This window comes from Lepus europaeus, chromosome X (genome assembly GCF_033115175.1).
Source record: "Lepus europaeus isolate LE1 chromosome X, mLepTim1.pri, whole genome shotgun sequence".
Lineage (NCBI taxonomy): Eukaryota > Metazoa > Chordata > Mammalia > Lagomorpha > Leporidae > Lepus > Lepus europaeus.
Window position 1 is genome coordinate 81,790,861 of NC_084850.1, and position 144,179 is coordinate 81,935,039.

General features: G+C 46.5%; 1 protein-coding gene across 1 annotated transcript; it reads right to left on the minus strand.

Moving 5' to 3' along the window:
* Nucleotides 1-4,036: 4,036 nt before the first annotated feature.
* On the minus strand, nucleotides 4,037-118,671 carry SLC16A2 (solute carrier family 16 member 2). The gene is made up of 6 exons (XM_062183559.1): nucleotides 118,114-118,671; nucleotides 20,594-20,738; nucleotides 16,060-16,510; nucleotides 14,424-14,567; nucleotides 8,506-8,734; nucleotides 4,037-6,662 (listed from the first exon to the last, which is right to left on the minus strand). The coding sequence occupies exons 1-6, from the start codon at nucleotides 118,541-118,543 to the stop codon at nucleotides 6,442-6,444; spliced, it is 1,620 nt and encodes a 539-aa protein (XP_062039543.1). The 5' UTR covers nucleotides 118,544-118,671; the 3' UTR covers nucleotides 4,037-6,441.
* Nucleotides 118,672-144,179: the final 25,508 nt, after the last annotated feature.

Here is a 144,179-nt window from a genome sequence, read left to right on the forward strand (position 1 = left end):
CTGAGGTCAAGAAGCCAAATCCCACTGCATGTTTCTCCCCAAGCTGTCTTCAGCAAGACAAAAGTGCCCATCCCACCCTTCTGAGTTCCTAGTTTTATCATGAGAATAGAAAGAAGTTACCTATTCCACCCATTTGATGGTTCTTTTGTTTTATCTGGAGCAAGCAGGACAGGGAAAACAGGATTGCAAATCAGATCTTTTGATGGGTTTTGTCCTGGCCTTGTAAGTGATTGTCAGTTTTTTCCCAAAATTGTGCTTAAAATCCCCACTACCAGCCGCTTTGGGTTTTGCCTCTCTTGGAGCCCCCTTCCCAGCCACTGGGGCAGGAGGTCTCTGACTTAAATACATCCTGCTCTTCTCTCTGCCTTGTCCACGTGGAAGTTCTTCCATGTGAGACAAAGAACCAAGGTGGTCTTCAGGGCTGCTGGCAGCGTCACCAGTGACTAGCATACAAGCCGAACCTGGCAGCGAGAATCTGCAGTTCCCCAGAAGGCGAGCTGTAACACTGAGAGCTGTCTGTTCCTGAAGAACCTGGCCAAAAAAAAAAAAAAAAAAAAAATCTGCCACATCTCTCCAGGACAAGGTGCAGACTGCCCCTGCCACTACTGCAATACTGATACCAGAACTTCTGCAACAGTGGGGTGGGTGCATGAGAGTTGGATGAAGAGCCAATTGCAGAGGGCTCAAGTTTGGGGATGAGGGCAGCTGCACAGGGGTGGGCTGTTTTCTGAGGCTGCTCCCGTCCGTGGCTCTGTGGTCCCCATGGGCCTCCCACTTGGACACCGGTGGGTCCTTTGCGGGCAGCGGCCAGGTCTGCCCGGGGGACCTGATAGGGTGGCGGGTTGCTGCGTGTTCTCGGCGGGCTTTGCCTGGATCACTTCAAGGGCTCCAAAGCAAACGTGGCCGTCGCAGCTGTGGTACCGGAGTGTTGATGAGGGGCAGCTGAGCCTAGAGCCCAGCCAGCTGCTGTCTGTCCTGCTTGGGCAACAGTTGGCAGGGCCCAAGCCTGGACCACCTGCCCTTCTTCCAACCCTGTGCCCTGCACGGAAAGCACAAGTGTGTGTGGGTGGGTGGGGGGGCGTTCCTGCTGCGTAGCGTGGCAGAAACGTTTCTGAGGCACAGCTCTCGGATCTCAACCCCTCACGTACAGGGAAGTGCCTGGAGCTCCCTCCGACCTCCGCGCCCTCTGGCCACATGTTTCAGCGACCGCGTCAGGAGCACCAGCCTGGGTCCTCAAATCCCATGTCCCACCAGCCTGGGTCCTCAAATCCCATGTCCCACTCCAGACGTTCCCAGGCCTAGTGGGAAGTGGTCGCGATTGGTGCCCCAGCCCCGGATCCCTGCGCCCCGTAGGATTCAGAACAGGCTGGGTGTGGCGGGAAAGGGGTGCAGTCCCTGCCTGCCTCCAGCTTGGATCCTCGCGGTGGGGCCATGGCGGCTACCAGGAGCCGGGGAGCGAGGAGTCGCCTCCAGGCCTGGCGCGCGGTGCACGACAGGTGTCGCCAGTCCGGGGTCCTACTGGGCAGAGCGGCTGACACAGCTGGGCTCTCCTTTTCCCCCTTTGTACGCGGGCTTTGTAGCAATGGGCTAATTTTTTTTTTTAATGTTTTTTTTTGACAGGCAGAGTGGACAGTGAGAGAGAGACAGAGAGAAAGGTCTTCCCTTTTGCCGTTGGTTCACCCTCCAATGGCCGCCGCGGCCGGCGCACCGCGCTAATCCGATGGCAGGAGCCAGGTGCTTCTCCTGGTCTCCCATGGGGTACAGGGCCCAAGCACTTGGGCCATCCTCCACTGCACTCCCGGGCCACAGCAGAGAGCTGGCCTGGAAGAGGGGCAACCGGGACAGGATCGGTGCCCCAACCGGGACTAGAACCCGGTGTGCCGGCGCTGCAAGGCGGAGGATTAGCCTACTGAGCAGCGGTGCCGGCAGCAATGGGCTAATTTTAACCAGCTCGGGCGGCAGGAAACCAACGCAGGGGTGCGCAGTTCTTCCGGGCGACTCTGGTCTCCCGGAGGCCAGTGGTGGGGAGCAGGGGCGGAGCAGGGTCTTTGTCGCCTGAGCCCCTGGTGGGGAAGTGTGGTCACTCCTGCCTCAAGAGGACGGCGTTTGAGCGCCAAGGTCGGAAGGAGGAAACGGTATTTCGGAAAGAAGATAGTGAATACTTCCTGTGTTTTCTGAGTCTCTTCCGTTCGTTCCTGAAGTCATTGGGTTCTATCAGAGTGCCTGACAGCAGACCCCTGGAGAATATTGCTGAAGTGATTTGAAAATCAGGCCTGGCGCTCTGGGGCTATCGGCCACTAGAGAGCGCTGCAAGGCAGCCTTTGAAGCACAGCCTGCAAGAGTTGGGTATCCAATCCCTGTCCTTGTTCCTCCTCCTCTCCCTCTCTCTGCTTGTGAGAATTTCAGAAGATTCTTCCAGGGCTGTTGTGACCAGTACCCACCCTATCTCGGCCCCAGCTGTCAGATGCTGGGGATTTACAGTCCCTGTGAGCTGGCGGGCTCTGCTACAGTGTAGAAGTGGTAGGGAGCTGCTGGCTGCCTTTTCAAACATGAAAAGGCCCTGGAGGAGTGTGTATGCTCATAAAAATTATGGGATTTCACAGCTTTGAAATCTAATGATCCTGAGTGATCAAACACATCCAAGGCCCTTGGGGCTGCTGGGGGGTGGGACTGAGGGGGCAGTAGACCCTGGGTGGGAGAGCCTGGGGCCTGGCAGTGGGACAGAGTAATTAGCCTCTGTGGGAGGAGATGAGGAGCCTGGCAGCCCGAAGGGGTGTGCACGGAGTCAGGAGAGAAATGATAATAGCGAAGAACTGGGTGGTAAACCACCCTCTCCCAGAACAGAGACACTGGCTCCCATCTCTGCCTCTGCCTTGCCCAGTGTGGCCACCAAGACATGGAGTGTTTTTCTACCTCTTGGGTTGGTGGGGATGCAAGGGGCAGTAGGTGGAACCAGGTGTCGAAGGACAAGGGTGCATGAAAGTCTACAGTAAGGGGTGAGGGTAATTGTGAAGAGATGGGGTATACTAAAAGACTTTGCTCACAACCGGTACTGCTGGAATCCTTTTGAAAATGGGCTACCTATAGAATTGTTCAGTGAAGGCCGGCGCCGTGGCTTAACAGGCTAATCCTCCGCCTTGTGGCACTGGCACACCGGGTTCTAGGCCCGGTTGGGGCGCCGGATTCTGTCCCGGTTGCCCCTCTTCCAGGCCAGCTCTCTGCTATGGCCCGGGAAGGCAGTGGAGGATGGCCCAAGTCCTTGGGCCCTGTACCCCATGGGAGACCAGGAGAAGCACCTGGCTCCTGGCTTCGGATCAGCGAGATGCGCTGGCCGCAGCGGCCATTGGAGGGTGAACCAGTGGCAAAAAGGAAGACCTTTCTCTCTGTCTCTCTCTCTCTCACTATCCACTCTGCCTGTCAAAAAAAAAAAAATTGTTCAGTGAAGTGTGTAAGTCATTTTTCCCTCTTAGGAGCAGTTTCCTCATCTGCAGTAGTCCCTTATGTCTATGTCTCAGCTTCTCCTCCACTTCAACTCAATGCAGAATATGGACAAGGGGAACTCCAAGGTCATTCCTAGCTTTGTCAGTTTTGTAGGCCTGTTGCTTTTGTCAGTCTCAGTTCTAAGCTTTGTTGCTGTCAGGCTGTGTAACCCAGCTACACTAGTCTCTTGAGGTTCCCCAACAGTAGTACAAGGGAGAGGGAAAGGGGTTGAAGCATTCCTGCTAAGGTCTTTGCCAATTTCCAACATGGCATATTTGTAGCAAGGGGGTGACCTGGGCGGAGCCTGCACTCTCAACTCAGCCAGTAATTGTGTTCTTATTTTGTCAAGTCACTACCTTTCTACTTCAGAGTTCCCTTAAAAATTCAGTCAACTCAAAGCCCTTGTATGGCTCCTCTTCCAGCGTCTGCTCTCACAGAGAACACAGATCTGGCAGAAGCCTGATTTGAAATGTGACTTCAGCTCTGATGCCAAACCTCCTGCTGTTCACCAGATTAAGACTATTTCACCCTTGCAGGCAACATACATACCACGACCAGATTTTTAGATTTGTTTATTTTGTTCCAAACCCCTTGAGGATTTAAATGTCTCAGGTCTTAAGCTCTGAAATTTTGTTCGTTCTTCTAGATTTAACTGTGGTGCCTAAGAGGCGGCATCCTACTCTAAATATTAATAATACTGTGCTGCTTTTGCCAGCCAACATTCTCTCCAAAAGCACACAAGCCCACACACGCACGTGCACATGTGTGGAAGAAGTAAATTGACACCCTGCCATGTTATGTGACACTTGAATGGGCAGATTCGGGACCTGTGAATATCTTTCCTTCATCTGGAGAGAAGTGGGTAGCAGCCTGATTCTTAAGTGCTATACACGCCTTGAACAACAAAGGAGGCCCTGCAGAAGCAACTTCCACTTGATTCGGTAGGGGGAAGGGCAAGCAGGAATGGAGGCAAGGGCACTGTTGCTCCAGTATTTCCTGTGGTCTCTCTTGGGAGTTCCAGGGCTCCTGGGGCCCAGCCTCTCCTACTCCACTGCTGTTTGTGCTGACAGGGTAGTAATTAGGCCCCTTCCTACCCACAGAGCCAAGAACCAGTGGGTTTTCCTTTGGGAACTTGACAAGAGCTGGATTGGGACCAGCGGAGGGGGCTCAGGACTTTGGCCTTGAATGAAACCATCAGAGGCCAACTATGCCCCAGCTGCCTGTTTGTAACGGAAAAACTCATGGGTGGGGGCCATTGTCTCCTTTGGAGCCCCTCAGGGCAACCTCATCCTCCTGGCCCTGGGATGACCCTGGCTTGGGATGGCAAGTTGGCTCCAAGTGTCAGCCAGGAATGCTTGGTGAAAAGATGATGCAAGGTTGGCTGACAGGAACACAATAGACAAAGGCCTGGGTGGGGAGGTGTGAGGGGGGAGAGACAAAAAGAGGCAGAATGAGGAGAGAGGCTGAGCTCCTAATGAGGTGAGCTGTGCTAGCTGAAAACAGCCTGGCAATGCCCACTGCCCCTAGCCAGGGGCACTTGGAATGCTCTTCAGTAAGACCTGCCCAGAGCCTGGACCTAGGGAAACAGCTGGCACCTACCTCAGAGGGCTGAAGGTGGCCCAGAGTCTACCTTTCCTGGCACCTTTAATGCCCACTAAGTTGAGTGGCCCAGGATGCCCAGGATGGGGGACACAATTGGGTGGTAAAGGTTAGGATGGCTTCCTCTTCCTAAAAGAAATTGTCCAACCCTATGTGCAGTTGCTGCCTGTACCTTTTTGGGATCCAGATTGGGAATGGGGTTTTTCCTAAAGCACTCCCTTTCCTGGCCTGGCCCAGGTAGAAATATTGACTTGTCATGCAAACAGAGATGGAGTTGGTCCTTCGCCAGGTCAATACTCAGTGCCCACTGCTCCTCTTCGCACCATGCCAGCCGGCTGTCATCAGTCCTCTGCCTGCTGAGATGAAAGGAGCTTCTTCACATTTTGACAGGTTGATACAAGGATGGGGAGCTGGGGGTGGGGGCTAGGTTCAGGTGTTGGCCTGGGAACCCTGTAAAAAGCAGTCAGTGGAACGAGGAACTCCGGTGTTTAAGATCCCTCCCTATATGATATTTTACTTTTCCAGTCTGCGATTTAGATCAGCTTGAGCCAAAAAGTGAGATGTGGCTCAGCCTGAGATGAGTGGAATTAATGTTAGTGTTAGAGGTGGACTGGGCCAAGGCGAGAGTGATTGGCCCAAGCTCTGGGTCCCTCCCTCCTTTCTCAAAGCACCTATGTGTCTATGATAGTGACAGAGAGAAATAAAGGGGGAAGAGAGTGGAGAGGAGGCAGGAGAGAAAACAAGGAAGGGAAGGGGAAGCAGACTGTTAAGCGACCATATCATGTGGACACTGCTTGTATACAGCTATTGAGAAGCCGTGGTCCTGAGAAACAGGCAAAACAAGACGCTTTGTCTTATTTTGCCTCTCTGCCTTCCCTCCATGCCCCGCCTCTCCCCCACCTCCCGACTCCCCAGCACAATGGCTCTCAAGGATGGATGGCAATGAAGTCTTCAGCAAACAGAGGCTTGGGGCTTCCCCCACTAGGCTCCTGGGGACACAGTAGCACCTTTGGCAATTGGTTTTGGTGGGTGACAAATAAACGGGCTGGGAGGTCCCATCCCCCTTCCTACCCCAGAGGATAGAAAGTATTTGGAGAGGTTCCAAAGGCCAAGGGGGCGATCCTAAGCTTTCCCAGATCTTGGGAAGAGAAGGACCCCGGCAAGTTTGAAGGCATTCATGGGGAGAATTTGGTTACTGAGTTTGGAACACCTGGAGTTTTGGCTCCAAGGGAATGGTCAGGTGGCTGAAATGCTGTGTGCACAGGTATGGAAACAAGTGTGCTGGTGGCAAAAATGTAAAGGCTGAGCAGGTGGCATGGAGGGGAAGGGCTGGGGGGGGCACACAATGGCAAGAAAGAGGCATTAGATTGGTTCCTCAGGGGTGGGGGAGCCTGGCAGCAGCTCGCCATTGGGATCTGGGTCAGGAGCCAACATCTTATCCTTGCTGGAATCCCTCTGCTCTTTCTTGAACATCCTTTGATGCATCAGAGGGACGAAGAAAAGGATGACAGCTCCAATGATGGGGGGCACGCCGGCAAAGTAGAAGGCCACATGGTAGTCCCCAAAACAGTTGTGGAGAAGGCCTGAAACACAATCAAGAAGAGACATGTCAAGCTTGGCTCTGTCCTGCCACCCAAAAGTGCTCTCAGCCTCTTATTTAAGGGCTGCGGTGGTACCTATGCAGAGAATCTTAGCCTGCACTGCTTTGACTCAGGAGCTCTCTCAACTTCAAGGGCAGGTGGCCCCTCCCTGATGAAATGATCATTTGGGCCCTTGGGGTGAATGCTCATTAGGAAAAGCTAATGAAGCTTCTCTTGAAGTTTCTCTATTTGTGACTTTCACTGAGTTACAGCTAACTCCCAGACGCTCCTTGGCATGGAATTAGGAGGGAACCTGATGCAAAAGAACTGCACAGAGATGGCCAAGGCTTGTCTTGCTTCACAGTTATGGTGTCTGCCCCTACCCCCACCTCCCAGACTGTTCTTATGGAACAATTCAGCTGAGATCCTATTTGCCCTTTCTCTGAAGTGGCATTTGCCCTTGGATGTGGCTATATGCATACATCTTCCTTCCGGTTACAGACATGGTTGGCCCCTCTGGGTTCCTTCTTGCTATCAATGCCATGGATATGTTGGGCATAGGATACAAGGCTCCCCTACTCTTCTCCAGAAACCAATGTGAGGGACTTCATAGGGAGAATGAGCCCAGAAACAATACCCAGGAGGTAAGCAAAATGGAAAGAGAGATGGGTTCTGGAGCACGGTTGGGATCAGGTGCTGAGTAGAGGCTCCCCTCCTCCAGTGGGCAGTTTGTCTATTGCACAACAGCTTGAGTGAAAGCGTTAGCCAGAGCCAGCGTTGTAGTGCAGCAGGTTAAGCTGCTATGCGTGATGCTGGCATCCCATATTGGAGCACAGGTTTGGGTCCTAGCTGCTCTGTTTCTAATCCAGCTCCCTGTTTCTAATCCAGCTAATGCACCTGGGAAAGCAGTGGAGAATGGCCCAAGTACTTGGGCCTCTGCCACACACATGGGAGCCCTGGATGGGTTCCTGGCTCCTTGCTTTGGCTTGGCCCAGCCCCAGCCATTGTGGCCATTATGGGAGTGAACCAATGCATGAAGATTCCACCCCCGCCCCATCACTCTGTCACTCTGCCTTTCAAAAATAAAGTAGATTTTATATATATAAAAAATCTTTTGCTCCTGTTACAGAGTACCCTCCCAACACCTTGCACATAAATGATGTTCAAGGAGTAGTTGTTGAATTAGCCCATTTGACTAGCCTAGGAGAGGCTAACTCATGAATCAGGGTCTGTCATAAATCCCATAAGAGGGGAATGAAGTTCTCTCTTCATTAGTTTTCTTGTTTCTTATGTTCCCTGGGGTGCCAGTAATGCTCTCCTGGAAGAATGGAGGGAGAAGCCGGGAGTACTGAAGATGGCTGTGCCTACTGCCTGTGGAGGTAAGCTTCACTGGCTCAGTCCTGGGGTTTTGTCACAGTCAAATCTCTTCTACAGGCTTAATTTAGAAGCCAATAGAGGAGGAGGAGGGCATCTCTAAGGTTGAATAAAACCAGGACCCACTTGCAAATAATCACTTGCCTGTGGGACGAGTGAGTGGTTGCTGGATAATAGAATAGTCAAGAAGGCCAAACCCATTTTTCTCTCTACTATCCTGGAAGGAACCATGCTATCTACAATAAAAACTCCATTGACACAGATAAACAGCCATGGAAAACCCATCTCCCCAATGAATCCATGCTTGTGTATTGTGTTTAATCTTACCAGTAGTGCAAAGGGGTTTCATGCGCTCTGACAAGGCTTCTTAAATAGTAAACAGGAAAAGAGACTTCAAGAAGAAATGCTCAGGAGAGCTTGTCAGGGAAGACAGGACTCCCTGACCCATGCCCTCCCTGGAGATCAGCCTTACCTGCAATGGGAGGCCCAGCAATCATTGGCAGAGCCATCATACCCAGGAGGTAGCCAATGGCCTGTGAGGCCTGCATTGGGCCCACTAGCTCAAATGCAATGGGGGCCATGATGGTGATGAAGAAGCCATCACACAGGCCCAGGAAGAGGCAGACAACGATGAGGCCCCCGAAGTCGCGGCACAGGGGAATCATCATGGACATCAGGCCCAGGAGCAGGAAGGAGAGGACCTAGAGGAGCAATGGGAGCAGGGGTGTCAACAGGGAAAGTAGTTGGACTAAATAGTTACCCTAAGCTACATCTAAGTCCTGCATTGAAGGATTCAAAGTTTTTTTTAAGAGAACCTTTGTTTAACTGTGATTGTATCAGGATTAGAAAGAGAGAGGACATAGCCATTGGCCTCAAGAACTTTGTGTTTGGGGTCAATGCTGTGATGCTAGTATTCTGTATCAGAGTGCTGATTTGAGTTCTGGCTGCTCTATTTTTTTTTAAAATTAGGATATATTTATTTATTTGCAAAGCAGAGTTAGAGAGAGAGAGAGAGAGATCTTCCATCCACTGGTTCATTCCCCAAATGGCTGCAATAGCCAGGGCTGGGCCAGGCTGAAGCCAGGAACCTGGAGCTACATCTGGGTCTCCTGCATGGGTGCAGGGGCCTAAGGCATGGACCACCTTCTGCTGCTTTCCCAGGTTCATAAGGAGGGAGCTGGATTGGAAGCAGAGCGCTGAGACTTGAACTGGTACCCATATGGGATACCGGCATCACAGGTGAAGGCTTTACTCACTATGCCACAAACACAGGTCCCAGGCTGCTCCACTTCTGATCCAGCTTCTTGCTAATGTGTCTGAGAGGGCAGTGGAGGATGGCCAAGTCCTTTGGCCCCTGTCACATGTGACACCCAGATGGAGTTCCAGGCTCCTGCTTTGACTTGGCCCAGCCCTAGCTGTTGCAGGCATTTGGAGAGTGAACCAGCAATGGAAAAAATCTCTGTCTCTCTGTTCTCTCTATACCTTTCAAATAATTTTTTTAAAAAAAGTTTGTATTTGCTCTGGGGCTTGAGATAAACAGAATTGGCATTTGTGCTTTCTGATCCTGTGCTTGGCTGCCCCACGGATCAGGGTCTGGAATCAAGCCTTTGTTGGTGTTCTCAGATTCAAGTAAGGTATTGGAAGAGAAAGGGGGGAAAGTGATTGTGACTTGCATGAAAATTAGATGGGAGACGGAATAGAAGGCGCAAAATGGGGAAGCAGCCAATGGCCATTATTGTGGAGGCCTCATTTCAGAAAGCCCTTTGGCGTGAAGGAGACCATTGCAGGGTTCACCAGGTTCCTTATGCTTTAGAACATGGGACACACCATCCTTGTCAGACATCTCAGCATGGCTCTGGGAGATTCTAGGCTTGGCTGTACGCTCAGAGGAGACAACAAAGGATCTTTCAGGGGAGCCAAGCCACTAGGAGGGTGTTTTTGCTTTTTAAATATTTTATTTATTTATTTATTTGAGAGGTAGAGTTACAGTGAGAGGGAGAGATAGAGAAAGGTCTTCCTTCCATTGGTTCACCCTCCAGATGGCCGCAACGGCCGGAGCTGCGCCGATCCAAAGCCAAGAGCCAGGAGCTTCTTCCAGGTCTCCCATGTAGGTGCAGGGGCCCAACCACTTGGGCCATCTTTTACTGCTTTCCCAAGCCATAGCAGAGAGCTGGCTTGGAAGAGGGGCAGCCGGGACTCGAACTGACGCCCATATGGCATGCCTGCACCACAGGTGGAGGATTAACCTACTACGCCATGGCACTGGCCTCTAGGAGGGTGTCTTAAGGAAGCCTATAGACCCCCGAGGAGCACTGACTAGCCAGTGGGCTTTCTTAGGGCTGAACAAAATAGCTCCAAAAGAAAAAAATGCCTTTCCAGGAGTTAGATTTTCTGCTCTCCTGAGAGAGAAAGGCTGCTGAAAACACAGCTGGCCTTTTGATTAAGGTCATTTGCAACCTGTTTCAGTGAGGCAGACTGGAGACCTGGGCTGCAGGCAAAGCAAAGCCCCAGCCAAACGCCTTTCAGCCACCAGAACCAGGTGGCCCCAGGGTCAATGGTAAAACCTGATTTGTTTAGAGAGGCCCTTACAAGTCCAAGGATTTTCCAGTAGTTCACAGTTGGCCAATAGGCATGCCAATTTATGCAGGAACACATGGAAGGAGTTGCAGGGAGGAGATCAAAGCTGCTTCGTGCTGTAGAGATTTTCTGGGTTGCTGCAGGCAGTGGGTTTGTTGGGTTTTGATTGGTTAGCTTTTGGAGAAGATAATGCCATCTGAGGACGTCCCTTTGTTAGGGGACTTCTGCACTTTGCCTAAGCTGTTCTGAGGTAGCTCAGCAGATGTTAGGAATAAGAAACTATACACAACTATGAGATAAAACTAGGCCCACCTATCAACCAAGTCCATTATGACAATTAAGAATTAATGCCAATGATATGGGCTTCCTGGCACAACAGGTTAAGCTGTGCTTGGGATGTCTGCATCCCATGTCAGAGTGCCCGATTCAAGTCTTGGCTACTCTATGATTCCAATCCAACTTCCTGCTCATGTGCCTGAGAAGGCAGCAGAAGATGACACAAGTACTTAGATCCCTGCCACCCATGTGGGAGACCTGGATGGAGTTCCTGGCTCCTAGCTTCAGCCTGGCCTATCGCTGGCTGCTGCAAGCACTTAGAGTGAATGGAAGAGTGGTCTCTTTCTCTCTCTCTTTGTCACTCTGCCTTTCAGATAAATAAATAAATAAATGTTTTTAGAAAATGGTAATACCATTATATAACACAAAGGACCCCATTAGGTAACTCTAATCAGCTCTAATTACTACCTATTGTGTCTAGCTCCCTGTTACCATCCTCTTTGAGGCCATGGCAAGGTTAAGAAACTAAAAATCCCTCTTGGAAATGAGAATCTGGTCTCAAGAATTGACCCAAAGTGAGGCTGTCCTGCAGATTGTCACCATTTCCTTCCTAACAGACTTCCTGATACATGTGCTTGCCGTTGTCAATAGTAGGAACCACAGGGTCTAATGGGACATGCTTTAGAACCTGAAACCAGGTACCCTCCTCTCTGCAAGCCTGTCTTACTGCATGTGACCCAGAAAGAAAAGGAGGCAAGTTATGTGATGGCAAGAAACTCAGGACAAAGGAGAAGTTCATCCACTGTCTTGTGTTCTCGGCCTGAGATACTCAATTCGTAAAATAAAGAAGCTGGACTACAAGTTGGAGAAGCGATGTTTCAGTTATATACTAGGGTACTTCAAAAAGTTCATGGAGGGGGCTGGCATTGTGGTGTAGCAGGTAAAACTACCACCTGCAGTGTCAGCATCCCATATGGTGCTGGTTTGAGGCCCAGCTGCTCTACTTCAGATCCAGCTCCCTGCTAATGCACCTCGGAAAGCGGTGGAAGATGCCAAAGTCCTTGGGCCCCTGCACCAATATGAGAGACCGGGAGGAAGCTCCTGGCTCCTGGCTTTGGTCTGGCCCAGCCCTGACCATTGTGGCCATTTGGGGAGTGAACCAGTGAATGGACGATCTCTCTCTGTCTCTCTTGCTACCTCTGACTCTTTTTCTCTGTAACTCTGACTTTCAAATAAATAAATAAATCTTAAAAAAAAGAGTTCATGGAAAAATGGAATGAAAAAGTTGTTTATTTTAGTGCAAAATAATGAAATTCATGTGTAGTTGCTTCACAGTATACATTTTCCATGAGGTTTTTGAAGACTGTTGCATTATGCAGGGATTTTGTTTTTAGCACCAAAGTGTTCATAAAATGTATCTTTTGATTCTGCTTTCAAAGAACTTTTTGATGTCTTCTCATATTCTAATATTATTTTATATTATTCTAAGTGGTGAAACTGGGCCAAGTATGAGTAAGGAGAAGGGGCAGGCGCAGTCGGTGAAGTCAGCAGAAGCACTGGGGCCTACACCTAACTTGGCCTCTGACTAACTAATGTCTCTCCAGCCCCTGCAACTCGCACTGCACGACAGAAAAACTGCTCGGGCCTTGCCTGTCTCCTGGGGACTATGGTGAGAAACACGTGAGATACAGGGCTGGGCAGGGTTGCTGCCTCTGCTCAAGATAAAGTCCTGGTCCAATGCCAGATTAGCCTGACTCCCAGAATACTTTGGCATCTTGCAGCCGCTAATAAGGGCAGGGAAGACCCAAGGGGTGGCATGTGGGAGAGGCTGGGAGAACCCCATAAGCTTCCAATGTAGAAAGCCACAGAGATAAAGCACTTACTGATATTTGCAGAGGAGTTAAAGTATTTCCTAATTGGTTTATCTCAATCAGAGGCTCTGGGTTTGACCTTGGTCAAGTCACTTATCATCTCTGAGACTTGGCTCCTGTATCACTTAGGGTAAGGGGATACAAGAAGAGTGCTGTATAGCAGTTCAGCCCTGCTACTGCTGTCTATGTGAGCTTTCCCTGTTTTTCCATATGTGTAATAAGAAGTCAGATTGTGTGGACCATAAAGGCCAATCCTAGTTCTGATAAAGAAGATTCACCAACTCTTGCAAAGCGGCCCACAGAATCAAACGCAGCAGGAAAGTTAACCATGTCATCTGAAGGTGTTTAGGAAAAGCATGTGGGGCTGTCAGAGACAGAGACATCCCTGCTGTGAGTGTAGTCAGGGTCTCCTGGAAATGCTTTTAGGACTTCCCCTAAGTAGCCAATGCTTTTAGGACAATGTGCTGATGGGAGATTTGTGACTACTTATTTTCTGAGGCAGCCTTTGCCCCTCCACAGGTGCCTGCACTTGGGCACCTCCAGGTGAGCTCAGCCGCAGGAGAGGAAAATGCATGAGCCAGGTGAGAAGGACAAGAGCGCTGCCAAGGTAGACAGAGACTGACAACCCGAGCAGTGGTCTGCATTTGCAGCAGGCCAGAGCCCCATTCGTACAGAACGTGGCCTCTGGAGCACCCATGTAGCTACTGACGATGTGAAGAAGCCTGTGTCAGTGTTAGGATGAAAGGATTCATCCTATTGCATGAGTAAGGGAAATGAGGCCTACAGAGGGGAAGTGAGGGCTGGCCTCTGCCGGCACCTTTTTTGTGTCCATTGATAGGATAGCACTTGAGAGCCAGTGCTGGATGACAAAAGGCTCTAGAAATATGAGGTGGTAGCCCTGGGCCTAGGCCTAGAAGAGAGAGGCACTGTGCCATAGAGAGCTACAGAGGCCCAAGACCCTCCAAGAGAGTGGAGAGTGGCAATCAGATCAGTCCTTACTGGAAGCAGCATCACACCTCTGGCCTCATTCCCTTCTTTCAGAACCATTATTAAATAATAGAAAAAATTTTATTTTAAAACTACTCTAAGGGGTTCTATATACACTGCTATCACTGGTGAAAGAAGTAGGCCTAAGCCTACTTTCATCAGTGATGAAAGAAGTAGAACAAGGTAGATTCTCTTGGTTTGGAAGTAGGGGAGGGGCAGGCATTTGACCTGGTGGTTATGATGCCGTGTCCCATACTGGAGTGCCTGCATCCAATACTTGGCTCTGCTACTGATGGGAACTTCCAGCTAATACAGACCCTAGCAGGCAGCAATGATGGCTCAAGTAATTGGGTTTCTGCTACGTGAGAGCTCTGGTCATTATGGACATTTGAAGTGTGAACCAGCAGCTGGGAGTGCTGTCTCTCTCTCTCTCTCTCTCTCTCTCTCTCTCTCTCTCTCACACACACACACACACACACACACACTGCCTCTCAAGTAAATAAATATTTTCAAAAGAAAGGAAAGGAAACCAATGCTTAGAGAATTTGATTGACTTTCCCATGTTGCACACAGCAGCAATACACCCTACCATTCTGTCCCAAAGGCTTGGAATAACCTAGCGTATGTAGTATGTGTGGCAGGCTGTTCCTCCCCATGGTGGACAGGTGTTCACACTCACCTGCAGGTAGATCTTCTTAAGTCCAGGAATGGAGTCACTGACATGGCCTGATACAAGACGCCCAAGGCCTGAGGTAGCCCCGATACACACCAAGAGCACCCAGGTCTCCTTGATTTCCAAGAACTCTTCTTCCACATACTTCATCTGAAAAGCATAGCACCAGGACCCCCAGAAGAGGAGGAGGAAAAGGAACTGACTGGTTAACTGTTGGCATATCCAGAACCCTCTATCGCTTATTTCCCTGGACCAAGAATTCCCTCTCCTGGAGCCCCCTCCCCTGGAGCTCTAGCTCCAGTTCAAGTTCTCTGGCTGTTTCTAACAGCCTAATGCACTATGTATCCCTTGTTTCCCTGGATTCTGGGCTTTTCAGGAACAGCCAAGGGGAATGAGTACCTCCAAGGCACTTCTAATCTCTGGCAGGACACAATTACAGCTTTAACAACTGAGGGGAAAAAAATCCCAGGGTCCTCTACAATCTCCCCCACTCCCTGATGCAACACAGAGAGCCTGGGGCAGCATCTGGTCACAAGAACAGAAGGCTCCACTAACTTCCAAAGCATATTTTAAGAAACAACGTCTGGGCTGGCACTGTGGCATAGCAGGTCATGCCGCGACCTGCAGTGCCGGCATCCCACATGGACACCGGTTCAAGTCCTGGCTGCTCCACTTCTGATCCAGCTCCCTGCTAAGCCACCTGGGAAAGCAGTAGAAGATGGCCCAAGTGCTTAGGCCCCTGCACCCACATGGGAGACCCAGAAGAAGCTTCTGGCTCCTGGCTTTGGCCTGGCCCAACCCCAGCTGCTGTGGTCATCTGGTAAGGCAAAGTTACAGAAAGAGGGAAGGACAGAGAGTAAGGGGTCTTCCATCCACTGGTTCACTCCCCAAATGGCTGCAACGGCCTGAGTAGGGCCGATCCAAAGCCAGGAGCCAGGAGCTTCTTCTGGGTCTCCCACGTGGGTGCAGGGGCCCAAGGACTTGGGCCATCTTCCACTGCTTTCCCAGGCCATTAGCAGAGAACTGAATCAGAAGAAGGGCAGCTGGGACAGGAGCCTGCACCCATATGGGATGCCAGCGATGCAGGTGGAAGCTTAACCTATTACGCCACAGCGCCTGCCCCAATCTATTTTTTTTTTAAAGAAATGAAAACTGTGGAGGATAACAACTGACTGTAACCCACAATTCTGTGACCATTTAAGTTTGGTAGCTGCTGGGTGAAACAAGCTGAATGGTTTTCTGTGATGCAGATTTTTCATACCTTACAAGAAATTACTAAATTAAATGAAGCCACAAAGACCACCATTCTGCAAAAAGAAAAAAGCTTTGTTTTGGGTCATTTAGGCCAGTCTCCTGCATCGGACAACAATGCTTCTCCCCCAAAGCCACCTGCATTTTGAGCACGGGGGAAGCCATGGTCCATGGGCCTTCAATTAAGGAGCTCCCTCTCCTTTTCATTGCGATCCTCTCTCAACCTGTGCTCTTTACCTCTCTGGGCCTCTCTAACCACTGCTCTGTTTCTTTTTCCAAAGGTCCTAGCTCTATTCTTTCAATGTCTTCCACCCCCCACCCTCTGGACTGCAGGCAAGTTGAGAGGTGCTTCTTGGGGCCCAGTGTGGTGGGCCAGCCCTGTATTCCTCACCAAGTGGACGTAGGGAACGAAGTAGCCGAGGGCAGCAGCAGCAATCCCGAAGGCCCAGATGCGGTAGGTGCGTTGGCGGAACACTCGCATGTTGAAGTACTTCCTGAGCTGAGCCAGACAGCGCTGGTGCAGGGTACGGACACCTCTCTTGCTTGGGGTGTCCTGGGAGCTGGGCAGGAGGGGCCGATAGGTGAGTGACAGCAGCATGAGAACAAACATGAAGGTACTCAGCACCTGGAAGGTTTGGGCCAGCTTGATCTTATCCCCCAGCATTTTGATGAGGAAGGGGAAGGACATGGAGAAGATGCTACTGCCAGCAGACACCACACCATTGGCCAGACCCAAGCGACGCTGGAAGTAGTGGCCCAGGATGACGAGGGATGGCTGAAAGGCGAAGGAGCAGCCACAACCAAAGAGAATCCCGTAGGTGAAGTAGCGCAGGCTCAGGGAGCTGTGGGAGAGACACCGAGAGCTATCTTCAGCGGCTTGACCAACAATCCACCTGCCCTGCCCGCTTAAGCCTCCAGAGACTCCCATTGTTCCACCTTAACCCACAGCCCCACCTGCCATGAAGCCCTAAAGCAGACAATCAGAGAAATAAGGTGGCCTAAGGTAACGTAACTGGGAATTGGCAAAGCTGGGATTTGAATCAAGGTCTGTACACTCTAGCATGAATTCCAGCACCCTATCAAAATGAAACACTCAAAAGAAAGCCACAGTGCTGGTGTTGTGCTTTAGTGACTTAGGCTGCTGCTTGGGACTCCCACATCCCATGTCAGAATGCCAATTTGAGTCCCAGCTACTCCGCTTCTGATCCTGCTTTCTGCTAATGTACCTGGGAGGCAGCAGATGACGGCCCAGGTGCTTGGGCTCTTGCCATCCATGTAGGAAACCCAGATGAAGTTCCTGGCTTCTGGCTTCAAGCTGGGCCCATCCCTGGCTGTTGTTGGCATTTGGGGAGTGATTCAGCAGATGGAAAATGTCTATTTTTTTCTGTTTCTCCCTCTCTCTTTGTCACCCTTACCTTTCACATAAATCTTTTTAAAAAATGAAAAGAAAAAAAGAAAAAGAAGAAGAAGAAGAAAGCCAGAACCAGCCTAGGCAAAGGCTGGGTGAGAGGCTACAGGGAGTCAGTCCGTGCCTTAGGAAAAACTGTTCTACCTTACTGCTCGCCCAGAAACCCTGGGTATGCTGGTGGCCAAAGCTTTATCCCAGGTCACAAAGCCCTGCAAAAAGCCAAAATCATCTTCAGTGTCTTTCTCTTGTCTTTCTCCATGCTCAGGCCCCTAATATTTCAGAGAGTGGCTGGTGATCTCCTGAGAGACTTCCCCTCCCCAACCCTGCCCAAGGTCTGGATATCTCACGGCTATTTACCCCAGGCCCTGGATAGTCTCTCAGGGGTCTTGAGATAAGGAACCCCTATAACTTCCAGAGCCCTGCCTCTGTTGCCGGATGTGGTATGGGTGTTGTTTCCTAGAGCAGCCTGACTGCGAGACAGGAAGTGGAGTCTCAAAATGTTGTGGGCCTGGCCAAGTAAGACAGATCTCGGCTTAAAACTCGTAGGCCCTTCTGTAACACAAAGCAAAGTGTCAGAAGGGGAAAGGCCATTGGAAAGTCAGTTTGGCCAGTCACCTGCTTCCAGACAATGTTGGCATAGCCTAGTGAAAAGTCTTGTTTTCTTTTCGATGCCACCCTATATTTTGCAATAGTTCTTATCTGACCACTTCGTTATCTAATGTTCCTCTTAGGAAGTTCTTCCTCAGAGACAGACCCAGTGCTCATACTATAGGACTAGGCCTATGTGGCACACACAATGTGGTGCTATGCCTCATGATCCCAACATAGCTCTCGTTGCTGTTGCTTTCTAGCTACTTGAATTCACTGCTTGGGTTTCAAAAGGGTGGTCTTCATTTGGAACACATGGCTAACCATGGTTCCTCTTCTGTCAGGCTCCTTGGGGCCTGCTCCCATTGGATTGCAGGTATCCTGTGGGCTTGGCCCGAGCTGGGGGTCTGGTTAAGGGAGAAGAGCTGGACTTTCCGAGAGGAGTCCTGTAGGGGGCCAAATGTGGGATTCAGTTCATGGTGCTGTGCAGTGGATCTCTTTCTAGCTGGGCCCCAGGACAGGAGGCCCCTGGGTTAGGCTTTGCCAAAGCCTCGCCAGCCCTGCCCGTACTCTGTCCTGTTCCACGTCATCCCAAGGCACTCAGAACCCTGGTTGAGACAACAGGAAGGATGACTTGGCTCTCTAGCCACAAGAAGGACCATGTTTCCACTGGACATGAAGCCATCCAGAAAGTTTCTTGGCTCTGAAGATGTCCTCACAGAAAGAGCAAATGGGGGAGGGTGGGGGCTAGGAGCTGGAGAACAGAACGCCTCCTCCAGTGCGCCTCAACAGCGCTGCCAGAGGAAAACACCACATCTGAGCTTCCCCTCCTGTGACTGAGCCCATGTGGATTGGAAGGGAAATGGGATCCGTATGTTGCTAATTTGTTTACGCTTTGCTCTGCTTGGTCTTACAAAACAGGCCTCTGCTGTGTAGTGCGGAGACTGGAGCCACTTGTGAGGCCTTACCTCCTCCCTACAAAGAACCAGATACCTACTTGCTGGGGGCAAATGAGGCTGACCACCAGAGGGACCTTGAAAAAGTTTGGAGTTGCTGCCCTGGGAGGGGTAAACAAGCCCCAGACAGGACATGGTTCTCCCCTGTGTCTCTGTTGGGTAGGATGGAACCAAGAAACCATTGCAGGGCAAATCCAAGTTCTACCGTGAGTGGAACTTTAGACTGAAGAGTTACGGCCTTCTCTGGGAAGTCAAGCTCACACAACAAATCTCTGACAAGTTAACCCTGCCCCCATTCCAGTTATGCCACTGGTAATTTCTGTGTCTCCAGGCTGGCTTTGCCTCACATCAGCCCAGGAAGATCAGGAGTAGGAGGTACCATAACTTCCAAAGTGGGTTTGGCAGAAAGCCAATGGTAATGGTGTTCTTTAGGAATCCTATATTCCTGTTTTCGGCCATATCACCCTAAACGCGCCTGATCTCGTCTGATATCAGAAGCTAAGCAGGGTTGGGCCTGGTTAGTACTTGGATGGGAATCCTGTATTCCTCAAGCTATGATGTAGTGTCTTTTTTCTCCCTTACCCTATACACATGCTTCTGCAGGGCTCGTAGAAAATAGAAATGAACTTGTACTCTGTTCCTTGCCTGACACTACCAAGTTCTGCCAGTGAGACCAGTGCGACTAGAGTTTCAGTTTAGCCTAGACCTAGCTGGGTTCTGGCTCTATGCCTCAGTGTACGATGCTGCAGAACATCCTTCTCATGCCCAAGGACTGGATCCTTTTCTGAAAGGCAGAGTAAGAGAGAGAGAAAGAGAGAAAGATCTTCCATCCGTGGGTTTACCCCCCAAACATCTGGAACTCCAACTGGGTCTTCTAGTGAATGGCAGATTCCCAAGGACTTGGGCCTCTTCTGCTGCTTTCCCAGGCCACACCAGAGAGCTGGATCAGAAGTGGAACAGCCAGGACTCGAACCAGCATGCCATATGGGATGCCAGCATCACAAGCAGCTGCTTAACCTGCTGTGCCACAATGCTGGCCCCCAGTGAATCCTTGTCTGTTCCAAATCATCCATGCATTGATATCCGGAAAAGGGTCAGAAATGCTCAACAGGGTTGGGTGTTTGGAACAGCTGCTGCCTGGGACACCCACATCCCTTATTGGAATACCTAAGTTTCAGTCCTGGTTCCACTTCCAATGCCTGCTTCCTGCTAATGTGCACATTGGAAAGCAACCAGTGATGGCTCAAGTGGTTGGCCCCTGCCACCCACATGGGAGGCTTGGATGGAGTTCCTGGCTCCTGGCTTCTACCTGGCCCAGCTTTGGGAAGTGAACCAACAGATGGGATCTGTCCATGTGTGTGTGTGTGTGTGTGTGTTCCTGTGCCTTTCTCTGTCTTCCTTATAAATAAATAAATAAAAATAAAAACCTTTTAAAAAGAGAAAGAAGTACTCAACAGTCTTGAGCTCTGCCGACCTCAGCCCAAGACTCTGAGGAATCCTGGAACGCTAGGCGTTCACCTGGGCTCACTCTTGAAGCTCATTCCTGGGAGGGCAGGCATGTGTGGTGATGAGATGTGTGGTGTATTGAAGGAGAATAGAATGGTTGAGCTGGAAGGGATCCCTCGTGTTATACAAACTGAGACCCAGAGAGAGGAATGGGACTCGTTACTTGTTATATAGCCGTTCAGTGGCCCAAACTGGACTTGGGCCCACCTCTACGTAATTACCAAACTTAGGACCCTCCGACCACCTTGGAACTCTTGGGTCCTTTTTGGGCTATTCCCTACCAATGTGTCCTGGGGCCCCTGCCTAGATGAGTCTTACTGGGCCATGAATGCTGGGAGTAGAGTCTCTGAGGGCCCTATGTGACTGTGGCTACCGAGGACTTTGCAGTGAGAAGAGTATCCCTAGCTAAAGACCACAAAGAAGCCATCCCTCAGCCATGGGAAATGACTGGCCACCCCCAGCCTTACCTGGTGAAGGAGCTGGTGTGGAGGCCTATGAAAGCAACGGCAGCCCCCGCGGTCGCTGTGATCCGGCAGCCCAGACGGTCAGTGAATATACTCACAATGGGAGAACAGAAGAAGATCATGCCCATGGCCAGAGCTCCTACCCATGCTGCAGAGAAAAACAGCACAAAGAGACGTTAGCTTAACGTGGTACCTGGTGGTGGTGCTGCTCTCTCAGTTCTCCAGCCTTTCAGAAGGGGTACTAGATTGGTCTAGGCTGTCGGCCTGCTGGTCCCAGTGGTCAAAAAGATACGCAAGCAGAGGCTAGATATAAAACAGGGGACTCCAGCAAAGCGGACAGATTTGAACTAGGCAGTATTTCAGGCCGTTCCACGGACACGAAGCCAGATCCATAGCCTTAAAGCACTGGGCTACTTGGCTTAAATGCAAGGAACATGACGATTAAGCTTTCAGGAGTTAAGGTCAGGTTTGCCATGGCTATTGGAACAACCTTCTGAAGATGCTAAGACTAAGCAGCAGGGAAGCCACAGACAAAAGCCTCCTGGAATTGTGCCAGAATGCAGGGCAGGTTCAGGGGCCACCCCACAATTTCTAAGGACACTGCGTAACCCTCAGGCTGCATTAGAGCCCTCATCAGAGCCCAGGTTTGGCAAACTGTGACTTGAAACTCAAGTAATAAGGGTTTATCTTGTTTTAAAGGCTATGAAATATCTTTAACATTTCACACTGGGGAAGAAAAAATCTGCCCTGTTTCTCAGATTCTTCCAGCCCATTTCCCCTTGCTCAGCCCTCCCAAGGAAAGCTCACGCTTCTTATTGTTTGAAGGCTGTTAAGTGTCAGCCTGGGCCTGACTTCCAGGCTAAATAATCTTGTTCCTTTAACAACTCCTAACTCTATAATTACTTTCCAAGCTCTCCTCCTCACCACATTCAAAATCATCCCTCTCACCCCACTCCCTATCCCTCCTCATCTCTAAACAATGGATGATCCACTTTCTGTCACTTGAGCAGGGCATTGGGCCAGCTTCTGGCTGGCTTCAACTGTGGAGTCCCAAGTGGGCCAGAGGCATGGAGTCTGAGTGAAGTCAGGGCTAGTGCACTGCCTATGTCTCTTACCCCCGTACCAAATAAGCTTTTCGGATCCCCAGAGGGGAATCCTTGCTTCCTGGGGTCCCCTCCTAACGGCTTGGCTCTAAAAGTAGTAGGATAGTGGGAAATCTGGACTTTTCTCACAAGTTCATCCTTTACCTTGCAACTTCACCTCTTATCAGCTCTGGGACCTTGAGAATCCACACAGTACTTCTCTAACTCTCAGTGTTCTCATGTGTGAAATGGGAGTTAAAATTCCTGCTATGCCTTCCTCAAAGACCTTTTTAAATGTTGATCAGATGTAATCATACATATAAGAGAGCCCCGTAAGTATCAATAGTCATGCCACATGAAAAATTAGTGCAAAATGATCACAAATTTGAATGTAGGCGTTAAAATTATAAAATTTCTAGCAGAAAGTAGAGAAGAAAAATATTTCCAATTTTAGGTTATGCAAAGGTTTCACAGAGTCACAAAATATATGACCCATAAGAAATGTATGCATCAGTTTTCACCAAAATTTAAAACTTTCAACTGTTCACAAAACAGTTACAAAAAGTGAAAAGGCAATCCTTTAGACTGGGAAAAAGATTTGCAATGCACGTATCTGACAAAAGACCAGTATTCCACATACCACTGTGAGGTAATTCTCACAACTCAATAGGAGGAAGCAACTACCCATTTTAAAAGATGGATGAGAGATTTTGAATCACACACACACACACACACACACATAGACTGAATGGTAATTAAACACATGAAATGATGTTCAATACCATTAATCATTTGAGAAAGGCAAACTGAAACCATGATGAGATACCCCCTAACAGTCACTAAAAAGGCTTTAAGAAATATCAATACCTGGTATTGGAGAGGATGTGGAGGAACTAGAAATTCGATACTCTGCTGGTAGGAATGCAAGATGGTGCACCACTTTGGGAAACAGTTTGGTTGCGTCTTGTGAAGTTAATCATACACTTACCTAAAATACCTGAAATCCCACTCAGGATAAATTCAATCTAAAAACCTGTATCTGTACAGTTATACCAGCTTTTCCCTCATAATTTCCAAAACCTGGCAATAAACCAAATGTATCTCAGCTAGCAAATGGATAAACAAATGGGTATACATTGATGGAATGGAATGCAACTCAACAATAAACAAGAGTGAATTTTTAAATATAATTTTTAAGATTTTATTTACTTATTTGAAAGATAGAGTTACAGAGAGAGGGAGAGACACAGAGAGAGGTCCTCCTTCTGCTGGTTCATTCCCCAGATGGCCACAATGGCTGGAGCTGGGCTGATGTTTGAAGCCAGGAGCCAGGAGCTTCCTCTGGGTCTCCCATGTGGGTGCAGGGGCCCAAGGACTTGGGCCATCTTCTACTGCTTTCCCAGGACATAGCAGAGAGCTGGATTGCAAGTGGAGCAGCCGGGACTAGAACTGGTGCCCATATGAGATGCTGGTACCGCAGGCGGCTTTACCTGCTATGCCACAGTGCTGGCCCCTAGGAGTAAACTTTTTTTTTAAAAAAAAAACTAACAACAAAGATGGAATTTATTGGTTACTGGGATTTAAAAATCCACACATACTTCTAGTTTCAAATACAGCTTAACAAAGTTGTTCCAAAGGTGTCTTCAAGATTTGATTGCTTTCCAGCTCTCAGCATCTTTGCTGTGTTTTTATTCTCAGCTTCCACAGGAATCCAGGAGTTCTTTTCAGCTTTAAAGTCAATGACAGTCCTGGCTGTTCCACTTCCAATCCAGCTCCTTGCTAATGCACCTGGGAAGGCAGCAGATGATGGCCCAAGTACTTGGGCCCCTGCATGCACATGGGAGACCCAGAGGAAGCTCCCGAATCCTGGCTTCAGCCTGGCCCATACCTGGCCATTGCAGTCATCTGAGGAGTGAAACAGCGATGGAAGACCTCTCTTTCTTTGTCTCTCCCCCTCCCTCTCTATAAGTCTGCCTTTCAAATAAATAAAATATATCTTAAGAAATAATAAAGCCAATGACAAAATAGGAGTATTTCTTCCTATAAATTCTGGCCAAGTCCTGAGGCTCTACAATAAGCCATCACAGGTCATCTTCTAACATCCAAACCGTGGGAAGGAACTTGCAGCCAGGCCAGTGTCACACATTTCACTCCTAAGCAGGAGATGGAATCCAAAAGGAAACTGAAGTACTATTACCAACGGGGCTAGGGAGGGAAGGTAAAAATGTTGAAAGGCCAGAATAACAAATGTTTTTTCCAGAGTGCGCATGCTCATGATGATCTAGCTGAGAAGAATTTCTAAAGTTTGTGTTTTTTCATACATATGGCTACAGCATTGGGTTTCTTCCCAGTTTGGACTTCTTGATGCTGAACAAGGTTTCTTTTGCTACTGAAGGCTTTTCCCACACTTGTCACATCTGCAGGAGGTCTCCTGTATGTGAATCCTTAGACGTCTTTTTAATTGTTCCTGAGCACCAATGGCTTTCCCACAATCTACAGAGCCAAAGGGCTTCTCCCCACTGTGAAGCCCCTGGTGCTGAGCGAGTTTTGTAGGGAAACTGAAGGCTCGCCCATATGCTTTACAAGAACAAGCCTTTTCCCCTGTGTGAATACGCTGGCGCGAGTGAAGGTAGGAAGTCAGTCCTTCCAAAGCTTTTGCCACATTCTCATTACACTCCTAAGAGTTCTCTCAGATGTGGATTCTCTGTTGTATAACAAACCCAGAACTGCTAGTGAAATTACTTCCACATTCTGTACAGTGATAGGGCCTGTCCCCACTGTAGGTCCTCTGAAGCCCGCACCCTCCTCACACTGATAGGCTTCCTCTCTGGTGTGAATCCTCTGGTGCAGAATTCATGAGCAATTGCCATTAAAGGCTTTTCCACACTCCTTACACCCCAATGATTCCTCACCAGTGTGAATTCTCTGGTGTCTAACACCGTATGAAAAACCGCTGAAGGATTTCCCACACTCTTCGCATCTGAAGGCTTTCCTCCCAGAGTGGATTCTTGGAACCTTTCCTTGAATATTTTTCACAGTGGAGACTTCTGGTGCTTTTCCAGTTCACATGTTTCTGGGAAGTCAGTTCTCTGAGGGACTCTCTTCAGCTGCCCACATGCCACCACCGTGTCTCTTTCTGCAGGTATTCCTTGTGTTGGTGTGGACTTGCTGTCAATGTTGGGCTTAGGATCTTCACAGCTGTCCCCAGGCCTCTCTGCAGGGGGCCTTCTCCTATGCCTTGAGGTTGCAAGGTCAATCCCCTCTCTCCGGAAGTGAGATCAAGGCAGGTTTAGGAACTGGGTATAGTCAAGTTCCCATAATTCTCCAGCATCACACTTCTGTGCACCAGAAGACCTAGCGCCTTCTGCCTGAGTGAAGTACACAGCTACATCCTTGATGGTTACCATCTCCTCAGGAAATGCAGAAAGTGGGAATAAGCTATTGGCACAGGCAACAACCTGGACAATTTTCAAAAGTATTATGCTAAGAGAAAGAAGCCAAGCGCAAATGATTCCATTTATAGGAAATTTCAGAAAAATGTGAAACTATGGGGACAGAAAAACAAACAAGTGGGTGCCAGGAGAGGGAGGGGTGAGGAGAAATGACTAGAAGGGCATGAAAGAACTTTCTGGGGTGATGGAAATGTTAAAGTATCTTGACTGTGATAGTGCTATTGTTTTCTCAAAATTCACAGAAGATATTTAAATTGTATCTCCATAAATCTGCTACTTTTATTCATTTTTAAAACTATTGGTGTCCTCCTTTATGAATCATTGTTAGAGGGCCACTATTTTTAAAGCTTACTTTATTTATTTGAAAGTCAGAGAGAGAGAGAGAGAGAGATCTTTTACTCCATCCACTGGTTCACTCTCCCGATGCCTGCAAGAGCCAGGGCTAAACCAGGTAGCAGCTAAGAGTCAGAAACTCCAACCCAGTCTCTCACATAGGTGGCAAGAACTCAAGTACTTGGGCCATCAGCTGTTATCTCCAGGGTTACACGTTAGTAGGAACCTGGACTGGTAGCAGAGGCACTCTGATACGGCATGTGGCTGTCCCAAGCTGTGGCTTAGTTTGCTGTGCCACAACATGCTCACCGAGATGTTACTTTTTAAAAAGAAGAGAGGACTGGGGCCAGTGTCGTGGCTCACTTGGTTAATCCTCCGCCTGCGGCGGCGGCATCCCATATGGGCACTGGCTTCTAGTTCTGGTTGCTCCTCTTCCAGTCCAGTTCTCTGCTGTAGCCCAGGAAGGCAGTGGAGGATGGCCCAAGTGCTTGGGCCCCTGCACCCGCATGGGAGACCAGGAGGAAGCACCTGGCTCCTGGCTTCGGATCCACGTAGCTCCTGTTGTAGTGGCCATTTGGAGGGTGAACCAACGGAAGGAAGATCTTTCTCTCTGTCTCTCTCACTGACTAACTCTATCTGTCAAATAAAAAAAAAAAAGGAGAGAGGACAAGAAAGTAGGGAATGCCAGTCTGAAATTTCATTTATGATACATGCATTTTTGTTTTGGCCAGTTAAAAAATAGCTCAGTTGTATTGTCAAAGAGGAAAATATTACACTTGTTAAGTTGTTGTACTGACATTTTACAACTAGAAGTTAACATTACTTGACCCTTTGAATTATCTACAATACAATGAAAACTGATGACTAGGCTTGGACAGTATTTTAAGAAAGCTTAAATTAAATTTAAGAAAGCTTAAATTATATTCAATATAGCTTTTAAGAATTAATCTGCTTTTCTAAATTTTTTAAAGATTTATTTATTTACTTGAAAGGCAGAGTTTCAGAGACACAGAGATGAGAGAGAGAGAGAGAGAGAGAGAGAGAGAGGTCTTCCATCTGCTGCTTCTCTCCCCAAACAGCTGCAACAGCATGAGGTTGGCTGATCTGAAGCCAGGAGCCAAGAGCTTCTTCTGGGTCTCCCACACCGGTGCAGGGGCCTAAGGACTTGGGCCATCTTCCACTACTTTCCCAGGCCATAGCAAAGAGCTGGATTGAAGTGCAGCAGCCAGGACTCAAACCGGCGCCCATATTGAATGCCAGCACTGCAAGTTATGGCTTTGCCTGCTACACCACAGCGCCAGCCCCCTCTAAAAATTTTTAATTAACATATAATAACAGCATGAGCCTCTGGGGTACAATGCGACAAGCTGTTTGAGTTTCAAAAAAAAATTTTTTTTCAAAACTTACTTTGAAGTAACTATAAATTCATAAGAGATAGCCAAGATAGTTCAGAGGGGTCTTGTGAACCCTCCACCCAGTTTCAACCCCTTGTCTAACTGTAGCACAATATGAAAAGCAGGAAAATCAGAATGGTATGATATGTGTACCACAACATTGGCCCTGAATTTCTGTCTCTCACTCTCTCTCTATCGCCTGCCTTTAAAATATAAAAATAAAATCTTTAAAAGGCAAAAGATTTAAACAATCTGAAGAGGAACCAGAGTATTAAAAAAAATCTTTAAAAAAATTAATTGTACCACAGCGTGATATATATATTGACAGGCAGAGTGGACAGTGAGAGAGAGAGACAAGAGATAAAGGTCTTCCTTTGCTGTTGGTTCACCCCACAGTGGCCGCTGCGGCCAGAGCGCTGTGGCCGGTGCACCGCACTGATCCAAAGCTAGGAGCCAGGTGCTTCTCCTGGTCTCCCATGCGGGTGCAGGGCCCAAGCACTTGGGCCATCCTCCACTGCTCTCCCGGGCCACAGCAGAGAGCTGGACAGGAAGAGGAGCAACTGGGACAGAATCCGGCGCCCCGACTGGGACTAGAACCCGGTGTGCTGGCGCCGCAGGCAGAGGATTAGTCTATTGAGCCGCAGCGTCGGCCACAGCATGATATTTTAATACCTGTATACAATGTATACTGATCAAATCGGATTGATTGACATTTTTTCTTAAAGATTTTATTTATTTATTTGAGAGGTAGAGTTACAGACAGTGAGAGGGAGAGACAGAGAGAAAGGTTTCCATCCACTGGTTCACTCCCCAAATGGTCACAATGGCTGGAGCTGGGCTGATTTGAAGCCAAGAGCCAGGAGTTTCTTCCGGGTATCCGACACCGGTGCAGAGGCCCAAGCACTTGGGCCATCTTCTACTGCTTTTCCAGGCCGTAGCAGAGAGCTGGATCGGAAGTGGAGTAGCTGGGACTCGAACTGCCGCCCATATGGGAAGCCAGCACTGCAGGAGAAGAATTAGCCTACTGCACTACAGCACTGGCCCCATTTTCCCCTTTCTTGACATTACTTCATGACTGGAGCCATGAAGCACTTCCCTTTTCCACATGCTCAGAAAACACATAAAAAAAAAAAATCTGAACACAGCATAGTGATTACTAGAGGCTGGAAAGGGTAGAAGGCAGACAGAGTTCAAATGATAGGTACCAAATCAGAGTTAGATTGAACTGATGTAACACATACTTGGGTGACTATAGTCACAATACCTATTATGGATTTTATGTGCTAACCTCTGACTTTTTACAAAAGTTTTATTTATTTGAAAGGCAGAACAACAAAGAGGGATGAAGAGACAGACTCTGAGAGAGAGAGAGAGAGAGAGAGAGGGAGAGAGAGAGAGAGAGATCTTCAAGTTCTACCTGCTGGTTCACTCTCCAAATGACCACAATGGCAGGGGCTGGGTCAGGCTGAAGCCAGGAGCCTGGACCTCCATCAAGGTATCCCATGTTGGTGGCAGGGACCCAAATAATTGGGCCGTCCTCTGCTGCTTTCCCAGGCACATTAGCAGGGAGCTGGATCAGAAGCCAAGCAGCCAGGACTCAAACAAACACTTCAATAAGGGATCCAGCATTGCAGCTGGCAGCTTAACCCACTGCTCCACAACTCTAGCCCCCAATCTCTGATTTTTAATTGATGCATTTACACCATTTACATTTGATGTAATCACCGATATATTAGGGCCATTTTATTTTTGTCTCTTGTTTATGCTTTGTTTTCTCTATTTTCTTTCTTTCTTTCTTTCTTTCTTTCTTTTTTTTTTTTTTTTTTGACAGGCAGAGTGGATAGTGAGAGAGAGAGAGAGAGAGACAGAGAGAAAGGTCTTCCTTTTTGCCGTTGGTTCACCCTCCAATGGCCACTGCGGCCGGCGCATCTCGCTGTTCCGAAGCCAGGAGCTAGGTGCTTCTCCTGGTCTCCCATGCGGGTGCAGGGCCCAAGGACATGGGCCATCCTCCACTGCCTTCCCGGGCCATAGCAGAGAGCTGGCCTGGAAGAGGGGCAACCGGGACAGAATCCGGCACCCTGACCGGAGCTAGAACCCCGTGTGCCAGCGCCGCATGGTGGAGGATTAGTCTGTTAAGCCACGGCGCCGGCCAGTTTTCTCTATTTTCTTTTCTTTCCTGTGGGTTATTTCAACAGTCTGCAGAATTCTATTTTAATTTATTTACAGTGATTTTGAGTGTATTCCTTTGTAGAACTTTTTAAGTGGAATTAGCTAAAGAAATCATATTACAGGCCGGCGCCATGGCTCAACAGGCTAATCCTCTGCCTAGCAGCGCTGGCACACAGGGTTCTAGCTCCGGTCAGGGCGCTGGATTCTGTCCCGGTTGCCCCTCTTCCAGGCCAGCTCTCTGCTATGGCCCGGGAGTGCAGTGGAGGATGGCCCGAGTCCTTGGGCCCTGCACCCCATGGGAGACCAGGAGAAGCACCTGGCTCCTGCCATCGGATCAGTGCGGTGCGCCGGCCGCGGCGGCCATTGGAGGGTGAACCAACAGTAAAAGGAAGACCTTTCTCTCTGTCTCTCTCTCTCACTGTCCACTCTGCCTGTAAAAAAAAAAAAAAAAGAATCACATTACAGATTTATAATGGCATCACGTTATATGTATACCACGTCACAGTTGACACTTTACTGGTTAGAATGGAGTGTACAAACCTAATCTCCCACACTGGTAATATAATTGTTACGTTTGTATATAAAGATACTTCCTTTATATACACTGAAAGCCACATTAGGCTTTGTCTTAATTTTTTCCTCAACTGTTATGCATAACTTAGAAAACACAAAAGGATTGGCCGGCGCCGCGGCTCACTAGGCTAATCCTCCGCCTTGCGGCGCCGGCACACCGGGTTCTAGTCCCAGTCGGGGCACCGATCCTGTCCCGGTTGCCCCTCTTCCAGGCCAGCTCTCTGCTGTGGCCCGGGAGTGCAGTGGAGGATGGCCCAGGTCCTTGGGCCCTGCACCTCATGGGAGACCAGGATAAGCACCTGGCTCCTGCCATCGGATCAGCGCGGTGCGCCGGCCGCAGCGCGCCTAATGCGGCGGCCATTGGAGGGTGAACCAACGGCAAAGGAAGACCTTTCTCTCTGTCTCTCTCTCACTGTCCACTCTGCCTGTAAAAAAAAAAAAAAAAGAAAACACAAAAGGAGAAGCAAAGTATATTATGTTTGCCTATAATTTTACCCTCGTCACTGTTATTTCTTTCCCTGATAAGCTGAAATTGTTTCTTTTATTGTTTCTTTTCCTGGCTAAAGAACTTCCTTCAGCCATTCTTTCAGGGTAAGTCTGTTGTTGAAAAATCCTATTGGTTTTCTGAATATTCTGATTTCCTCCTTTATTCTTGAAGAATATTTTCACTGGATATACTATTCTGGGTTGACAAGTTTTTTCTTTCAGCATTTGAAAAATGTGGTGCCACTTCTTCCTTTTGTCCTCCATGGTTTCTGATGAGAAATCCACTGTCACTCAAATTATTTGTCCCCTGCAATTAGGGTATCACTTCTCTCCTACTGCTTTCAAGGAGTGTGTGTGTGTGTGTGTTTAGCTTTCAGAAGTTTGACTATGTGTCTTGGCATAGATTTATTTGAGTTCATCCTCTTTGAGGTTTAACTCAGTTTCTTAAAACCATAGATTTATGTGTTTTGCCATATTTGGGAAATTTTCAGCAATTAATTATTTCTTTTTCTTTTTTTGTAAGATTTTTATTTATTTATTTGAAAGACAGAGTTACAGAGAGAGAGAGAAAGAGGGAGGGAGGGAGAGAGAGAGAGAGAGAGATCTCCCATCCACTGGTTCACTCCCCAAATGGCTGCTATGGCTAGCGCTGTGCAGATCCGAAGCCAGGAGCCAGGAGCCCCCTCGGGGTCTCCCATGTGGGTGCAGGGGCCCAAGGATTTAGGCCATCCTCCACCGCTTTCCCAGGCCATAGCAGAGAGCCAGATCAGAAGTGGAGCAGCTGGGACTCGAACCAGAGCCCTCATGGGATGCTGGCACTGGCAGGCGGTGGCTCCACCTGCCATGCAACGGCGCCAGCCCCAGCAATTATTTCTTCGAGTACTTTTTCAGATTCACCTTTTTCTTCCTCTCCTTCTGGCACTACTCTGATGAGAAAAATGTTAGATCTTTTATTGTAGCTCTGCAAGCCCCTGAGGCTCTGTGCATTTTTTGCTTTTCAATCTATTTTCTCTTTGTTGTTCAGATTGGATGATTTGTATTGTTCTGTCTTTAAGTTCACTGACTCTTTCATCTGTCATCTCTATTCTGTTATAGAGTCCATTCAATAAGGCTTATTTTATTTTTGTTATTTTATTTCTCAGTTCTAACAATTTCCATTTGTTTTATCTACATAGCTTCTAATTTCTGTGTCATCTTGGTGTTGGTGTTAGTTGATGGTCTTTTCTCATTGGAGTAAAAATTTCTTGGTCCTTGGTGTGATGAGTGATTTTCTATTGTGTCCTGGACGTTTTGGATATTATGTTACGAGACTCTGGATCTTATTTTAATCTTTTGGGTTTTATAATTTGTAATTTTTTTATAAGTTTCATTTTGATTGTGTTTTTTTTTCACAAACTTTTGGTTTTTTTTTTAAGATTTATTTATTTGAAAGGCAGAGTTATAAAGAGGCAGAGAGAGAGGCACAGAGAGGTCCCCCATCCGATGGTTCATTCCCCAAATGGCCACAACAGCCGGAGCTGAGCTGATCCAAAACCAAGAGCCAGGAGCCTCTTTTGGGTCTCCTACATGGGTGCAGGGGCCCAAGAAGTTGGGCCATCCTCCACCACCTTCCCAGGCCATAGCAGAGAGCTGGATCAGAAGTGGAGCAGCCGGGATCGAACCGGCACCTATAAGATGCTGGTGCCGCAGGCGGCAGCTATACCTGCTATCCCACGGTACCAGCCCCACAATTTGTAGTTTATTTATTTTGATTTATTGGAAAGGGATAGAGATAAGTAGAGAAACAAGGACAGAGAGACAGAGCGAGATCTTCCATCTGCTGGTTCACTGTTCAAATGCCCTCAACAGCTGGAGCTGAACCAGGCCAAAGCCAGTTTGGGATTGAATCTGGGTCTTCCCTGTGAGTGGTGGGAACCCAGCTACTTGAGCCATCACATGTTATCTGCCGGGGTGTGTATTAGCAGGAAGCTGGAATGAGGAGCAGAGCCAGAACTCAAACCCAGGCACTACAATATCAGATGTGGGTGTTCCAAGGAGTGTCCTAACTGCTGTGCCAAAGGCTTACCCCTTAATCTTGTATTTTAGCAGGCCATCTTTGATACCATGCCAGAGAGGCGACAGCTCATTACTGCCAGAAGCCCGTGGTTCCCTGTTGAGCTTCCATTGGCACTCTGGGGCAGAAGACTGTCTTGTTATTGCTGAGCAGGGTGGAAGTATGTTCAAGATCCCCACTAGGTGTCTTCTGATACTTTCCTGGTTGGGAGGGGTAAGGGTCCCTTGTTACTGTTTCCCATGTGGCCTCAACTGACACTATCCTGAGCAATGGTGAAAGTCCCAGTGTCCTACTTGGCCTTCACCGACACCACCTTGGCACCTCACCAGGAGCCAGAGGGGTGGTCAGAGGTTATAGTCTGGCAAGGGTGAAAGTCCAGGCTCCCCAATTGGTCTGCACTGACACCATGGGGGAGGGGGAAGCCTTTTACCATTGGGAGGGGAGGAAATTCCTGTCCCCCTACTCAGTTTTCTTAGCATGGGAGAGGGCGGGTTAGGGCACCTTGTCACGGCTGGGTGAGTATAGAAGTCTAAGCTCCCCACCAGGTCTTTGCTGATAGAGGTTGGATGGAGCACATTTTTTTTTTTCTGCAGTGTTTGGATGAAGTAGCAGAGCTAGTGTCCTAAGGGTTTTTGTCTTGCTAGGTTGCCCCTTTCCTGGTACTTCAACTGAAGAAACCAGGCTTGCTTTGGGGCTTTTGTTGTCTGTTCCCATTGGCATTTCTGGCACTTCTTCAGCTCCAGAAGTAAGAGATGTGAAGCAAAAAGGAAACCCAGGTAATTTATTATTGTGTTGTTCCTTGAGTCCCCAGGTCCCTATCCCATCTGCATTCTTCTCTCAACCTTTGAGCCTTCTTATACTTGTTTTTATAGTTAATGTCCAGCATTTTTAGCTGCACTTCATGGGAGAAATAGGAAAAAGTGTGTTGATACAGCTTTTTTAATCCTAAATGAATATTTAAAAAATGAAACCATTCATGTGTGGCATTAATTTACTCAATAGTTGGCCGGCGCCGTGGCTTAACAGGCTAATCCTCCGCCTTGCGGCGCCGGCACACCGGGTTCTAGTCCCGGTCGGGGTACCGATCCTGTCCCGGTTGCCCCTCTTCCAGGCCAACTCTCTGCTGTGGCCAGGGAGTGCAGTGGAGGATGGCCCAAGTCCTTGGGCCCTGCACCCCATGGGAGACCAGGATAAGCACCTGGCTTCTGCCATCGGAACGGCGCGGTGCGCCGGCCACAGTGCGCCTAATGCGGCGGCCATTGGAGGGTGAACCAACGGCAAAAAGGAAGACCTTTCTCTCTGTCTCCCTCTACTGTCCACTCTGCCTGTCAAAAATAAAAAAAAAATTTACTCAATAGTTAACATTCTTTTATTCTTAAAAAAGATTTATTTTATTTATTTGAAAGGCAGAGTTACAGAGAGAGAGGGAGGGATGGAGAGATCTCCTATCAGCTTGTTCAGTCCCCAAATGGCTACAATGGCCAGAGTGGGGCCAGACTGAAACTAGAAGCCAGGAGCATCATCTCACGTGGGTGGCAGGGACCCAAGCACCTGGGCTATCTTCTGCTGCTTTCCCAGGCATATTAGTATGGAGCTGGGTGGGAAGTGGAGTACTGAGACTTGAACCAGCACCCATATGGCATGCTGGTATTGTAGGCAGCAGCTTAACCCATTATGCCACAACACTGGCCTCAGTTAACGTTCTTTCCGATTGAGACACACAGCCATCCCACAGGTATTAAGGCTGCTAAACGAATGACATGTGGCCCATGACTTCAAGGATCTTGTAGTAGAGTGGAAAACATAGTTTTAAAAATTAGGGCAATACAAATTTTAAATCCCATGGTTAACCACCAGAAAAAAATGTTCTATTTAAAGATTTTCAGAGATGAAAGACACTTCAAGTGTCATAAGGGAGAGAAAGGTAATCTAACAGATATATTAATTATTAAATGATAGCATGAAAAAAGAGAAAGGACTTAAAGGATTATTAGTGGGACATATTATCAAAGGAAATTTAGAAAGAGAAAAATAATCAAGTAATGATTATATGAAAAAAGAAGGGCCCATTGTCTTAATAATGATGATAATAGTTAGGACCATATTGATGAAAATGAGTGTTACTGGTACCTTTTTACCTTTTATCCATCAGTTTCTTTTTTTGGAAAATGCAAGAAGTGGGTAAAGTTTTTCTAGAACTCTGACAGTCCTTGGAATCAAAGCTAAGGAGTCTCCATTGTTCCCCCATAATTACCCCTGCTTTCATATAGGGAAAACAAAGAGATTTTGATAAAGCAGTTGAGATGAGCGACAGTTGGGAAGTAGCTATCAGCAGGAAACATACAGAATCATCTTTCTAAACAGACTTGAAAAAAAAATCACTTTCCATCAGACAGAGAGCATTATTTTCAACCCACAGCTTCGTTGAGTGCTAAACAAGTGCCTAATTCCTGACTAATTTTTTTCATTCAACAGAGCCCTGGACTTTGAGGACAAACTAAATATAAATCCATTATCCACTCCTTTCATCAACTAGTTCCCAGAGTTCTTTTCAACCTCAACCACTACCTCCAGGTGAGTAAGAGTTTGCCCCCAAAGGCCTGTACTTAAAGTGAACACAATATCTGTATTCAGTAGACACTGCTTCCCCCCCCCGCCACCTTTCTTCTTCTAAGCACCCATAACCAGTTGGCCTTCTGTTGGGCCTGGGCAGTACAAGGTCAGGACTCGGGTCTTTTCAGTTCCATCCTGGACCTACTGGCTCTCAAGATTCCTCATCCTCAAAGTCTTTTTACTCAAGTACCCAATTAGTGCCCTGGCTCTGTACCCAAGCACTCAGGCAAATGTCTTTGAAGTACAGGGAGACCGCTCAGAAAAGAACTCAAATGTAAGACCAGATTCTTCGATCCTTGGCAGCCAAAAGCCAAGCTTTCTGAGCTCTCCCCCTGAGTTGAAAGAGGGAGAGAGGCTACTCCAAGAGCCAAACTCTCCAAATAAATTACAGGCTTTCACAAATTCCTGTTATTGTGGGGCACTAACAAAAGCTCAAATGAAGGAACGATGGAGCAAAACCAAAGAAGAGCCAAAGCGTTTGGTAAGGGGTAGATAGGAGAGAGAGAGATAACATGGGGACAGAAATGGCTCTATTCAAGGGCCCCTGCTTTTTGACAAAGTGCACAGTACAATGAAAGAATAGCAAATAGGATTAAGGGGTCATATTCTAAGGCTTAGCTATCCAACTGTTATACACAAAAGCTAAGAGGAGAGGATGGCACCATGAGTTAGAGTCTGTGTAGCCTGAAATAGTCCTCAGCTTCTGCTCCATCTCCATTCTCTTCAGAGTTTCTCAGAACCTGGTGAAAAGCCTAAATCTAGTTAGGAAGAGTGGAGGTGCTTTGAATGGTAGAGGCAAGCCATGGGGACAGTGGAAGGTTGGTGGCAGGTAGCTCAGGACTGTGATGACTGTATGCTGGCACATCTAGCCAGGTGCTCAGCACTCACCCAGTGAGATGACTGAAAGCATCAGTGGAACTTCAGGAGTTGTCTCAGGAGTTCCAGGGGGAACAGACAACACCATGGTCTTCTTTGGGGACTGAGATGTCGGGATCTCTGACATCCATTCTCTCTGTGGCTGACCGGAGAGTGACCTCCAGTTGAGTTTCACTTATTAACCATTTCCCTGGCCTTGTGTAGGGCCCAGATTTAAGTGCTACATAGCTGTCTGTCCAGTGATTAAATGAAATACTCTTGCTCAGGGAAGCTGATTCCAAACTATTTCCCATTTTCTGACAAATACTATATTAAGAAGTTCTTTCTTTCAGCTCTCAGTCTCTCTAAATTCGTTTACTTGGTAGCTACTCACCATCCATCCGTTGTGTCTAGAACTCTATTCCAGATTTGTAGGAAGCTTTTATTTTTAAAAACCCACAAATACTTTCATATTTGACCCCCCACCCCGCGCAGTGTTTCTTTAATCTTTACTAGAATGTGGTGGCATTTTTTCTAGGGTCACACAGCAGTACCGGAAAGTTATTTTCCAAGCATTCAATATCTAAACAAATCTAATATTTATCCATCCATACCCTTATTAGGTCATTTGGCCTCCTTTCTCCTGCAGCTATTGTTTATTCATTTCCATTTTAGAGCCAGAAAATCTAGGGGTCCAGTTCCTATTTTTCCAGATACACTGAGGCCTAAGAAAGACCCATACTTAGGAGTGCCCATGCCAAGTCTGCAAGTACAAGCCTCCTAATTTGTGTCCCAGTCCATCATGGGTAACTGGCTTCTATTTAATGGCCCATGGATTACTGTTTTGGCACCCACGGGTTCTGGACAATGATCAAATATCTACTCTAATAGTTAAGGTGGATCACAGGCAGTTCTATAACCAAAATCTACCAGTGTTGGGAAAAATTATGAATTGAAACAGTTTTACCTTTCTCTGAGGAGGCTGCCCTGGCACCTACAGACTCAAATTGTCAGACATCCACCTGATAAAGTAGGTGGGAAAGGGGCAAGAGGCAGAGACAGATAGATAAGAAATAAGGAGACAGAAAGAGAGACATGCACCACACATGTAAAACAGAAATACTGATGACAGGAGATTTATTATTAGAACTGCAGAATGTTGGAGATAAAAGCACCCTTAAGATTCATGGAGGGACTGCCTAAGATGGCTTCACACGTGAAGTCCAAACACTTAAGGAAGGAAAATACCAAACTACAAAACTTTTCTCCCAAATAGAAAGGAACATTTTCAAACTCATTCTATGAGGTATTACTCTGATACCAAAATCAGATAAATGCATCATAAGAAAACTATATATGGATGTCCATAATAAACACAGCTATAAAACTGCTAGCATTTCAGCAAATTGAATCAGACAACACATAAAAGCATAAAACATCATACCCAAATGTGATTTATCCTAGAAATGGAAGGTTAGTTCAACATCCCAAGATCAATCAATGCAGTATACAATTAAAATAGACTAAAAATAATTTTTAAAACCCCAAATAATCATCTCAATTGATAAAGAAAAGGCATGCAACAAAATTCAATACCCACAGAAGAGTAAAAAAATCCTCTCAGCAAACTAGATGGAAGGGGATTTTCTCATTCTGATAAAGGGCAACTATGGAAAACCTATAGGCCGGTGCTGTGGCTTAACAGGCTAATCCTCCGCCTTGCGGTGCCGGCACACCAGGTTCTAGTCCCAGTTGGGGTGCCGGATTCTATCCCGGTTGCCCCTCTTCCAGGCCAGCTCTCTGCTATGGCCCGGGAAGGCAGTGGAGGATGGCCCAAGTGCTTGGGCCCTGCACCCGCATGGGAGACCAGGAGAAGCACCTGGCTCCTGGCTTCGGATCAGCGAGATGCGCCGGCCGCAGCAGCCATTGGAGGGTGAACCAACGGCAAAAAGGAAGACCTTTCCCTCTGTCTCTCTCTCTCACTATCCACTCTGCCTGTCAAAAGAAAAAAAAGAAAGAAAGAAAAAAAAGAAAACCTATAGCTAACATCATATATATTAGTGAAAGACTGAAAATTTCCAATTAAGATTAGGGGCAAGGCAAGGATATCTGCTCTTGCTACTTCTACGTAGCATTCTATTGGCGATCCTAGCTAGTGCAACAGAACAGTCAGAAGAAATACAAAATGGAAATGAAGAAGTAAAACTGTCTCTATTTACAGACAACATGATGGCCTTGGAAAATTCAAAAGACATTACAAAAAAAGCTACTAGAACTGATAAATGAGCTAAGCAAGATCTCAGTAGACAGATCTCAGTATACAAAGTCAATATACAAAAACCAATTATATTTATGAATACTAACAGTGAATAATTAAAAATTAAAATATCATCTGCCATGCCTTCAAAAATTTGAAATATTTTTGGATCAATTTGAATTGAAAGATGTAAGACCTTGACATTGAAAATTACAAAATGTTCCTGAGAGAAATTTAAAAAAACTTAAATAAATGGAAAGCTATACTTTGTTCATGGGTAGGAAGATTCAACCTTAAGATTCTTCCCAAACTGCTCTATAGAAACAAAGCAATCCTAATTAAAATTCCAATGATGTTGGTTTTTTTCCTCCTAGAATTTGGCAAACTGACTCTCAAATTAATGCTTAATTGAAAAGCGCATATAATTAAGAATATAATTTTGGCAAAGAACAAAGTTGCAAGACCTATATTACCTGATTTCAAGACTTACTATAATGTTACAGCAATTAAAACAGTGTGGTGGGGCCGGTACTGTGGCACAGTAGGTTAATCCTCTGCCTGTGGTGCCGGCATTCCATATGGGTGCCAGTTTGAGTCCTGGTTGTTCCTCTTCCCATCCAGCTCTTTGCTATGACCTGGGAAAGCAGTAGAAGATGGCCCAAGTCCTTGAGCCCCTGCACCCGCATGGGAGACCTGGACAAAGCTCCTGGCTCCTGGCTTCCGATAGTTGCAGCTCCGGCTGTTGTGGCCATTTGGGGAGTAAACCAGCGGATGGAAGACCTTTCTCTCTGTCTCTCCCTCTCACTGTCTGTAACTCTATTTCTGAAATAGATAAATAAATAAAAATCTTTAAAAAAAAAACAACAGTGTGGTATTGGCTTAAAAATAGACATATAGATCAATGGAACAGAACAGAGTCCAGAAATAGGCCCACACACATATAGCTAGCTGATTTTTTTTAAAGATTTATTTATTTGAAAGGCAGAATTACAGAAAGGCAGAGGCAGAGAGAGAGGTCTTCCAACCACTGGTTCACTCCCCAAATGGCCGCCATGGCTGGAGCTGAGCTGATCCGAAGCCAGGAGCCAGGAACCAGGAACCTCTTCTGGGTCTCCCACGTGAGTACAGGGGCCCAAGGACTTGGGCCATTTTCTACTGCTTTCCCTGGCCATAGCAGAGAGCTGGATCGGAAGTGGAGCAGCCAGGACGTGAACTGGCACCCATATGGGAAGCTGGCACTACAGGCAGCGGCTTTACCCACTACGCCACAACGCCAGCTCCAGCTAACTGATTTTTAACAAAGTGTCAAGACAATTCAATAGGGAAAGAATAGTCCTTCTCAACAAATGGTGCTGGATCAGTTGGATATCCACATGGAGAAGGAAGTTGACTATCTCATACCATATTCTAAACTTAAATCAAATGGTTCATAGACCTAAAGAGCTAAACTATAAAATTTCTAGAAAATCTGAGAGAAAATCATGGCAAACCTAGATTATGCAAATATTCATTTGTGTATGTGTGTATTTTTTTAAAAGATTGACTTATTTATCTTGAAAGGCAGAGCAATGAAAGAAGATGGCCCAGATGGCCCCAGTGCTCTGGCTGAAGTCATCAGCCTGAATTCCATTGGGGTCTCCCACAGGGTGGAAGGGGCCCCAGTACTTGGGCCATCTTCTGCTGCTTTCCTAGGCAATTAACGAGGAGCTGGATCAAAAGCAAAGCATTCATTGAACTGGCACTCTGCTAAGGGATGTCAGCATTGCAGGCAGAGGCTTAACCTGCCGCACCACAGTGCCATTCCCAGGCAAAGATTTCTTAAAGAAAACACAAAGGGCAGAAAGTCTACACATACCAAAACAAAACAAAACAAAACAAAACAAAAAAAAACAAACCTCCATCAACAGTTTAAAATTTACTCTTCAGAGACAGAAAGGGGCAAAGACACACAGAGATCTTCCATTCGTTGGTTCATTCCACAAATGGCCACAAGGGCCAGGGGTGGGTGTGCCAGGCCAAAGCCAGGAGCCAGGAGCTTCTTCTGGGTCTCCCATATGGGTGCAGGGGTCCAAGCACTTGGGCCATATTCTGCTGCTTTCCCAGGAGCATTAACAGGGAGCTGGATTGGAAGTGGAGCAGCTGGGACTCAACCAGCTCCCCTATGGGCAGCAGCTTTACCTGCTGTGGCACAACACTACCCCAAAGACAATTTTAACAAAATTAAAACACAAGCCACAGACGGGGAGAAAATATTTGTCAGTCATATATCTGATAAAGGAAGACTCAGAGCCAGTGAATATGTGTGTACATTCTCGAAATTAAAAAATAAGAGAATAAAGAACACAATTAAAGATGAATAGGGACAAGCATTTGTCCTAGCTGTTAAACCACCAATTAAGATGCTTGTGTCCCACATTGGAAGGCCTGGGTTTCAGTCTTGGCTCTGCCTTCCAGTGCAGCTTCCTGCTAATGCACACCCTGGAAACAGAGAAATAGCATGTAGGTAATGACTCATGTACTTGCATCCCTGCCACCCACGGGGGAGACCTGGATGGAGTTTCTGGATCCTGGCTTCAGGTGGCCAGCTCTGGCTGTTGTGGACATTTGAGGAGTGAACCAGTAGACGGAAGATCTCTCTCTCTCTCTCTCTCTCTCTCCCCCCTCCCTCTTTCCCTTTTGCTGTCTCTTTGCTTTCTTTTTTTCTTTTTTCAAATGGCCACAACGGCCAGAGCTGGCCCAATCCGAAGCCAGGAGCCGGGAGCTTCTTCTGGGTCTCCCACGTGGGTGCAGGGAACCAAGCACTTGGGCCATCTTTCACTGCTTTCCCAGGCCATAGCAGAGAGCTGGATCAGAAGAGGAGCAGCCGGGACATGGGATGCCAGTGCCAAAGGCGGAGGCTTAACCTACTATGTCACAGTGCTAGACCCTGCCTTTCAAATACATTTTTAAAGTTTTAAAAATTAAGAAATAGTAAAAGAGCTATATATTTTTATCATTGAAAAGTTAAGAAAAAGAGAAGTAGCAAAGCAAAAAAAAATCCACAATTCTAACCATTTGGAGATGAGTATTTTTACCTTGATATAAATTCTTCCAGATTTTTCTATACATGTATATCTGGATAGTTTTGTCAAAGACAATATATGTGGTATATATCACTTGAAATATACCTTTAAAATTCATCATGTTTTAGAGACCTCTCCATGTTAATTAAACTTTCCCAAAAGTAAGGAAGGAAAAGAGGAAAATATTGATGCATGCAGCAACATGGATGCATAGCAAACCAATCATGCTGAATAAAAGAAGTCATGCCCTCCCAAAATAAGTACTATATGATCCCAGCTACATAAAATCCTAGAAAATCCAGAGTAATCTAGAGTGACAGAAAGTTTATCAGTGGTTTTCTAGAGGTGGGCGGGAGTGGGGAGTAAGGTAGAAGGGATGGATTTTTTTAAGATTTGTTTTATTGTAAAGGCAGAGTGGAGGGGTGGGAGGAGAGAGAAAGAGAGAGAGAGAGAGAACTTCCATCTACTGGTTTATTCCCAAATGTCTGCAAAAGCTGGAGCTGGGCCAGGCCAAAACCAGGAAAGAGCCAGGAACTCCATCTGGGTCTCTCACATGCCTAGCAGGGGCCCAAACACTTGAGCCATGGTCCTTTGCCTTCCCAGGCACATTAGCAGGGAGCTGGATTGGAAGTGGAGCAGCCAGGACTTGAATTGGCACTCTGATTTGAGATGCTGGTGTCTCAAGAGAAACCTTAACCTGGGCCTGGGAGGGATGAATTATAAAAGAGGTATGAGAAAACTTTTGGGGTTGATGCATATGTCCAATATGGTGATTGTGGTGATGATTTCCTGAGTGTGCATAGATGTCAAAAGTCATCAAATCATACAAATATGTGCGGTTTATTGTATGTTAATTGTTTTTCGATAAAGCTCTGGGGAAAAAATTACAAATGAAAAAACTGAGACTCAGAGAGGACACGAACTACGCAAGCACACATGACAAGTCTGTTGCTGAACCAGGACTAAAACCTCCATCTTTGGACTCTTAATCCAGTGCTCCTTCCATTGCACCATGTTTTGACCAGCCTCTGGTAAGACTGCTCTCCTCAGATCTATTCTTCCAATATGCCCTAACCCTTTTTAGTCTCTTTCCCTGAAGCTTCTTGAGGAAGCCCTGCAATTCCCTCGACCTCCACGCACAAGCCTGCTTTTTCTCTTGCTGCCCACTTGGCTGTTTATTTTGACCTCTCTTTCCTTAGACACTAACCAAATCCCAAGTTGCCTCTCAGTCAAGCTTGCCTGCACTCTTCCCAGTGCTCAGTTAAGCATTCCTGGACTCTAGGGCAGGGCTCCCAGCCTGGATCTAGGTCCAGGTCCACTGGTGTCCATAGTCCTACTCCCAAGTTCTCTGCCCCATATCACCAGGCGCCGAGAGGCACTGACCAATGATCCTCCTGTTGTCAACAGATAAAGAGATCAGGCTCATGGAGTTCATTCATGGCAGGGTTGGGACAAGGCCTCAGGTCTCCTCCATCACCACATCCTGCCCACTCCCCTGTCTGGCCATCGTAGCATCTCTGACTTATCCTGCCCACAGCCCAGAGAGGCTAGGAAAATGAACCCTGAGCTTGTGGGCCAGAAGGCATGAGCGGGCAGGTAGGACCAGGCAATGGTGCTGAGCTCATCAGCTGCATCCCCACCAGGTTAGCAAATCGCCACAACCTCCTTGGAAACCTCAGGTAACTTCAGTGATCTGTCCAACTACCAGAAGCCAGATGATCAATGTTCTTAGCTCTCCCTTCGGACTCACCTTTGTGGAGCCCAAACAATAGGAAATAAATGCAAAATAATGAGCCCCTTCTTACCCTGAGACTGAAACCTGACAGGTCCCGCCCTCTGCTTTATTTATTTATTTATTTATTTTGACAGGCAGAGTGGACAGTGAGAGAGAGAGAGAGAGAGAGAGAGGTCTTCCTTTACCGTTGGTTCACCCCTCAATGGCCACCGCGGCCGGTGCGCTGCGGCTGGCGCACCGCGCTGATCCGAAGGCAGGAGCCAGGTGCTTCTTCTGGTCTCCCATGCGGGTGCAGGGCCCAAGCACTTGGGCCATCCTCCACTGCACTCCCGGGCCATAGCAGAGAGCTGGACTGGAAGAGGGGCACCCGAGACAGAATCCAGCGCCCCAACTGGGACTAGAACCCCGTGTGCTAGCGCTGCAGGCAGAGGATTAGCCTATTGAGCCGCGGCGCCGGCCCCGCCCTCTGCTTTGAGAGCACTTCTGAGCTAAGATGGCAGTCTGTTTGGGCAGCTGCTTCGAGCAGGCACCCCAAACCCTCTTCAGGACAGGTGATCACTGTCCCCAGAAGCAGCTCTCCCCACACTCGTAGTTCAGCATTAGGAAGGACAGGTGGGATGGTGTGCCTGGGACAGATGACAGGGTGATCCATCCAGGCTGCCAGGATCAATATGGCTTTGATTCTCAGAGCCCAACCAAGCGCTGATAATGATGGCTTTCTTTTTAGAGGCCTGCTGCTCTGATTTCACAAAGTATGAAAGCCCAGAGGAGATCTCAAGAGATCACTTAGGCCACGTTCTTGCCTCTGAGCAGTCTGAATCTGCTGGAGATCCCTAGCATGCTGGGATTCCTTGTTGGAGCAGAGGGATGGAGGTAGGAAAAGAGGACAGGGGGACAGTGAAAGTATGGGCAGAGCTGGTTTTGCAATCTGAAAGGCCTTTTTTGGACACTGCCCCTTTCTCTTAGTAGATGGAGGAAAAGAGAGCAAGAGCAGAGGAAAGAAAGAAGTCCCTTCAGGCCAAAGGAAATGGTAGTGGTTGGCAAGCTGCTTCCCAGCCGGGGCATTTCCTTCCATCTCAACTTGGCTGTCTTCAAACCAGGATGAGACCTGTGCCACTTAAGGAAGGTTCTGGGCTGGATTAGTCTTTCTGTGATGTTTCTAGAATGTTAAGGGTGCAGGCTCTAGAGTTAGACAGACATAGGTTTAAGAACAAGGCCTATTAGGGCCAGTACTGTACCCCTGTGGGTAAAGCCCCTGCCTGCAGTGCCAGCATCCCATATGGCTGCCACTTCAAGTCCTGGCTGCTGCACTTCCGATCCAGTTCTCTGCTATGGCCTGGGAGAGCAGTGGAAGATGGCCCAAGTCCTTGGGCCCCTGCACCCACGTGGGAGACCTGGAAGAGGCTCATGGCTCCTGGCTTCGGATCAGCTCAGCTCCAAGCATTGCAGCCATCTGGGGAGTGAACCGGTGGTTGGAAGACTTTCTCTCTCTCTCTCTCTCTCTCTCTCTCTCTCTCTCTCTCTGCCTCTCTCTGTAACTCTGTCTTTCAAATAAAGAAATCTTAAAAAAATAAAAATAAAAAAGAACAAGGTCTACTTATTTGCTGTTTAACGTTGAGCACCTTACTTCACATCTCTAAGCTTCAGCTTTCTCCTCTGAAAAATGGACCAATTGAATGTTTTTTGGTGAAGACTGAGTGAGGTAAGGCAAGAGTCCTAGCATGGAGAAATTAACCATTGTCCTGGGGCAAGCAGATGAGAACTGTCACTCCTCTGAGGCGCCAACTGCAGGGAACCTGTTTCCCTAACACACACAGCCCTCCTTTAACTGGCCCAGGTGTGTTGAATGGCTGTGACACAACACTGTATCTTCGCGTGTAGAAGTTAATCATGACCCAGAGAGTGGGTCCCCACAGCCTTGATGAGCTCCAGCATACCCCAAAACCAGAAATGCAGCAATAGGCAGTCTGGCCCTTGGCAACTGGGAGCCAGGCCCTCAGTAGGGCAAAAGCAAAGTCAAGTGCGGGCCTGGGCTGGCACTGGCACCTCTGCCAGAGGTGCTTCTGCAGGAGGATGAGGATGGTCGAGTTGGCAGAGATGAGGGTCAAAGTTTCTGATCCTCTCCTCCAATTCAATTTGCCAGGGAGAAGCAAAGTCATGATGGTAAGGTGGGCAGGTGGAGCAGAAGGCAACAGCCACTCAGGCCGGCACTCAGCAAGCCCAGAGTCCATAGACACCAATGAAAGCTCTCAGATATGAAGGGACAGTTCCAACACCTTCGCCTTTTACCATCAAGCCCAGCTCATCTTTGATGATTCCTTTTATCCTACAAAGCCTTTTCCAGCACTTATCTCCTTAGGTCCTCATACAACGCGTATAAGATTGATAGGCCAGCAAATGTCCTTTTATGCACACAGGTACTTCTGAAAAAGTTCATGGGAAAATGTGCATTGTCTTTTATTGAAATTTAATTTTTAACTGACACATTAAAAATGGTATGTTTTTTACAATGCATTTTTGAATGTTTAGTTTTTCTTCTACTTGAAAGGCAGAGAGAGAGCGAGAGAGAGAGAGGGAGAGAGAGATCTTCCATCCACTGTTACACACCTCAAATATTTGCAACAGCCAGGGCTGGACCAGGCCAAAGCCAGGAGCCTAGAACTCAATCTAGGTCTCCTATGTGAGTGGCAGGGGCCCAAGCACTTGGGCCATCTTCTGTTGTTTTTTCAAGTGCATTAGCAGGGAGCTAGACTGAAAATGGAGTAGTTAGGACTCAGATCAGCAATGCGATACGAGATGTGGACATCCCGAGCAGCAGCTTAACCTGCTGTGCTACAAAGCCCACCCCAAAATTGTAAGATTTGCTAGAGTACCATGAGTTATTTCTATACATATATACACTGCATAATGTCCAATCAAGATAAACATATCTAACTCCTCAGGCATTTAACAGTTTTTAAGGTGAAAACATCCAAAATCTTTCACTCTGCTTTTCATATGTGCATTATCTTTTAATTCCATTCTCTCATAAACTTTTTGAAGTGCCCTCATATATTACCTATGTTATCTTATTTAATTCTCATAGCAACCTCATAGCGTAGATAATATTAGTGTGCCACTTAGTTGCCCTCAAGGAAACAAGCAGACCAGGAGAGATTTGATGAGTAGAGTAGGTCACACAGTTAGGAAGTGGTACAGGTGGGACTCTACCACTGACTTTCAAAACCTTGCTCTTAGCTGCTACTATGCCATGTGTATGGATCCTAGTTTGCATAAAAGAAATGAGGCCAAAGGGTGTGTGTTTTGTCGGAGGACACAAAGCAAGCTAGTACCGGAAGTATGCCTAACTCAGGGCCTCCCAAGGCCCTGTCTAGGCTTTATCCCTTATTCCCAACTGCATTATCAATGGCATGCCTTCCCACTTGTTGCTCCATGGTCACCATGAGCTCAGGACACTAGGGATCAGGTAAACACACCATCTTCCAGCAAGGTCAGAGTTTAATCTCTCATTATTTCTGATACCTGCCCTGTAGATGAGGTAGCCAAGGTGCAAGGACGGCAAACAGCTTACCCCAGGCTCCCCGCTGTACCATGAGCAGAGAAATTCCTCGAAGTTCTTAACTCTCAAGTCTGGGCTTGTTGCACTTGAATATCTATGCACGTGCCCACAGGGAAGCAAAGAAAGCAGCGTGGGTCCAAAGAAAAGCAGAAAAAAGAAACCCAGTTTACTCCCTGTCTCCTTTTAATTGGGTCTGTGGAGGCCTCCAGGCAGGAACAAAGGGAGCTGACACAGAAGTGAGGTGGCTGAAGACCAGGTCAGGGGCCTGCAGAGCTAAGACAAGAGAGGTTTGGAAAAAAAAAATCACATCATTTGGGTAGAGGTCGAGGGAAGGTGATGTTAAGGTCTTAGAATGTCTCCTTGTAGAGGCTCTGTGGGGTCCCTGATGGGAGTGAGCAGAGGGCAGGAGCACAGACAGAGTTGTAAACACATTTCCAGCCTGGTCTGCAGCCATGAAACCAACACTGACTGAGAAGCTGCCAGGATTTGGGCCTGCCGCTGATGGCTGTGGTGGCTACAGAGCAACGCAAGCCAAAGGTCTGGCCAGCCCAAGCAGGAGGCAAATGCACACGTGAAGGGAGCTTGCTTGGTAATCCCAGATGCCAGCCAGTGGGCCATGCTTTGGCTGCATTAGCACCATCTGGGTAATTTGAGGGCACTACCAGGTTTCAGAAGCACTGGACTGAATCAACTAGTATTGGCCATTATCTGGGTCCTTTGCAAGCCAGGACTGCAGAGAGCAGAAGGAGGAGGTCATAAGACTATTTGACTGGAGCTCTCATTCACAAAAGATCTCCAGTGCAGATTTCATTAATTCTGTCATTATTAGGGAGTCTTCAAAAAGTTCATGTAAAATGCATAGCATGAAAACTATATACTCCCTCGCTGTGATCTATTGAAAGTCAGCCCTTGACACAAGGGTTTGTAAAAATAAATAAATAAAATAAAATAAAAATAAAAGACTTTTTAAAAATCTATACATGGATTTTTTCAACAAAACAAACATTCTTTTTTTAAAAAAAAAGATTTTGTATTTATTTGAAAGGCAGAGTTACAGAGAGAGAGAGAGAGAGAGAGAGAGAGACATTGTCCATTCTTTGATTCAGTCCCCAAATGAGCCAAGCCAAATCCAGGAGCCTAGAACTCCACTCAGGTCTCCCACATGGATGACAGAGACCCAAGCACTTGGGCAATCTTTGGTTGCTTTTCCAGGCACATTAGCAGGGAGCTGGACTGGAAGCAGAGCAGCCAGGACTCAAACTGGTGCTCATATGGGATGCTAGTATCTCAAGTGGCAGCTTAACCTGCTGTGCTACATGCTGGAACCCAAACTTATCTTTTTAAAAAAAAAGATTTATTTATTTATTTGAAAGGCAGAGTTACAGAGAGGCAGAGGCAGAGAGAGAAAGAGAGGTCTTACATCCCCAAATGGCTGAAATGGCTGGAGCTGGACTGATCCAAAGCCAGGAGCCAGGAGCTTCTTCCAGGTCTCCCATGTGGCTGCAGGAGCCCAAGCACTTGGACCAGCTTCTACTGCTTTCCCAGATCATAGCAGAGAGCCGGGTTGGAAGTAGAGCAGCTGGGACTCGAACCAGAGCCCATATGGGATGCCAGCAGTGCAGGTGGTGGCTTTACCCACTACACCACAGTGCCAGCCCCTCCAAACTTATCTTTAAATTCTATTTTTCCATGATTTTTCTGAAGTATCCTCATATTTTGTGAATGATAAAGATTATATTGTATTTTGTATATTGTGATATGTGTTAGAATGTTTAGTTGTTAAAGTTATTTCAAAAGTCCCACAATTTTTGATATCCTATACTAGTCTTCTTCATCTTAAAATATTGGGGCTGGCATTGTGAGGCTAAGCCACCTCCTGTGACACCAGCATCCCATTTGAGCACCAGTTTGAGTGCTGACTTCTCCTTTTCTAATCCCTGCTAATGCACCTGGGAAGGCAGTGGAAGATAAACCAAGTGCTTGGGCTCCTGCACGCATATGGGAGAGCTGCACAGAGTTCTAGTCTCCTGGCTTTGGCCTGGCCCAGCCCTAGCTGTTGTGCCCATTTGAGGAGTGAACCAGTGGATGGAAGATCTCTCTCTCTCTCTCTTTCTGCCCCTCTCTCTCTGTAGTTCTGCCTTTCAAATAAATAAATAAATCTGTCCTGAGCCTTTGTCCAACCCTTAAGTGTGGAGAGCTTTGAATGAGATAGTCTAGAGAGATACACTTGGATGTTTAGGTATTGGAGAGCCCACATGAAGTCTAGGTGGAATGCAAAAAAAAAAAAAAAAAAGATGTGTGTGGCCATTGTGTCCAGAAGGGTGTGGCGGTGGGATTGGCAGTTGCCACAGGCGAGGCTGATGTCCGAGTTTTTTAGGGAGGGTAGGAGAGAGCCTGGTCTGGGAACCTGCCAGTGGATGCAGAGATGAGACTAAACCATAGCCACAAAAGTTGGGAATAACAGCACTTTGCTGCTCTTCTGGGCCCACCTCCTCCTTTGACACACAGAGAAACTGAGACGCAGGGAGATGAAAGTGTATTGCTCCAAGTCACCCACCTCTTAGTGCCAGAGCTTAAAGTAATATATTGTGTATTCCTACTATACAAGGACTTCAGGTATTCAAGAGACAGGACTCTGTCTGGAGAAGGGGGGAGCGAGCTGAGATGGACCCTAAGGTTCTGGGCCTGTACTTGCATTCTAGAGAGTCCTGAACAGAGGGCCCCCTAAATGTTCCCCAGATCATCCCCACCCTCTGGAGGGTAGACAGGATTTCAGGGAATACCTTGAGGAGAGTTGCTGAGGCCCCTACTCTCAGGCCTGAAACTTGAGTGCTTGGAAGACCCCAAGGACATTTTGCAGGGAGTAGAGCAACGATGACTAAGGCTGTCCATCTGGTAGATTTTCAGGGAGTAGAAGTAATAGTAGAAGCCAGGCTGCCCAGCTCCCTCTGCAGCCTGTTGCATTCTTCTATATGGGTGGCATTCCCCAGGGGCCAGGGTCAGGGCAGGCACCAAGGTGAAGAGGAACAGACGCTGTCTGTTGAGACATGTGCTCGTTGGAGGGGGTAGCCTCCATGCCAAGGCAAACTCCTTCAGAAATAAATATTTTACATAAAAGCCTAATTATGGGTTGGAGTTTGGGGGTGAAAAGCAGAGCATAGAATTCTATTCCTGCTGAATTTTTTGCAGCCTGTCATGTCAGGACTGCAGAGGGAACCAAGGCAGACGGAAGATGAGACGGTGGGGTGGTAGAGTGAGTATACCCAGGACCTTCCCCCAACCCAGAAGTCTCCTTTGGTTAAAGGGACAGAGTTTTACAAACCTGTGTTTCTTGGGGACTGAAACCAAAGGGAGCCAGGGCAGAAATGGGGCCTGCTAGAGACGGCAATAGCAGCATCTGGTTCTTCGCCTTGCCCTATCTGCTCAGGGCTACCACTGCATCCTCTACAGCCTCCCCACCCCCGATGACACGAGCTGTTGTCACCAACTGCCACTAGAAAGGCACTGCACTACCCAGCCTGCGGACAGAAGCACTCTGCCCCTCTCCCACCCTAGGCTGCTTGCTTCCCTCACGGTTGACCAAGCCAAGTAAACAGAATTTCCAACAGGGTACACGTAGATTCGGAACAAGCTGTTCTGGGCACAGCCCGGGCCCCTCTAGTAAGTGTCATCTGCAGACATTAATGAATACAATGGCCAGTGAGTGCCCAGCCCTGGCGTCACACATCGGAAATCAGAAGCCAAGCTTCACTGGCTACCATCTGTCTTCCTTCAGGCAAGTGAGTTAACCGCTGCAAAGTCATTTTCTTATTCACACTGTAGGATTATCATAAGGACTCTAGAAGATAATGTAAATTGAAAACAAATAGCACATAACTAGGAAGAACACATAATTCCTCATCCAAACCACACCGATTTTGAGAGGGGATTTTAATTGTAATAATTAGAATGGCACATGAACATAAACTGGGACATTCAGTCATTTCTACTTATAAAGGTAACATACTTTTTTTAAAAATTTAATTAATTTATTTGAAAGGCAGAGTTATAGAGAGAGAGAGGGAGAGACAGAGAGAGAGATCTTCCAATAGCTGGTTAGCTCCCCAAATGGCCGCAATGGCCAGGGCTAGGGCAGACTGAAGCCAGGAGCTCCTTCTGGGTCTCCCATGTGGATGCATGGTCCCAAGGACTTGGGCCATCTTCTACTGCTTTCCCAGACACATTAGTAGGGAGCTGGGTCAGCAGTGGAGCAGCTGGGTCTCGAACGGGTGTCCATATGGGATGCCGGCGCTATAGACAGTGGCTTTACCTGCTACACCACAGTCCCAGTTTGGGTAACTTGACTACTAAGCAAACCTGAATTTGAGCTCTGTAATGATTGCTGTGGAACTCTGTGTAAAATCCCTTCTTTATAGACATCATTTTGTCCATTTATGAAACAAAGAAAATAGTGTGCACAGGGGAGGCACAGAATTACACTGAGGTTTAAAATTGAGTTTGAGGGGGGCCTGCACCGTGGTGAGTAAGTTAAAGCCACTGCCTGCAGTGCTGGAATCCGATAATGGTTCCGGTTCGAGGCCTGGCTGCTCCTCTTCTGATACAACTCTCTGCTATGACCTGGGAAAGCAGTAGAAGATGGCCCAAGTCCTTGGGCCTCTGCAACCATGTGGGAGACCCGGAAAAAGCTCCTGGCTCCTGGCTTTGGATGGGCGCAGCTCTGGCCATTGTGGCCATTTAGAGAGTGAACCAGTGGATGGAAGACCTCTCTCTCTGTATAACTCTGCCTTTCTTTAAAAAAAAATTGACTTTGAGGGGTTGGCATTGTAGTACAGTAGGTTAAGCTGACATCTGGGATGCCTGCATCCCATATCGATGCCCCAGTTCGAGTCCTGGCTGCTCAGCTTCTGATCCAACTTCCTACTAATGCACATGGGAATACAGCAGAAGATGGTCCAAGTGCTTGGGTCCCTGCCACCCACATGGGAGACCCAAATGGAGTTCCTGCTGTGGCAGGCACTTGGGGGAGTAAACTTGCAGATGGAAGATTGTGTGTGTGTCTCTCCCTCTCTCTGTTGCTTGGCCTTTCAAATAAATAAATGAATCTTTAAAATGGCCTCTGAGAGATTCCCAGGAAATGCACATTCTATACCAGAATACAACCATGCAGTAAGCACTCTTTCAAATTACTAAGGACAGAACAAAATAAAGGCTTCCAGCTTTCCTGTGTTCTCTGGTCCCCAGTTTCCAGCTTTGAGAAAGAAATGGCTGGATGCCACAACACCTGTACTTCCTTTCTCATCCTATATCTGAAGGTGTGTCCTTGCCACGAGGTGAGAGAAGGGACGTGGTAGCTTGAGCCTAAAAGCCCCAGGAGATCCCCTGTTTGCCATGGACAGAGAAAGCACCTCCAGTTGGATGAGGAGGAGGATGGGTCTGGGTAGGGACCAGAAGGCTCAACTTCTTCTCTTCCAAGAAAACATTGCAACATGGGCACCGTGGGTTAAGCCACTGCTTGGGATGCCCCCATTGCACGTCAGACTGCTGCCTCCAATTCTGATCCAGCTTCCTGCTAATGCACATCCTAGGTGGCAGCAGATGATGGCTCAAGTCCTTGGGCCCCCTGCCACCCACATTGGAGACTCGAATGCGATCTTTGGCTTCTGGCTTTGGCTTGGCCTAGCGCTGGCTGTTGCAGGCATTTGGGATAGTGAACCAGTAGGTGGATGTTTTCTCTTTCTGTCCCTCTGCCTTCCAAATAAATAAAAGTAAATAAATAAACTTAAAAAAAATACAGCTCCTCAAAAGTGCAGTATTTACAAACCAGCCTGGAAAACAAGATTCCAAAACCAAACAATGGGGCTGATAGGAGCCAACCAGGCAGCTAAAATAAGGCATTTCCTCAAATTTCCCTTGAAAGTTTCACTTAAGCTTCTCTGCATGTCACCAAGCTCAATAAATATAGAATCCACAGGACATTTTCCCTTGCTTTCCCCCTTCCTTCCAGTATCACTTCCTCTCTCTCCCAAACACGCATAGGAGCAGAGCAGCAGGACATACAAAGCGTCTTGCTCAGGGAATTTTCTGTTACTTGTCAAGGTCAGTGGTGGCTAAACGGAAGACTCAGGTTTGAGGAAGGAAACTTTTTGGCTCCTCAGCATCAGAACTTTTTTTGGCCATTTTTGGAAGCCCACAGCCCACATTTACATCACCAGAGCGAGCAAGAGAAAGGGCACCCAGGGACCTCTGCAACTTCTTGGAGAAGCCACTGGAGACTCATCAGCAAGCTTTGGTCCAGTCCTCTACCCAGGGGACCCCTGGTCTGAAGAAGGGAAGCCCCCTTCAAGCCCCGGAAGCCACTCAATTCTGGCTGAGATGATAAGAAGTGCCTGAGGGGCACCCACATCCTTCAGTTCCCTGTCTGACCTAAGGAAGGGAGACGCATGGCAACTCCAGGCTGCCTTCCCCAGCCAACCTGCACTGACTCCTGCAGAATTGGGCACAGCCAGGACAGTGGCCATGGCACAGGACTGATCCCGAGATGGGCTCTGCTGGGTGCCCACAGCCCTCCACTGATTTTAGCCTGGGTGAGCTTGCTGGGCCCCTGTGCCTCCTGCCTACCCCTCAGTTCCCAGCAACTCAGCCACTATCTGTAAAGCCAGTGGCTCCTGAGCGGAGGCAGGTGGTGGTGGGGGGAGGTCAAGTCAGAATCCAACAGCTAGAGGTCATATTTGCTCGTGACCTCTTCAGTGGGCTGTGTGTGTGTGAGTGTGCACACCTTTTCTTCTCCCAGGAGGCCCCAGGAGCTCACGGAGGATCTGGTTTTAATTCACACCTCCACTGTGCTCCTCAGGGTACTGGCTCTCCTTGTCGCCATCCCTACCACTGCCCAGGAAAGAGCCCTCCTGATGGGGTTGCCAGCCCCTCCTGGACCTAGGGGCTCTGTGTCACCTTGGGCAAGTTGCCAGGCCCTTGTCTGCACAAGGCGGCATTCAGGCTAGGTGAAGGGCCAGGAGCTGGCCTGTTGCACAATTGCTTATCTCTGCGTTGCCTGACCCTTACTGCCTCCTGAACACCCCGGGGTTCAGGAGCAGGGACTTCGGGCTGAGACCCTGCTCTCCCACTGTTACAGGGACATGGCAATGAAGGTGGCCTCTGTTCTCTCACGTGGAAGAAGAATTTCCACACAGACAGGACAGTAGGCAAAGCAAGATTTACTGAAGTCAGAAATCTGTAGCAGCAGCCGGGAGGGAGGCTCCAAGAGAGGGAGACCCAAGAAACTGGTCAAAGTGGGGTCTTTAAGCACAATTCAGGGGAAGAACAGAATAGCAGTTAAGAGTCAACCAGATGGCCGGCACCGTGGCTTAACAGGCTAATCCTCCGCCTTGCGGCGCTGGCACACCAGGTTCTAGTCCCGGTTGGGGCGCCAGATTCTATCCCGGTTGCCCCTCTTCCAGGCCAGCTCTCTGCTATGGCCCGGGAGTGCAGTGGAGGATGGCCCAAGTGCTTGGGCCCTGCACCGGCATGGGAGACCAGGAGAAGCACCAGGTTCCTGCCTTCGGATCAGCGCAGTGCACTGGCCGCGGCGGCCATTGGAGGGTGAACCAACGGCAAAAAGGAAGACCTTTCTCTCTGTCTCTCTCTCTCTCACTGTCCACTCTGCCTGTCAAAAAAAAAAAAAAAAAAAAAAAGAGTCAACCAGAGGGCGGGGACAAAACCCATCAGAAGTCCAGCATTGTCATCCTGTCTAGCCTGTTCATGATGAAATCTAAAAGCCATCAGAAGGGTGGAATAACTGACTTCTTGTATTCTCATAAAACTAGAAATTCAGAAAGGTGGGGTCACCACTTCCTTGCTATTCTCAAGATAAAACTAGGAACTGAGAAGAGTGGGATGGATATTTGTCTTTCTAAAGGTGGCTTCTGGGGAGAAGACAGCGTTTTGACTCCCCCTTTTCTCATTCCAACAGGGACCTGACCTAACTGCCTATTAGCTCATCTCACTCCTCAGGCCACCACTGTAACTTGAGTCATGGGAGAGTGAAAATATCTGTCAGACACCGTGCCTCCTTGGCCACCATACAGAACCTGGGGCCCACAGAGACAGGAGTTGCCTGCCAGGGTCAAGTGCAGAGATCAAGCCCTGCCAGGGCGGCTTCTGGGCCTCTGAGTCAAGAGGCTCCTGTAGCCACAGGACAGCCCAGCTTGGTATCTGCAGCAGCTCCCAGCACAGGCAAAGACACCCGCAGAGGAATGATCCATGGGAGGAGGGATGAGGCAAAGCCTGTGTCCTCAGGACACCCACACTAGGCATTCCCTGGGCACTTGATTGCCTCCTCCGAGGCCAGGAGGCCACTCTGTGAGTCTGGAGCCATCCGATGACCAGTTCCAGCCAGGAGTCCGAGATCTCTCCCCAGAACCTGGCCCCCAGAAGGCCACTCCCTCAGACAAAGCATCAGCTGTCCCCCTCTGGGGAAGTCCTTCCAAATGGCTCTGCCTGGGGCTCAGCTAGGGTGTAGGGGACAGATATCCAGCAGCTAAGGTCCCTGCCCTCATGAGCTTCTGGGTGATGGGGAGACTGTGGCACCTGTGCCCAAGGGCAGTGGTCAAGGCAGTGGGACTGCACGGGTCTCTGACACAGGCTGAGTAGGACTTGGCCTGGCACAGGGGTCAGGGACAGTGGAAAGGCTTCCCTGCTCCCTTCCTAAGGGCTTCGAGTACCTTCCTGGGGCAGGACAGGTGGCAGGGTGGCAGGTACTGGCTTCAGGGCATGCAAGGTTAGGAGTTGGGACTCCTGACTGGAGTCCAGAGCACGGCCCAGTCCCTCTGTGACTCGGTGGTGCTGAGCTCTCCATTTCACTGCTCTGACTCGCGGTCTCATCTCAGCATTTGAGTGCTGGTATTGCCTGATGCAGCTCAAGGTGCAACAGAGGTTGCAGGAAGAGCCTGTAAGTCAGTGGTTTCTGCAACAATCCTAGGTCCTGTCACTTCAGTCTATTCAGGAGGAGAAACTATAGATGAAGACATGGCCTTTACATACATCCTGACTGAAATAAAGTAGAAAACACACACACCACCCTTCTTGACATGGATGGGGCGCTAGGCAGCAGAAATTGGGGCACTGGGCAATGACTTTGGGTGTGACAGTGGCTCTGCTGAAAAAGCCTCATCCTGCAGAGCTACACTCTGAACCCCTGGGGGCACCCTGAGCTGCTGCCTGGCTGGGCCTGGTCATCCTTGAAGCTGGGCCCAGTGCAGGGGAGGCTCATTATGAGGCTGTGCTACTGAGCCTTGACATTTTCCATCACAACAGCCTTTACATATGCAAAAGGGAAGGTGGATCAGGAAGCTGATCTGCGCACCTTTGGGAGACTCTGCACACACAGCAAGGTTCTCAGACATGGCGGAGCCTTGTCTCCCACATGTGAGCACTACGCCATTGCTCTTGCCTGCAGCCAACTCTCGCGCCCCCTCATTGCAGCCCCCTCAGCCAGTGGCATCTCTGCAGCTCCAGACAGATTCTGTTACTAGGCATTGGAAGGCCCAGGCCAAAAGCTCCGTTCTTGGAAGAGAAAGGGGTGAGGGAGTGAGAATGGCAAGAAAGACGCTGTGCCTAGGAAGGGTTGTCCCTGCCTTGAGCCTGGCCCAGAGGAGAGATGAGGTGGGGGTCTCTGGTGGATGCTGGAGTCCTGAGGCCCCCACTTCTGTGGTTTATTCCTGGGGCACAGCCCCAGTGTCAGAGCTTGAAGCCCCAGAGAGGAGGTGGGAAGAATCATGCACCTGCACCTCCTGCCAAGGTCATAGAGATCTGTGATTAAGGAAGGTATTTCTTGAACTTTTATTGTGTGTTTTAAACTTTTTTTTAGGAAAACAGCTCATCAAGTGGAAAATCTGCACTGGTGGTCACCCTGAGGAGAGCCAGGGGCTTCTTCCAGGGTGGAGAAAGCTGTCCTCACTGCCCATGGGGGAAGGGAAGCAGCAGCCTGTGGCACTGCACAGTGTGTCTGATGGTGTCACAGATGCAGACTCTGCAGGGGAGCCCTGTGCTATGATGTGGCTGGGGACTCAGCTGTCACTGAAAGGCTGTGTGGACCTGAGCCTGTCTCTGAGCTCTAGGAGGGAGTTATCCTGTATGGTCACTAAACCCCAACCCCTTCAGGCTCAGAGGGGCTGGGATTACCATGTAGCCCCTATTCTCACCCAACAGGAATTGCCTTCACCCAGGGTTAAAGGATCTTGGCTCGCCCGACTCCCACCCACCAGGCCAGACTTGAGGAACCAACACAGCCAGTGACCTCTGTCCCTCCTCAGAGAGGAACAGGGCCCAGACAGCCCCCTCTTTCTGCAGCATCTTTGTGGCGCCTGGTTGCTAGGAGCTGGCACTCCTATTGCTAGGCAACGGGAGCCTCCTGGATTAAAACCAATTTCCTGAGCTTGCTGGAAGGGGGAGGGAGAAGGCGGAATGCAGATGCCCTGGAGAAGTTCATCGCAGCCCTGCTGGAGGATGCAGGTGCTGAGTGAATATGCAGCAGGTGCTCAGTCTAAAGCCCTCGAGTGAGGCTGGCAATTAAGATGCTGATTAGAGCACTAATGAATGCTAATACTGCTCCTCTGTGAAACCCCAGGAAAGGCCTGCTGTCCCTGGGGTGCTTTGCAGCCACCTGACATCAGATAGGACTTGGCAGAGGATTAGAGCATGTTAGAGTCCTCCTGCCTACAAGGGTCCTGTGGTCCAACCTGTAGATGAATTGCAGAAGCCCCTCAATTTGCAGCCCTCTGCCCTTGGCTTAGATAGTAACTCTGGGAATGACAAGGAGCTCACTTCCTCCTGAGGCAGTCTTTTCTGTACCTTATTTGGAAAGGGTTTCAGTCTTATGGGGCTCCTTCCCTCAGGGGGCAAGGGCCAAGGACATTTCTCCAATCTGCTGCTCTGCAGGGACCTGTAGCCTCCCTCTTCTATGAGTGCCACCCCCTCATCCCAGTCACTTCTTAGGGGACAGATTCTGGGTGGGCAATGTGGGGAGGTACCATTGCTTGCTCTCTCATTGCGCTTTTGTCTTTAATTCTCTTAAAGAGTGAGGCACTGTGCTAGACACATTTGCAAAAAGTGTTCAGGCCCCAATTCCTGCCCCAGATTCCAGGCTTTTCCCACTGCCCTGCTTAGGTTAGGGACCTTCTGGCCCAGAGGAAGGTAATTAGTCTACACTGGTGTTGCTGTGTAGGAGGTAAAGCTGCTGCCAGCATCCCATACACCTAATGGTGTCCAAAATGCTCTACTTCCAATCCAGCTCCCTGCTAATGGCCTGGGAAAACAGCAGAAGATAGCCCAAGTGCTTGGATCTCTGCCTTGGCCTGGCTCAGTCCTGGCCACTGTTGCTGTTGTAGGCAGGCATACAGGATAAAATTGATTAGGCTTGTGAGCTGGAAGGCCATGCCTTCACCACACCCCCTGTGTGACCTCATGCCCCTACCTGACCACACCTATGTGCCTACCAGCCAATCAGACTAACCACTCCCCTTTGGAAGTGGATTAAAGGCCTGGGACACGGGCGGGACCAGCCCCTTTTTTTGGCCTATTGCCTCTTTCGCCACTGCGGGCCCTTGCTGCCCCGCGCCTTTGGGCACGTGGCCTTTGGGCCACCTGCCCCATGCTTCCTGGCCTACGTGCTTCTCCACGTGACTGGCTCCCGCTGCTTGGTATGAATCCAGATTTCCCTCTCTCTTTTAGATAACCCAGGTTTCTCTCTCTTTTAGATAGGGCCCCCAGATGGGACTTTTAAGGGGTCTGGTTCCGATAATAATGCCATCTGGGGAATGAACCAGTGGATGCAAGATTCTCTCTCTCTCTCTCTCTCTCTCTCTCTCTCCGCTCCCCCCCTCTCTCTGTAGCTCTGCCTTTCAAATAAATTAATAAATCTTTTTTTTTAAGACATCTATGTGAGGGGAATTTACAAACTTAGAGGAGTCTTGTGGACCCTAAAGAACTGATCAAAAGTGGTAAAATTTATTTAAAAGCATCAGCCATTCAAAGTCTCTGGCAATTGTCATAATTGCCTACAGCAAATGGAACAATATTGATTCAAGAAACAGCTCCCCCCCCCCAATCTTGACGAGAATAGCAGTTATCTATGACATTTGAACCCTGTTATGTCCTCATTCCTATCCTTCAGGTCAGGGTGGTAAAAGTTCTATTCTGGTTTGGTGTGGCCAATTACACGAAGCTCTCTTCTTCCAGGTCCTACCTAGTACAGGGCACCAGTTTGAACCTGGCAGGGGAATCTTTCATAATGCCCAGATCCATATTGCAGAAGCTCTATTCCACCCAGATGGGGCCAAGAGGACTGGGGTACCCTCCCCTCAGTTTCCATTGAGAGGATGGGTACTCCCCCTTAGGTATGGCAAGTTAATAATATTCTGGCTCTTACAACCTCTGCTCCAACTTAACCCCAGGGTGGAGTTTTCATACTAAGAAAGACAAGTTGACAAAGCAACAACTACCATGCCTGTCTAGGACCCTGCTCAAGTAGGCTGTTCTTCCTTGCCTCCAGCCCCCATGCAGTAAAGAAGAGGTTCTGTCTAGGAGGGGATACTAACTTTATGAATAGACCGTTCCTTAGCTCTCCCTAAGGGTACTGCCTTTATTTGGGAAAGAAAGTGAAGATGTTTCCACCTAAGGGAATTGTCTGGAACAACAAAACTCTTGGTGGTGAGCAATTAAGAGGAGGACTGGAAGCTCCATGCTTCCAAGTAGCAACTGCAGAATGGTAAATCAGCTAGAAGTTTAACAGAGAAGACAAGCAGAAAAACGAAGGAAGAAGAACCCTTTGAGGGTCTGCCCAAGCCTCAAAGACTAGTAATACCCTGCCCTAGAAATGGGCCCAACTTTAATTGGACCAACTTGTGGAATAATTTATATCCTCAGGCAATGTTAAAAAGCAGTCGTGGAATTAAGAAGCAATTAGTGGAGGATAATAGCTGGGTGTGATATCACTAGACATAGACCATGCAGAAGCTAAAAAGGGATTTTAGGGAAAGCTACAGAGAGCTCAACTAAAACCAAAGTAATCACTGGTGTTAGGCTGTGACCTCTGAGGAGCAACATAGAAGTTGGATACTGAAAGGGAATAGATTTTATTGAACTAGTCCAGCCAGTCAGTCACAGTATCTATAGTTGGTACAATATGAAAAACTGTACTGAAAACATCAAATTTTCAGCTAAAAATTATGAGACATGAAAAGAAACAGGAAATTGTAGCCTATAAACAGGAAAAAAAAAACAGGCAATAAAAACTGTCTTGTGGGGACCAGGTGTTGGATTTAGAAGACAAAGCAGCTATTAAAAATATGTTCAAAGAACTAATGGAAACTAAACTTAAAGAATTGAAAGAATGCATGATGATAATGTCTCATCAAATAGAGATGATCAATAAAGGGACAGAAATTGCAATAAGGAACCAAATGGAAATTTTTTATTGAAAAATACAGTAAGTAAAATGAAAGTTTTGATAGAAGGGAATGTTTTTCAGGTGACAGAAGAAAAAAATCAGCAAAATTTGAAGTTGGATTAATACATATGCAAATTGAAGAAGATTGGGAGTATAGAATGAAGAAAAATGAACAGAACCTCAGAGAAACGTGGGACACCATTAAGCACACCAATTTACACATAATGATATTCTAGAAAGAGAAGAGAGAAAGGGACAGAAGAAAATATTCAAAAATAGTGAAAACTTCCTCAATTTGAATAAAATCATTAATCTACACATCTAAGAAGCTGTACAAATAATAAATAAGGTAAATACAAGGAGAGATACCCCAGACACAACATAGTCAAATGTTGAAAGACAAAAAGCAAAGGGAAATCTTGAAAGTAGTAAGAGAAAATGACTCATCATGTACAACAGAAATTCCAATAAGATAAATGGCTGATTTCTATCAGAAAACAGTGGGATGACACATTCAAAGTGATAAAAGGAAAAAACTGCGAGCCAAAAATATTTTATATGAAGTGTCCGGAATAGGCAAATTCATAGAGATAGAAAAATTACTGGTCACCATTGACTGGGGGCTGGGTGGGAGGGGAGGCTAGCAAAGAGACTGCTACTAGGTATAGGGTTTATTTTGGGGTTACAAAAATGTTCTGGAACAAAGTAGTTATAATGGTTGCATCACACTGGCAATATATTAAAAACACTGAATTTTGCACTTTAATAAGGTGAATTTTGTCTGAATAAAATATTTAAAAGGAAGAGCTCAAATTGATAAACCAACTTTCCACCTGAAGACAGTAGAGAAAGAAGAGCACACTAAACCTGAAGCAAGCAGAAGGATTAGAACAGAAATATATAAACAGGGAATAAAAAACAATGGAGCAAAGCAATGAAACCGCAAGTTGTTTCTCTGAAGAGAGCTACAGAACTGAAAAACTTTTAACAAGACTTACCAAGGAAAAAAAGAGAAGACTCAAATTAATAAAATTAAGAACAAAGAGGGGACCTCCATGAAATTTACAGAACTAAAAGGAGCATAAGTAAGTACTATGAACTATTGCGTACCACTAAATTAGATTGCTTAGATGAAATGGAAAATTTTTCAGGAAGTCAGAAACTACTAAAATCTATGCAAGAGACAGAAAATCTGAATAGGACTATGGCAAGTAAAGAGAAATAATTAGTAATTAAAATACTCCCTCCCTCCCAATCAACTTGAATGCCTTCACTGGTAAATTTTACCAGACATTTTAAAAAGAATTGGTACCAGTTCTTCACAAACTCTTCCAAAACAGGAGGCAAGATTTCCTAACTCATTCCATGGTATTAGTATTAATCTGATTCCAAAACCAGCCAGAGATCACAAGAAAACTATAAACCAATATCTCTTAAAAATTCTCAATTTTTTAAAATCTAATCAGCTGCATATACAAAAGATTATACACCATGGCCTAATGGGACTTCCCAGGAATCCAAAGTTGACTTTACATCTGCTGATCAACTAATTGAACATAAGGGGTTTAAAAAATGTTCATGGGGCTGGCGCCTGGCTCACTTGGCTAATCCTCCGCCTGCGGTGCCGGCACCCCGGGTTCTAGTCCCAATGGGGCACCAGATTCTGTCCCAGTTGCTCCTCTTCCAGTCCAGCTCTCTGCTGTGGCCCGGGAAGGCAGTGGAGGATGGCCCAAGTGCTTGGGCCCTGCACCCCATGGGAGACCAGGAGGAAGCACCTGGCTCCTGGCTTCAGATCAGCGCAGCACTGGCCGTAGCGACCATTAGGGGAGTGAACCAACGGAAGGAAGACCTTTCTTTCTGTCTCTCTCTCTCTCACTGTCTATAACTCTCTCTCTGTCTCTCACTCTCACTGTCTAACTCTTCCTGGCAAAAATAAAAAATAAAATAAATGTTCATGGACATTTTGCATTCCCTGGGGAAGGCATTGTGGTGCAGCTTGTTAAGCCACTGCTTGTGATGCCTGGGATTAAGTGTTTCCACTTCCAATTCAGCTTCCTGCTAATGTACATAGGAGGCAGCAGATGATGGTCCAAATATTTGGGTTTCTGCCACCTCTGTGGGAGACTCGGATGGAATTTGTGGTTCCTGGCTTCAGTCTGTCCAGTCCTAGCTGTTGTGGCTGTTGTGGACATTTATTGAGTGAACTAGTGGTTGGAGGTTCTCTCTCTCTCTCTCTCTCTCTCTCTCTGTGTGTGTGAGAGAGAGAGAGAGAGAGAGAGAGAGGGAGAGAGAGAGAGAGAGAGTGACTCTGCTTTTCAAATAAAGTTTTTAAAAATTTGCATTATCTTTTTATTCCATTTTTGCCCACAAACTTTTCAAAGCCCCCCCTCATTGTCCATATCAATAGAATAAAAAGCAAAAACCACATGATCATTTCAACAGAGCAGATAAAGTAAATGACAAAACATAGCATCCTTTCATGCTAAAAAAAAAATTCAATAAACTAGGAAAAGAAGGGAATTTCTTCAATATGATAAAAGTTATCTATGAAAGATTAATAAGAAGCTAATTTGGGGCCAGTGTTGTGGCACAATAGGTTATGCCACTGCCTGCAATGTCAGCATCTCATGTGGGAGCCGGTTTGAGTCCTGGATGTTCCACTTCTGATCCAGCTCCCTGCTAATGCACCTGGGAAAGCAGCAGAAAATGGTCCAAGTGCTTGGGCTCCTGCCACCCGTGTGGGAGACCCTAAGGAAGCTGCTGGCTCCTGGCTTTACCTTGGCCCAGCCTTGTAGGTTGAAGCCATTTGAGGAGTGAAACAACAGATGGAAGATCTCTCTCTCTTCTCTCTAACCGTATCTTTCAAATAAAGGAAAAATAAATATTTTAAAGAAAGAAACTGATTGACAAAAGGCTGATTGCTTTCCCCTAAGATCAGAAACAAAACAAAGATATCACCCATCATTATATCTAATTCAACATTATACTTGAGGTTCCAGCCAGGCCAATAAGCAAGAAAAAGAAATAAAAAGCACCCACATTAGAAAGGAGGAAATAAACTGCTTCTATTTGACATGATCTTTTTTTTTTTTTTTTGACAGGCAGAGTGGACAGTGAGAGAGAGAGACAGAGAGAAAGGTCTTCCTTTGCCGTTGGTTCACCCTCCAATGGCCACCACGGCCGGTGCGCTGGGGCCGGCGTACCGCACTGATCCAAAGCCAGGAGCCAGGTGCTTCTCCTGGTCTCCCATGGGGTGTAGGGCCCAAGCACTTGGGCCATCCTCCACTGCACTCCCTGGCCACAGCAGAGAGCTGGCCTGGAAGAGGGGCAACCGGGACAGAATCCGGCGCCCCAACCAGGACTAGAACCTGGTGTGCCGGCGCCGCAAGGCGGAGGATTAGCCTAGTGAGCCGCGGTGCCGGCCTTGACATGATCTTATAAATAAAAAATTCTATGGACCCTACAAAAAAAATCTTTTAAGAACAAATAAATTAGTTCAGCAAAGGTGTAAGATACAATATCAATATACAAAGATCAATTGTATTTCTATACAGTAACAGTGAACTACTTGCAAGTAAAATTAAGAAAGCAATTCTACTTATATAACATCAAAAAGTAGAAACTACTTGGGAATAAATTTAACAAAATAAATATAAAAATTATACTTTGGGGGCCAGCATTGTGGCTCAGCAGGTTAAGCCACTTCTTGGGATGACTGCATCCATATTGAACTAAGTCCTGGCTACTCTGTGCATATTTCTGATCAGCTTCCTGCTAACGCACCTGGGAAGTAGCAGATGATGGCTCAAGTAATAGAGTTTCTGCTACCCATGTGGGAGACCTGGATGGAGTTCCTGGCTGCTGGCTTTGGCCTGGCCCAACCCTGGCCATTGCAGCCACTTGAGAAGTGAACCAGCTGATGGATGATCTCTCTCTGTCTCCTGCTCTCCCTCCCTGTCATTCTGCCTTTCAAATAAACAAATCTTTAACAACAACCTCCCCCCCCAAAAAAAACACCAAATAAACTTTTCTTTAAGATTTTATTTTTATTTGAAAGGCAGAGGTATGGGGAGGGAGGGCAGAGAAAGAGAGAGAGACAGAGAGACAGAGAGACAGAGAGAGCTCTTGTATCCACTACTTCACTCCCCAAATGGCCACAATGGCTAGGGCTGGGCCAGGCCAGGAACCAGGAACTTCTTCTGGGTCACTCACAAGGGTGGCAGAGGCCCTAGTACTTCAGCCATCATCTTCTGCCTCCCAGGAACATTAGCAGGGAGCTGGATTGGAAGTGGAGCAGTGGGCACCCATATGGGATGCTAGCACTGGAGGTGGTGTTTAACCTGTTGTGCCACAGTGCTGGCCCCCAAAATATACTTCTTTTAACTGCATATTTCTTGAACTATTTGAAATACCACTGTATATGTAATTACAAAAGCACAGGAATAAAAAAACCAGTAAAATTGAACTTAATGAAAATTTAAAACTTTTTCTGAGTATATATCTGAAAAGAATTGAAATCAGGAACTCAAAGAAATATTTGTCCATCAATGTTCAGGGAAGCATTATTCAAGATAGCCAAAAGTTATAAATCACTCAATTGTCTACTGAGACATGGATTGACAAGCAGAATAACACATATATGTATATGTGTTATTTATCCTTGCTACAACAGGGATGAACTTGGAAGAATGCTTTAAAGACTTTGGTTTTTTTAAAAAGGCACAAAAGGACAAATGTTGTATGCCTTAACATATATGAGGTGTCTAGAATAGTCAAATTAATACAAATGGAAAGTAAAATGGTGATCTCCAGGGGTGGTGGAAGGAAGAAAATGTATAGTTATTGTTGAAGGGGCTCAGAGTTTCAGTTTGGGAGATGGAAAAGTTCTGCAAACAGTGATAGTTACACAAAAAATGTGAATGTACTTAATTCCCCTGATATGCACACTTAAAATGGTTGAAATTATAAATTTCATGTTATGCATGTTTTAACACAAAAAACAATTTAAAACTTTTGTGTTTCAAAGGATACCAGCCAGAAAGGGAAAGGACACAACCCACAGAATGGAAGAAAATATTTGCAAACAATTTATCTGATAAGAGTTGAGTATCCACAATATACACAGGGACTTCAAAGAGTTCATGGAAAATGCGTATTATGAAAAGACTATGCATGCATTTCAAAAACATTTTGCACCAAAACAAATGTCTCTTTTAATTCCATTTTCCATAAACTTTTTGAAGTACCCACTTATAAAGATCTCTGACAATTCAACCATAAAAAGAAAACAGCAGTTAACAATGGGCAACGTTTTCTGGTCTGACATGTAAGGAGAGCAGAAGACACCACCGTAGCCTAACAACAAATAAAAAGCGAACAAACCAAAAGATCAACAACTCTTCTTTGATTCCTCAGAGAAGGAAAGTCACTGGGCAAATCACTGCACCAAAAAATGACAGACAATGAATACAGAAGACCACAGTTAGCCGAGCAGAAATGTCCAAGGGACCAGCATGGGCGAAGGAAAACCTAAACTGGTGCACTGGGCTCAGTGTACTTTGAGTTAAAAACTCCAAAAGGTCCTAGCCATGGGGCAGCCCCCTGACTTCTGTGAGTTTTACCTCCAGGAACTCTAACAGGTTCTCCTGTTTCCAGGAAAGGGAGGGGCTCAGTTTAAAATTATATCTGGGACCTGCGCCTCAGCTCAATAGGCTAATCCTCCACCTGCGGCGCCTGCACACCGGGTTCTAGTCCCGGGTGGGGCGCTGGATTCTGTCCCGGTCGCTCCTCTTCCAGTCCAGCTCTCTGCTGTGGCCCGGGAGTGCAGTGGAGGATAGCCCAAGACCTTGGGCCCTGCACCCGCATGGGAGACCAGGAGAAGCACCTGGCTCCTGGCTTTGGATCAGTGCGGTGTGCCAACCGGAGCAGCCATTGGGGGGTGAACCAACGGAAAAAGGAAGACTTTTCTCTCTGTCTTTCTCTATCACTGTCCACTCTGCCTGTCCAGAAAAAAAAAAGTATATATATATGTATATATATATATCTGAGCATTCTGTCTCCACCTCAAGCGACAGTAATTAACCAGAGCCGAAACTTGTGGAATTTTATCAGAGCCTATATGACCCAGAGGAAGAGAAATACTCAAATTCAGCTCCCTCTAGCCTACCTGTCCCACGTACAGGGGTGAAAAACAACTGAGAAGCACTTGGGACATGTACAGTCTAGGATCACAGACTCTCAAAAATTGAGCACTAACCACAGGTCTGAGTAGTGCTTCTTATCTGTCTACCTGCCACATCACTAAAGGCCTACTTACTGGAGTTCCTTTTACCTAGTCCCTCATATTCAGCTTTCAACAACAACCAACAACAGCAAAATTCCAAAGCATAGGAAAAGGGAAAAAGTCAACAGTTTGAAGACATAGAGCAAGCATCAGCATCAGATTCAGATATGGCAGGGATGTTGGAATTGTCAGACTGCAAATTTAAAACAACTGTGATTAATATGCTAAAGACTGTTCTAAAGGATAAAATAGACAACATGCAAGAACAGATGGGCAAAATAAGCTAAGAGATGGAAATTCTAAGAAAGACTAAAAAAGAATGCTAAAAATCAAAAACACTAATAAACGTGAAGAATACCTTTGATGGGCTCATTAGCAGACCAGACATGGTTGAGAAAAGAATGTCTGAGCTTGAGGATGTGTCAACAAAAACTTTCAAAACAAAAAAGCCTTAAGTAGGGGCCAGTGTTGCATAGCAGGTAAAGCTGCTGCCTGGAAACCCACATCCCATATGGGTGCTGGCTGCCCCTCTTCCAATCTAGCTCTCTGCTATGGCCTGGGAAAGTAGTGGAAGATGGCCCAAGTCCTTGGGCCCCTGCACCCATGTGAAAGACTTGGAAGAGGCTCTTGACTCCTGGCTTTTGACTTCTGGCTTTGGCCTAGCCTAGCCCTAGCTGTTTTGGTCATTTGGGGAGTGAAGCAGCAGATGGAAGATCTGTCTGTCTCTCCCTCTCTTTCTCAATAACTCTGCTTTCAGATAAATGAAGTAAATCTTTTTTAAAAAAGCAATAAGTAAATAAATAAAGAAAGAATAAAAAAAAACTGGAGCAGAACATCCAAGAACTGTAGGACAACAATAAATAAAATAAAGGAAATTTAAAAAGAATAACCCCTGATCTCTCTTCAGAAACCATGAGAACAAGAAGAGAGTGCGGTGAAATATTTAAAGCATTGAGAGAGAACAAATCACCAGCTTAAAAGTTTATACCAGAAAAATTATCCTTCACAAGTGAAAGAGAAATAAAGAATCTCTCAGACAAAGACTGAGGGAATGTTTTGCCAGTAGATCTGCAAGAAATGTTAAAAATAGTTTCTCACAGAGAAGGAAGATCAAAAACTTCAGTTCTACATAAAGAAAGGAGCAGCATTGGGGATGGAATAAGAGAAAGCAAAATAATTTCTTTTTCCTTTTTAAAGATTTATTTATTTGTTTGAAAGGCAGAATGGCACAGAGACAGGGAGAGGGAGAGAGAGATCTTCCATCCACTGGTTCACTTCCCAAATGGCTACAACACCCAGGGCTGAGCTAGGCTTATGCCAGGAGCCAGAAACTCCATTCAGATCTCTCACGTGGGTGGTAGGGACCCTAGCACTTGAGCCATCTTCTGTTGCTTTCCCAGGTGCATTAGCAGAGAGAAGAATCAGAAGTAGAGCATCTGGGACTCAAACTGGAGCTCTGAAATGGGATGCTGACATTACAAGCGGCTGATAAGCCACCGCACCCTAACACCAGCCCCCCAAATTTATTTTTTTTAATTTTCTAAAAGTCAACAGTTTATTAAAATAGTAATATCAATGTATCCCATACTTACTTAGGTGTAAGTGCAATGAATGACAGTAATGACTGAAAGAATGGGAGGAGGGGCTGGTACTGTGGCATAGCAGGTAAAGCCGCTGCCTGCAGTGCCGGCATCCCATTTGAGTGCAGGTTTAATCCCCAGCTGTGCCTCTTCTGATCCAGCTCTCTGCTATGGGCTGGGAAAGCAGTGGAAGATGGCCCAAGTCCTTGGCCCCTGCATCCATGTGCGAGACCCAGAAGAAGCTCCTGACTCCTGGCTTCGGATCAGTGCAGCTCCAGCCGTTGCGGCCATTTGAGGAGTGAACCAGCAGATGGAGGTGGACCTTTCTCTCTGTCTCTCCCTCTCACTGTCTGTAACTCTACCTCTCAAATAAATAAAATCTCAAAAAAAAAAAAAAAGACAAGATGGGAGGAGGAATTAGGATTATTTTGTTACTTTTAGGTACTTGTGCTACACCACAAGTGGTATGGTGAAGCCAGTGCTGTGGCGTAGTGGGTTAAGCCACCACCTGCAATACCAGCATCCTATATGGACTGCAGTTCACGTCCTGGTTGCTCCATTTCTGATCCAACTCCTTGCTAATGTACCTGGGAAAGCAGCAAAAGATGGCCCAAGTGCTTGGGCCCCTGTACCCACGTGGGAGACTTGGGAAAAGCTCTGGACTCCTGGCTCCGGCCATTTGGGGAATGAACCAGTGGATGGAAGATCTCTCTATATATCTCTACTTCCCTCTCTCTCTGTAACTATGACTTTCAAATAAATTTTTAAAAAGTGGTATGATGTTATTTGAAATTAGGCCTGGATTAATTGTAAGAGTATCAGTATATATTTGTTTCTTGCCAATTCTAGGGACATCACTAAGACTTTTTAAAAATAATTGTTATGCTACAAAAGAAGAGAAAATAGAATTTTATAAAATGCTCAATTTTAAATTACAAAAGGCAAAAAAAAGGATGAAAGATAAAAACTGAAACAAAGAACAAGGGCGATGAATAGAAAACAATAATAAAAATGGTAAACATTAATCTAACTTTATCAATAATCACTTTAAATGTCAATAGTCTAAATACACCAATTGGGGTAGATGCTTAGCCTAGTGGTCAAGATGCCCATGTCCCACATCAGACTACTTGGGTTCAATACCCCAATACCCAGTTCCAGCTGCTGACTCCAGCTTCCTGATAACACAGACCCTGGGAGTCAGTGGTGATGATTGAAGTAATTGGGTTCCTGCCACCCATGTGGGATATGTGGATTATGTTTTCAGATCCTAGCATCAGCTGCAGCTCCACTCTTATTGTACGTATTTGTGAAGTGAACCAGCAGATGGGAGCATTCTTTCTCTCTCCTCTCCTCTCTCTCTCTCTCTCAAATAGATTTTTTTAAATTAAATACATGAATGAAGCAACAGGGATTGTCAAGGTGGATTAAAAAACAAAACTCAAATACATGTTGTCAAGGTTGGCATTGTGGTACAGCAGGTTAAGCCACCTCCTGCGATGCCAGCATCCCATATCGGAATATGAGTTCAAGTCTTAGCTGTTCTGCTTCTAATACAGCTCCCTACTAATGCACCTGGGAAAGCAGTGGAAGATAGTCCAAATGTCTGAGTCCCTGCCACCCATGTGGGAGACCTAGACAGAGTTTCTGGCTCCTGGCTTTGGCCTGGCCCAGCCCTAACCTTTGCTGTCATTTGGGGAGTGAACCAGTGGATGGAAGATCTCTCTCTCTCTCTCTCTCTGTCTCCCCCTGTCATTCTGACTTTATATTTTTTTAAAAAAGATTTATTTACTTAGTTATTCTTTCTGAGTGAGTGCAGGGACTTAAGGACTTGGGCCATGTTCCACTGTTTTCCCAGGTGCTTTAGCAGGGAACTGGATTGGAAGTAGAGCAACACGGTTTTGAACTGTCACCCATATAGGATGCTGTTCCTGAAGGCAACACTTTAGACCACTGCACCAGAGCCTTGGTCCCAAAATAAATCTTTTCAAAAAGCATTCAAGCATCAACAGGCTAAAGAGGAAAAATCACATGATCATATCAATGGATGCAGAAAAAGTATTTGATGAAATTCAGTATTCACTCTTGATAAAAACTCTAAGCAAACTTGGAAAAGAGTGATTCAGCTGCTTTGGAAAACATTTTGGCAAATTCCTTAAAATGTTAAATACAGAATTACCATATAAGCCGACAATTCTACACCTAGGTATATACCTAAGACAAATGAAAACATATCTAAAAAAAAGTGTGTATAGGAATATCCATAGAAACATTATTCATAATAGCCAAAAAGTGGAATAAATCCAAATGTACATTAACCAAATAATGGAAAAAAATGTGTATCATGTGATGGATATTATACATCCATAAAAGGATTGAATTGCTAATATACACTACAACATAGAAAATCCTTGAAACCATTATGCTAAGAGAAAGAGGACAGTCAAAAAAGAACATACAAACAGATTCCAAAAAGTTCATGGAAATTGGAATTAGAAGATAGGTTTTTTTGGTGCAAAAACATTGCCATCCACAAATAGTTTTTTCATAATGTGCAAATTCCATGAACTTGTTGAAGATCCCACATACAATTTCATTTATAGTAAATGTGCAGAATATGCGAATTTATAGAGATAAAAAGCATGATTCTGTGACAAATAGGCAGTTAGGCTGGTCCCGGATGGAATGAGGAAAAAGGAATCATTTTAGGAGGGCAGAAAGTGCTTGTTTTCCCCAAAAAGTTATTTTTAGTGAGATGAAAGTGTAGAATCCCACTGCCTGCTTCTCCCCAAAAGCTGCCTTTAGCAAGACAAACGTGCCTACCCACTCCTTGGGAGCGTCCAGTTTTATCATAAAAATAGCAAGGAAGTAGTGGTTCCACCCTTCTGAGTTTTCAATTAACCCTGAAAACAGAAAGAATTTACCAATCCTGCCTTTCTGATGTGTTTTTTTTTCCTCTCTTATCATGAGCAAGTTATACAGGACAGGTCCTCTAACTGATTGGTAGCTACTGTTCTGTTTTGTTTCGTTTTGTTTTTTCCCCAAAAGCGTGCTTAAAAGACTGGACCCTCACAGATCCTTGGGTCTGTCTCTCTTGGAGCCCGGCTCATGATCACTGCAGCAGGTTTCTGACTTAAAACAAATCTTGCTTTTCTCTGTGCCTTGTCCACGTGGAAATTTGTCTTTCACGTGGGACAAAGAACTGAGGTCTGTCGGTTTCACCCATAACAATTCTGTGAATTCAATAAAAATCATTGAATTGTACATTTTAAATGCGTGAATTGTATGGCATATAAATTTTATCTTAAAGCTGTTATTTAAAGAAGAAAATCTTAACAGAACAGAAGGTGATCTTTGAATTGAGCTCTGAAGTTTAATCAAGTAAAAAGTAGAGAAAGGAGTATTTCAAGCTGACACAACATCACCAGCAATGATTTGGGGGCTTGAAATGTGAATGATATAGTGTGAGTGAAAAATGATAGTGTGAGTGGTTTAGGTGGAGGTTGGGCAGAGATGAGCTTGGGAATTTGAATGACAGTCTCTGGAGTTTGCATCTAATTTCATCAAGTCTATGAGGATTCCTGAGTGGTTTGGGGCCTGAGGACTGGACAGTGAGATTGCCATGTCATGGGGCATGCCAGAAAGCAATCAGTCTGAAGAATATAGGATAGGAGGCAAGAATACCTTTTATAAACTGGTAGGCTTTTGGAAACTGAGTAAGCCTGAGTGGGCAGAAAGGTTGAGAATGGCAGGGAAGATAGAAGAGAGTGGCAGAGTTTTTAAGGGCCTTACACCTCCGTCTGGCTGAGAGCTAGCTGGGTATATGATGACCTTGTTCAGCCTGGGAAGGGTGGGGGATTTCTCCAAGCCAAACAAGCTCACTTTAACCTGGCATCTGACCCTAAGAGTTTCCACTTCAAATGCAAAATGCACTTCAAATTTTCCAGTGTTCTCTGTGCCCCTCCAAGCTCCAGAGAGCATATTGCCCAGGGTAACATGTTTTCTTTGGGGGGAAGAGAAGACCCTGTAAGAAGCATCCCTTTCATTAACAAATGAACAAGTCCCTGAAGAATGGCAGGAAGACCAAAAGAAAGGGCACTGGAGCTTGAGCAGTGAGAATCCTTGCCTTGTTCCCTGTTGCCTGACTTTTGGGGGCTTCCTGGGTTCTTATCCATACTTCACGGAGGCCCTCGTACTGGAGAGAAATCACTCAGAGAAGGAGGCCTACAACTTCCACAAGGGAGCCACAGCTTGAAAGGCTGGCATGGCTGTGCCTCAGAAACTTGGGAGCCAGGTTTGGAAGCAGCAATTGAGGTGGAACAGACAAAAGTCTCCAGGATTCCCTGGGGTGCCCACAGGGCTAATGGGAGCTTAATGACCATCTATTTAAGCAGCTTCTAAGTAAGAGGGATAGATGGTAGTAAAGTGGGGGGTGGAAAGGAAAGAAGCCTTGAAATAAATCCAAAACCCTTAAAGAAATTCTAGGTTGACCTGGGGTAAGGTGGCATAAGCGCATTAAACTGTGAAGTTTCTTTTTGGCCACAACCATCATTATCTTTTACTAATCAGAAGCTCTGATTGGCAGTTATGGCTTTTGGCTAGTAAGGTAAGGAGATGAATTATCATGTAATCAATGTGTTTATTGGTAAACAGAATCTTACAATTCCTTTTACTCAGGGGGAAACCAAGATGAAGAAGTGATTTGCCTGAAGTCACACAGTGAGCCCAAAGCCTAGGTCTCTTAACCACCAGCCATGACCCTTTTCCTGTACTCCAATCCCCTCCAGTACTGCCTATTTGCCCACAGTGATGTAGGTGCTCAGGAAAGGTTTGCGGAACTGAATGAAACCTAGCTCAATTGGCCATAAAGTGATCTGGGTTGACAGAACTGGATCACAAAACCAAGATCTGGGTATCTTAGTCTTTTTTCTGCTGCTGTAACAGAGTACCTGAAATTGAGTCATATATAAAGGAAAGAACGTTATTTTGCTCATGGTTCAAGGGCATGGGGCAGGCATCTGGCAAGCGCCTCGAGCTGCTTTATCTCGTGACAGAAAAGCAGAAGGGCAAGTGAGCAGGTGAGGAAGACAAAGCAAGAGGGGCAGCTTCACTTTACAGTGACCGGCTCTTTCAGAGACTACCCAGTCTCACCAGAGATAGAATTCACTCCCCTGAGAGCTAACCCAGTCCTTTGAGAGTGGCATTCATTTCTCCCATCACCTTCTCAACACCATTTACATTGGGAATCCAATTTCAACATGAATTTCAAGGGGGAATGAACCATATTCAAAGCATAGATAGCACTGAGCTAAAAGTCTAAAACCTCTCTAGGGACACGTCACTAAGTCTTGAGTATTGTGACGAAGCTGTGGGCTTCAGGACCATGCTAACCCATGGCAAGTCTAACTTAGATTAGGACAACATCCAACCCAAGATCCCTCTCACTAGGTGAGTGTTTTATTGTGCCCATAGTGTTAATGAGCTAGTACTCAAAGTGGCTGTGATGGGGTAGAGCTTGGTAAAGTAATCCGGGCAAGGGCAACTTTATTTTTAAGAGGCACGGGAAAGCAACTGGTCCATGGTAAGGAGAGGTACAGACCATGAGATCCCTGGAAGAAGCATTGGTTTGTAGCAGATCCCATATGAAACAGGTGAGGGTGAAAGGAATGGCAGGTAGGGAGTGATAGGAAGATGGCGCAGTCTACACCCTGACACTATCCTAGGCTCTAGCCACCACCACCACCACCCCCGCCATTGCTGGAAGCCAGGTGGCCACATGGCCCAACCACCGGTGTCAAGCTCCACCCCCCCATCCTAATGGGATTCGCTGCTCCTGCTTCCCTGCCCACCCCCTGGCAGTTTTAAAAGGACCTGTTCCTGAACACACGGCCCTCCCCTTCCCTCCCCTCCTCCTCTCCTCTCCTCTCCACTCCTCTCCCCTCCTCTCCTCTCCCCTTCTCTTTCTCTCCCTCCTTCTCCTTCTCTCTGTCTCCTGATCTCTACCTGTCTTACGCTCTCCTTCTCTTTCTCCTTCTTCGCCCCTTCCCTCCAGTCTGTCAGGTTTCCCCCAGTAAACTCTTTCCCTTACTCCGGTGTTTGGTGTGTTTTGTGGCGGCCTTACAGGGAGTCAGGGAAGCGGGTGGAGAATGCTGTAGCCTGAGCAACAGTTTGGCTTTCCTAGCATTTTAGGAGCCAGGTCTAGAAAAATCTTGTAAAGACAATGAAAGTCAAATATTCACACTAGTAGCAAGCACCAGGGCTTTGAAGCGTTGGTGGGAGAGTATAGAGTCTGAATCCACCGCCCATCCGGACTCCTGAAACCCTAGGGGACTTGGATGGACACTGCCCCCTTTTTCTAGGCTTTCCCCAAGAATGGTGCTGCCTGCTGGGTTTGCAGTTCTCTTGCTTCCCTTCTCCTCTCTCCTCGGAGGTGGTATTGACCAGCCCTTATCCCACCAGATAAGGAAGTCTTGTTCTTCCTGACCTAGGAGAGCCAAACAGTTCCCATTCCCTGGGGGCTGGGAGGGCCGAGAGGGGAAGTTCTGATGTTTGTAAGCAGATCAGTCAGCAGCCTGGGCAGCCCCAGGGGTCCCCATATCCTCCACCACCTCCGCCTGTGTCCCCTCCCCATCTTTATCCTGCTCCCTCACATGGTCATTCTACTTTGTTCATTGCCCAGATACCAACAGCAACAAAGAACAATGCATCTCACCTCCCTGGAGTTGGCACCCCCATATAGGGGTTGGCTGGGAAAGAAAATTGCAGTGAACTTCTCATAAGGCCTCTCTCCAGCCCTTTCTTGCCTTCCAGTGGGGATGGCCCTGGTGCACAAAGGCTAGCTCCAACCCACCAAATGGGATGAGAACCATCTCCTGCTCTGGGGTGACCCAGAGTAGTGAGATATGGTGCAAGCCAGCCTCCAGGCCCACAAGAAGAATCTGAAAGGTGGGCAAGAACAGAAAGAATCTGTGGGGTTGCACCAGCCAATGAGCCACTGCTTTCCAAAGGGTTACTTTCTCTGCAGTAATTCAGTCTTAACGACATCGTGCAGGGATTCCAGGGGCTAGGGTAAAGGTTTTCTGCTTGGATTCCCCACTGCAGGCTGCCCTTTACCATGTTGTGGCAAAAGCTCCTCAAGCCACAACTCTCCTCACAGCCTGAAGAGTCTCCTTTGGTTTCCAAATAGTACCGTGGGGCCATTTTTAATATAAATATAAAATAAGAGTGAAATAAAAGTACGGCTATCTCCTTGGGGAGGCCTGGAAGAAAGACATGAAATGGAGCGCATATCCTGTTCCATTAACAGTTTCCACGCCGTGCAATCGCAATCTGAACATCGTTTTCTGACACATCAGCTGTTTGCCATCCGAAGGCCAGAGTCCTCTGTGCCACCATGTTCTCTAGCTCAATGTGATGTGAGAAAAGTCAGGGAGATTAAGTTCATGAGCTGGAGGCCACACTTCCCCCACCCCTGTAATCCTATCAACCCACCTATCAATCAGATGACCCCTCCCCAAGATGCACCTCCCCTTACCTAGGACCTGGGGGCAGTACTATGCAACCACTCCCTTTTTCGAAGCTAATAAGAAGCCTGGGGAAGGGGAGGGCGCTCTTTTTTTCTCTCCTCACCTCATGGACCCAGGACAAGCAGAGCCCACTCTCCCGAAATGAAGTCCTCATGTGCCTGAGTATTCTTCTCACTTTCTAAATAAACCTTACCATGCTGCATGCTGTGTTTGTGCCTGTGCTTAGAATTCTTCTCTAAGTAAAAGGCAAGAACCTGGAATACTAATTTTGGCCCAACCCAGCCCACAACAAATGGAGGAGCAATAAGACTGAAATTAATGATCTAAAGATTAGTGTCCCTTGTCTACCCATGGACTTCTGGCCTCTTGTAGCTGGGTGAAGACCTTAGCCTTTGTCTAGACCAGTGGGTTTAAAAAGAAATTAATATCATTTATATTTGGTATTACATTAGGGGTCTTGAAGAAATTCATGGAAATGCACATTATGAAAAAACCATGTGTGGATCTCCAAATTTTTGCACCAAAATAAATTTTTAATTCTATCTTCCAAGAACTTTTTGAAGCCCCCTCATATTTGTTTATTTGTTTTCACAAATATAAAATATTTACAAGGGATTTTTGGCTTCCCTCCTAAACAAGATGAGTTTTTATATGCATGGTCTTACATTTTTCAACTGAAATTTTTCCTACATGGCTTTTTCAGAAACCCATTCACAGTGCTGGGGGAGGTACTACTGTAAGATCAACAACGTGTAATAACATCAAAGGATATAAAACATCAACAACAACAAAAACTGCCCAGAATAGCCCTGCATACAAAAAAGATAACTCAAATGCCAAGTCGGTTTTAGCTAAAAACATTTTGAAAGCGGAAGTCGTCAAATTAAAAATACTTCCAAATGATTTGTATATAAATGTTCAGAACAGCTTCATTTGTAATAACCCCCAATTAGAAACAACACAGATGTCTACCAATAGGTCAACAGACAAAACAAACTGGTATAGCCACACCATGGAACATCAAGGAACAAAATATCGATACACACATGATTCTGAATCCCAAAATAATTACGCCGAGTAAAGGAATATCTAGATTAAAAAAGTTCATACTGTATAATTCCATTTATCTGAAGTTGTAAAAAATGTCAACTAATCTGTAGGGAGAGAAAAAAAGATGGGTGGTTGCATGGGAATGGTGGTGGGGGTTGGGGAGTTGAATTGCAAGAAGGCCTAAAGAAACTTTTGGTTGTGGTGGATATGTTCATTACATAGACTGCAACAGTGGATTTCATGGGTATACATATTTGTCAAAATTGATCAGATTATACACTTCAGACATGTGCAGTTTACTGCATATCAATTATACCTTAATAAACTGTGAAAAAAGAGTAAAATATTAATTATACCAGAAACTGTTACACTAACTCAATATCCATTTCTTTTATTTAAAGATTTATTTATTTATTTGAAAGTCAGAGTTACACAGAGATAGGAGAAGGAGAGAGAGAGTGAGAGGTCCTTCATCAGATGGTTCACTCCTCAACTGGCCGCAATGGCCGGAGCTGCACTGATCCGAAGCCAGGAGCCGGGAGCCGGGAGCTTCTTCCAGGTCTCCCACACAGGTGCAGGGGCCCAAGGACTTGGGCCATCCTCTACTGCTATCCCAGGCCATAGCAGAGAGCTGGATCAGAAGAGGAGCATTTGGGACTAGAACTGGTGCCCATATGGGATGCGAGTGCTTCAGGCCAGGGCGTTAACCCGCTGTATCACAGCGCCTGCCCCTCAATATCCATTTCTAACTCTGCTCAATTTCTACCACCAGTACAGAAGCTACAAAACCTGCTTTCCCAGACTCACTTGAAGCTAGAAGTTAGAAAGTTTAAAACTTTCTAAATCCTTGGAAACTTTCCTTTTCAATTGCAATCTTTCACTAAAGTGCATTGTGTATGCGCTAGAAAAGCAGGGATGCTCTGATATGATGGAGCACTTGTCAGTCTACTGGAAACTCCTCTGTTTTTTTTTTTTTTTTTTCTATTTGCTTTCTCCTGCGCTATCCTGTTCCTCTGTAGTCCTTGGGGGAGTTTGGAGTAATCTCCAGGCTTATGCAGATCTCTTCTTTCCTAGGCTAGCTACTATCGCCCTAACTATTTTAAAAGATGATAGAGTTTAGCCCCTTCATTTTATAGGTGGGGAAACCATACCACAAAGAGGAACCTGCAGATGTTCTTACAAGACAGAAGCAGAAGCTGATGGCCCAAATGTTTTGGGAGCCCCAGGTCAGATCCTCTTGTTGAGTCTATGGGTGGTATTTCTTTTCTGCTCTTTTTAAAAAGATTTATTTATTTGAGGGGCTGGCACTGTGACATAGTGGGTAAAGCCCCTGCTTGCAATGCCAGCATCCCATATGGGCGCCGGTTTAATTCCCAGCTGCTCCGCTTCTGATACAGCTCTCTGCTATGGCCTGGGAAAGCAGTAGAAGATGGTCCAAGTCCCTGGGCCCTTGCACCCATGTGGAAGACCCAGAGGAAGCTCCTGGCTCCTGGCTTCAGAAAGGTGCAGCTCCGGCTGTTGCGGCCATCTGGGGAGTGAACCAGTGGATAGAAGACCTCTCTCTCTCTCTCTCTCTCTCTCTCTCTCTCTCTCTGCCTCTGCCTCTCTGTAACTCTGCCTTTCAAGTAAATAAATAAATTTAAAAAAATTTTTTAACTTATTTATTTGAAAAGCAGAGTATCAGAGAAGAGAGGAAAAGACAGAAAGATCTTCCATATGCTGGTTCACTCCACCAAATGACTGCAATAGCCAAGGCCAGGCCCGAAGCCACCCTGAATTCCCCTCTGGCCTCCCACTTGGGTGGCAGAGACCCAAGCACTTGGGCTGTTTTCCACTCCCTTCCCAAGTACACTAGCAGGTAGCTAGCTGGATTAGCAGCAGGACAGCTAGGACTTGAACCCTGCCAGTCTGATATAGAATGCCAGCATGGCGAGCAGTGGCTTAACCTGCTGTGCCACAATTCTGGCCCCTGAGGATGGTATTTCTGAAGGGCTTTTATTTTGATGGGATTTTTGCTTTACTTTCTCCACAGATATCTCAAGCATTTGATGAATTCCTACTGCACTAGTCCTAAGCCCAAGTACTTCCAGTCTCCTGCTCTATTCTGTTTCTCTTTGGTCACGGTCTTCCAGGCCTATGAAGCTTTCTCCTCCCTTCCCTTCTAGAGAAGCCCATTCTCTATGGATCGGTAGCAGGCTCAGTAGAGAAGTTGTGAGCTGCTGGGACCAGGACATCACACCAGGACACTAACAGTCAGGAGGCAACTCAGGAGAGAAATATGTCAGAGCCACCTGAAATGAAGAGAGCCTCACGCTCCCAAAGGAGCCTGGAACCAGAGAGCATGGTCATCCAGGATTCCCAGTCCTTCTCTGGATGCCTGTAAGAACCCCACCCACACCAGAGAGGTATCCCAGGACCCTCTTTAAAGATCAACAGAGGTGAAGTTTCCTTCCCTAGAGGGACGAGGAGGGAAGAAGAAGTAGTTTGGGGAAGGCACAGGTATTCAAGGAGCTGCCTTGGCCTGAGCTCATGGGCTCATGAGGAGATGCTGCACTGAGGTAGGAGAGAGTGGAGGCCACCTCAGTGCACAGAGCTAGAGTGGGGGGCTTGGAACAAAACCTCCTAGCCTCTCCAGATGGGGCTGGGGACGGGATTAACCCTGAATCCCTCCCTAGGAGGCATTGTAAGTGATTAGGTTTCAAATCTCTGGGGTGGTTTTCTGGCTACACAAAGCTAAGAGCTGGAATGCCTTTCTTTCAACTTCACAGTTTCTTGAATTGGATGACACTACCAGAACCAGAGATCCTTTCTTCCTTACCATTGTATCTGACCCATTCCAGGCAAAGGAGCGAGGTAAAGAAGACTAGCTCCAAAGGGAGCCTACTCACAAAAGTAGGTCACCATGTGTGTTGCCTAGCACTGCATGTGAGGGAACCGCCAAGCAAAGCTGGGAACAAACTGCACGGAGGAGATGTCTCACTTTCATGCTCCTCTCTGCCTTCCCTCCACCCACCAACCCCCACTCCTTTTCTAACACATGGCTGGCTCTTAAAAGAATTTGAACTAGTCCACACGTTCTGAGGACTTAGAACGGAGGAAACAGAGAAAAAGTGGCCATCACAAAAACTAAGAGCTGAGGCTCAGAAAGGGAAGGTCATAGAGAGTGCAGGGACTTGTCCAAGGTGACATGGTTCGTCAGTGGCAAACCTTCAGCTACATTTCCCTGACTCCCAGGCCAAAATAGACAACAGGAAGAAATGAGTGCTTCTGAGGCAGTCCTCTAGTGAAACTCAAGAAAGATCTTCCGCAAGAAGGCACATAAGCCACCAAGTTGAAACATTTCAAAAAAGAAACGGATTTGTCTGAGACATTGATTTCCAATAAAGCAGAGCAATACATCTGGATCACTCACAAAGTCCCCGTAACTCCAATGCTCAGAAACCTGCTGACTGTTTTCTAAAGGTGGTCCAAGGCTTCTCATTACACAGGACCCTGGAACAGGTCCAGACTCCCATGCCAATACATTTGATTTCATGTTGGTCAGAATTTGTGTTAGACTGGGACCTCAGAGAAGCAGACGATAAAATGAGATTGAAGGTACAAGGATTTGTTAAGGGAAATGGGAGCGGACAGAGAGGGAGCCTGGGAAGGCTAGGAGAGACATGAGGCTGCAATAGAAGTCTGTCTGAATGAAGGCGAGGGAGGCAGGAAGATCAGGTGGAAGCATCCTAGTCCAGCCTGCCCTCCTAGGCCGGTTTGGCAAGGCCATCATGAATTCATAAAGCCAAGGTCAGCCCTCAGTCAGAGGAGTTCTGTTTCCCAAAAACGTGCCGACTTTAGCACCTCTGCCACGTAGCAGGGTGTGAGCTCAGCATGAATGTTGGCAGATTTTAGAGGGCAGCAGCCAAGGCCCTTGGTCAGTCACACTCCCTGTAGTTGCAGGTCTGCAAGGCACATTCTCATGGGTGCCATAGAACTTCACCTTCAGCTTCTACCATCCCCATGTGTGCTCAGCTACAGCTGCTTTCTCCATACCCAAAGGCCCAGCTGGGACCTTGAGTCTTTTTTAATGCATTTAATTTTTAAAAGAACTCAGATTTATATATTATTTTATTTTATTTTATTTGAGAGAGGTGGGGGGACTTCCATCTGTTTGTTCACTCCCCAAATTTCTGCAATAGGTGGAGCTGAGCCATGCTGAAGCCTGGAGTCCAGAACTCAATCCATGTCTCCCATGCAGGTGCCAGTGATCCAAGTACTTGAGCCGTCATATGCTTCTTCATTAGCAGGAAGCTGGAATTGGGAGCAGAGCTGTGACTCAATCCCAGGCACTCCAAAATGGGATGGCAGTGTCAACCACTAGGCCAAATGTCTATCTCTGGGGCCTTGAATTTTTAGAGAGGAAGAATAGAGGAGGACAGAACCAGTAATCCTCTACCTGAAATGCTGAAGTCACCTTTAGCCTTGGCTGACCCCCATAGCTCTGCCATCCCAGCACTTGCTCTTTGGGGAGCTAACATGCTCATACCATGCACTCAAGTTGTCAAGCAAAGTCACCTGGATCTGGAGAACACAGAACAAAACAGAGAATGGCCAAAGAAGTGGAGTGGGAGTTGAAGAAAGTGAAGAAAGTGTGAGGTGCAACTGTTTTCTACCAACAGTGGGCATGACCACTGGGATCAAGATAGGGAAAGGTTAGGAAATGAACATTTGGTAGGCACTCCCCTTCGTATACTTAACCTGCTTAATGCCACACACTGCACTGCTAGGCATCAGTGTACCTGCCCAATGGGTGAAAATTCTGAATACATGTAAGCTACTTTCCCAGAGTCATGTGGCTCTAAGCAGCAGAGCCCCCCAAATCACAATGAACAAGAACCCAGGTGAAAGAGATCCAAACTTTGCCCTTCAGTGTTTCCTCTTCCCAAACCCCAAGGACTGACAGGATTGCAGCTCTCCCTGCAAACTGTATCCACTGGAGGCCATGACCAGAAAGCATTTCTGTTGGCTGACTGGTGTGACTTCAATTCCACTCCAGCCCTGGGGGACAGGGTAGGCACTGCTCAGCCTTGCCTTCCCAGGATACCTCTCAGCTGTGGTCTCCATAGGAGCCAGGGGTAACTACTGGCTAACCCCAAAATCAGGGCTCGGTTTCAGGTCGAGAAGCCAGAGCAGACATCTGTAACTGGCTTGAAGGGAACCAGGCAGGGCTCTGGCGAGCCAGCTGGACCTTCCAGTCCACCCATCACCCACTCCATTGAACAGAATAAGCTATTCTCCCACAAAACTAGCCCAGAGGGATTTCTTTATTGTTCTAGCTTTGATTTTTACATTTAAAAAAGTCCATAGGAAAAAAGAAGTCCATAGAACACCACTCCAGGAGATTTAACAAGTACATTCCTGGGCACTGAGTCATAAGTGAAAGGAGGCAGAAGAATGAGAAGACATCTGACCAAGGGAGGGCATCAAAAGACCCACTTAAAATTACAATAGCATCAAAAAGAATTAAACACATAAGAAAAAATTTAACCAAGCAGTCAAGAGATCTGCACATGGAAAAATATGACATTTATGAAAAAAATTGAAGACACAAATAAATGAAAAGATATTCTGTGTTCATGGACCAGAAGAATTAATATTGTTCAAATGTCCATGCTATCCAAAGTGATCTAGAGATTCAGGGCGATTCCTATGAAATATTAACGAGGTTTGTCACAGAAATGAGAAAAAAACACAAACACTAAAATCCATATGGAATCAGAAAACCCCAAATAGCTAAAGTAATCTTTTTAAAAAATTATTTGTTTACTTATTTGAGACGCAGAGTTACAATCAGTTAGAGGGAGAGACAGAGAGAAAGGTCTTCCATCTGCTGGTTTAATCCCTAAATGGCCACAATGGCCAGAGCTGGGCCAATAGAAGCCAGGAGTCAGGAGCTTCTTCTGGGTCTCCCGCATGGGTGCAGAGGCCCAAGCACTTGGGCCATCTTCCACTGCTTTCTCAGGCCATAGCAGAGAGCTGGATCAGAAGAGGAGCAGCTGGGACTCCAATGGGTGGCGATATGGGATGCCAGTGCCATAGGTGCAGTCTTAGCCCACTCCACCACAGCACTGGCCCCTAAAGTAATCTTGAGAAAGAACAAAGTTGGACACATCACAATTTCTGATTTCAAATTATATTTATGAAGTCATAGTGATCAAAATAGTATGCTACTGACATAAAACCAGACATGCAGAGCAATGCAACAGAGTAGAGGTTCCTACACATATATGTAGCCCTACACATATATGGTCGACCAATCTTTGACAAGGGTACCAAGAATACACAATGGAGAAAAGACAGTTTCTTTTTTTTTTTTTTTAAAGATTTATTTATTTCTGGCCGGTGCCGCAGCTCACTTGGCTAATCCTCCGCCTGTGGTGCCGGCACCCCAGGTTCTAGTCCCAGTCGGGGCGCTGGATTCTGTCCCAGTTGCTCCTCTTCCAGTCCAGCTCTCTGCTGTGGCCCGGGAAGGCAGTGGAGGATGGCCCAAGTGCTTGGGCCCTGCACCCACATGGGAGACCAGGAGAAAGTGCCTGGTTCCTGGCTTTGGATCGGTGCAGCGTGCCGGCCGTAGTAGCCATTTGGGGGGTGAACCAACGGAAAAGGAAGACCTTTCTCTCTAACTCTGCCTGTCAAAAAAAATTTTATTTATTTATTTGGAAGTCAGAGTTACACAGAGAGAAGAGAGGCAGAGACAGAGTGAGAGAGGTCTTCCATCTGCTGGTTCACTCCCTAGATGGCCACAACAGCTGGAGCTGGGCTGATCTGAAGCCAGGAGCCAGGAGCTTCTTCTGGGTCTCCCAGATGGGTGCATGGGCCCAAAGATTTGGACCATCCTTTGCTGCTTTCCCAGGCACACTAGCAAGGAATTGGATCGGAAGTAAATCAGCCAAAACTCAAACCAGCACCCATATGGGATTCCAGTGCTGCAGGCGGCAGCTTTACCTTCTATACCACAGTGCCCCAGCACTGGTGACCTTAAAACGGGTCTTTCCAGAGTCCTGGACCCTCCACAGCCCAGGGTTCAGGGACTTGCAGAGATACAGGGTGGTCCAGAATCAGTGGAGCAGTGACTGGGAAGCCTGCTTCACCGGGAGGCCGTCTTGCAGGTCTCCTCCCAGATGCGCAGCTGAGTTTCTCTAGAGCAGTGATTCTTGATCTTCACCGTACATTAGAATCACCTAGGGAGCTTTTAAAAACATCATCCCATCCCTCAGAGATGATGAGTCAGTTGGTCTGGGGTAAGGCCAGCATGTCAGTAATTTATAAACCTCTCTAGGGGGTTTTATGGACTTCTGAGGTTGAGAATTTCCACTCTAGAGGAAGCCCAAAGGCTCGATCTGATGCTAGCTTGGGTGACAGGTGAAGTGACTTCAAGTTGGTGGAGGTAAGAGGGATAGGAAGTAGAGAGAGATGGATGCTGTGGAAAGAGCACAGTGTAGCCTATGAGTCAGAAGACCTGGGTTGGGGTCGTTGCTGCCACTGTTTTGCTATGTGACCCTGGTCAAATCCCTGTCTCTCTGAGCTCCCATGTCTCCACCGGTACAATGGAGGAGTCGGACTTAGTGGCCTATAAGGGTCCTCCCAAATTCCTCAACAATCTAGGAATTTACCAGGCAGAAGGGAGCCAGTGACTTTGTCACCACTACTCAGACAAAGCTTGGCTTCCAAGGGAGTGTGAAAGATCACAGGGAATTGCCTGCCCAGAGCCCAGACTAGAAGGCATGGAACACTCTTCGTGTTCTCTTCAATTGTGAGACCACTAGGCTCTTGAGAATTCTGGTAGCACTGGTGGCACTCACGTATTTCTTCTTCTTAATAGTAGTAGTAGTGATAAGGATCATGACTTGCAGCTGTCCCATCCCATAATGACAGCTCAAATGGGCCTCCAGCTGCATCCCAAGGAACTGAAAGCACCCCAGCTGCTCTCTCATTCCCATCATATCCCCGTGCAGAGACGAAGGCCCAACTTGCTGAGGTAGAAGTGTGCAAGGCAACTCATATTTCCACTCACTGTTTTTGAAGCTCAGGCCTGGCCAAGATTCTTGGCCCACACATTGAACTCTAAAGCTGGCTTGCTGCCCAGTTGGGAAGGGAGCAATTTGTCTTCTCTCACCTCCAATGCAACTCCTAACCTCCCTTCTCTGCACATTTTCCTTAGGGAGTACCCTCATGCTACCTGACAGTTTCATCACCTACTTCTTGCCTCTCCCCCACATCCTTACTTATTTCACCATCTCACACACAGCTAGAGTCAATGACCTATCCCAGAAGCTCCTTGGGGAAGAGATCTTGTTTTTGCCTTCTCCTTGATCCCCCACAGCCTAACATAGAACTAACTAAACAGATAGTGGGTGCCTTTTGAAGAGGTTAGATGGCTCATCGGATCTAAAGCTGTCAGGGCTAATCAATCATAGGTTGTAAGAGCCCAGTGCTGTAGGCAAATGTTCATAGATTTTGTGAGTCAGTATTTTGGAACATAGGTTCAAGGCTGTGGCTTGCCACTGCAGGCTCTCCTTCTCCCTCTCCCACACAGTATATTCCTGTCCATGCCACAGGGCAACTCCTGGCTGCTCCCTGCATGACTCCCATGCCCTGATGTCTCCTCCCTAGGTCCCTTCTCCTCCTGCCTCTGGCCATGCCCTCTCCACCAGCAGTAATATGTAGGAGGAGCCACATCTCATCTTCTCCAACATCCTGCATCTCACTTGGGCTCTCTCTGCCTGGAATGTCTAGACAGACACTTATCAAGGCCAGTCCTGTCCTACTCCCTCCTCTTCCTCATCAGTGAGGCCCTCACTACACATCTTATCCAAAAGAGTTCGTAAATGCCCAAGGAACTTCTAACCCCCCTGTTTCATGACCCTTAGCATTTTTCACTCTGCTTTATAGTCCATCCTCTAATAGCCCTAACGCAGCTCACTTGACCTTAGACAAGTCATGTAACCTCTTAAGTCTTGGTTACTGAGCTTTGAAACAGAAATAACAATCCCTGCTCTAGCCTCCTCCCAGATCAAATGAGACGAAATACGTGAAAGCACATAATAGATAACATAATGATCGCTGATATTTACTGAGTGAATATATGTGCCAGTCACTGTTTTAAATACTTCACATGTATCAATTCACTTAAACCACCAAGCAACTTCATGCAATATACACAATTACTATCTTGATTTTGAGCAAACTGTGACACACAGGGAAATCACGTACTTTGCATAAGGATGCACAACTAGAAAATTATAGAATTGTAGAATTGGGTTTGAACCTTGACAGTCTGGCTGGTCATTTGTATGACCGAGTCATGTACCACCAATGTAAACAATAAGACATTTGTATTGTATGCCTATATGAGAATAGTTCAAAAATTTCATAGAAAAGACATTATCTTTTAAATTTTGAAAATTTATTTTAAAAATAAAAAGATTTATTTTATTTATTTTAAATGCGGAGTTAGAGAGAGAGTGAGGAGAGAGAAAGAGAGAGAGAGAGAGATACAGAGAGAGAGAGATCTTCCATCTGCTGGTTCACTCCCCAAGTGGCTGCAACGGCCAGGACTGGGTCAGGCCGAAGCCAGGAACCAGGAGCTTCTTCTGGGTCTCCTACAAGGGTGCAGGGACTCAAGCACTTGTGCCATCCTCCACTGCTTTCCCAGATGCATTAGCAGGGAGCTGGATCAGAAGTGGAGCAACCAGGACTTGAGCCAGCACCCATGGGATGCCAGCACTGCAGGCACCAGCTTCACCTGCTGTGCCACAACACTGGCCCTACCAAGCTTCCTCTTTCCACCCTTTGTGTGTGTGTGTTTGTGTGTGTGTCTGTACAGTGTACATCCTTATGTAAAATTGTGAAGCAACATAAAAGAAAATCAATACAAATTTGCAATTCTGAGGACAGACTAATGTGATCTAGAACTGTTGAATAAAATGAAAGGGAAGATGTAGAGACTCACGTTGAGCCGTGAAAGATAGGCTAGAGCAATGATGACTTAGTGTAACTAAAAGCAAAGAGGCAGGGCAGGCGCTGTGGCACAGCAGGTTAAAGCCCCAGCCTGCAGTGCCAGCATCCCATATGGACGCCGGTTCGAGTCCTAGCTACTGCACTTCTGATCCAGCTCTCTGCTATGGCCTGGGAAAGCAGTAGAAGATGGCCCAACAACTCCTTGGGCCCCTGCACCTATCTGGGAAATCCAGAAGAAGCTTCTGGCTCCTGGCTTCAGATCGGTTCAGCTCTGGCCATTGTGGTCATTTGGGGAGTGAACCAGCAGAATGGAACACCTCTCTCTCTGTCTCTCTCTCTGTCTCTACCTCTCTTTGTGACTCTGGCCTTCAAATAAATGAAACAAATCTTTTTTTTTTTTTAAAGCAAAGGGGCAGAAATATATCAGGGGTACAGGAAGGAAAACAGTGAGGTTCCCAACTTTGCAGGAGTGGGGTTATCATCACAGACAGAGAGAAGATAGATGAGCAGTAAAAGCCATGGTCTGGAAAGAGTAAATATGATTTACTGAAGCAAGAGCTATATGGAGTTTAAACATGACTCTCTCTGAGCCAATGAAACCAGATTTAAACAGGCATGAAGATAGTAATAGATGGGATGAGTAAGTGGATTAAAAAAAAAGTGAGTCAGGTGAAAGGTAAATGTAACAGATACATGACAGTTTCTATACTAGGATTAAAAAGCAACCGCACTGCAGTAGGATAAGGAAGCAAGGTCTTTGCACAGACATGTGCAAGAGATATCAAGGGGTTTTAGGAAACTGCAAGTTCAATAGTTATCAAGTTGTGATGTGCTGCCTTACTGCAAACCTTGAACTGGGTTGTTCAAAATGTCCTAGTTAGAACAAAGGAGAAAATATGTGTTTTCTTCCACCTGGAAGACTGCTGAGGTTTCGAGGCCCCACACTTTAGAACCAACTTAAGTGCATCCGGAAGAAAGCAGACTGTAGACTGAGGACACTCGAAACCACGTCATGTGAGCATTAGTGAAGGAAGACCGTGTGCATTTGTCCATTTGTGTATGTTTATACTCTACATGCAGCAATAAATGTGGATATGTATATTTGTGTAAAATGTACACAAATGTAGCTTACTTACATTTAAGACTACAAAAGTATATGTGATATTTATATGGACCTTAAACAAATTTCACAAAGTAGTAACCATCCCTATTATGTGTGACAAACTCTGCCATTTTCTAATGCATTTAATTTTTTTGCATTTTATTTTTTCAAATGCAGAGACTGTGACCTTCTAAATTAATTTTATGGCCCACTAGTAGAGTATGATACACATTTTGAAAGCATGTGCTAGGTAACCTTTGGTCCTCACGTGCTCTAGGCCTCCATGCTTCTGTGTTGCTCCGCTTACTCTCTATTTCAAAATGGCACCTGAGCTGTGGGCATATCCCTGCTCCTCTTTTCTAGAACGGGAACTGACAAGACTGTCCCCCAGCAGTATGAGGAGGAAAGTCTGGCATGCTCTTGGCTTTTCCCAAATTCACCCTCCTAGGAGTAGTGGTGGTGATGCTCCAGGGAAAGTGCACACTGGCAGTTGGTGGGAACTGGGCAGCCCTCCTTCAATGCATGTCCAGGCTGAAGGGCACCTGGGGGGCTTGCCAGCTCTATTCTGGTCATTTCACCATGTTCCAAGGGGGTCAAAGGCCAGTCTGCCACGAGTCATTTAGCTCAAATTGTGCTCTGACAGTGGATAGGGACATTGAACTTTTCCCTTCTTGAAACAGAGGGCCTCCTTTGGCCCTTTTCCCAACTACAGAATCCTCCCAGCCCCTTACTAATGGTAACACACCCCTTCTCTTGCTGACAGCATGCCACATTCGAATCCAGGCTCATTCCCTCCTATTTATAACACCAGAAAGGTTCAAGTATGCCAAAGGCATTTGAGCAGTGCAGCACATTTACTGTCACATTCTCCTATGAGACATTTGTCCCATGACAGGTAGAGGAGATTCCTGGGGGATAACATTTCAATGCAAACAGGCACAGCACGATTAGAAACTCTCCCTCATGCCCTTCCTCAAACTTCCTTTATGATCCATTCATTAGCTACTGGGTCTTGAGACTCCAAAGGGTTCTCCCTGCCTCACAGCTCATTCCCCATCACTAACCGTCAGTGTTGCATGTCACTTTATGGCCAAGCTTATCAGGTTCTAGCCACTTTATAGTCACTTGTCCTTGCCTGGAATCAAACATTAAAAATAACCACAGTGGAGTCCTTGGAAAAGTGCATTGCAATCTAAATAATCTCCTAGAGTCACAGAAAGAACATAAGAAGTGGAACACACCTCAAAGATTATCTAGTCTAAATCCTGGAGTCTAACTGTATGTGTGAGGGAAGGAGATATGCATGACCAGCTTTTCATATTATTGGTTACATATTTTACGCTACATACATTTTTTTATGTGAAAGGTAGAGTTATAGACAGAGAGAGAGAGAGAGAAAGGTCTTCCTTCCGTTGGCTCACCCCCCAAAATGGCAGCTATGGCTGGCGCTGCACCGATTTGAAGCCAGGAGCCAGGTGTTTCCTCCTGGTCTCCCAGGTGGATGCAGGGGTCCAAGCACTTGGGCCATCCTCCACTGCCCTCCTGGGCCACAGCAGAGAGCTGGACTGGAAGAGGAGCAACTGGGAATAGAACCCGGAGCCTATATGGGATGCCAGCGCCACAGGTGGAGGATTAACCAAGTGAGCCACAGCGCCAGCCCCTACATACATTCTTTTTCTGATAAATAAATACGCTAGGCCTTTCCTCAAACAGAAGCCTCTATCTCCCCTCTGAAACTCACCACACACGTGCATTCACTGCCCAACCCAGCTCCAGGCTGACTTTCAACACTGAAAGAACACACACAAATCAAACCATCTTTCTACTGGTTATATATTTGGAATCACAGAATCATAGAATCATAGATTTCCAGGACTGGAAGGTCTCTTAAAGGTCATCATTAATTAAAAAAAAAAATCTTTAAAGCTCATGTTTTTCTTTCAGAGCTCCATGGAAAATCCAATCCAGAGGAAGAAGGGAAAGGCCAATTAAGAGAGAGTCTACCTTTTCTAGCTTTTCTGCCTGGTCCCCTTTAATTCCAGACAGGTTGGCCCATATATTTTTATGGCTAAATAAGACTTTCAAAATCAAGACCTATGTGCAATAAAGGACAAGGATTTTATTCTGCCATGATCAAGACTCCTCGATCTTCAAGACCTAGTCACTCCAATCACTGCCAGAACCCAAAGGACACTGTTCACTCAAACAACAAAGTCAGGGGAGAGAAGGCAAGGAGTGGGGGGACTGTGAATGGTGTGCATTTAAGTCATAGGAGTGAGAACCAATCAGCAAACCCGCTGGCATGGTGGGAGACAGTAGCTTCTCTGAAACTGGCTGAAACCTAGAGTTTTGTTCATTTCTCCCATCTGCATGAGCTGAGTAGATGGAGGTTTCTTCCACTTTTTGGGGGTAAGTAGGAAGAGTAGAATAGTATTTGGTACAGGAGTACAGCTCACAGGGTCATGAACTGCCAGAGATGGAAGACTGCTAGGGGGTCACTGAGTCTAGCAAGAAAATCTATAAAGGGAGAGACTTAGACCCAGAAAGAGGAAGGGGTATGCTCAAGGTTACAAGGTGAATTAGTGGCTGACCCCAGGTCTCCTGACTCAGCTAGCACTATTTCTTTTGGCTTTTAAGTCTGTTTAGTTTTCATTTGTTCAGTTATTATTCATTCAACAAATATTTATTGAGTATCTATTATGTGCCAACCAGGCCCCATGCTAGGCCCTGGGGTTTATAATGGGACTGGGAAGGGGGAGTCCATAATTTCTCAATAGGAAAGGCTTAGGGAAAGCAATTTGGTTGGAAGGAGGTGACTAGAGGACTTGTCTTGATGCTTTCTGGCACAGCAAGCTCATGACTTTTGCTTAGATGATCTATTTATTAGTCATGGCTTTGGGAGATGCCACAGTTCCCCAAGCTAGCCCTTGTTGCTGTCACTAACAGTGCTCCCCCTAACAGTGGAGGAAGGGTGAACCCTCTGGGTAGTCTGTAGTGCTCTGCTTCAAGACAAAGACCCTCCCATTATCCCTAGGGGACTGGAAGGGTGGGAGAAGGGAGGTGGGGGTCTGTCAGGAGGAAAAAGGTTAGGCAGAGGAGAAATCTCCAGAGCAAAACAGCTGCCAAACTGAAGAGTTCCCCACAACAAGATGAATCAAGGCCTTTCCAGTCAGAGAAACCACAGGCTGCTGGCGCTGAGCCGGTGCCAGCAGGTGACCTAGTTAGAGGGGTGTGTGGCTAAGGGAGTTGATGTGCAGAAAAGCCCCACAGATGTTGCAGAGTGGGGCAAGAGAGAACGGGGAGGGGATCCTGAAAAGCAAATCATCAGGTGCTCGCAGCTGGTGGGGAAGGCAGTCTTCCGTTGTACAAGGCTGCCGTCAAGAAGCTGAAGTACCCCCACAGTGCCATGGAGCCAGGCCGTGCTGAGACATTACCCACAAAAGCCAGCACAATAAGCCATGAGTGTATGATGTAAATTGCTTTGGAAGTCATATCTTGAGGCTTTAGGGGACAATAACAAATCTTCTCCAAGAGTAGACTAGGCCGGCGCCGTGGCTCAACAGGCTAATCCTCCGCCTTGCAGTGCTGGCACACCAGGTTCTAGTCCCAGTCGGGGCGCCGGATTCTGTCCCGGTTGCCCCTCTTCCAGGCCAGCTCTCTGCTGTGGCCTGGGAGTGCAGTAGAGGATGGCCCAAGTGCTTGGGCCCTGCAGCCCATGGGAGACCAGGAGAAGCACCTGGCTCCTGCCTTTGGATCAGCGCGGTGCGCCGGCTGCAGCACGTCGGCCGCAGCGGCCATTGGAGGGTGAACCAACGGCAAAGGAAGACCTTTCTCTCTGTCTCTCTTTCTCACTGTCCACTCTGCCTGTCAAAAATAAAATAAAATAAATTAAAAAAAAAAAGAGTAGACTAAAGATATGGGATATTTAGGGCCCCAGGAGGTCAGGGAATGAGCATCACCCACTAGGTGCTTACCCCTGAACTCACAGCTTGAGTAACTAAACTAGCACCCCTGAATCTGAACTGCAAGGCTCTCCATCCATTGTGCAGGTGCAGCAGCTGAGGCTTAGAGGGGGGCGAGGACCTCATCCATAGTTTTACAGCAAGAGAACATGACAGTGGTGGGGCTAGAATCAGGCCTAATTACACTCAATGCATTTTCCATACTCCTCTACTCAGCTTGGCACTGGGCCCATTGCAATGTACAAAAATGCTAACCACCAAGCAGTCAGCCCAGCTGCACCTCCCACTGGCCCTCTTTCTCTTCTACTTCCCACCCTGGCCCAGAAGAATAGCAAGCCGAGGCTCTGGACAGCCCTGCAGACTCAGACAGGGTGAAACACAGTGCTGCACAAGTGATAAGCACAGCTCAAGATGTGGACATGAAGGAACAACTCCCAGGGGTTGTCTCAATGCCGGGTAATTGACGTTTGAGGCATTTTTCAAACACGTCATTATCCTTGCACTTAAGGCTGCCGCTGGCGATAGCGTGATGGGAATGAGGCCAAAATTCTCCGAGATAAACAAACAGACACTCAGCCCCAGCCCAAGCTTCAGGTAACCTGCTGCCATTAGACAATCCGGCTCCCTAAGTACAAGAGCCGGGCTCCCAGCTCCCATACACCTCTGGACAAAGCTCTGCCAGCACACATACACTGGAAACTTGAAGGCAGGGGCAACTACTGATTCCTCCCCTTACCCTCTATCCCTGGAAAAATGGAGACCCAGGATCTAAGAATGGGCACCTGCCCAGCAAGTTGGGAGCCTGGCTTCAAGGATCAAGCTCAAGCATTTGGAGTCCTCAGAGAAGGATCTGACACAGTCCCACCAACTTAAAGTCCTCCCGATTCTGGAAAATGAAAAGACAAGTAATGATCAGGTAGGATGAGGGAATGGAATACAGGTGTACTGTGTCAAGAGGGGATGGTGAGAACCAAAGCAGGCGCTCTGCCTTCACTGTGCTGTCTGGCCACTTTGCTGCAGTTTCAGCAAAAGAACTCAAAGGGGGCGGGCATTTTGGGGCAGTGAATTAAGCTGCCACTTGTGACACGGGGATCCAATACCAGAGTGCTGGTTTGAGTCCTGGCTATTCCACTTCAGATCCAGCTTCCTGCTACTGCACATGGGAAGGCAGCTGAAGATGGCCCAAGTGCTTGGGCCTCTGCCATCCACATGACAGAACCAGACGGAGTTCCTGATTCCTGGTTTTGGCCTGGTCTATCCCCTGCTGTTGTGGGCATTTGGGGAGTGAGCCAATGGATGGAAGATCAATCTCTCTCTCTCTCTCTTTTTCTCTTTTACTCTCTCTCCCTCTCTCTGCCTTTCAAATAAATAATTGAATCTTCAAAAAAGGCAATCAAGGAATTCAACCAATCAGTTCCCAAACCTATTCTATTAACCAAATTACTTGATGAATTACTTAAAATATGGACTTGGGAGCCCCACCTCAGTGATCCAGTAGGTTTATCATGAGTCCTACAAAAGTTTTTTTTTTTAACACACTCCCTAGCTGATTTTGATGGTTAGCCAGGGTTGGGAACTGATGGACTGAATGATCACTTAGGACTTTATAGCATTGTCCTTCTATGAATCTAAGGCAAATTTGAACCAAGTGCTTTATCAGTGTCACCATCTCAAAAGCTTTTGATCATGTAACTACCTTCAGATGACTCAGGTCTGGGCCATTTCACACAGGGAATTAGTGGGCCTCTCTGAAAACTCACACAGATTAAAACTGACCTTGAGTTCAGACCCAAAGGACATACCTAAGGTCTCCTGAATACTGGACAATCTTTTATTTGAAGAAATAAGTTGATAACTTGATAACCTTAATTAGGAAGAGAAAGGCAAAATCCTATTGAGGGGTGGCAAAGGGAAAAGTATTCAGTTACAAGTTGAGGCAGGATTGGGTGGGGAGGAATGCATTCTCTGTTGTGAACAGTTAGGTAACTGTCATTCTGTCATCCTCATCGTCACCCAGGCCTTATGCCAAAATCTGAACTTCCGACAATAAGAGAATAGTCAGAGACCTTCATCACTCTAGCGTGCCTCGAGGCAGGAGGCTGAACTCAAAGGCTTAGGGAGAACTGTATCTGTCACAGTGCCTTAGAATTCTAAATTGAGAAGTCCTTTCTTCCAACTTAACTTCCTTCCGCTGTAAGTTTCCCTCCCCAGAACTCTGGTCTTTGTATAAGGCCAGCTTAAGTTATCAATCCCTGAATAACCGTGTGGCAGAATCCACTTGAACTCAGGATGCTATCTTTTTGTCCCATGCAAAGCTGTCATTGGCCTGGAAAGAGAAGAATCTGTCCCTCTTGCCAGTTTTATTTTATTTTTTTTCATGAAGAGGAATAATGGAGAGAATTGACTGAGGTTGGATATGGAAACTGGGGATGGGGGCCCAGAGGATAGGACAGATGTGCAGGAAATTCATCCTGTCCAAGTGCACCTGGTAATTCCACATTCAGCCAGAGGATGGTGAGAGTATGGTGCTACTCTAGAATTCAAAGATCTGATAGGTCCCAGGAGATGGGGGGCAGGGGCATCGGGGCTCCCATAACTAAGATCAGAGTCTTTCCATGGAGCCAGGAAATGGGAAAGTCATTTGCCAGGTGTCCAGGAGTAAAGTGAAGCTTATGGGCTTCCTGTGGGATTTTTTAGGCAGAGGGGCATGGTCAACAGTCAAAGGAAAAGCCAAAAACTCTGACCTTGGTTGCTACGAACAATGATTTCTAAAACAAATCCAAACACATTGCACCTTTAAAGCAACCTTGCAAATAAGGCCTCAGAAGTCAGCAGTGAATCCTGGCTTTGACTAAGCTGCCACTTGGGCCTTCTCACCCACAATGCATTAACCTTTCCCCATGTTCTTTGGATCTCATTTCACTTTAATACACATTGATCAAGCACTTACCATGGACAACGGTACCTTTAAAAAATTCCTGGAAAATATAATTAAAAGATAAGTTTATTTAGGCACAAAAATTTTTTAAATCCATGCATAGCTTCTTTTGTAACATGAATTTTCCATGAACTTTTTTTTTTAATTTTGAAAGTCAGAGTTACAGAGAGAGAGAGAGAGAGAGAGGGAAAGACAGAGAGATCCTTCATCCACTGGTTAAGTCTCTAGATGGCCACAATGGCCAGTGCGGGGCAAAGGAGCCAGCAGCTTCATCCAGGTCTTTCACATGGGTGGCAAGGGCCCAAGTATTTGGGCCATCCTCCACTACTCTTCCAAGACACATTAGCAGGGAACTGGATCAGAAGTGGAGCAACAGAGAGTTGAACTGGCACCCACATGGGATGCAATGCCCACATTGCAGGCGGTGGCTTAACCTGCTACATCACAATGATGGTCCCCCATGAGCTCTTTGAAGATTTCAAAAATTTTTGCACCAAAATAAACTTCTTTTAATTACATTTTCCAGGAACTTATTTATTTATTTATTTACTTATTTGAAGGCAAAATTACGGAACGAGAAGGAGAGACAAAGAGAGAGATCTTCCACTCACTGGTTCACTCCCCCAAATGGCTACAACAGCCAGGACTGGACCAGGCTGAAGCCAGGAGTTAGGAACTCCATTCAGACTTTGCAAAATGTGGGTGGCAGGGGTCCGAGCACTTAGGCCATTACCTGTTGCTTTCCCCAGGCACATTAGCAGACAGCTGGATTGGAAGCTGGGACTTGAATCAGTGCTGTGATGGGATGCTGACACTACACGTAGTGGCCAAACCTGCTGCACCACAATGTCAGCCCCCTTCCAGGAACTTTTTGAAGTACCCTAGTGTAGTGCATTGCATTAGGCGCTGGAATCACTACATCTCTCCTTATAAACCATTATACTTGTTAGCTCTTATTGTTACCTGTCACGGTCTATCTTGATTTGAGTATATGTACGTGGGTGTGTTCATACAGACAAGGGAGTTGACTGTCTCCCCTTAACCATCTTCCATCATAGCACCTAGTAAATTGTGCTATATTTAGTGAAATGAAATGAGTCTTCTTGCAGAAATCCAAGCCAAATAGAGGAGTCAGAAAGGTAGTGCACAGTCGGTATCATGTTGGTCCACTGCCTAATTTTTATTAGGCTTGCTGCCTGGTTTTATTTGATTCCTGGAGACTGATGGTTATCTTAATAGCAAATCCAGATTCCTCACCTCTCATGTACTTTCAAATACACTTCCTACCCACCTCAACACACACACACACACACACACCCTGAGTAGAACTTGCTGCTTGTTATCTATATGCCCTTTACTTCACTTCTCTGAGTTTATTTCCTCAACTGCATTAATGAGTTGGTAATAACATCCGGAGCCAAGCCACATCTTCTTAGATAGATCTCTCCTACTGGTTTGCATTGACCCAAGGTTGTCACCGCTCCTGTGGGTGAGATGAGAGAAAAGCCCAGTTAAGTTTGCCTCTGGGAGAGGCAAGAGGACCCAGTGTAAAGGGACCCTGTGAAAAGGACCCTGTGACTCTGCAGAGTCACATCAGAGGATGCAGAAACACATGACACCAGGAGCACGTGATCTTTAAAGTAAACGGGGGGGTGGGGGGGAGGTGGGGGTGGGCAAGACATTAGCCAGGCTGAGTAAGTTTGAATTATTGTGTCTGTGGAAGGGCAGTCCGGGGCAGGGAATATTAACAATTGCAACTCCTCCTCATGTGCGAATAGCACTTTAGGATTCACTAAGTATTTCCAGTTCATCCTCTCATTGGATTGTCAAAACAGGCAGCAGAAATGTAGATGTTGTTGCACAGGTCTTTTCCCTTTTTCATCTTTAACAATGCTGTGCATTTTAACATTTTAAGATGCAATGCTATAATAGATTGGTTTTGGGCTGGCGCCGTGGCTTAACAGGCTAATCCTCCGCCTTGCGGCGCCAGCACACCGGATTCTAGTCCCGGTTGGGGCACTGGATTCTATCCCGGTTGCCCCTCTTCCAGGCCAGCTCTCTGCTATGGCCCGGGAAGGCAGTGGAGGATGGCCCAAGTCCTTGGGCCCTGCACCCGCATGGGAGACCAGGAGAGGCACCTGGCTCCTGGCTTCAGATCAGCGAGATGCTCCGGCCGCAGCGGCCATTGGAGGGTGAACCAACGGCAAAAAGGAAGACCTTTCTCTCTGTCTCTTTCTCTCACTATCCACTCTGCCTGTCAAAAAAAAAAAATAGATTGGTTTTTACAAATGAGGGAAGTGAGGTTTAGGGTGGCAAAGCACCTTGCCTGAAGTCACACAGGGAGAGAGTGGTAAAATCTGCAGACAATAGTAGAACTCATGCTTTCTTTTGATTTCTTGTGGCCAATGCTCCTTCCCCCATACCAAATAACAAGGGAGGAGGAAGCAGGCGTAGGATATAGTGTCAGGACAAAGACTGAAGAGGGAGAGAGTGTGGCTGGAGGGTGGGAGGAGACAGAGCATGGGGTCGAGGGAAGGCGATGGGGTTTGGAATCTGAACTGTAGCCCTTCCTTTCATAGCAATTTTCCAAGTGCTACTCAGGGAACTCCATTCAGACTTCGCAAAATGTGGGTGGCAGGGGTCCGAGCACTTAGGCCATTACCTGCTGCTTTCCCCAGGCACATTAGCAGACAGCTGGATTGGAAGCTGGGACTTGAATCAATGCTGAGACCGGGCTGTGGTGAGGATTCAGTAAAATGATTCATGCATGTGAAAGTCCAGATGACTAGGGGCACAGGGTAAATGCTGAGTTAATTTTGCTGAGCCTGAATGGTAATGTTACTAGGCCATGAGACCTAGATTGCTTTTTGACAATTTGTTTCCTCACATGTTGCCTCCACAAAAAACTTGTGGAGATCCTGGCCAATGGAAACATCTGAATAGTGGTCTGCTGGGGCCAGATCAATGCCATCATCTCCCCAGCCCAGCCTCCCACCACACACACACATCAGCGACCAGACCCTGACCAGTATTACTCTGAGTCAAACTGCCTTCCCCGTCTACTCAAAGTCCAGAAGGAAAATCCATCCACTGCTTCCAAGGGGAAAAATGTTTCATGGAGTGGGCAGGGAAAGAAACATGCATCCCGGGCCACAGGCAATTCAAGGTTAGGCTCTGTCTGCAACTCCTCCTGCCTGTACTATGCACCCAGAGAAGACCTCACACAGACATGAGCACAATCCCACAAGGCACAGAGGTAGGTTTCCCCGGGGACCCTCTGGCAGGATTTTTTCATTCTCCAATTCAAGGAGATGTTTCCTGTTTTTCACAGAGAGAAAGAGTAACAGGGCCCAGGCCTAGAGCCCAGAATAACTGCTGGATGTTGGGACACAAAGTATCTCACACGGCATGTGGGCCCAGGAGTAGGGGAGCTGAGCCACAGCCCCAGCCCAACTGAGACTGAGCTGCCTGGGGCCAGTTGCCCACTCTTCCTCTGCCCCACACATGGAAAGATCCTAGTGGTGAGGGAGAATGACCACAGCTGCTTGAGTTCATGGGGAAGGATTACTGTTGAGTTGCCAACATCAAGAATGTCAAAACTGGAAGGGGCCTTAGGAAGCATCTAGATGTGGAATCTGATATCCACAGAGGAACAGGGAAGAGACAATCCTAGGCTTGGAATTAACAGACCTGTATTTGAATCCTGGCTCTACTGTGAATGCTAGCACTTGACCTTGGATAAGTTACCTAACATTCTGTTCCTATGTGTAAATTAAAGAAAAAATAATAATAAAGGCGGGGAAAGTGGGGGAGGAGACTAACCCTCATGGAGCTATTTTGAGGATTAATTGAGATAATCCATGGAAAAATTTTAGCATAGTGCCTGGCATGCTGTAGGCTCTCAATAATTTTTTTTAGTCAAGCAGAGTTGTGGTTGAATTCTCATTCCCCCATCTCTAGTTGTTTTACTTCGAGCAAGCCACTTTGTCTCTTGGAGTGTCTTCCTCTTTCACCGGGCTGTGGTGAGGATCCAGTAAAATAATTAATGCATGTGAAAGTCCATGACTAGGGGCACAGGGTAAATGCTGAGTTAATTTTGCTGAGCCGGAATGGGAATGTTACTAGGCCATGAGACCCGGATTGCTTTTTGACAACTGTGTTACAACACCTCACACTCCTGCCTCATCCATCATGTGACTGGTCAAACAATTAGCCTAACCAGGGGTTCAAGCAAGCTGAGTTTAATCACATGAGGACTGAACCATGGTTTGGGGTTTTGGCTTCATTGGCCCTGGGCTATCCTCACTTGCTAGACCAATAATTCCTCAGCCACAGATAAAACAGGCCAAAGCTAATGAGGTAGCCACCACCAATCCTTCTCTTGGGGCTAAGAATTTCCATTCGAATTGCCAACCCTAACACTCCTGGGGCCTCTCTAGCCATTTGCCTTGCCCCTAGAGCCCAGTGTGGTGAGGGCAGGAGTGGGAAAATCAGGGACTGGGGAAAGAGGCTTTCCTATCTGTTGTTGCCCAGTCTGAGGCCACGTTCAGCTTATGTCTGATCTGCATCCTGTGAGGGCCTTTGTTGGCCCTCTAATTGTGATTGAGATCTGTCTCCAAGGCAAACCACACCTGTAGGTGGTGGGGTGCAAGGGAAGAAGTTGTACAACATTCAAAGCCCTGGAAAGTTTCAGTTGATTGACAGGGTACTGCAGGAAGACAGGCCTGTGGGAAGCAGCCACCTGTCAAATCATGCTCTTGCACTTAAGTCTAGGCCTTAACAGGCACCTCAACCTTACTCCTTAAAAAAAAAAAAGATTTATTTTATTTATTTGAAAGGCAAAGTTACAGAGAGAGGGGGAGATACAGAGAGAGAGATTTTTTTTTTTTTAATTTTTGACAGGCAGAGTGGACAGTGAGAGAGAGACAGAGAGAAAGGTCTTCCTTTTGCCATTGGTTCACCCTCCAATGGCCGCCGCGGTAGGCACGCTGCGGCCGGCGCACCGCGCTGATCCGATGGCAGGAGCCAGGTGCTTCTCCTGGTCTCCCATGGGGTGCAGGGCCCAAGCACTTGGGCCATCCTCCACTGCAGTCCCTGGCCACAGCAGAGAGCTGGCCTGGAAGAGGGGCAACCGGGACAGGATCGGTGCCCCGACCGGGACTAGAACCCGGTGTGCCGGTGCCGCAAGGCGGAGGATTAGCCTAGTGAGCCGCGGCGTCGGCCAGAGAGAGAGAGAGATCTTCCATCAGCTGGTTCACTCTCCAAATAGCTGCAACAGCCAGGGCTGGATCAGGCTGAAGCCAGGAGATAGGAGCCAGGAGCTTCTTCCAGGGCTTCCAAGTGGGTGCAGGGGCCCAAGCACTTGGGCCATTCTCTGTTGCTTTCTCAGGCACATTAGCGAGGAGCTGGATCAGAAGTGGAGCGGCCAGGACTTGCACCAGCACCCACATGGATACTGGCATCGCAGGCAGCAGCTTTACCTGCTATGTCACAATGCCGGCCCCATTGAGCCTACTCTTCCCACCCTTTGCAAGCATCCAGTGCTTGCAGAAACCATAAAGAAATAGCTGAGTTTTTCCTCCAGTGCCTGGATCCTGACTCTTAATAGGATTATTGCAACGTTGCTAGTCTATCTTCAACCAGTGCCAAGCAAATAGTAAGAGGGTATGGATCTCATTTCACAGGCCTTAGTTGCCTCCAGTGTGAAATGAGGCCATTGTCTACGTGATTGGTCTCTCAAAGTGAAGGAGTTCACTCAGTGAACCGCAGGTCAAGCCAGGCTCTACCTTACACATGCTCACGTGCACACACACATACATACACACCCTCGTTTGCCTTCACCACATCCACAAAAATGCCCACAGTTACAGACAGTTGCATATACTCACATTCCCACTCACACTCAAACATACTTCACAACTTTGACACACACATACACACACACAATGCACAATGCACACACACACAATCTCTTCTCTTCTGAAGCTAACCAGCCAATAAAGATGCTTGGGAAGGTGCTCCACCAAATATTTAGGGACAGTGACACAGAAAGGAAAGGAATTCATATTAAAAGTAAACAATCCCTAGTCCAAGGCTGAAATGGCTCAATCTCCTTGCCCTGCTCTCCCCTGCCCAACCCCAACACACACACACACACACACGCATACACACATTTTTCAAGGCATCTTTCCTGGTAAGCTAGAGCATTATGTCCTAAACCTAGAATGAAGACACATCTTGGTTGCTTAAGATAATCCTAGCTATCCCTAATAAATATCAATAGGGTCTTCTTTTGCCCTCAGATGCATCCCAACTTGGACAATAAATGGTGGGATAACTCTACCTAAACCCCTCCTCAGCCTGGGTGATGTCTGGTCCACCTGGCAAAGGGCACATCACGTGAGGGCCCAGCCCTGCTCTCTTCTTAGGAACTTGCTCTCTAATCAAACTTGCCTCTTCAGCTCTGTCACTAGGGATTCTTGTTAGTGTTTCAATCTTACAAATAAGCAAAACAATGTACTGTCCCACATTCCAGACATTGACTGGAGCCTGGGACCCTCTGCCATTTGTTTTGAGAAGTTTTCCAGCCACCCAGATTCTAGCTGGCCTCAATATGGGCATGAACCCTCTTCCTTTTGATCTTATCCCCACCTCACCTCCCCTCACCCCACTGTTTAATTCTCCAGCTATGCTCCTCCTGCTTAGAATCCTCAATACTCTCCCTGCCCCCTCCCCTTATTTTGGTCTTCCTCCCTCCCAAAACATTAGGCTCTGATGACTCCAGGCTCTCTCTGAAACACACTCCATGATACTACTCTCCTACAACCCCAGGCTCAGAGATCCTTGGAATAAAAAGGAGTGGCAAAGGGAGGGGAGGGGAGGAGACTGAGAAAGGAGAAGTTCAACTGCATTTAGGGTCTGCTTCTAATTTTCATTAGGCCTGTTGCCTAATTTCTTTTAGCTTCAAGGCACGTGGGCCAGTGACTATTTTCATGGTGGGATTAACTGTGTTTTGAAAAATATCTGAAAATGCTGTCAGCCCTTTGCAAACATGACTATAAATATATTGTCCAGGATAGAACTGTAGTGCTATTCACAGAGCAACTGGACAGGGATCCATGTTCCCCAGGCATGTGGATACTACATACTGCAGTTTGAATCTTGGCAGCAGCTGTGCTAACCCACAACCAAGATGGAGACAAGAAAGAGGTCCCAGCAAGGGCAAAAGGGACATCAATACTATCAAGTTGGGGGCTTGATAGTGTAGAGAGAAGCTGAAGGGTATGGTATGCTCAGCTGTAGGGCCATGAATATACATGCAGAGCTACATGCATCCACCTGTGTAAGGTATGGAGGTGAGAAGAGAAAGTCTAACCATGGGGAGAAGTTCGTATGCATATGCCTGTGGGTTTGTGCTTTTAGTTGTCTATGTCATGAGCTCAGGATGAAAGCCAGATGTGTGTGTATAGTTTTGTACATATACGTGGTTGCTTATATATGTGTGCATGAGTGATGTTTCAATCCAGCTACACATGCATGAGCACATATGCAAGCTTACAGATACACTTATGTATGAGGTATCTTCAAAAGTTCATGGAAATGTGTATTATGAAAAACTATGTATGGACTTTGAAATATTTTGCAACACAATGACCTTCTTGTGGACCTTTTTTTTCATGAACTTTCTGAAGTTGTATGTGGTGATCATGATGATAATTCATATGAAAGACTCAAAGCAAGTTGTAAAGGGCTGCCACTTCCATCCCCTCGTTTGAACCTCATCACAAGGCTGTGAGGCAGGGATTTTGATCCTCTTACCAGTCCCTTTTTACAGATAGAGAAAGTGAGCTCAGACTTGGCCACGATTAGAGACCAGGCAAAGCTAGGACTCCATATCAGATCCTGTGTTTTTACTCTATACCACACAACACACGGAGAAGCAAAGCAAAGGGGAGTTGAACTTTGGGGTCTTTTTTATGACTTCTCATTCCAAGGCCATTTTTTCCATTAGTGTTGATACAAATCACAGCTTTTTATTTATTTATTTATTTATTTATTTATTTATTTATTTTTGACAGGCAGAGTGGATAGTGAGAGAGAGAGACAGAGAGAAAGGTCTTCCTTTTTGCCATTGGTTCACTCTCCAATGGCCGCTGTGGCTGGCGCATCTCACTGATCCGAAGCCAAGAGCCAGGTGCTTCTCCTGGTCTCTCATGCGGGTGCAGGGCCCAAGGACTTGGGCCATCCTCCACTGCCTTCCTGGGCCATAGTAGAGAGCTGGCCTGGAAGAGGGGCAACCGAGATAGAATCCGGCGCCCCAACCGGGACTAGAACCCACTGTGCCGGTGCCCCGCAAGGCGGAGGATTAGCCTGTTAAGCCACGGCACCGGCCTACAAATCACGTTTTTAAAAAAGACAGTCACAAGGCCAGTGCTATTCTCTGTTCAGTCATGGCCTGAAAAGTAGCCTTAGGTTGTTGGTCCTGCCTGAGATACTAGCCAGATGCACTCATGGGACAGACATAAGCCATAACCTCTTTGAGCACGTGTTCCTTGGTGATCCCCTGGAGTCATGGGGATAGTTTACGGGGTGAGGAGCTGGAACAATAGGTTTGCTTCCTCTCTATTCTCTCCTGTCACTGTCTGTCGATCTATCTCTCTTCCTAAAAGCCTCAGGCTCCCAACATCTGGTCTGACCGGTTCCACCTGAGCCTTCCATGTTTGAGACATTCTGTGAAGAGCACTGGTAGCACAGGCCTGGCTAGACCTGAATCTGAGTGGTGCCACCCCCAGACAAGGCAGAAAATGATTCCATTTGGGGTCCTACTGACCTCTCTTACCCAGGCCACCAAGTCCCTCCAACTGTTTGGCCAGAGGATATAAGGAAAACTTGATTTGGGCCAATTTTTGCATAGGTAAATATAGGTCAAGGTAAACACACACACAGAGAGACACACACACGCACACACACAGTTTAGCTCTTGGACCATACAACTGTCCTATTGTTAACCATTTGGATGGTCAGATTGGTCAAGCTGCATAGAGTAATGGAGATACTAATTGTGACTCTGACATTTCCAAAATCAGTGATTTGAAGTCCTTGGAAGAGTCAGGAGCAGGGGAGAGGCTTGGTTTCCTGGTCATTTGCAGGCAGAAGATGCCTACCATTTCCTTTCTGTACCATGACTATGCTCAGTCATCTCAATTGGTCACCAGGACTCTAACTTGCTAATGCTTAGAGCTTCCCTAAGGGAATTTTATCGGGGCCTTTAGGCATTTGTCCTCCCCCTGGCCCTAGCTCCAGAAATAAATCATCCTTCCAAGTAATAAAATAGGAGGTCCCAACCAGCAAGGAGGTTATGGGGCTTGGTACAGAAAGTTCTTGGGAGATGGGATGCAGAGCACCTTGTTGTAGATGGAGCTTATTGAGTTCAAAACTGTTGTATGTGGGTGTGTAGATCAGCCACAGTAATTGATTCTCTCCAAGACCTAAGGAGGAGCTTACAGACAGGCATTGCCTAGGCAGGATTACCCAAGAGGTAGACTAAGCATGAGCTTAGGGCACCAATGAAGCAGGGCCATCTCATCATGAGAAAAGTACAAACTTAATGAACTGTTTCAGAATTTGGCAGGCAGAAAAACAGTACCTGGGACCTCTACAGGTCTCAGTCTGGTCCTCGGCATGGCCAGCATCATAGCAGCTTGGCTGGTACCTTAACACAGCATGCCTAGCCCCCAGAATTCCTGGCAGGGTAATACTGAGCTCCCTTGTGCTCACCTCAGATCACATTTGCTCTCTGAAGCTGAGCTATATAGACTCATGAGCTATAGTCTACCAGATAGATAAGAAGAATAGCAAACACACATGCATTATGTACCAGATGCCGGACACTGTTCTAAGCTGGCTTAGATAGATATATACGTATCAACTCATTTACCAGTCCTATGTGGTAAATAATCTTGTTTACCCTTCTTTTACAAATGAGGAAATAGAGGCACAGGTTAAATTCCTTGCTCAAGGAGTGTTGGAGTCAGGATTTTCCAGACAGTTGGCCTCCAGGGTGCTCACTCAGGCAAGCTTCATGAGAGGATGACTCTCGGTCATATCTCACTCACAGGACAAAATCCTCTGTTTAAAAAATAAAACCCAGGTCTTAGAAAAGTGACTTTAAAGTGGAGATTATTCAGGAGACACTTCCAGGGGTTTTGACTCAGCATATCACGATCTGTGCCACCAAATTTCAGCTTCTCGTTGAGGAAGGCTCACTTGTGTGTACACTTTCTCTTTGCTTCTCTAGATGGAACTCTCCAAGGAGCTAAGCTAGAAACCACAGAATAACTACCGTGGCCAAAACTCGTCTTTGTTCAAATCTAGGAGGGTCTGTTTTCCATCTTCATCAGAGAAATTCTCTCCCTTTCCCCACCACACCACTCCCAGAAATCCTCACCTCCTGGCCAGGAAGTTCCCAAGGTCTCCTTGTTTTACAAAAACCACTGGTTCTAAGGACTACTCAGCCTCTGAGAGGTCCAATGTTCTCGTATGTAAGTGGGGAAATTTGAGTACAGAAAGGGGAATAGACTTGGCATAGTCACAAAGACAGCCAGAATCAGAGCCCAGGTCTGACGCTCAGATTTTTTTTTTATTTTCAAAACTTTATTTATTTCCATTTTATCTGAAAGGCTGAAAGACAAAGGCAGAGAGAGAAAGGGATTGATTTTCCATCTGCTGGTTCACTCCCAAAATGCCCACAACTGTCAGGGTTGAACCAGGTTAAGGCCAGGATGCTAGAACTCAAATTCAGGTCTCCTACATGGGCAGCAGGGACCTTGAGCCATCACCTACTGCCTTCCAGGATGCACATTAGCAAGGAGCTGGAATCCGATGCAGAGCTGGGACTCAAACCCAGACACTCCTACATAGGATATAGGCATCACAAGCAGCATCTTAACTGCTGCAGCTATCAAGTTCTCTTTCTTGATAGGAGCCAGGAGGTACTAGCTATGCCTATATCATGCCTTTCTTTCTTCTTTTTTTTTAAAAAAGATTTCTTTATTTACTTGAAAGTCAGAGTTACAGAGAGGCGGGGTGGGAGGGAGCAGTCTTCCATCTGCTGGTTCACGCCATAGATGGCTGCAATGGTGGAGCTGTGCCGATCTGGAGTCAGGAGCCAGGAGCCAGGAGCTTCCTGCAGGTCCCCCATGCAGTTTCAGGGGCCCAAGGACTTGGGCCATCTTCTACTGCTTTTCCCAGTCCATAGCAGAGAGCTGGATAGGAAGTGGAGCAGCTGGGACTCTAACCGGCGCCCATGTGAAATTCGGGCACTGCAGGCAGCTGCTTTACATGCTACACCAGAGTGCCGGCCCCATCTGTCTTTCTTTTTATTATTATTATTATTATATTATTCCCATTTATTTGAAAAACAGAGTTAAAGAGAGAAGTCGAGACAGAGAGAGAGTTAGAGAGGTCTTCATCTGCTGGTTCACTCCCCAAATGGCCGCAATGGCCAGAGCTGGACCAATCTGAAGCCAGGAGCCAGGAGCTTCTTCCGGGTCTCCCATGTGGGTGCAGGGGCCCAAGCACTTGGCTATCCTCTGCTGCTTTCCCAGGCACATTAGCAGGGAGCTGGATTGGAAGTGAAGCAGCCGGGACTTGAACTGGTGCCCATATGGGATACCAGCCGGAGTTCTAACCTGCTGCGCCACTGCGCAACAGAGCCAGCCAGCCCTCCCATAGTTTGTTTTTTTTTTTTAATTATTATTACATCCTGCCTTTCAAGAGTTCCATTTCTATGCCGCTGAATTTAGTGACTCCCAGTTGTTGTTTCACTATACTGTACCACTTCTCACCTGTGCATGTAAATATCAGGTTGCTACCAAGTTTAGAAAAAAAAAATTTCTGTTCCAGCTTTCAGAGGTCTTCTATGTTTCTGTCCCCATGGAATGTGGAATTGAGAGACCTTGGTTCTAGTCCCAGCTGAGCTAAATATTAAATTTGTTCGGGCCATCAAAGAAGGAGGTACCTTTCTCTGAAGGGAGGAGAGAACTTCCACTTTGACTATGATCTTGTCTAAATAAGAATGGAGTTGGTGAACTCAAGAGGCTTGCATAGCCTTGGCAGCTCATGACAAGAGCCTCAGGTGATTACTGACGTCATAAATAAGTGTGTCAATTGTTAAATCAACAACAGGAGTCCCTGTGCACTTACTTCCCATGTAGGATCTCTGTCCTTAATGTGTTGTACTATGTGAATTAACGGTATAACTAGTACTCAAACAGTACTTTATACTTTGTGTGTCTGTGTGGGTGCAAACTGTTGAAATCTTTACTTAGTATATACTAAATTGATCTTCTGTATATAAAGAGAATTGAAAATGAATCTTGATGAAGAACGGGATGGGAGAGGGAGTGGGAGATGGGATGGTTGCGGGTGGGAAGGTGGTGAGGGGGAGAAAAAGCCGCTATAATCCAAAAGTTGTACTTTGGAAATCTATATTTATTAAATAAAAATTTTAAAAATTAAAAAAATATTAAATGTGTGATGTTAGGGCCGTGTGCCATTAATCTGCTGTCCACTTTGTGCAGCTGTAAAACGGGACTATGAATCTACACGGCCCTTCCCTGCAGTGATCTTTTCCCTAACAAATACAAATATGTTGGCTTTTCTTTTCCCAAACCCCTCTAACATAGCACTTGAGGTGACCAATGGTCATGGCACATGATGAGATTCACCTGAGTATCTTATGTCATAAGAATCTCTATTGCAGGGGTCAATATAAACTCAGATGTCAACTACAATGTGCCACACACAGAGGTGGTGGATTCGCCAGCTACCCTGATCTGATCATTACACATTACAAGGTTCTCCAAAAAGTTCATGGAAGTGGAATTAAAAGATTAGTTAATTCTGGTGCCAGAATTTTTGAAAACTGTGGTTTTTCCCAACACACATTTTCCATGAACTTTTTGAAGACTTCTCATATGTACAAGTATTGAAATATCACACTATACCTATAAATATGTACAATTATAATGTGTCCTTAAAATTTTTTTTTCAGTATTAAAAACAAGGAGGAAAAGAAAAAGTGCCCAGCCTGTTGACATGGAAGAGCAGGTGGCGTGGACTGAGAGGGCTATGCCACAAGCCATTTGCAGGCGTCTCATTCTGTGGCCTGATGCCCAGACATCCCCCTGCCTTGTGCCCTTCTCTACAAATGTCCTCGGGTTTTTTCCTCTCCTCCTGCTCCTCCATCCCACCCCACCTGCTGGGTAGGACCTAATGGGAAACAGTGACTCACTGGGCACCAGGATCTTAACCACAACCAAGCTGTCCAGCTCTCAACCGCCACCCCACCACTGCACACTTCTCCACTTAGCTGAATTTCAAGTTGCGACTCTACCTGTATACCTTCCCTGATTCCCTCTGGCCCTCAACTCTCCTTTTCTACATCAGCACTTGAAACTCACATTCAATATAATATACATTTTTTACTATTTAGCAACAATCTGTAGTAGTTTGGTATATTACACCTTCTCAAAGAAATCATAAACTGCTTGAGGGATATTGTTCCTTCCCAAGGTCTGGCTTAGCACATCACAAAGACCTACTGACTTGAATCGATCTCAGCTGAAATGGAGGTGGAGGGCTTGTGAGGAAGGAGCAAATGAACACTTCCTGAACACTTACTACAAGGGTACTTCAAAAGATCTGTGAAGAATGGAATTAAAAAATAAGTCTATTTCAGTGCAAACATTTTAGAAATCCATGCATAGCTTTTTGATAATATGTATTTTCCAGGAACATTTTGAAGACCCCTCATATGTACCAAGCTGTATGCCTGATGTTTTACATGCCTCATTTAATTTCCATACCAGTAATGATAGATGCTATTATTAACTGTACTTTACATATGAAAAGACCTGTATTCCAACAAGTTGAAAACCTTGTCAAGGCCAGCCATGTGGTAAATTATCTGAATCTAGTGTATTTGACTGTACAGCCCACAGTCAAAGATTGCTAACAGGAGTGAGCCTTTCTTGTAGCAGTTAAGGTGCCGCTCAGGACACCTTTATCCCATACCAAGGTGCCTGGGTTCACATTCCAGCTCTGCTTCTGATTCCAGCTTCCTGCTAATGTACCCTGGGAGGCAGTAGGTCATGGCTTAAGTACTTGGCTCCTTGCCACCCATGTAGGAGACCTGGATTCCATTCTAGGCGCCTCACTTCAGCCTGGCCCAGCCATGGCTATTGCAGGCATTTGGATAGTGAACCAGTGGATGGAAGATTCTCTTTCTCTCCCTCTCTCTCCCCCTTGCAAATAAATATAAATAAAACATTTTCATTGGTAAGAGCCTGAATGACCATTAGTAATATGTTGGCCAAATAAATTATGAGATACCCATATAATGGAAGATGGTGCATTCAGAAAAAAAGGAGGACTTTGTGGACTTAATGTGTAATGCTATCCAAGATGCATTTTGAAGCAGAAATGGCAAGATAGAGAATAAGGTGGATTATCATGTACCATTTGTACTTTAAAAGTAGGGTATGCATACACATAATTGTAAATGTACAGAATATCTCTGGAAGGATACACCAGATAACACTGGTGGCCTCTAGGGAGGGAAACAGGGTAGCTGGGAGACAAGAGTAGAAGACTTTTTCCTGTTACATCTTTGATTTTTGTCTCACATCTTTCCACAAAATAATGCTCAAGAATTGACTTGGGAAAAGTTCAAGGAAAGAGGTCTTAATGGAAGCTTCCTAAATGGCCATCGAAATGCTTGCTCAAAACTGCTACTGCAGTCCTTCTTTGTGAAGGCCACAATCCTTCTGTGGCCTCTGTTCTCTGGGGCTATCCTGTTTAGAACACAAGGAAACTGGCCCACTCCAAAACTGAATACAAAGAAGCAAGGCTCCTATGCTTAACGTACCCTGCCCCAGACCTTCTGACCCTAAATATCCCTTTCCTTCTTCCTCACTACCTGCAGGAGAACAGAGGCTCTGTAAGAGACCCTCGGGAGGAAATGACACCCTAACTCCACCCCCCCACCCCCAGCAATTCCTACTACAGAACTCAGCCCTTGACTCCTAGGGAGGTTTGTGAATTCCTGCCAAGTGCTGTAAATATTTCAACATGCCTTGTTTCCTTGAATGTATATGACCTGGGATCTGGCCCCTCCTCTCCTTGGGCTCTCGGAGAGCTGAGAAACAAAGAAAACACAGCCAGTCCTCAGCTACAGGACACCCGGGGGCAAACTGCAGAAGCATACAGAAGGGAGATGGGGAAGAGATGGAGTGGAGAGGTAGGAGGTAGGGAAGAAATATTTACAGAAAGATAGACAGACTCCATTTCTAGGGGCTGGTAAAGGATACTAATGACAACTTAACAATTTACAAAAATCCTTCACTTACGTGCAATCTCATTTGACCCTTTGCAGTCCTATCAACACAAATACTATTCAGCTCCTTCTGTAGAGAAGAATACAGAAGCCCAGAAAGGTTACATGACTTGTTCAGGGCTAACCAACTAATTAGAGACAGTTTTTCTGAATTCACAGATTACGACCCTTTGTACAAAGACTCTGGGTGGAGTGGGATGGGGAGTGAGAGGAGTATGCCTTGTATCATGAGATTATCAATCTTCTGCTTACTAACCCCCTTCTTGGTCATCTCTTTCTAGCCCTTAGTCATAAGGAGGCCTGGAGGCTACAGGAATGCAAAGCTAGGCAGCAGTCTTCCTTGAGAGCTTCTTCATGGCTGCATTATTATTGGGTGATGTCTAAAAGTAGGAGTTTTGGACTCCAATCAGCTGGCTCCAAATCCTGACTCTGCCATTACATGATATATGAGTTTCAGCAAGCTATTTAACATCTGTGGCCCTCTTTATGTGTGAAGTAGAGGAAATAATGGTACCTATCTGATAGGGTTGTTAAGAATTAAAATGAGGGGCCAGCACTGTGGTGTAGTAGGCTAAGCCTCTGCCTGTGGCACTGGCATCCCATATGGACACCGGTTCATGTCCTGGTTGCTTCTCTTCTGATCTAGCTCTCTGCTATGGCCTAGGAGGGCAGTGGAGGATGGCCCAAGTGCTTGATCTCTGTAGTTCTGCCTGTCAAATAAATAAATAAAATCTTAAAAAAAAAAAAAAAAAAGAACTGGGGCCGGCGCTGTGGCACAGCGGGTTAACGTCCTGGCCTGGAGCGCCAGCATCCCATATGGGTGCTGGTTCGAGACCTGGCTGCTCCACTTCCAATCCAGCTCTCTGCTATGGCCTGGGAAGGCAGTACAGGATGGCCCAGGTCCTTAGGCCCCTGCACCCACGTGGGAGACCCGGAAGAGGCTCCTGGCTCCAGATCAGCACAGCTCTGGCAGTTGTGGCCAATTGGGGAGTGAACCATCAGATGGAGGACCTCTCTCTCTCTCTCTCTCTGCCTTTTCTCTCTCTGTGTAGCTCTAACTTTCAAATAAATGAATAAATCTTTTTTTAAAAAAAGAACTAAAATGAGTTAATACATGTAAAGTGCCTACTATAGTGCCTTGCATATAGTTAATAGCTAAATGTTAAGTAAATTTTGGAAATTGTTATTACTTTTACTACTATTACTATTAGGGCATTTGGCAGAATTAAGGAGCTAAATATCAAAGAAATCCCAGCAAGTAATGCAGTTTTCTCCCCAGTAGGAGGGAGGGTTTATAGGGATGCGTCTTCATTTTTCTGCCCACTTGCCCTTGGGATTAGTGGCAATCTCACACAAGTAGCATGGGCTGTGAACACAGGAAGAGCTCTTTGTGAGAAACTCAGTGACCTGAACAAATGACTGAACCTGTGACCTTTGTCTCCTAGGCACCATGTTCTAAGCAACTGTGTTCATTGGCCGGGACAGACATCATACACCCAGCTATACACACGTACACACAAGTCTGGACACATGGGTGCATGTGCCTACCCTTCCAGCCTGGATAAGAGGGTAGGCGGGCAGATCCACAGGACAAACAGGGCAAAGAGACTGTGTGGGGACTGCTTGTTTAGCGACATTCCCTTTCCTCTCTTCTCTTCAGCCACACAGAAGCAGGAGATTAACTAACCTGGGAACTTCACGTCCCCTTCCACATCTTTCCTAAAAGCGCTTTTGATGCTGGTTAGGGCCTCAGTGTCTCTCTTTTCCCTTCTCTGGCCCCTCTACAAATGTTGCTAAGGGCTCAAAATAGAAAGGACCAGAGCACCTGGAGCTACTGCAAACCAATCTGAAAACTCTGGGGATTCAGCTGGCCTAGGAGATAAGGAACAGTGATGGTGAGAATTTGAAGAGAAAGGATTCAAGTGGCTGGGACATTTGCTGAATACTACAAAGTAAGACCTTGCTACAATATGATCTCCTGAGCTGTGGAAAAAGGAGGTGTGCAAAGCACAAAAAGGTTTTGTTTCATAGCAGATATCTTACTGCAAAAATCCAGTGGGGATGGCCTGCACTCTCTTGAGTGCTTCATAGAAATCACCCTTTACCCAGAAAGTGGCAAGCAAGAGTAAGCAGAAAGAGAAAGCAAGAGAAAGTGTAGGAGTGAGCCTGAGCCCCTACCTGGAGCTGGGCTTAAACCCCAGTCCTTCCTCTTACCGCACTGGAAAGGAAGAGAAGAGAGCAAACAATACTAGGAGGAAAGGGGGTGGCACATCTAGCAAATGTGATAAAAATGCACCGTGAAAATAGGAGGAGCTGAGAAAATATGTGATTGGGACAGCCAGTTCCACCTCTTCCTCTCCCATCAACCCCGGAAACTAGAGCAATGTAGAGGATAGAGGAGGGTAAGGCTGCCACTGAAACAGGCCCCATTCCCCACCCACAAGTAGGTGCCAAATGATTTCACATTAGCAACTATAGCACCCTCCTTCAGGGCAAATGATTGAATGGCTCTCGGCTTAGTCTTCTGTTACCCACAAAGCCAGAGAAGGCTGGGGTGGCCTAAATCCTCTTGCCAGCAACCTTTGAATATTGAGAGGTTGAAGACAGGTAGAAACTTGCAGTCATCATTTCCCAGTTCCACTGTTGGGGGAGTTGCAAATGGATCCAGGTCAAGAGATATAACCCAAGCGGGCAATGTTCACTCCGTCACCCTCACCTTGCAACTTTTTCCTGGTCTCAGTCCTCCATGTCAGTCTCCCTTGCCCCTCCAGAAGCTTCTGTGACATTAAACCTGATTCCATAGACAGATGGGAGAAGACTTCTTTCAGATACAATATTCATAATCTATGGCTTGGGGGGTTGAGTGTGTGTGTGTGTGTGTGAGTGTGTGTGTGTGTTGATAATGAAGCCTTTTCTCCAGGCTTTATTAATCCCCACGTGAGATAGTTCTTTTCAAGACAGGAAATCCCAGTTCATCATTACACAATCTGAAAAGAGTAAATGATTCTTCCTTTTCAAAATGTAACACAACAAACAAAAAGATGCTGGCAGGAGAAGCAGTGCATCCCCCTGGGAAACTGGTCGGCTCCAAAGGTTGAGTTTGCATCCTTTGTGCATTTCTGCAAATGTTGACATTCCAGCTGCTTGTTTATTCTTCAAGGGGCTGGAGGAAATATTGCCAATGACAAGAAAGCATAAATCTGGAGGAACAGGGGAGAGTGCTCTGTTCCTGGACTTCAGTAGGCACACTGTCAGCCAAGCCCTGAGTGAAGCTGAAGTTGACCAGAGCTTGTGGACTCCCAACAGGGCCTTCTACAGGATCACAGTCAGCAGCCCTCCCCCACCCCCCGTCCACCACAGCACCAAGCAGCACCCCAGAGCCAGCTCAGAAGATGTCCTGTCTGAAGCACCCCCCACACACAATCTGAGCCCTCTGCATTGCATTTTGGAATCTCTGTTGAGTCTTCTAGCCTGAAGCAACAGCAAACAAAGGTCACACTGACCACGCATTTCTGAGAAATGAGAGTGAGCTGTGGGAAATTGAATTCCAGGAGAGAGATCCAAACTGAGGCCTGAGGAAATGTTTGCAGTTTGATGCTTTTGAGGAATACATTCAAATACTGGGAAACAGCAGCAGTCAGGCCCACCCTGCCAGCTAGTAGCAGGCCAAGTTGGAGGGCTTCCCTTGGAGGCCCAGTTCTACGCCGAGCAGAGAATTATGGGAGAAGCAGCTATAGACCCAGAGTAGCCCCTACATCCTGGATAACAAGGAATGGGGCTTTTTAGCCACATCCTTGTGCATGGGTAGACCCATAGTCATTAAATACAAGTGACATGGGGAGAATAATATCTATATGGCTTTCTAGATCTCCTCCCAGTCCATCCTCCCCCCATTCAGGCAGCTTAACAAATTTTCATTTCTCTGAATGAGTCAAAATGTATATCATGAGAATGGAGAACAAGATATCCCATCATTCTAGAAGAATAGAATGGCAGGGCTAGGAAGTTCATGTACTTAAGCCCTCTCATTCTATAGGTTGATAAATTGAGGTACAGAGAAGTAAAGTACCTGCTCAAAGTCACACAGCAAGTCAGGGGCACAAGTTGTGTAACCCCCAGCTACTACCTAAATGGTATCACTGAGATTACCAGCTTTTGGAAGTCCAAGTTTTGGTCTGAGGTCTTGCTTTTTGTAGCCTTATAGTGAGAATTTGAAGTGAGTCAAGGATCCAGACTCAGCCAGCTACCCCAGCTCAAAAAACATCCCATCTGGGTGGCATCAAAATACTCCAAACTCTGCTTTTCACCCCTTCCAGTCTGAGGCAAGATGGCAGTCTGGGATCCAGTTTGCTTGGAAGGAGGCAGCAGAGTGACTTGAAAGATGCCTGGCCAATGACCCTATGGCCTAAAGCTCCAGAGCAGGTTCTAAGCCAACCTGATCTAGCTCTGCTGAATGGTAGGCAAAAGCCTCGAGTCAAAATCAAGAGATCGGCAGTTTTGCTCAAAAGATACCTTAATCCCAAAGTCAGCAATTTAGTGGTTATCCCAGTGAAACACTGAGCCAAGGAATGAAAAAGCCCTAGGATGGCGATGAGGAAGACAGCCTACTCTGCCATTGGTCCCACTCATCCTTGGGACTCTTGGTTTATCCAAAGGCAGAGTGGACCAGCTTTTTCTAGGCCTAGAAAAATTTTGTCTCCATCAGAGTACCCCATCAGCTTGAACTATCTGTGTCCAGTAGTGAACCTTCTTGACTATTGTCCCTTTCCCTGATGGTAAGACCCCTAACCCAGACCTCTCACCTTAGGAGTTTACAAGAGCCATGCTTATAAAATGCCTAATAAAAAATTCCTCTCATTATCATAGTTCACAGCTCAGTACTAGACTGGCAGTCAGGGTAGAAAGTGCAGGGTTTACTCCAAAAGACTTAAGCAAGCATTTGGCCTAGTGATTAAGACACTGCTTGCAATGCCCACATTCCATGTCAGAGTGCCTAGTTTCACATCCGAGCTATCTTCCCGATTCCAGCTTCTTGCTAATGTGCACTCTGGGAGATGCAGGTGATGGCGCAAATACCTGGTTCCTTGCCATCCACGTGGGAGATCCAAATTGAGTTCCTGGCTCCTGGATTCAGCCTGGCCCAGTCTCAGCTGTTGGGGCCATTTGGGAAGTGAAACACAGACAGGAGGTCTCTTTGTGTCTCTATTTCTCTGTGTGTCTCTCCTTGTCTCTAACTCTCTACCTCTAAAATAAATAAAATGAAGTTTAACATTTTTTTAAATACTTAAGCTTGGAGCCAATATTAGCAGCTCCGGCTTATTCTGTCTTATCCCCTGAACCCCCAGCCCTGATCTCCAGCTCCAAATTCACTCGAGGGTTCCACTAGTGGGCTGGGGCCTGTAACCAATGCCGCCTTACTCCTCTTAACCCTCTTTTCTCCAAAAGGCTTCCCTATTATCCCAGAAGACTATGCCGGGCCTATACATCTCACAAAATTGCCTGGTTGCTGCCTGTCCTGGTTGCTGCTTTGTCTGGGTTGGGGAATAGCCAAATTTCCCACAATATCTGCAACCAAAGTATAGGCTCATTTCTCTCCTGATCTTTTTCGCTAAATCAGACCTTGGTCACTTGCTCTATTCTCAGGAACTTTTGCCTGTCAGTCCTTCCAGCTCTAGGACCTAGGGAAAGTTGATTTCCCTCCAAAACAGGCTAAGAGAGGGGACAAGATATACTGCTACATACACCACAGAGCTGTATACATCACAGAGTCCACAAAGACTGTGAATTGCTTGCTCTAGTATGGCCTGATTTTTACTTTCCTTCTACCTCCTGAAGCTTTTTCCAATGCTCACAGGCCCCCTGACATGAAGTTATTTCCAAGACATCAAAGCTACCTTTCTCTGGGGCTTCTCACAACCATTCCAATCATCTGCAGAACCTTAGACTCACTAAGCCAATCAGCATAGCTTGAGGGTTGTTTGCTATTAGGCCAAGACAAAAAGAACTGGGATTTAAGGGTGCCTCCAAACACTAAATTCATAGATTTTTGGAGATAGAAATCACATCATACATTAATAAAAATGGGCAATGCACCAACCTCCTTGATGCAAATATTGGCTAGTGGGCAAATATTGGCTAATACAGATATCAGCCAACTTCCATCCCTTTGAGGCACCAGGACTATGACACAGAATGCTGGGAAATTCTCCATAAACTGCAGAAAGTGTGTGCAGGCTGAGATGTCTAGAATCTCAGGATCCAAAAGCTTGCTTGGGAAAGCTGAGGAGTTTGGGAAAGGTAGTGCTGAGGGCTGAGATTTTTCTGGAAGCTCTCAAATGTGGTAGGGTGCTAGTGGCTTTTCCAAAATAAAAACTGAGGTGTTCTGAAGAGCCTCCAGTATCAAAAATAACTCCAGTGAATTCAAGATACACCACAGCAAGGACCCAGGCCAAAGCATTCTGAGACCCTGGGGACACAGAAAATTCCTTTCTGTCACTTCCTGACCTACAGGCTACATAATTTAAACCAGTAACCTCAGCCCTTCAGTGGACCTGGTCAACGTCAGAGTACACACAACAGCCACACCTCTACAGAGACCACTGCACGACTGCTACACACACACACACACACACGCACACACTGCTGCACTCTGAGGTCTTGACCGGAAAGTCTCAGCCAGCCCTCCCCCTGAGTCCCCTATGATCACCTACTTTGAAGTCTGTTCCCCAGCAGTGAACCTCTTCCTGGTAAAATGGTGGTTTTTCCAAGTTTTTTACACACTCCTGAGGCCCTAGTTTTAGGCCTGATCGCACCCCAGAAAGGCTAGGGCCTAGCTTCAGCCCAGCCTGCACCCACTCGCCATCAAGATTCACCCCCAGACTTTGCCACTGAGCTTGAAGGCCAACAGCCTGCCTTCAACCACAGAGCAATGCCCAGCAGGTGCCCCCTGAGGTAACCTAGGCAACAGCCTGAGGCCCTACCCTGGCTGCCTTCCCAAGAGTCCCTGGACTGCCTCAAAGGAGCGGGAAAATGGTGGTCCCAGGGGTGAGTGTAGTAGCGACCTTTCTTTCCAGAAGCGGTTCCACACAGTCCAGGGACCCCTGCTTTCCAGCCTCAGGAGGCCTGGGTAGTCTTGAGACTGCCCTTAACAGCTACTGACACACACTCAAGCTTTCCTCAGGTGAGGCCTGCACGCTGGAGCTGTGCCAATGGGTCACAAGGTGGGAGGCCCCAAGAGCCCTAAAGCCCTTTCTGCAGGGCAGTCCAGTGAAGCTGTTAACACCAAGTCCTGGGTCGAGAGCTGTGAGACAAGCTCTCCAAGCACCCTGGAGAATCCACAGGTGCTTGCCCCAGAATTCAAAGTTCCTACGCTTACTGAACAGTGCAGCTCGGATGGCAGCAGAAGTAGGCGCCGGGGCCTCAGGGCAACACTCGGAAAAGCCATGCGTTGAGTTGTGTACTTGGGGCGGGTAAACGGGGTTGGGTGGGGGTGTGAGTCCAGCTGTCCTGAGGAGCCACGAGAGGGACAAGCCTTGCTGGCGAGGACATCACGGCTGCCTCCCGAAACCTTTCAGCACAACAGCTGGGGGCTTCGCCGGTGGCTTGCTGACAAAGCGGAATGGCTTCTCTGACTTCTAGACGTTCACAGGCGGCCTCAAGGCCAAGAGCGCGCACGCCTCTTTGAGTCACAGACCCCGAGAGCAAGGGCTGTGCCCTCCACCGCCACTCTCCTGGTCTTAGGGAGAGACCCAGTCGGCCCCAAGCAGCAGCAGCAGTCGCAGGGCCAGCATTCGGGCTTCAGACCGAAAGAGGCACCCAGCGGACAGCACGAAGGCTTGGGGCGCCAGCGAGGGCTTGGCTGAGGTTGGGGGCGGCGCGGAGGGAAGCTGCAGGGCCCAGCCCGCCCGGCCACCTCCCTGCAGGCTTTGGGGCTCAGTTCTGAAGGCGCGGAGATCTGCTTGCTACCCATGGGCGGGCGGCAGAGTTGGTAGGGCCTGGCTGGGCCGTAACCACGGAGAGTGAAGAGATGCGCGCAACATCCCCACTCACACTCCCTCCCTCCATCCCTCCCCTTTGCCTCCTGCAGATACACACGCCAGCCATGTGTTCCACTCTGAGCCAACAGTCACCAGGACTCCTAAAGTGTTTTTGACAGAAAACACCTCCGCTCCCCGAAAGGAACTGGGGCTGCTGCGGTGATCGGCGGCAGCACGCTTCTTGCACAGCCTGCCCCGCCTCCCCACTTTCTCTCCTCGCTTGATTTCACCCCCCCTCCCCTTCAAAAATCCAACAAATTGTTTTCTCCCAGCACACACGGGCAAAGTACTTTAAACAAATCCCAGAGGTGCATCTGGATTTGTCCTGGAGCAAAAAAAGTTCACTGGTTGCTTGTGATCAATGAATGTCCCAGTTTCCCACCTTTGGGACGCCTTGTGCCCATCTCCACAGACCAGGCTGCTCAGAACCCTGCAGCTCACGCCTTAGCAGAGTCATGGGCGAGGGGCGGAATCGGAGCTGCGCCTTGGTAGGTGGGTCTGGGACTAAGAGATATGGGGTCGACGGTAGCCGAAGAAGACACCCTTGCTCAGAGTGCCGGGTGGCAAGCATGGGGCCACTCACCTGCTTGGAACTCCACTTGGCGATTTTTCTCTTTTTCCTCCTCTAGCAGCATGGAGTAGAGGATCCCGACGGAGTTATGGATGCCGAAGATGGAGCCGTTGCACCAGGTGGCAGCGAACACCACCATCCAGCCAAAGCCACCTTCGGGAGGCTGGAAGCCACGCGCGGTGCCGCGGGTCTCCACTGTGGGCGTGGGCTCGGGTTCGTGCACCGGCTCGGGCTCAAACTCCAACTCCCGCAGGGGTGCGGGGTCCGGCAGGGGCTGGGGCTCCGGCTGGGGCTCCGGCTGGGGCTCGGGCGGGGGCACTGGCACCGGCTCAGGCTCCGGCTCCGGCTCGGGCTCCGGGCTACCCACCGGCTCCTGCTGTTCCTGGTCTGCCTCTTGCCAGGGCTCCTTGGCTTCCTCGCTCGCCGGGCTTTGCAGCGCCATCGCGGCCGGGGGACTGTGGCTGCTCCGGCTGGAGGAGCCGCTGTGTGGCTGGTACTTGTTTCTGCTGCTGCTGCTGCTGCCGCCGCCGCCGCCGCTGCCTCCTCCTCCCGGCTCCTCGCCCCAGCTGGCCAGCCTGTCCCGCGACAGACGGTCCCTCGAGCCCTCTCCTCCTCCTCCCCCGTCCAACCCCCCCTCCTCCTCTCCCCATGTCATCTTTCTCTCCTCCCCCTCCTCCCCCCCCACCTCTTCCTCCCTCAACAGGCAGCCGCTACAGCCTCGTTCTTCCCAGCCCTTCTTCCTCCTCTTACTCCCTTACCTACTACTCTAGCAGCCGCTGTCTCCCCCAAACTGCCCTTCCAAACTACTGAATCCTGTCCTCTTTGTCCAGATGCCCAGGAGAGGGAGAGGTAAAATAGAGAAAAGAGAGCACAAACTATACTGTCTGCTGCCCCCTCCTCCCGAAGTCTCCAGAACCAGCATTGATTAACCCCGCGTCTCTAGGGAGGACTCTGCCCATTCTCCGCTCCCATTCCCTCCTTCCTGCAACTGGAATGGCCTTGGGGACCCCAAGACAAGAGGTGGCCCGCAAGGGACCCCACCCTGCCCTCTGGAGTCCTTACGTCCCCCCCACCCTTGGGCTTGTGGGGGGGCGACCTGAAGGGGACAGCCTGGGCTTCGGACAAAGGGTGGGCACAATCTTCTCGAGACCGAGACCCAGGACGCAGGCCCCTACGGTCCTGCGCACCCCCCGGGAGTCTCCCCCTACCCCCGCCCTTCCCGGCAAATCCCTGGCGGGGCCGGCAGGGGAGGAGGCGGCCCCGCGGCGAGGCCCGCCCCTCCGGGCAGTCAATCAGGGCTTTGTTTGCGCCAACCTGGAGCCCAGAGGAGCCGCAGAGGGCCGGGTCTGGGCCGGGCCAGGGCCGAGTCTGGGCCGGGGGCCGGGCCAGGAAGGGAGTGAGGGAGGTGCAGTGGCACCAGAGGGGCCGGGCCCAGGCCGGGGCGGGAGCAGGAGCTCAGTTCAGACTCCTCCCTGTTCTGTGTTCCAGACTGGGGAGTAAGGAGTCGGAGTCGGGGCCGGGTCGAGCCGCCAGTTTGGGCCAGGACGGCCCTGCCCCTGACATCCGGCTGGGCTGGTCCCTTGGGCCTCGGTCGCTGCTTTTCGGGTGCTTGGGACTCCGAGGAGACGTAAGCGGCGGGATGTCTTCCAGGACCCACTGTCCCCTCCCTCCCACCTCGGGCATACGGACGGACGTGGTAGTCCCGCTGAATGGCCCAGACTCAGGCCCCAGTCCCGCGAAGCTGAGGGAGAGCTTGCTCCCCAGGGAGCACGTTGGTCCCGAGAGGGGAAAGGGGGTTCTGTCCAGCGGGCAGGCGGGCTCTCAGCCAGCGTGCTTGGCAATGCCCAGCCTCAGCCCTCAGACTGGCCGGGTGATTCCAGGAAGCTCTGTCTCCCCTAAGGGTCCGCGCACTCAGTGCACTAACCAAGAGGCCGCAGTGTTGTTACTAAGCTACTCTCAGCGCCCCACGAGTGGAAGGGCAAGCGCCAACCCTTTCTACCCAGTATCACATTAACCGTAGGTGAAAGACTGCGTGGCCGGTGGAAATGCAGCCCTGGACTGCCTGCCTGTGTTGGATGCTCTTGAAGGCGGGCAAGGTGGCTGGAAGGCTAGAGGCATCCAGAGGGGCTTGCGGTGCCATGAGTGGAATCAATCAAATTTGCAGACCACCGGGCGTGCCCATCAGCAGAGAAGGCATTGCAGGACCGAATAAAACACGTCCTGTATTGCCCTAAGGTCAGCTTTCTGCAGGCAGGAACACTGAAGCTCCAGGAGGTTAAGGTCAGGTGGCGTGTCCAACATGGGCCTTGCATGCTGAATAGGATTTTAGCAGGCTGGGGGGAGGGGAGTGCTGTGCCCCAGAGCATGCCCTGAGTTCCAGGCACAGAGATGAAAAAGGACTCTACTCATAGAAACAGGGAAGTGAAAGGTAATCAGGCCAAAAAATTAATATGTATGCCGCCTCTCCCAGGAAACATCTGCCTTTTAACAAAAATCCACAACACTTCTGACACTAGGAATGACAAACCATGGACATTATGGGCACTGGGGTTTCAAGTTTGTGTTTTAGTTAGGAATCTCACCAGACACGTGGCCAACTGTTGCCCCCGGGGGACACCAGCCTTGGTGTTCACTTGCAGGGAACCTGACTGAGATCCCCCAAAGGGCTATTTGCAACCCCACAACTAGGATTACACCCTGAAGTTGTGTAGCCCATCTAGAATCCCACTGTCTAAACTCACACTTCTCTCATTGTTGAAATGGGTTAAACAATGGGACCACTGGAATGGGGGTACAGGTGGGTGAGGACATTCACTGAGAAGCTCCTGTAAACCTAGCTCTATGCTAGGCCCTTTTCACACATGGTCTCATAAAATATGCACAACATTACAAGGTTGGAGCAATTTGTCCCTATTCCGTAAATGAGAAGATAGAGGCTCCAAGAGGTTAAGTGAGTTGTTCAAGCCTACAATGCCAGTTAGAGGTTGAACAAGGAGCTTTGCTTATTTGTGAGTTTCAAAGAATGTGCCCCACCCAGGAGACAGAATTTATATAACTGCCACCCCATCATTCTAGCAACACACATGCAGTGCCTACCATTTCGCCTTTCTTAAGAAGGTACAAGGACTTTATAAGGCTAGAGTACTGGCATTGGAAGACCCAGGTTTTGTTGTTGTTGTTGTTGTTGTTTTTTTTTTGACAGGCAGAGTGGATAGTGAGAGAGAGTGAGAGAGAGAGAAAGGTCTTCCTTTGCCGTTGGTTCACCCTCCAATGGCCGCTGCGGCCAGCGCATCTCGCTGATCCGAAGCCAGGAGCCAGGTGCTTCTCCTGGTCTCCCATGAGGGTGGGCCATCCTCCACTGCACTCCCGGGCCACAGCAGAGAGCTGGCCTGGAAGAAGGGCAACCGGGATAGAATCCGGCGCCCCAACTGGGACTAGAACCTGGTGTGCCGGCGCCGCAAGGCGGAGGATTAGCCTGTTAAGCCACGGCGCCGGCGGAAGACCTAGGTTCTAATCATGGATTACCATTGCCTGCTTTTGTGATCCTAAGCAATTTATTTTCCCTTTCTGAACTTCAATTCCTTTATCTGCAAAATAGGGTAAACATCTATTCCTTAGAGTTATTAAATGTCATGCTAAGGTATAGGCTTTATTTTAGATGCATAAAATTGCCAATGAAGATTTTTGAGTAGGAGATTAATATCAGAGCTGCATCTTAGAGAGAAAACAGTGGTGACAATGTAGAGAAAAGTTGAAAAGATCAGAGATAAGGAAACCAGACATCAGGCAAATGCATATTTTCTCTCCAGATCTCTAAATCGGACTTGCTAAACAAACATCATCAAAAGCAACAGATGTTATGTGTAGATTCATCAGCCTGGCTTATGCTCATGACAAATAAGTGAATCGTGGCCCCTGTACTCCTTTACATTATTTTACTTGTCTGACTGAGGATCTTGAAAAAACCCCAGTAGAGGTCTCTGATTTATACTGAAAATGAGAAAATATGCTTTCCTTCTGTCATTAACAGGCATGAGCCCACAATGGAATTACTCCAATTACTTATGTCCTTGGTTATTCATATCAGGGGGTGAAGCAGAACAGTGGATCCCTAACCTGGTTGCACATCAGAATAATCTGGAGACTTCTATAAAAATACTGACTCCTGAGTCCCACTCCACACTTGCTGAATTAGAATATCTGGAGGTGCAGCCCAGGAGTGCATGTGCATTCTTAAAGATTTACTTTATTTATTTAAAAGGCAGAGTGACACAGAGCAAGGGAGACACACACACATACACACACACACAGAGGGAGGGAGGGAGGGAGGAAGAGAGGGAGGGAAGGAGAGAGAGAGAGAGAGAGAGAGAGAGAGAGAGAGAGAGAGAGAGAGAATGTGAGAGAGAGAATGAATCTTATACTCTGGTTTACTCTTCAAATAGCTACAACAGCTAAGGCTGGGCCAGACTGAAGCCAGGAGCCAGGAACTCCATCCAGATCTCCCACGGGGCGGAAAGAGCCTAAGGTCTGGGGCCATCTTCCACTGCTTTCCCAGGTGCATTAGCAGGGAGCTGAATTAGAAGTGGAGCATCTGGGACTTGCCAGCATTGCAGAAAGAATATAGTGCAGAAGGCCTGAGGAAAGTCTTTCTCAAGAGATGTCATGGGGAGGGCATTTGACTTAGCAGTTAAGATACTGGTTAGGATACCCAGAGTATTTGGAATTTTTGATGTCTGATTCCAGTTACTGATACCAGCTTCCCACTAATGCAGACCCCAAGAGATAGTGGTACTGGCTCAAGTATTTGGGTTCCTGCCACCCATGTGGGAGACCTTGATTGGATTCCAGGCTTTGACCTCCCTTTCTCTCACCATTGCTGACATCAGTGGAGTGAACCAGCAGATGGGAGTGCTCTACCTTCCTAATTCTCAAATAGATAAATAAAAATGTTCAAAAAGAGTTGACAATATTTCTCATGCATCAGCACACTGATGAAAATGTCGAACTGTCATGGGTATGCAGTGCTTGGGATTCCCTGGACTGCATGACCTCTGAAAACCCCTTCTGTCCTTGAAGTTCTCTTTTCTAGGCCAAAAGCAGTCCCTTGCTTTGCATTTCTCCTGTTCGCCAATAGAATTGGCTGGCTACACTGGAGCTCAATGGGTCATCTGCATTATCCCTATGCCCTGTGTGTAAATCATCTTAACTACTTGAGAATGGGTGACATACTAAGAGCATTCTCACAAAGGTGGCTATGCATTCTTTCCCTCCATTGCTCGCTTTTCTTTATTCATCTTTATGGGGGAAACTTAAGAGTTTTGATGACACAGCATCACCTTGGGTTCCAGAGCCAAGTGAAATTGATTGTGAAAAGGAGCCAAGGTGCTCTAGTAGTAAGAAAGACAAAAATCCAAAGTCCAAGAGATTTTAGTCATATCATCCATAATTGGGAAGAGTACTGATGGGAACCCACAATACTGGGAAATGAATCTGAATGTTGATACCTTGTGATGGCCAAAGTGGAAGCAGGGAAGGGAAAAGATTTGGGACATAGCCTGATTTCAGCTACAGCCAGAAGGCTATTCATAATAATAGGTGCATTAAAAACAAATCAATTGGCCATATGCATGGAGCCTGCTTCCTGAATGCCAAGGAAGCAGGCTGCTCAATACTTAGTCTATTATTAGAGTAGGCATAGAGGAGGAAAGATGACAGAAGCAGCAGGAGCATTACGGAAAAGAAAGAGATAGGAAAAACTTAACCCTCTAAGGACTAGCACAGAACAGTAAAGCTTGAAGTGAGACAGGTGAAATGGATTGGTTTCTTGATTATATCCAAGGGAGAAATGCAATGGCTATTTTTTAGTATTTTATTAAATTATTTATTCTTTTATTCATTCAAGAGATATCTATTGAAAGTCTACCATGTACTAAAGATTGTACTACATGCTGGCTGCTTCCTATCCAAGTGGAATCCTTGGTAAAGCTGAAACAGGAGTGTCTCAGGTCCATGGTTATAGTGCAATGTAAGGACAAATCTTGCTCTTGTTCCATCTCAATCTCTTCTCTTAGACTGACCTCCTTGAGCAAAGGGTCAGCATTGTTTGTTTTTGTATCCTGAGCATTTAACAGGATGCTTTATACAAAGAGGGTGCTCAATAAGTAGATAAATAAATACATACATTTAGCTACTTTGTATATAAAAAAGCCTTGGCTTCTTCATTCCCCAATAGGGATGAAGCCCCATCTTTCAGGTTTATTGTGAGGATTAGAAATAGGGTACAGCAAGTTCTTAGCATAGCAGCCACATGTAGTAGGCACTCAATAAACGTAAGCACCAAGGTGCTTTGAAGATTGATTTAATTGGAAAAAGAAAAACCAACCTGGTATATTCTCTGGAACTGATTCAGTTCTGAAATCTGAAACACAAAGTGTCAGAGCTAGAAGGGACTTTCCATAAAATCCAATCTCCTCATTTCACAGATGCAAAAAAATGAAGCCTAAAGAGGGAAAAGGACTTCCTTAAGGTGACATTCGGATTATGTGTGCTTTTCCTTCTAATTATCTCCAATCACTGTAGAAGGTGATATGATATGATGTATATACGTGTAATATAGGGTCATCATTTTACAAATGAGGAAATGGACACAGAGAAAGATGAAATAATATACCCATGGGAGTGTAATTCACACTGTAGCAGTCTGCCTTCAAAGTCCATGATTTTAACCATATTCCTTCTCTATCATAGCACTTAATGAAATTGTATTAAAATTTCCTGTTTAGCATGTATCCTCACTATAGATTCTCATTCGTGTAACAAATATTTATTCAGAAGAATTTTTAAAAAGATTTTATTTATTCATTTGAGAGGTAGAGTTACAGAGAGAGGGAGAGACAGAGAGAAAGGTCTTTCATCTGTTGGTTCACTCCCCAAATGGCCACAACAGCCGGAGCTGAGCCGATCCAAAGCCAGGAACCAGGAGCTTTCTCCAGGTCTCTCACGCGGGTGCAGGGGCCTAAGGACTTAGGCCATCTTCTACTGCTTTCCTAGGTCATAGTAGAGAGTTGGACCAGAAGAGGAGCAGCTGGGACTAGAACTGGCACCCATATAGGATGCTGGCGCCGCAAGCAGATTAACCTACTGCACCACAGCACCAGCCCGTATTCAGCAATTATTATATGGGACTTGCTAGCCCCAAAAAGTAGGCCATATCTTTGCGGTCAAATATCTGGCTCCATGGTGCTGCTGGTTTTCATTTTCCTTCCTTTTTAAGATATTTTTATTTGTTTATTTTATTTGAAAGGTACAGAGAGAGAAAGACAGAGAGATCTCCATCTGCTGGTTCACTCCCCAAGTGCCCACAGCAGCCAGGGTTGGGCCAGGCCAAAACCAAGAATCAGGAACTCAATCCAGATCTCCCATGTGGGTGGCAGGGACCCAAGTACTTGAGTCACTACCTGCTGCCTCTCAGGGTGCACCTTTGCAAGAAGCTGGAATCAGGAGCAGAGCCAAGACTCAAACGCAGGCATTTTGGTATGGGATGTGGGTGCCCCAAGCCACATGTTAACCACTGCCAAACAACCACCCTTCATCTTCCTTTTCTTATCTCCTTTCCCTTACTAATGTCTCATTGAATGCTACAGCTTTGTCTCACCTGTTCTACAAGGCTCAGAGTTCTGTGTCAGGCTCTTAAAGAAGAATACTGGGCAGGGTAGTGTTGCGGGTAAAGCCGCCACGTGTGATGTTGACATCTCTTACAGGCGCTGGTTCAAGTCCCAGCTCCACTTCTGATCCAGCTCCCTGCTGATACGCCAGCTTGGGCCCCTGTACCCACGCAGGAGATCCAAAGGAATCTCCTGGTTCCTGGCTTCAGCCTGATCCAGTCCTGGCCTTTGTGGCCATTTGAGGAGTGAACCAGAGAATGGAAGACTTTCTCTCTCTCTCTTTCTCTGTAACTCTGCCTTTTTTAATGAATAAAATAAATATTTAATGATATTCAATACATTGTCCTTATTTAAAAAAAAGAGGACGTGGGAGGGCAAAGTGGAGGAGACCTGGGGAGGTGGGAGCGGGGCTCAGAGTAGCAGAGGAGAGGCTGAGAGTAGTCAATCTTGTGTGGTTGCATTCTTAGACATTGCCTGGCCCACCTCTTTTAGATGCCAAGATAGCCATGAGCCTATTGCTTTAATAACCCTGAGGCCTTGCACAGGCAGTTTCTATGGAGCAAGAGACAGGAGGAGGAAGCAATGGTGGGCCTTAGAGCAAGAATCAGTTAGGAGAAGCTGAGTTGGAGGGGAGTGACTAGTAGGCTCAAGCCCAGGAACCAAGTTTCAGTTCAACTTGCTGACCCTGCAGATGAAGAAACCAGTTAAAGGGCAGGAAAAATCATTCAAATGGAGCAGGGGCAAGGGTGCAAGGGGCAGGGGCAAGTGAGTTAGGTGGAAGGGAAGGACAAAGAGGAGGCAGTTTATTTTTCTCCTCCAGTACATATTTACAGAGTTCCTTCTGTGCCGGTGTTTTTCCAGGGCCTCTTTTTGGATGGGGGAAGGGACAAAGGGAAAAGAGTGTATTTTGTTGAAAGTTTCTGAGACCTGAGGATGTTAATCCACTTGTCCAATTCATATTGTGAATAGGAACAGAACCCTTGTCCCTTAGCTCTTAGCCACAGACATTCTTCCTTGCCACGGACATACTTCCTTACCACACTATGTCCTACAATGTCATTTGACGGTTTACAAATCTGTTTACAAACCTAGCTAATATATAAAGTACATACTTGTGAGCATGGCACATTGGGCCTCTCATTACCCAGGGCTCTGTTAAACTCTCTGATCACTTTCAGGGCAACTTCCCACAATGAGATTTAAGCCCAATCCTCACAGAGGTCTCTCTCGTGCCCTTGCCCCCAAATGCCTTTGTACCTCTTTTTTCTCACCTGCTCCCTTCCCCACCCAATTGAAAGATTTTCACAGTGAAATTCAAATACCCACTGCTAGGTTCTATGTTTGTTTTATAAAATATCTATCCATTTATCCAACTCTCCACTGATCCATCAATCCATCTTTCTCTTATACATTTCAAAGTAAGCTGAAGACACCAATATATATCCCTCCCTTTAATATTTCTGCATGTACAGGGATAGTTCAAAAAGTTAGTGAAAAAAATGGCATTAAACCATAAGTTTATTTGACTGCAAAAATATGAGGGTTCTTCAAAAAGTTCATGGAAATGCATATTATGAAAAGTATGCAGGCATTTAAAAATTTTTGACATCAAAATAATTCTTTTAATTTCATTTTTTCCATGAACTTTAAAAAACATTTACCTAATTGAAAGACACAGTGACAGAGAGAGAGAGAGGGAGAGATAGAAAGAGGGATTTTCCATCTGCTTTTTCACTTCCCCCAAATGCCCACAGCAATAGGTGCTGGGCAAGCCAAAGCCAGCGGCCTAGAAATCCATCCAGGTCTCCCACATGGGTGGCAGGGTCTCAAGCACTTGAGCTATCATCTTCTACCTCCCAAACACATTATCAGGGAAGCTGGATTAGAAGTGTGGGGTAGCCAGGACTCCATCCAAGCACTACGATATGGGATGTAGGTGTTCCAAGCAGCAGCTTAACCAGCTGTGCTACAATAGCTGGCCCTCTATGAATTTTTTGAAGCACACTCATATTATTAATTAGAGTTAGATTTTTGCAGAATTTTTTCTTTTTAAGGTAAAATTTATATACAATGAAATGTAAAAATCTTAAGGGAACATTTGCTGAGCTCTGACAAATGCATAACCCTGTGTAACTCAATCCCCTAGCAAGATATAGGAAATCACCATCATCCCCAGAAGCTAAGAACATTTAAAAGCAACACTTTTCACAGATTATTTTCATTTCTTTTTGGGTAGATACCAAAAACTGGAATAGTCAGGTCATAGGATAAGGTATATGTTTAACTACGTGATTAACAGTGCCAAAAGTGTTTTAAAAGAAACTATTCCCTTTTATTCTCCTACTAGCAAAATGCAAAAGTCCACATCCTTACCAAATGCTTGATATTTTCACTTTCAACAAAAACTTTCGTGGGACTGGTGCTGTGGTACAGCAGGTTAAGCTGCTGCCTGCGATGCTGGCATATGAGCCAAGTCCCGGCTGCTCCACCTCTGATCCAGCTCCCTGCTAATGCCCCTGGGAAAGCAGCAGAAGATGGCCTAAGTCCTTGGGCCTCTACCATCCACGTGGGAGACCCGGGAGTTCGAGGCTCCTGGCTTCAGCCTGGCTCAGCCATGGATATTGCGACCATTTGGGAAATGAACCAGTGGATGGAAGCTCATTCTCTCTCTCTCTCTCTCTCTCTCTCTCTCTCTCTCTCTCTCTGTAACTTTCAAATAAATAAATAAATCTTAAAAAAAAAAACAACAAACTTTCGCTTCAGTCATTCTAGTGGATGTGTAGTGATTTTAACTTGCAGTTCCCTAATGACTAATGATGTTGAACATCTTTTTCATGTGCTTATTGGTTATTCACACATATTTTGTAAAGTGTCTGTTCAAATATTTTGTATATTTTTATATTGGGTTGTTTGTTCTTTATTACTGAACTGTGCATATTGGAATGCCAGTCCTTTGTCAGATACATGCTTTGCAAAACTGGTCTCCCCAGTCTGTAGCTTGCTTAATTTTTTTAAGGTTTATTTATTTATCTGAAAGGCAGGGTTACAGAGAGGCAGAGAGAGAGAGAGAGAGAGAGAGAGAGAGAGAGAGAGGTCTTTCATCCTCTGGGTCACTCCCTAAATGGCTGCAATGACCAGAACTGGACCAATCTGAAGCCAGGAGCCAGGAGCTTCTTCTGGGTCACCCACGTGGGTGCAGGGGCCCAAGGAGTTGGGCCATCTTCCACTGTTGCCATGGATGGAAGACCTCTCTCTCTGCCTCTCCTTCTCTGTGTAACTCTGACTTTCAAATAAATAAATAAATCTTTAACAAAAAAAAAATATATAGCATTACCAGCATCCCAGAAGGCCCCTTTGTGCCTTCTCAGTTACAACCCCTCCTTAACCACTATCCATCTTCATCTGTAATAGTGTAGATTTATTTTTGCCCACTTTTATATTTTATATAAACAGAAACATATTTTGTGTAGTCTTTTGTGTCCGGCTTCTTCCTCTAAATGCTATTCTTCTGAGAATCATCCATGTTGTGTGTAGCAATATTTCATACATTTTCTTTTTTTTAAAGATTTATTTTATTTATTTGAAAGACAGAGTTACAGAGAGAGGTAGAAATAGAGAGAGAGGTCTTCCATCCTCTGGTTCACTCCCCAAATGGCCGCAACGGCTGGAGCTGAGCCGATCTGAAGCCAGGAGCCAGGAGCCAGGAGCTTCTTCTGGGTCTCCCACATGAGTGCAGGGGCCCAAGCACGTGGGCCCTCTTCTACTGCTTTCCCAGGCCATAGCAGAGAGCTGGATCGGAAGAGGAGCAGCCGGGACTAGAACCAGTGCCCATATGGGATGCCAGCGCTTCAGGACAGAGCTTTAACCCACTGTGCCACAGCACCGGCCCCTCATACATTTTCATTGTTGAATGTTATTTCATTGAATGAGTATACTTCACGGACATGACTATAATGAATGGTGCTGCTATGAACATGCCTTTTGTGTCATATATGTATGCATTTCTATTGGTTGTATGTTTAAGAGTAGAACTACTGTGTCTTTTGAAAAAATTATTTATCTGAGAGACAGAGAGGGACAGACAGAGTGTGTGCGCACTGCCATTCACTAGGTCACTTCCCCAAATGCCTGCAACAGCTGGGGCTGGGCCCAGGCCAAAGCTGGAAGTCAGAATGTAATCCAGGCCCCCAACATGGTTGGTAGGAAACCAATTACTTGAGACATCACCACTGCCTCCAAGGGTCTGTGTCGGAAAGGAACTGGAATCACGAGTGGAGCCAGGTATCAAACTCAGGCACTTTGATATGGGATGCGGGCATCTTAAGTGATGTCGTAACTGCTGGACTAAACACCTGCCTCTATTAGTCTCCAGGTATGCATATCTTTGTATTTTATTTTGTTTTTGCTTTTGTTTTGTTTTGTTTTTTTTGACAGGCAGAGTGGACAGTGAGAGAGACAGAGAGAAAGGTCTTCCTTTGCCGTTGGTCCACCCTCCAATGGCAGCTGCGGCTGGTGCGCTGCAGCCGGCACACCGCGCTGATCTGAAGGCAGGAGCCAGGTGCTTCTCCTGATCTCCCATGGGGTGCAGGGCCCAAGGACTTGGGCCATCCTCCACTGCACTCCCTGGCCACAGCAGAGAGCTGGCCTGGAAGAGGAGCAACCGGGATAGAATCCGGCGCCCCAACCGGGACTAGAACCCGGTGTGCCGGTGCCGCTAGGTGGAGGATTAGCCTGTTGAGCCACGGCGCCGGCCTATATCTTTGTATTTTAGTAGATGCTACTAAACAGTTTTTTAAAGTGAGCATTTCAACATACACTTTTACTAATGCATATTTTTTTCACTTTCTGCATCCCTGAAAACACTTGCTATTGTTTATATTTTTCATTTTATCAATTCTTGTGGCAAACAACATTGTGATTTTAACTTAATTTCACTTGTTTAAAAGGTTGCATGCTTTTTCATGTGTTTATCAAATAGTTATCCTCTTACAACTGTCATCGTTTCTACTTGTGACAATTCTGATGGGTGATCATCTTCCTTTATATTGACTACAAATCTATTTTACCTTCAAGGGCCAGCTCAAATGTTACCTCGTTAGTGAAGCTTTCTCCCTATCCAAGGTCATATCCAAGGTCAGAACTCTCTCAGCACTTTGCATTCAACTATGATATTTCACTTAGTGAGCATCTACTTTCACTTAATATTTGGTGACACTGTTGGAGCAACTTCAGGTTTATGTCATGGGGCCTATCTATTTGTAATGATCTCCTTTACCAGATCAGGAACTTTTCAAAAGTTCTGTGTACTTCCTCCATTCACTACCTCTACACTTACAGAGTGGCAAGCACATAGTAGGCCCTCAGTAAACATTTGTGAAATGAAGTGCTTATTTTTGCGCTTTGGATCTGCACAGGGTCTCAGTAAATGGTTAATGCTCCTGAATTAATACGAAAGCAGATTTTTGTGAGGGAAGGATTAAGTCCAGTCACTGAAGACTCCTCCATAGCTCTGAGGCTCAGAACTGGACCTTGGATTCGATTTCCTAGGTTGGAGGGACAGGAACTCAGGCCTCTGATATGCTCCTAAAATGTGAGTTCCATGGAGGCAGGGATTTTTAGCCCCAGTATCTAGAACAGTGCACATAATACCTAGTACATGTTTAATAATTGCTTGTTAAGTGAATAAGAAAGTTGACAAAGTGGCCCAAGTCCCCACCCTGTATTTTATCCTTCCCTGGCATTTAAAATGCTGTATTAGTAGCTCCTTCCTTCAAATTATACCCTTTCAAAATACCAGTCCCAAAAGACTTACTGACTCACTCAACTTTTCGTGTGTGCATTGTGATGGGCTCCTCACAAAGCAGTTTCATATCCAGCATCCCTTTTGATCTGAGTAGCAATTTTCTGAGGTGAGCAGGTCGGAGATTATCATACCCATTTCACAGAGAAAGGACTGAGGCTCAGAGAGGTAAAATTATTTTTTTCAAGTTACCCAGCTAGTATGTGGAAAAGTCAAGTCTTGAATCCAGGTTTTCTTACCTCTATCTAGAAGTTTCCCCACCACAAATGAATTTATTGGACTTGTGAGGGTAAGAGGTACTTGAGGGCTCTGCGGATGGGGATGGAGTGGGGAGGACAAAGGCAGAAAATTTCACACAGGGAGAAGAAGGTGGGGACCAATGGCTGAAGATGAGTCTGGTGCTGTAGCTGCTCTTCCTCCTACCCTGGCCATTGCCTCAGGGGTCTCAGTTTTGTCACGGGGGCCAAATCTGGCATCTAGATCAGTAAAGCTCACTCACAATGAACTCTACTCTGGCTTAGAAGGGGCCAATTCAGGGGTATTTGGAAAAGAAGCCATATTTCAGGCCATCTTCCTATTTAGTTTTAGGGGTTTGTGGATTTTTGTTTGGTGGGTAAAGGGCAGAGATGGTGAGAAACATACCCCTCCGGATCCATCTAGAGGCAACAAAACAGCAACAAAATCCCTATATCCAGATTTCCGGAGAAGCACCATGGGTGAGAAGGGGGTGGGAGTGGGTCCCCAAGTTTTTACCCAACTAGAGAAAGCCAAATAGAGCCACCAGAAGCTGATGACATTGAGAAGTTACAAACCCGTTTCCAGCACTTCCTTTTTGAAGTGCCGCCTCATGAACAAGTCTGGGTAGTGGAGGGCTTTGGGAGGAGCAGCAGCCCAGAGCTCAATACTATCGGGTTCTGTGTTTGCAAGTAAGATGAGGGATCAGTTGAGAGAAAGGGGCACTGATGACAACGGTCAGGGATTTGGAAAAAAAAAAAGCAAAGGACTTGATGGTTTTAGCTGGTAGTGGGTTAGCAATATTACACTATGAAGGGTATTTAAACCGAGCCTTTGAATGAGGGCTGCTGAACGCGTGTAGGGCAGGACTTTTGCCCACTCTCCTCCCCCTTCCTACCCCTAACAAGCTTTCCTCTGTGCTCTCAAAGCACTCTAATCAGCTGAGCTGGATTGTGAGCTCCTTTCTGTGTCGCCAGGCACACGATAGGTGCTCTATAAGCTCGTGTTAAGTGTACGAGCCAATGAGCCTAGGTTGGGACCTCACAAGTATTTTGGCCTAAAGAGACGTGGGAAATCATTCCACCCCATCTTGCTTGCCCTCACAAACCACAGCTTCTGTACCAGTCTCAATCCAGTAATTAAATAGTTTTCTTCCTTCCTCTCTTCCTGCCTTCTTTCTGAAATTCCTTTCTAGAGGAGAGTCTGGATGGTGGAGAGACTTGCTGATGCCCTTGAAATCCGGTACGGTGAAAGAAAGGAACTACTGGAGTCAGTAGACTTGGGTCTAGGTCTTAGCACTACCACTGTCACCAAGTGACTTTGGGTGAGTCCCTTACCCTTTCTGAATGTTTTAGTGCCTTCACTTCACAAGATAATTAACTCAGATGAGTACTTTCCCAACTGTGCTCTTTGGTGCCATGGAGTATCATTTCTCAAAGTGTGACACAAGAATATGAGACTATCTTAGGTGTTACCAGACACAAATTTTTTATATGAATTACAAAAATATATCTAGGATATTATCTATGATGTTACATAAGATGAGGATGAATTTATTTAAGAAAAAAAGTTAGTTTAAATAAATATATGAAATATTAGCACACTGGCTGATAAATATAGAGAAAACATCATATGGAAGCTGTGGATAGGACTAAAGTTTGGGCAGCACTGCCCTAGAATCCTGAGGCACCCGTTCAGGGCAAGATTGAGCCCGGGCCTCCCACTGCCACTACTATTATTACCCTTTAACAAAGAACATCACTTTTAATTTGAAGAAAGAGGCTTAAACCTCTTCCCCCAAAGCAAAGCAAAGCAAAGAAAAACAAACCACAAAAACTCTGGCCAAGGTAATTCTCAAGGGCCCCCCAAAGCTGACGTTCTAAGACTCTATATCCCAACAACAGGTCTTGGATATTCTGGACTGAGTGGAAACTTGATTACTCTGCTAAGTCAGGTGATTTGAAAAGCTGCCCATTTTCCTGCAGTTCATTTTAGACTCCAGGGCAAAGTTGTGGGAAGAAATAAGGACTCTGCCATTCAAAGTTAGTCTTAGGGGTGTTGGTGGGGGTAATAGTCTCCAGAGTCCAGCTGCCATCTGGTGGCCATAGGCATCTGTGGGTATGGGTAAGATGTTCCCTTTGGCCTGGATTGGCATCGATTTGGGGCAACCAGTTCCAAAGCACCATAGTTCCCAACAGGCCTTGGAGATTGTGGATTAGGGGTGGAGATAAGAGAGGCAGATGAATCTAAGATTCATCTTTACACTTTACAGCTCTGGCTTGTATATCTGACCAGGCTATATGCCTTCTTCAGCCCAGGGAAGAATGACATCTTGAGCCAAACCCCAAATTCAGTCCAGTTTGCTTGACACCCAAGTCTTTGCAAGAAGGAACTGTTGGTGTCTCCTCAGGTTCATCTTCCCATGCTAACCTGTAGTCTCAACAGCAGCTTCCCAAAATAAGAATCATTTGCTACTTCAACAGCACCAAGAAGGGCTTGGGAAAGTTTTAACACCTCTTCCCATAACTTCCATCATAGTCACACATTCATGATATGGATAGTTGATGTTTTTTCAAATTTATGTCATGTGGTTTGCAAACAGTTTGAAAAAAGAGTTCCCTAGTCCCCTTTTCCAACCAGTTCCCTCTGTTACCCTTAAAAACTGTCTATTTGGAAATTCTGGATCTACTTCAGTATTTAGGATACATGTAGTACTCATAATTGTTTGTTTCTGTAAATACAATATTTTAGAAGTTACAGTATATCAGCCACTGAAAATAATGAATTAGAAAACTATAGCCGGCGCCGTGGCTCAACAGGCTAATCCTCCGCCTAGCGGCGCCAGCACACTGGGTTCTAGTCCTGGTCGGGGCGCTGGATTCTGTCCCGGTTGCCCCTCTTCCAGGCCAGCTCTCTGCTGTGGCCAGGGAGTCCAGTGGAGGATGGCCCAAGTCCTTGGGTCCTGCACCCGCATGGGAGACCAGGAGAAGCACCTGGCTCCTGCCTTTGGATCAGCGCAGTGCACTGGCCGCAGTACGCCGGCCGCGGCGGCCATTGGAGGGTGAACCAATGGCAAAGGAAGACCTTTCTCTCTGTCTCTCTCTCTCACTGTCCACTCTGCCTGTCAAAAAAAAAAAAACAAAAAAAAACAAAACTATAAGTCTGGGCTGGCATTGTGGTGCAATGGGTTAAAGCACTGAAAGATGGTCCAAGTGATTGGGCCCCTGCCACCTGTGACAAATAAAGACATTTGTTCATTTTCAAAGTAAGATATTCAGCTGTGAATAGAAAATTATCAGTTAGCTAGCATAACAGCTTGCAAATGTGTGGAAAGTTACAAGTAACTAGCTAGCATAACAGCTAGGTTACAAACTACAAAGTATGTGCACTGGAAAGTCCCAAAGCAAAGGAGATGTTTGGCAAATAGAATGTTAGAGACAGTTAACTTAGCAAAACTAAAACAGATGGTAATAATAAAACTTAGGTGATGTCCGGGAAGATTGTAACCACATAGTACTCAGCCAATGAGGAATCAGGGGCGGGACCTGCATGCTAGGGAATAAACTGCTTGCTATAACTGCCTGAGGAGTGTCTGCCCACCAACACCTAATCTTGGAAGACCATTAATAAAGTCTCACTTTTGCTACACTTCTAGTGTCTGAGTTCATCCTCTGAGTGGGCAGATGAGGATATTTCCCACACCACTCACATAGGAGACCTAGATGGAGTTCTTGGCTCCTGGCTCAGCCCCAGCTACGGCAGCCATTTGGGGAATGAACCATCAGATGGAAGATCTCTCTTTCACTCTCTCTCTCTCTGTAAATGTTTCAAATAAATAAGTACATAAATCTTTTTTTATAAAAAAGGAGAAACACACAGGTTTACATTTCTCCATAAAAGCAACTAATGAGCTAGAAACGCTGTCAAAATCATCTTTTTGAAAACTCTGGAATCTAGTCAAAAACTTACAAAAGGGGAACACTTGATGAAAAGATGTTGCTTCAAAGTAGGAAAGCACAGTGGTATTTTATTTTTTTAAGATTTTTATTTATTTATTTGAGAGGTAGAGTTACAGACAGTGAGAGGGAGAGACAGAAAGGTCTTCCATCCGCTGGTTCACTCCCCAAATGGCTGCAACGGCCGGAGCTGAGCCAATCCAAAACCAGGAGCCAGGAGCTTCTTTAGGTCTCCCACACTGTGCAGGGGCCCAAGGACTTGGGCCATCTTCTATTGCTTTCCCAGGCCATAGCAGAGAGCTGGATCAGAAGAGGAACAGCCGGGACCAGAACCAGCTCCCATGTGGGATACCGGCACTGCAGACAGCTGCTTCATCTGGTTCGCCACAGCACCGGTCCCCAGAGTGATATTTTAAATCACCCACTTTTCATCTCCTGGTGCAAACTGATAGTGCCAGAGGGACTGACACAGACCTTACTCTCAAAGAATTGTATGGGCCTCAATATGCCTGGAGCCTCCCTCAAGAACTAGCAGGAAACCTGGGGGTGTTTGCAGGACTTGGGTGGCTTCCATGGTAGCTATTGCTGAATACATTTTTTAAGGGTTCATTTTATTTATTTGAAAGATAGAGTGACACAGAGAAAGGGAGAGACAAAAAGAGATCTTCTATCCACTGGTTCACTCCTCAAATGGCTACAATAGCCAGGGCTGGGCCAGGCTGAAGCCAGGAGCCAGGAACTCCATTCAGGTCTCCCACATGGGTGGTAGGCCCTCAAGCACTTGGGCCATCTTCTGCTACTCTCCTAGGCCCATTAGCAGGGAGCTGGATTGGAAGCAGAGCAGCCGTGACTCAAACTGGCCCCGTATATGGGACGCAGGCGTTGTAAGCAGTGGTTTAACCTGCTGCACAACACCATGCCCAGCTCTGGAATTTTAATCCAGTTCTTTTTTACAGTTTCTATTCTTCTGCTGTTCATTTATGAATCATAATTTTTCAATATGTCCTTGAACATGTTTATAATAGTTGTAATGTTCTGGACTGATTATTTCAATATCTGGGTCATCTAAAAGCCTCTGTTTCTGTTTATTATCTTCCTTCTTGATTATGTGTCATATTCTGCTGTTTCTTTGCAAACATAATGATTAGTTTTTAAACTGAGCATCATGAGTAACATGTTATAGAAACTCTGGATTGTGCCTTATTTCTCCAAAGAAAGATTTTTTTGTTCTATCAGAGAGTTAAGCTGTCTCTAGTCAGACTTCAGCATTTGTCTTTCCTAATAACAGCATTTTTTAGGAATCCAGAGTAATTGTTTTGCAAAATGTCCTTCAATTTGGATTTGCCTGATTCCTTTCTCATGATTAGATTCAGCTTAAATCTTTTGGGTCCAAATGCTACATAGATGATGTTGTATCTTTCTCTGCACATGTACCTAAAGAAGTATATGAGGGGCCAGCACTGTGGCACAGTGGGCTAAGCCTCCACTTGTGTTGTCAGCATCGAACCATGTGGGTGTTGATCAGTGTCCCGGCTGCTGCTCCTCTTCTGATCCAGCTCTCTGCTATGGCCTGGGAAAGCAGTAGAAGATGGCCCAAGTCCTTGGAACCCTGCACCTATATGGGAGATCCAAGAAGAAGCTCCTGGCTCCTGGCTTTGGATCAGCCCAGCTTTGGCTGTTGTGACCATTTGGGGAGTGAACCAGCAGACTAAAGACCTTTCTCTCTGATTCTCCCTGTCTGTAACTCTAGCTCTGATAAATAAATAAAATCTTTTTTTTTTAAAGTACATGATACCAGTTTGACCCATTATGGTTATGTTAAATTCTCACCTGCCCTCCAAAGGACATGCACTCACCAATGTTCTGTGTCCCCACCACTCTGTCTCTTACACATGGTCAATTTCATTTATTCATATGACTTGTCTGGCCCCTTTAAGTGATCTCTTATTTTTCTTTTAAGATTTATTAATTTATTTATTTGAAAGGTAGGCTGACAGAGAGGAAGAAAAAGAGAGAGAGGGAGAGAATATGAATCTTCCATGTACTGGTTTACAACCCAAAAGGTTGCAACAATGAGAGTGGGGGCCAGGCTGCAGGAGCTGGAACTCCATGCAGATCTCTCACATGGCGGGCAGAGGCCCAAGTAATTGAGCCATCTTCCATTGCTTTTCCAGGTGCATTAGCTGGAAGCTGGATAGGAAGCAGAGCATCCGGGACTCAAACCAGCACTCATGTGTGATGCTGGCATCACAAGTGGTGGCATAGCCTGTTGAGCCACAACACGGGTTCCCCTACGATATCTTATTTAAATTCTGGCTGTGCTTCACACTATACGTCAAGTTTCAGTTCCTCCAGAATTCCTTCTCTGATCATCCTACACTATACCATTTATCCTTCCTAGTAGCTCTAAGCCACTGACTCTTCGCCATCTTTAACAATTACTGAAATAGTTTTTATAATGCCTTAAATACAACTTGGCATATTTTTAATGGCTTCTGTTGCTACAATGGATATTGTACCTCCCCTTTGGTCTCCCTTCATATGGCTGGGATCTTTTGTTTTGTCATTGTGTAAGAGAAGAGGAGGATGCGTCATGGAAAGGGATAAGAGAAGGGAGAATAAGAGCTTTGGAGGTGAGAGGATGGTATCTTCTCTACCTTGCCTGTGGTTCTTCCCCTCCCCCTACCAATTAGTTCTGGATTCACTACAGGTAGTAAGAGTTTAGAGGCAGATGCTGATGGACTTATACAAGAAGGATCCTGCAATATATGGACACAAGACTTTTTGCAGTCTCAACTCCCCAGGCCCAAAGTACTCACACACACCCTCACATCAGTTGGGGTTGGTAACATAAAAGGCAACACCCTTGGCATGGCCATTGATGATTTCATGATGAACCACTGCAGCAGCGAGGCAACTCCAAGTGGCTTTGCACACTATGATTTTACACAAATGGACTTCAGAATAGGAGGAACAAGTGAGAGCAAATACTATATCATAGTCTGGCAAACTTATTTGTGGGCCTGGAGATGAGTTTTTTTGGAATACCTGGGGGGGCACTTTGGATAAGAGACTGAAATCCTTCTAGTTCTTGGCAGGAGGCTATTGAGTCACTGACATTTGTTCTAATAGATTGTGAGTGGATGAGTGTGTGTGTGTGTGTATGTGTGTGTATCTCATAACCATGTAGCTTAACTCAGATTTGGATTCACAGCAGTACCAAATACTCATAACTTTGCTTCTTCATGATTTCATTGTTAATTTATTGCTAGAATGAAATAAGTTTTCTTTTCCTAACTGAAGCATCAGCACATTATTTTCCCAATGCAGAGTAATTGGATGGTACTGGAGTATAATTTATTACTTTCATTTGTCAGGTTTCTGGGTCCTAAAGTAGTTAAACAAGCAGATATACCTTTATTTCAAGAAGTAAGATAATATCTTGTCCTCTCTTCAGAACATTTTGTCATGAGTAAACCTTTTGAAGGTCTGCATATTCAATAGCAAAGAAAACTTTGGGTAAGCGAAAAATAATATCGTTCCAGAAAGAGGGAAGAAAGGTAAGGTTCTGACAATCCAATACTTTCATGCCCAAAACCATAGCTTATCATGATCTCATTTGTCAGTGAGTAAAAACCTCCAAGGTCTGTGCCTTCTTCTTCCGAGTTCCATGCGTCCACTAATTCATCATTATAGCAAAATTGATGAGAATCTCAAGGCACACAAACAATTAGACTAAGCCTGAAAGAAATTATGAATCAAAGGAGCAACTTGAAATAATAATATACAACCTGTAATAATAGTTATATGTAATTTGTGGTATAATAAAAACAATAGTAAGCTATCACTTATTAAATACTTACTCTGTTCCAAGTAATGTTCTAAACCCTCATTTGAACCTTGCCACAGCCCTATGAGTAATAGATACAATCTTTACCCATTTCACAAATGAATAAACTATGGCACAGAGAGGTTAGCTTGCACAAAGCTACATAACTCAAAGTGAGAATTCAACCTCGGCCATATGGCTCCGGAGCTCAAATTCTTAATGACTTAAACAAAACAAAAGCAGATCTGATTTCAACAGCCTGGCTCTTTCCACTCATCCCACACGCTCACGGCTTGGGAGAGAAAACACTAAAGAATAGTATAAAGAATCTTGAACTATAAGGGATCCAAATGATTATCTAATCTGATTGCCAGAACACCATGGTTACCGTGTTGTTATGATGAAATGCCCTTTATTTTCACACCTCATCCATCTGCACGTTAATTTCACGCTGGTGGCTGTATCTGGCAGGGTTCTTAGCAATGAGCAACAGGAACCAACTCTGAATGATTTAATCAGTAGTGTTTATTTTTATTGTTGTTATTATTAAAGAATTAGGTAAGTGTTTATTGTTAATTTTATTAGATTGCAGTGATGGTATTGTGGTTTTATATATTTTTAAAGCCCGGATCTTAAGATAAATACTAAAATACTTATGGGTGAAATGACATGATGTGTCATTTTTGGTTTAAAATAAGACAAGCAAAAAGTGGGATGGTATGAAATAGGAAGGGCAAAATGGCTGGATGATGGGTAGTCATTACAGTAGTCTCCTTTTTAAAAACATTGCACTGTGGTGTAGTGGGTAAAGCTGCTGCCTGCGGCTCTGGCATCTCATATGGGTGCCAGTTCAAGTCCCGGCTGCTCCACTTCCAATCCAGCTCCCTGATAATGCACCTGGGAAAGCAGCAGAAGATGGTCAGGCCCAGTTCCAGCCATTGTGGCCATTTGGGAAGTGAACCAGTGGATGGGAGATCTCTCTCTCTCTCTGTAACTCTGCCTTTCAAATAAATAAATAAATATTTTAAAAAATAAAAACGTTTAAAAATATAAAAGTAGTGGTGGATGTTTAACCCAATGGTTAAACCATCACTTGGAATGCCCATGTCCCATATTAGAGTGCCTAGGTTCAAGTCTCAGCTCCACTTCTAAATACTGCTTCCTGCTGCTGTACAACCTGGGAGGCAGTAGCTCATGGCTCAAGTACTTGGGTCCCTGCCACCCACCTGTAGAACTCAAATTGAGTTCCAGGCTCCTACCTTTGGCCTAACCCAGCCCTGGCTGTTGTAGGCATTTGGAGAGTAAACCAGTGGATAAAAGATCTCTGTGCTTCTGTTTCTCTGTCTGCATCTGTGCTTCTCAAATAAACAGATAAAATTTTAAAGGTAAAGAAATAACCAAGTGTGTGTTGCACAAAAACATGTTATCCCTCAAAAATAAAAATCCTGGACATAATATATAAAAAGGGTAAACTGCCACTTGGAACACTTGGCATCCCATATCAGACTGCAGGCTCAAATCTCAACACCTCTGCTTCCAATGCAGCTTTCTGCTAATACATCCTGAGAGGTAGCAGGTGAGGGCTCAAGTAATTGGATCCTGACCACCCGCGTGGCAGATCCCAATGGAGTTCTGGGCTCCTGGCTGTGGCCTGGTCGAGCCCTAGCTATGTGGGCATTTGAAGAGTGAAGCAGAATGAGAGAAAGACTCTCTCCCTCCCTCCCTCTCCTTCTCCCTCTCCCTTCCTTTTATGTAGATGAAAATAGATAAAAATAAACATTAAAATAAAACAGATGAATACTCTAAAAGGTAAAGAAAAGAAGATAGACTGAGGGTAGCTGAGGAACAGCACAGTGGTGAGTTCCTGTGGTTCCTTTTTTGCTTCATATATCCCAGACTTGAAGCTGAAGAAGCTAGAAACCCAGAAATGCCAAAAGGGTGCAGACAAAAAGGTGCCAACAAAAGCCTGCTCTCTCTAGCCAAAGATGAACAAAAAATAGCTTAGAAAGAGAAAAATTGGGGCTGTTGTTGGAGCATAGTGCGTTAAGCCACCATCTGCACATCCCATATGGTCACCAGTTTGAGTCCTGGCTACTCCACTGCCAATCCAGCTCCTTGATAATGCATTTGGGAAGGCAGAAGAAGATGGCCCAAGTGCTTGAGCCCTTGCCACCCCCATGGGAGACCCAGAGGAAGCTCCTGGATTCTATCTGGCCCAGTACTGACCTTTGCAGCCATCTGGGGAGTGAACCAGCAGATGAAAGATCTGTCTTTCTCCCTGTCTCATTCTCTAATCTGCCTTCCAAATAAATAAAATAAATCTTTTTTTAAAAAGAAAGAGAAAATTATATAAAATAATGTTCTACTATAGCCAAGCTGCAACACACAAAAAAATACACTGTAGCCCCCACACACACTTATGCCAATAAAGGATGAGCAGTGAGCCTAGACTTCCACTTCCATGAGGTTGTGTTGTAGTGAGGCACCCTCAATACCACAGTGGAATGATGTCAGTGAAGACTTTCACTCTCACTGCTAGTAAGAAGGCACCTTACAACAGATCAGCGGAGACCAAGTGGAGAGCCAGAACTCTCACCTCCACTCAGGAGTAATGAAGCAGCTCCTTCTTTGGGAGTCAATAGAAACCCAGTGGAGAAACCTCAACTTCTACCTTCTGCTACTCTTGCTAGAGCACTATTAGTGAAAGCCAGGTAAATGGAAGGGTTCAATAAGATTCTGAATCTCCACAACATAATATGAAAATGCTCTGTTTTTAATTTTTAAAAATTGCTAATTGTGGCCGGCGCCGCAGCTCACTTGGCTAATCCTCCGCCTGCGGCACCGGCACCCTGGGTTCTAGTCCCTGTCGGGGTGCCTGATTCTGTCCCGGTTGCTCCTCTTCCAGTCCAGCTCTCTGCTGTGGCCCGGGAAGGCAGTGGAGGATGGCCCAAGTGCTTGGGCCCTGCACCCCATGGGAGACCAGGAGGAAGCACCTGGCTCCTGGCTTCGGATCGGCGCGCCGCGCCGACCATAGCGGCCATTTGGGGGGTGAACCAACGGAAGGAAGACCTTTCTCTCTGTCTCTTTCTCTCTCTCTGCCTGTCAAAAAAAATTGCTAATTGTACAGACTCTTCAATAAATGGTGCTGAAAAAACTGGATATGCAGGTGCAGAATAATGAAGTTGGGCCTTTACATTACAACACATACACAGACTAACTCAAGAGCCTGATATCAACTGTTTTGGATATACATTCAAAAGGGAGATTGCTGGATGGATTCGGTAACAATTCTATTTTTAGTTTTTTTTAAGAACTTCTGTACTATTTTGCAAAGCAGCTGCACCATTTTATATTCCTACCATCGTACACAAGGGCTACATTCTCCACCTTCTTTAATTAATCAATCATTAATTAGTTAATGACACTTGTTATTTTCCAGGTTTTTGACAGCAGCCACCCCATTAGGTGTGACTTGAATTTCCTAATGATTAATGATGTTAAGCATCTTTTAAAGCTTTCTTCACATCTAAGGAGTGAAAAAGGCAATCTATAGAATGAAAGAACATATTTGCAAATCATATCCAATCATCCCACTGTGACCACAAGGGCTTGGTTCCAGGACATCCCCTCAATACCAAATCCACAGAAATGGCATAGTATTTGCATAGTACCCACATACATCCTCTTGTATATTTTAAATTGTAAGTAAATAAGATTACTTAAAATACCTCATACAATGTAAATACTGTATAAATATTGCTATGCTATATTATATTATGCTATGCTATATTATATTATGCTATATTATATTATGCTATGCTATATTATATTATGCTATGCTATATTATATTACATGTTCAGTAAAGATGCATTCTTTCCAGTATTTTCCAAAAATGGGTGATTGAATCTGCAAATGCAGAACCTACAGTTACGTAGGGCCAACTATATCTGATAAGTGGTTAATATACAGAATATATGAAGAACTTCTGAAACTATATAACAGAAAAAAATAGGAGTTGAGTAGGCATTTCTTCAAAGAACATACAAATGGCTATCAAGTATATTGCACCCTTGTACACGGTTGGTAGGAAGGTAAAATGGTATAATTGCTATGGTAAACAGAATGGAGAATCTTCAAAAAATTAAAACCAGAATTATATATGATGTAGCTATCCCACTTCTGAATGTATATCCAAAACAACTGAAACTAGAATCTTGGAGCAGGTATTTGGCTTAGTGATTAACAGGTTAGGATGCCTATATTCTACATTAGAGAGCCTGGTTTTGACTCACAGCTCCAACTCTTTATTCCAACTTCCTACTGATGTGGATCCTGTGATGTAGCTCAAGTAGTTGAATTCCTGCCACTCATGGATTGATATCCCCCCAGGATTCAGTCCCTTGCCTTGTAGGCATTTAAGGAGTCAGTGGATAGGAACTTTATTTCTCTCTGTCTGTCTGTCTCTCTCTTTGCTTCTTAAGTAAAGTTTTTAAAACTTTAAGTCTGGGGACCGGTGTTGTGTAGTGGGTAAAGCTACTGCCTGGGACACCGGCATCCCGTATAGGCGCCAGTTCATGTCCCGATTGCTCCACTT

What these genes read in the sequence shown, in the direction of transcription:
- SLC16A2 (XM_062183559.1), bottom strand. Translation starts at nt 118,543, where the DNA reads ATGGCGCTGCAAAGCCCGGCGAGCGAGGAAGCCAAGGAGCCCTGGCAA. An exon ending in TTAAGAAGATCTACCTGCAG is followed by an intron (nt 8,735 to 14,423) that starts GTGAGTGTGAAC and finishes TTGCTCCTCTAG; the next exon opens with GTCCTCTCCTTCCTGCTCCT. An exon ending in TGCTGGGCCTCCCATTGCAG is followed by an intron (nt 6,663 to 8,505) that starts GTAAGGCTGATC and finishes ATTGTGTTTCAG; the next exon opens with GCCTTCTCCACAACTGTTTT.